Below are 121,896 nucleotides of genomic sequence, written 5' to 3' on the forward strand. Positions count from 1 at the left end.
TTCATAGTATACGTAGATTAGATGTCTGGTACGAGAACAATAACTTGTGAGACACCCTACATGCATTAAGGAGTACGCAAATAAAAATGAAAATAACGAATATATAACTCATTAAAAGAAGACAATCAGAAATGGTGGTCTTTATTTCTTATAACACTAAAGTATATATTAAAGTAAGACATTGTATTTCTTTGCTTGAATATCAGAAATAGCAAAGATAGACCAGATTAATGACAAACATTCGTATATTGACATCAACTAGTTCACACAGTTTGTGTATTGCCAGACCAATGTGCACCAATGAAGATTAATGTCCAGTCTAGGGGACCTAGGGAGACTCCGGGGAGTCTATTATTATTCAATTTCACTTCCACAGGACAGCAGAGGTGTGTTGTTTTGATCATATGGGAGGCAAGAGAGTGCAGGAAGGGCCTGAGCTCTCCCAGCAGATCTTATGATATGCTTGGCATTCTCAATGGGGGTTGACAGATGCTCTGCTTGATTGTGGAGTATCTGGCTCTCTCATTTTAAGGATTACACAATTACAAATAAGGTGTTACAGCTCTTTATTTATCCACATTGGATAAATAGTCTGCTTCAAATGTAATAAAAATCATAATTTCAAGAATAGTGAAGATCTATGTGAAAAAGAAAAATAATAGCTTTGATTAGAGCTCATTACACAGGCTGTTGTTCATATCTACTATGGTGAAGACTAGACAGCATCAAAGAGGCTATGCTATAGTTGAGACCCATAGACATGTGGAAAGAGTAACATCAAACAAATTTGTAAATTTGTGACTGAATATTTTTAATGTTGCAATGTGACACTCAAAGAGAGATTTATCTATCAATTATTGATGAAACACAAACACTGCAGCAGTGTAAAGTCAGTTGGATGGCAATGTCACACACTATCATGTGGTTTACACATCTTATACTGTTTATGCTTCCACAGCAACAACACTACACTGCTCACAGAAATGGCTGTTTGTTAATCAGCTTAGTTTGCTCAGGTGTCAGCCAATCCCAGTAGCAAAAATCCATCTGATTCATTGGCCACCCAATTAATCTGTCTAGCTATTGTTGTAGTCCAGAAAAGGGATATGTTTTGGCAAGTAGCAGATATGGCTATGGTAAGATTCAAAGAGGGGAATCGAGTCAATGCAATGTGTTCAGAAGTGTTTCAAGCACTCAAAATAAGCATCTGTAAGGACCATTTGTGTAAATTTTGTCCAAAAACATCTTATAAGAAAATGCAATAGATTATAAAGGCCTGACTGAAAATTCAGCCTTACTAATGTTGGAGAATTATTGTTGTCCTGGACAGTAACATTCATAATGCCCACGACATGTCCACATTTTCACATAAAAACCTAAAATGATTTTCTGAATATGGGTCAAGAAGAGGCAGAAACACTATTTCAAATACAATTGTGTTGTCAGGATATTTGATAATACTGTATTCTGGCACAATCTATAAGAGCGTTTGAGAAAATGAACAGATTTACTGGACAAAGACTTCAAATGTCCCTAAGCACCGAAGAAGAATAATACAGACACACAGTTTCCCATTCAGATCGACATTCTGCACATCTCAGAGCAAACCCACTCCTTTCCATTTGTGAATCCTTAGCGGCATTCTGAATGTGCTTCGGATACCAGAAGGATATCAAACATGTGCTAAATCTTTGAGAGTAGAAACTCCTCCAAAATATGTACTGTAAAGAGTATAGGATGTTCATCAACTTTAACATTTACTGACACCTCAGAGGGTAGTTGTGAATCACTTTTTCAGTGCTTGAGCGCATATTTGTGTGTGTGAAGTCATTAGCAACTCAAAAACACACATAAAACAACACTTGCATTTTGTTTTGGGCCCCATGTATCTGAAAATGATCTTCAGTGAGCTGTTCAGGCTTGCAAGGGAAACTTGTGCCCCCTTACAAAGTTATCAAACCCATTTTCCATTATCTCCTTATAGCTTCAACTTCAGATGTTGCTATATTTGCTGTACCTTGGAAGTGGGGAGCTTGAATTTATTTGCCCTTGGGTTTTGCTTTGACATACTGTATATGAATTCATTGAACAGTCAGTGGTGATGTTTGTACATGATACTTGATTGTTTTGTGGAGTGTAGTCAGAGTTAAGTGTCACACGATAGCTGGCTGTAGGTGCATCGTTACAGGAAGGGAGTAAAAAAGCTCTTAAAGAAGCTGCTTTAGCCATGAGCAACCATGAACACTTTTAGCTGAATGTCAGTTTACTTAGTGGGAAGTGGGAAGTTTGTTTTTCTTTTTTTAAACCTGGACCTTATTTCTGGCATAAAATACGTTCATCTACTCACCGATAACAGTTTTGTGAAAGTCGGCGTCCTTCGGACGCTATTTGGAGATCTGCGTATATCCATATAATGGGGAGAGAACAGGGCATAGACAATACAGCCTCGAAATAAGGCATTATCTATCTTTATGTCACCAATACTTTAAGACCAATGAATGAATCAACGCGTACTATTGCACTGTTGGTTCAGAGCTGCCGTGTTGTTGTTATTGGGGGGTATCAGGGGCATTCTACACACGCATCCACTGGGATGATGTCATTGATGCGTGCCGCTGCAGCACAGCTCATTCACTCCGTGCTCTGTAACGTTCGGCTATCTTTACACGGAGTTTGCTACTGCTAGTTTTGTGCAACATGGCAATTTGGAAATACGCAATAACGAACCATGTTACCAGCAGCAGTAGCAAATTCCGTGTGAAGATGCTGCTGCCAAATACAATGTGGCTACACAGTCCATAAGGAGTTGTAGACAGATGCCTCCCTGAGCTTTTCTAAGCATGCAGGTTCTTTTTTCCCATGCAGTGGGTGACAGTCTCAACAGGGCTTCTGTGACCTGAATTAACCTTTTTTTAGGTGCTTGTCAATATAACCAAATAACTCATTTTGCAGTCTTTAGCTATTCTAATGATAAAAAATAAAAGAATGAATAATGTCAGTAGTTCTGAATTCTGCATTTCCAATATCACTATTGACACTTTTAATTGTCGCTTTACATCTGTTGTAAGCCCTCTTGCTATTTTCATTTAGATGAGTGAATATAGGCTGGGACGCATTCCAAGTAGATAATGATCCGGTTTTAAGTAAAAAGCACTGAGAAAAGCAGTTTATGAAGATAGCCGTGTACTAGAATAGCACTGTACACACCTACATATAAACTGTAAAATGAAATTCACAGTTTATCTATAAGTTAAAAAGCACAATGAAATGGTGTGTTCATGCAGAGGTGGGCTGTTTCATTGTGAATGGCGAAAAGTAATGATAATGTCCGCCAAAGTTGCTTATGACAGAGGAGATTGATAAGTTTGTTGTACAATAAGCTCTGCTGTCTTTGTAGAGACTCATAAAGGAAGAGGCATGGATGGTCAATGATGGAGAACAGATTGTTCAAGGTCAGTTTCAGAATATCCTATATGGAAATGAAGGACATCTTTGATTTAGTTGGAGCTTTAGTCGAAGCACTTTATATTTCATCTCGGTAATATGATTGTATTAGTGGGGTAGGCAAGGCAAGGCAATTTTATTTGTAGAGCACAATTTGTACACAAGGCAATTCAAAGTGCTTAGTAGTTAGTAGAAAATAAATATGTAATGATTATATAATTATCAGGTACTTATGAAGGTATTTACCAGATTATAGTTTGGCGGTACAGTTACAGTATAAACCTGAAATTAGAAGGTAATTCAGGTCACAACCTGTCTGAGTGCATTTGTTTTCTTTATTCTATGTCTCTGCTGTTTTCTCTCCATGTTATGTGAAGTTTCCAGTAACCTTTCTTCAACTTCAACAACAACTTTTTGTTTTCATCTTCAGTGGAATTTAGCTGGGTTTATAGTTCTAAGTTCTTACTCATAGAAGAACTCTGAATGCATTTTATGTTAAATTTGTAATTGAAAACGTAATCATTACGCATGGCTTACTTACTTATGAAAATGTACCTATATTGGTAAATAAAATGTATCTATTGGGCTGCAATCTTTAGCACAAGGATATTCATGTTATGTTTTATGTACTTCCTGCCAGGCTGTAGCTTATTAAGTTCAGTTAACATTTACTTTTTAGTTTATCTGGTGTAAATGTTTAATTATCTTTTCAAAGTTTAATTAAATCAATTGTGAAAGCTCAATGAATGCATAATGTTTCCAAATGGATAATTATGCTTCAGTGTTTAGTTATGCAATATTACTATGGCAATGAAATGAAACAAGTACTTTATTACTTTGCAGCTTGTGTTCATGGATATTCCATAGAAAGTACTACATTTGTTTCCAGGTTCCCCTGGATGTTTGGTTTAATGTAATATTACCATTACTCTATGAAATGGAGACAGGTGATTGATTTGTAGCCCTGATTCATTGTTGTTGTTATTATTATTATTTCTGGATAACAGGTTGTGGCAGTTCAGTACAATCAATTACAATATCTTTACCTCTAATAGGGTGAGACATTATTAAATTAGGGTAACACCCCTCCAAGAGAAACATAGTGGCTTCATCTTAGGGAAGTTGAGACTATTTCCCTCAGTTTATCTGCAGAAACACAAACAAACTCACACACGCACAATCATACTCCACTTCTTTGCCTGGAAAAAAAGAAAAGAACCTCAAAAAACCTGATGGCAACAGATAACTTTCAGACTCCCACAAATTATAATAGATATGCCTGCCTTAGATAAGAAAGGTCTATCGTATTTGGATAACCATAGCTTTTCAGTACATTAATATTTGATTTAGCAGCGTGCCCCCATTACTCTGCAGATTTATCTTAATATTCACTGAAAAATGAACTGATGTCGGCAGCAGAAACTTTTAATAACATTATCTTCACCTCCCAATGCTTATTTAGAGCCTGACATCAGGCAAAAATGTATTTACTTCTTTTCAAAGATTATGAACATGGATTACATTTTATATTTGCTGGCTCTATAATTACATCTCATAATTAATATTAAAAACATTTTTCTTACAACAGATGTTTGTTCATCCATCCACCAAATTTCTATACCCGCTTATTCCAATTCAGGGTCACAGGAGCTGGAGCCTATCCCAGCTGTCACTGGCCGAGAGGCAGGGTACACCCTGGACAGGTCGCCAGTCCATCACAGGGCCACACATAGACACAAAAGATGTAAGTACCAGATGAAATAGCTCAAAAGTACTATTATTTTTTATGTTATATGTCAACCCCCATTATGTCTTAAATAAACAGAAACAACCTGATTATGGTAGAGCCTGTATAGGGCTAGTTGGTACTCATTTTAAATATTTATCTGACATATTCGTGTATGCAAATCTTTACTAATTAAATTAGTATTTTTGATTGCCTTTACATTTTCATAAATTTAGGAGTTTTTGATTGAAAACCTTCAGGAGAAAAGAATTGTACAAATAATCTGACTTAGGCTATCATAAGAGCTTGAATAAAGTTAACTGGACTTCTTGGAGCTTGGCTCTCTCATTTCTGAACTGAAGAAACCTTTTTGGATGAGAGGTGAAACATCTTCAAGAAGTCAAATTGTCCTTATTCAAGCTCATATAATTACCATGACCTGGATGACTGAGAATCTTCATCCACATACTGACTTAGGCAAGTCACTGAGATCAACTTGCTAAAATTGGAGAATCAAGATGTTAACCTTTTTAACATGTCAATAAGATGTTTTTATGAGTTACAAAAGATATCATGTCCGAAATCAGTCATTATTCTAATGGCTGAGGATTTTTGCTTTGACTCTGAAGAGCACCCCTAAAGTCTTGGAAAAGCAAGGTAGGACAGCCTGTATGTTTTTCATAGTCTCTTTGGAGGAACCGGCAACAACCAATCCTGACTTCTTGCGGGGGATGGTGTTGAACAATTAGAAAAAAGCACAACATAATAAAGGTGATGAAAGCAGGTGTGACGCTCTTCTCGAGTCAAAAACCAAGGAAAAAAAATGAGTCTATAGGTGATTTGAATGAGTCTACAGTCTGAGCTGTGCAAATATGTAGAGGTAAACTCTTCCACAGGCTTGGAGCAGCCACTGCAAAGGCTGCAAATGCCCCAAAAGGGGTCACAGTATCAAGCCTTGAAGAAGCCCAGTAGACATTAAGCCCTGACTTTAGATATTATGATTGTCACCATGAGAGGACCTGCACTTAGGCCAGATGCCTGCAGGTCCCTAAACAATCTCCCACAGAGAGCAGCTTCAACAAATTAGTTATTTTCTGCCTCCCTCTCCCATAAGCCACCAAAATATATGTGTAAGATCAATTATATTTTTTTACAAATGTTTATAAATAATATTTTGTTAAACACACACAACCTTTTTTTGATCAAGTTCAGAAGAAGAATAGTTACTGAGAATGAGCCTGTTCCACTCAGTCCAGTAAATACAGACACCTTGAATCTGCAGTGTTTCAATTATTAAAAGTATTTAAGGTTTCTTCGGCAATCATTACCACAGCTCCAAGAACCGTTGTCATGTTGTTTCCTTTTTTCCTTCCTGCCTTATTCAAAACTTAGTCCTCACACTTGGTCCTCATCCACACTGGCAAAAAAAAAAAAAAAGACAGTCCAACCAAAGGACCTGCAGCCATCATTCTGCTCTGCCATTAGAAGTCCCATGGTAGTTATTCATTGCCTGCATGAATTTTAAGCAGTGCTGATTTTGTCTAAAATAGGCCAGTTTGTGATGCCTTCTCAGTACAGCAAAAAACTTCTGCTCCTCGTGATTATCTTGAATTACTCTGAACATAACCAATTTACGTGAATTACGTGTCTCTTTGCTAAAGCTGCTGCCCCCGCGACCCGATCCCCGGAGAAGCAGAGGATAATGGATGGATGGATGGACCTTTAATTCATATTGAGGTTAACTGATGAAATTTGATTTAGTTTTCATTAACAGTCTAATAGGTGTAATGCAGGTAAAACCCACATTTTCCATAACAAGCTTCTATTTGCAAAAAATGATAATAAGTCATATGAACTTCTTTTCAATTTAGAACTCAACTGTAAATCATTTAATGCCAACCTGTATGTGAAAGAAGAGAAGGTGTAAGTTTGAATCCATTTGATGTTCTTGGGACAAAATCTTTCAAGAAAGACCTCAGTTTCATTGGTGATCTAATGTGTTATGTATAAAGTTATTTTAAACGTTTTTTCTTTGCATACTCTTCCTTCAAAAGTTCATTGATTAGATTTAATATCAGTTGCATAACTTTATTGGTTGCAGCCTACATCAAAGTATTTATTACTATACATTGATATTGGTTTCTGATTTGATGGGGCAACAGTGATTGATACAGGGCTGCACCTAGATTTTGATTAAGGAGGTTTGAGGAGGTGCTCAGTGGATTGATCCTGATCCCTTTATCTTATAAATATTGTAGTAAAACTAAAAATCCTAAAGCTCTCGCAGAAAATGGAGCTGAAAAAGAATGATTTGATTTTTTTTTTCTTTTTAACACAAATCTTCTTTTAATGTGGAAGTTTTATTTATCTATTTATTTTAAGTTTTGTGGGGTTCTATTCTAAGTGATTACAAGCTACAGGGGCCAATATTAAAGTGATATATCTATATTTTGATGGGTCTATTTATTATGATGAATAACAAACTGCAGTTTAGTTCATATTAATTGCACATACACGTTACTACTGGCAATGCACTTAGAGGACGATGTTAGTATGAATAAAAGAACTTATTCAATGTCAATCCATTGAAGCATCTCCATTGAGGACATTTTTAATTAACCTTCCATATGCTCCTGATCTGAATGTGTTTGCATCCACTTCATTCAGTTATCATGAATTTCAATGCTTTCTTTCCTTCTCAGTTTTGAAACACAATTGCTGTGATTCAACATGATAAGTTTACTTTAATGTTTTTACTGTGACGAATGTTAATGTATCAAAAACTGAAAATCTCTGGTGAAAGGTTACTGATGTGTAACCTTTCTACATGTAAGAATCCACGCTCAATGTAGCTACCTCTTGACTTTGTTGCATGTGTGTAAACTGTCACACTTGACAGCTTGTTTTGAAGTGACTGTAGAGAGGGTTGTCTGAGAAGATTATTAAAAATGTTTCCCTTTTTTTATGTGTGGGAGCAGTCTACACCTCCATGACCTTTCATGATAAATATCAACCCTTATGGAAAATGCACTCTGAAATATTCAACAACGTTTACCAGCAGCTCTTTCTTCTGTGTCACAATGTCAGGCTGTCAAAATATTAGCAATAATCTATAACATTACATACAAGAACAACAACCTTTCAAACGCAATTTTTACTTTACATCTCCCTGTTGAGCAGTGCAACTTCAGACCAGGGGATGAGGATATGGAAACGAAGTTAGACAACAACTGGAGTGTGCAAGTGTACCACATGCCAAAATGACAGCATAATATTGAGTCTGACCGCAGGAGAATACTTTGCTCATCATCCTGCCATCGTTCTCTTATTCATCTCCATTTTTTTTGTAGTGTCTTACATGACCAAAAGCACTCATTTTGATTATTCTATTTAATTCTCACCAAGTCAGATTGAAAAGCACGTCACAGATCACAAAGAATTAGTACAAAGAGACTTACAGCCTGAGTGATATGTGATAGGAAAAGTGAAAAAAAAAAAAGAGTTTTGCACATCAAAGACCACTTTTGAATATTAGATACACAGTGAACAACCACAGCATTATATCTAACGGATGAAGAAAATGGTAGCATGGCAATAGCATTCCCCAGCAAAAGATTGAGCCCTGTCATACTGTAAAGTCTGAACGGTTTGAGGAGAGAAAAACAAAGCATGATAGTTTTATATCAATCTAATCAACATACTGTTGAGCAAAAACACGACTTTTGCCTTTATCTGCTGCATAGAAATCAAAGACATTGCAGTTTATTACATTGTCTTATTGCTTCTTTCCTGAAGAAAGATGATATTGTAAATTTCTTTCTTTCGGGAAACAGTATAGATTGCCATGTACAATTATGTAAATTATTCGTAACACTCGTACAGTCTTAATACAAAAATACTCTGTTACACCATCTGGTTACTTTTCTCCCTGCTGTATCCAACAGGTTGAAGAGGCTACACATTTGCTCAGATGTTTATCAGAGAGCTGTTTTGGCAGCTTGAGGGGATTCGACGCATCATCATGCAAGTGGTATTAATGTTGACTGACTGTCAGCGTATGAAATAGTTCTGACCATCTTTCCATAATCTTGCAACAGTTTCCCAAGGGGGCATAATGCCATTTCTTAGATGTTTCTGGATTTCACTTTTGTAATGCTGTCTTGCACATATAGGAATATAAAAGTTTGTAACATAAAAAACATCTTAACATGAATCATTCAATTCAGTTACATCTTTATTGTCATTGTAGCGTGTACAACGAAATTAAAAAGTGTCATCCAGTCAGTGCATTAAAAAAAGGGAAAAAGGATATAAAAACAGATGAATAAATAACACACACACACACAAGCATACATATATGCCATTATTGGACCGATCTCTTAGAAATTTAAAAAGTCGTGTATTGGAAGCAATAAGTGGGGCGACTGCAGTGGGATAAAGACTGTTCTTTAGTCTATTTGTCCTTGTTTTTAAAATTCAGTACGGTCTCCTTGATGGGAGCAGTTCGAAGAGTGGGTGTCCAGGGTGATAAATGTCCTTTACGATGTTATTTGCCTTCTTGAAGCACCGGGAACTGTGCAGCTCCTCCAGTATGGGGAGAGGGCAGCCGGCAACCTTTGGTGCAGTTTTAATGACCCTCAAGCGCTGTCCTCTGGGCCACTGTGTAGCTGCTGTACCACACGCACAATATGTCAGGATGCTCTTAATTAGGCCTGGGACGATAACAAATTTGGCTGGACGATATATTGTTCCACAAATTATTGCAGATAAACGATATTATTGTCAACATGATAATATAGCACAATAATGCACACCCTCTCAAATACAATAAACTTTTATTTATCAGGTTTTTTTACCATTGTAATTGTAATTTCAAAAACGTTTGAATATCCTAAATAATGAAACAAACAAAAAATTAAAAAATAAAATGTAACAATAAATTGTTACATGTATTTTCTTGCAGGCAATTCATACTGTGTGTCAAATGTTTGCAGCATTTAGAGAAATGCTGGCTTTGCAACTGTATTCAAGGGCAGCATTTTTTTTTTTGTACGGTGGCCCTGATGTGCAAATCACAACAGCAAAAGAGAAAACACAACGACATTAACCCTTGGGCAACATGAATCGTCACTGATTGGACTGGTGGTGGTCCGTCTGCACATTAACAGAAAAGCTATACTATGCCCTCAATTCAACCAAATCAGAATATTTTTACCTTTAGACTGTTATCTTTAGTTTGGTGCATGACTTTAATTTGATGAACAAGGTAGGCATTCAATACATGTTTTTAAATCACAGCTCTCCCTTGTGGACTGCTCCATTACTAGGCTTTAACTGCATGAAAAATGCATGAATCCAGTATGTGCTCCTGTTTCTATAATCACCCTTGGGTGATCAGTAAATCCTTCCTGACTAAGCACTTTGTTTGAGTTGAAGAAATAATTGAGTGGTTAGTGCATGTGCAACCATTTTAGACAGGTTAATCAGACATTAGATTCAAAAGCAATGTAGTCTGTTACTCTACTCTTATATAAGTGTAAACGCTGTAAGCAGAGTGAGAATTTGAAGTAATTTGGTGTGTTCAATTAATTTGCATAAAAAGTGCCATTTTGCATCTATGGATGAGAAATAATTTGCAGTAGAGGCATTTGTTACATGCAGTTGAATGAATGCTAAATTTTATTTTTATTTAGAACCCTTAGGCTATGAGGAACAGCCAATGGCAAAAGAACAAGTATTAAACCATGTAAATGTAAATTAACGAAAGAAACATACCTCTCTTTGAACTGCACTCTGCTGCGATGGAAATGTGGATGTCCCTTTTCCAGCTGTTAAACACTGAATGTAGTGGCAGATTAAATGAGCACAATTTGTTTAGATGATTTTTAAAAATAAAACAGTTTAATTACATGCTTTTCAGTTTTTCCACACAAATGTGTCAGATCCTCTTTTACATTAGTTAGACAACAATAATAATAATACAAAAAATGACTCTACAGTTTTATGCATTGTTGCTTACTCATTGTGAGCTGCTCAGAATCTGTTCAGAAAAAAATGCCTAATAACATGCTTAATAACTTAAGCTTACATCTTTTTCAGCCTGCATAACAGGCGTATCAGTACATGGATGGCCTCAATGTCAGTCAAACTCCAAACTATGGCAGTGGTAAAGTCAGTATTGATCAAGTGAAAGACCATTTTGCAAACACGACTGTGACTGATCAGCAGCAGGTCTTTAATCAATACCTGCAATGTTTTGACAGTTATTACTGATCACTTTCACAGACATGGCAGCCAGCTGGAGCCTTGTTGAGGCTAATTTTAAAAGAGGTCTGAATGTTATGTTGAGACATACTGATTTTCTTCTCTTTTTTTATTGTAAAAGTAGGTTAACTTAACTTTCTGTTCATTTCCAAACTTGAACAGAAAGTACAGCCAAGCCAAACTACCATAAGACTAAACTGTGAAAAAACAAAACCTAAGAACTAACAATACCTTACTAAGACAAAGGATCATGAATGTGAGCATGTACAGAAACCTATGTGACTGAAAGAAAAACAAGACTACTGACATGATAAACAACAACAACAAAACAAACAATTCAAGACTTGATAAGAATTAAACATAATAAAACTCATGACTGGAGTCCACAAAAATCCACAAACCCTAAAACTCACAATGAAATAATTTACAAACAACTGTAATGCACCAATAGATTAATGTTTTGCTCTCAGGATTGACACATTATAATTATGTCTATTTACTGCCCTCAAGAGCAACAATAAAGAGGTAATTAGTTTGTATTAAAGTCCTTCAATTTGTTTAGATGAACAATGAAGAAGATCCCGAGTTTTTCATTGAAAGGCTTTGTTTTTGTTATGCTCACATTATACACAGAGTTGAAAACTGTCAAACAGAGAAATTCTGAACTCTCTCTGATTCTGTGTTTGAAGAGTTTTTTTCATCGGCATAGTGCATCCTCAACAAAACACAGAGTGAAAACAAAATTAGAAGATATTGCAAATAAAGTGTATTATTATACAAGAGAACAAAACAACTAAACAGTTTTGCACTAAGAATCATGAACATTCATGATTGATATTTACTCTGTACTACTCATGCCAAAGTTTTAGCCAAACCAAACAGAAAGAGTGAAGAAGAGTGAAAACGTTGAATCAGATAACCAAAGAAAATTGCAATGACAGTTTAACTTGAGTGTAGTCCATGACCTAATTGAAAGTGGAACAAAAATGAAGAGATTTTAAAACAGCAAGCTTTGCTACTCCCAAGATGTGCATGTTATATTAAGCTGGCCCCACCACACATACACACACCCACCCATATCCACTTTGCTGCTCTGAGTCGACACTTTTGAGTGAACCAATATGTATTTTCAGTTAACAGGCATTTGGTCTTTACATGTCTGTGAATTATTGGCTTTTTTAAAAAATATTATTAATGGGTTTTCAAGAACACAAAATGTATAATGCATGAGCAATCCTGACACCAGACAACTTTATATAATATTTCTGTTGGGTTTGAATATCCCTCCTTGTTCAATCAATCTTTTCATTTTTGGTCCTGATAAACATCTTTTGCTCATGCAGGGACTTGAAAAAACTGATTAAATTGACTGAATAAATGACAACCGCAGCTTCAGTCTTTCAAATATTGTCACAGCACAAAAAAACTGCCCTGACTTTTTCAAATCATTTCGATGAGTTGCTTGTGCTCTTTAATAACTACAATATTTTTCTGTCTTCACATAAAATATCTAATTCATTTTCACACACAGTTGGAAGACCTTTGAGTAGTCTCCACATTATTATCAGCTTTGAAAATGTAGGACTGTAGAGTCTTTTCAGCTGATATAATGACTTTAATTTAACTCTGCTATCATTCTGCTACAGTGCCTGTGAAGTTTTTTTATGCAAGATTTTGTGTTTATTAATTACACTTATCACACAAAATAATTTAATTTATACTAACCTCTAAAGATCCTATGCCTCAGATTTTTATCAGAGGGAAAATGGAAACAGTGAGACAGCTAAACAACTACACAAAGTTATTTTCCTCACATGAAGGTCTACTTTTGACTTGAAATTTAATGAAGTAGAGTAATTTATAGTCCTGAACATAAATTCTCAATAAAAGCCCTTTATATCTTCTTAAACAGAGAAAACAAAATGTAGCATCTTGTGTTCTGGAGTTTTAACTTCAAGCTTAATATCTTGATCCCTCTGTCTTTACAGTTTATCAGGTCTTACTAATATTTTTCACCTTCTTGGTTGTGAGTACAAATGATAAACACGATGAGGCCTGACTCCTGATACTATGAGTTTTCAATGTTTCTTCACCTGAACAAGAGTGATAGTGGTTTAGAATGTATATATTTCCAAAGATGGGATAGTGTTTACAGAAACGGTCAATGACAAGCTCTGATTATTTTATGGTTGCCCAGTTAAAGTGCTCGTATTATGCCCGCAGGTTTCATATTGTTTTCCCGAGTCAGTCTTACAGCAGCAGTCACAAAAAAACTGAATCTAATCATTTGTGTTCACGGACATGAAACAATACATACTTTATGAAGGAAAAAAGTGTCAGCACAGCATATTTCAGGAAATAGTGATGAACCAACTGTTGCATCACATGTAAGAGGCAACACAGTCTGTATTTGGAGGTCAGAGGGAGAGGAACAGCGACTTGTGGGGTACTGTTTCATTTATCTCACTTCTGCTTAATTTCTGCCCATTACTGTCCACTCCCACGACACGAATAACAAGAGACCGCATTCTTTATTTCAATGCAGCCGTGTGGTGTGAATCATCTAACAAATGCAATGATATTTATAGCGACAAGATGCCACAGCAATTAAGAAAGTCACCAACCAGCATCAGAATTTACATAACTTACCGACACGCTACGATGGTACTGAAGCCACTGTTAGAAAGCATTAAGTTTTGTTAGATTGGTAAATCACATGAATAAAACAGCAATTAATAAACAAGTTTTAACAAGTGTTGAAATTAAGTACAAGGTAAACTTCAACTTATTCAACTTTACACACACATATATACACATATATACACATATATACATATATACAGTTTGGTCCAATTGTCTTTGCCGATTTAACAAAGGCCCAGTTTGGATATCCACAGGTGTCGTCCACTTTATCTGAACCAGTGACTTGGTGTTGTTCAACGCTGGACTGATAGTAAGGCATACCGGGCATTTGCCCGCTGGCCTGATGACTTACGGCCCTGCGCTTTTTTTTTACGAAATAGAAAATAATAAACATTTAAAACCTAACGCAATATGTGGATAACGGTATATAAACCCTCCTAATGGTGCATAAACTGGTAGATCGGCCCTTTAGTCATGATTGATTGAAGCCTGGGCCAATGAGGTGAGGGGCAGGGCAGGCCAATTAGGCCTACCCCTCCATCTCATCCTCGGTTGGTAGGTTGGTAGTGCCAGGCAGAGCAATAGCGGGCAATATGGATGTTAGTGGGAAGAAAAGGAAGGGTGGCGCTGAAAGAGCCAGAAATCAAAAGAAAGCAGCCCTTCAGGCAGATGCTGCGAAATGCCTGAAAATATCGGATATGTTTACTGTAGTTTAGCCTACAGTATTACATTTATTATAATTATATTAACTAAAATGAATTAATTAATCTTTTAATATAATTCCTTAACTTAAATTTAAGTAACAAGGCTGAAAGAAATTACACATGTCTAAAAAGTAATGTGACCTACGGTCAATAGATCATAATTTTGATAAGCTTATAATAACAGTATTTTGGGAGAACTTTTCATAATGCTTCTCATAGTGTTAAAAATGTTTGTGTCTCCTGGTGCACATTGATCGTTTAAGGCAGTGATTCCCAACAAGGGGTTAGGGGCATGTATACCACCAGAGGTACGCAAGCACACTGCAGGGGGTATGTGGAAAAATAACAAATGTGTGCAGCATAGTCACATAGAGCATGAGTGAAGGGGTACTCATGGTATGACAAAAAGGCTTAAGGGGTACGGACGTCAAAAGCAGTTGGGAAACAGTGGTTTAAGGGACGAAAAAAAAAAACGTGCTGTCACAGCACACTTAATTTTTTCCCCTTCAATACCTGGTGGTGGCCTGGTCTTGGTTAAAAATGCCCGGCCTGAAAAATTTCCCCAGTCCAGCCCTGGTGTTGTCCTGTATATGAGCTCAGTGCTTTGCTTTCCACATCCTCCATATAAAGGTTAGCCACAATGGAAGACACAGCCATGCTTCTGTCTGTAGAAAAAGTCATTGAATTTGAAATAGGTGGTGGAGAGGCAAAGGCTCAACAGGACACACATCTGATCAGGAGTGAGGTTGGTTCTGTCATTTACTGACTCATCTTGCAGCAGCAGACTGGGATGGGCCTCAAACAAAGTGTTTCATGCTGCCCAGCAGTCATTTGTTTTGCTTGAGGTGAAAGCACAGTGTGAGCCCTTTAATAGTCCCATTGGTTTAACTATATTGGAATCAAGTGAAGTACCCAAAATGCTCACAGTTTTCATGGTTGCATGTGATTGTTGTTGAATTACGTACCTGCTGCACATAAGTAAGTGTCTTTTACAGCTTATGTCAAATCTAATTAGACTGATACCAAGTGATAAATAGTCACATCTCAACTGAGAGACTATACCATTTGCATCACTCATGCCTGTGTTAATCCCACTGGATTTATATCTGTAAAATCAGATCCCTACAAAATCACACATCTAATTTGCATACTTGCAAAGCCTAAAAATAAATAAGCAATCTTCTTTTTCAAGAACAGAAAACAAGATTTGAGGACACATTTGAGTGTGTATTTAGTAGTGTAATTTTTGTAATTCATCAACTGCTACAAAATAGAAGATATTTTCATTTGCCAAACACCCACAGGGCCCGTTTTTATCTACAGATTTAATCATTTCAGGCTTGTTAAAAACCCAAAAACAGCTAAAAGAAATAATTCATCTTGAAAAAGGGGAAGACCAACTCATTTATAACACATGTGATAATCCTAAGTGGCTTAAAGAGAATGTGCCATTTGGACAGTTTCAACAAGTATATAGGATACTTTAAAGGGACTTTGAGGCCAAATATGAGGAAAATATATCAGGTTTGAGGAACAGGGATACAGGTAACATATACAAAAGCCAAACATCTGAACAGACTAACTTATCTAAATTATCTTTATATTTTCTATCTATTATTTTATACAATGAAACATTAAGTAGATTTTTTTAAGCTACCATAGCTTTAAAATATACCCTACGCTACAGAACACATTGTTCCAATGTCATCTTCAACCAAATACCCAACAAAAACCAAAGGACTCCTACGGTTTACCATCAATCATTTTATAATCTATAACTTATCTTATCATAGACTCGAATGTCCAACATGATTTATTTCAACGACTGAATGACTGCTTGCTGCAGACCAAATTACCCCACAGGGATAATAAAGATACCTTGAACCTTGAACCTTGATGCAAAGTTTTATTTTCCATTTTTTTTATCAGTTAGATTTGAAGATGTTACAAGACCGATTAGCAGAACATAAATATGCAATTCATACAGGCAATGTTAACAAGTCTATGGCCAAACACGACCTGGGTCTCCACAACAATGATCCATCTACACTACAAGCCAACTGGTTGATCATATAGCCCCTTCCATGAGAGCATGTGATAGGCTTAGACTTAGATTTAACTGCATTTTGATTAAAAAAGAAAAAAGTATATATTTGTATTTGTACTCATGCACCTATTTTTAGTTTTATTTTTTTAGATTTCTGTAAGAGGAGTACTACTGAAAAATCCATGACAGGTGGAGGATTCATATTGGTAAAAGTCAACTAATCTGTTGGAAGGTCACTCTGTAAAGTCGTTTTGACTCCCTGAGGTATGCCAAAATGCATCAATATGCAAGTTTTGAAGGTAAAAATGACTTTGCAATGGAAATAAAGGCATTTGAAATAGGTTTTAAAAGAGAGAGTTTTTTGCTATTTAAGTAATAGGAGGTACTGTAGTTGTTGAAATATTCCCTTATGAAATCAGAATACACCTTGAAGAAGCCAGTTCTTCATCATTTGTAACTTTAATGTTACCAGACACAGTGTAAAAGGATGCTGTTTTGATCTCTTTTGCTCGGCCTACAGGGATCCATTTGCTGTTGTCTGCAGCAAACCAGAACAATATAAGAAAATTAAAACATATTTAACACCTGGGATTGCTGATGGATGAATTTAAGAGAAGGTAGCCCGATCTCACCAGAAATTGCAAAATATGAATGTTTGTCCACACATCTAATACATAGTAGTAGTTTTACAATGCAGGCTTCCAAAATTGTGACATGATAATGTATTTTTTAGAGAGTTGTTTTGTGCTGGATTGTGTCATGTGATGGAAACGGTAACAAATAAGAATAAGACTTTTTAGTCTGTGATGATATGTGTTTTTCCAACCCTGAGCATATACTTTTTTAACATGTAAACGCAAACATGTACAATAATTCTGACACGAAACATGTGATTTTAACAACTAACAGTAACCTTTAGCAGATGGGAGCAAAGTTGAAACATAGGTGATCATAGGTGATATAGGAGAATAGAGGGGGAAAACATTTTAGAATGATGGGATTTGAACCGGTAATCTCTAGCTTGAACGTCAGGGACTTAGTCCTGGCAGTCTTAGTCAAAAGTAGAAACTGTCACCATCATTATGTTACAAATGTGAACGTGTGAAAACATCAACAGAAGTGCAATGTGGGCTGTGTTACAATAGAAAATTGCAGAAGCAAAACATAGGAATTGTCCAAATTTTCAGACTTTCCTTTTCAAAGATATGTGTATTTTCCCATTGACCAAAATACATAATTTACTGTCATGAGTTAACACTGAATTAACCATAGACTATCTAACATTCATAGATTTAGAGACTTCTGCTTGGAGTGAAGTACAGTAAATGTAGCTCTAACACTCTTTTCTCCCCTTGGAACCCAAAAAGAACAAGCACATTTTATGTGCAAGTAATTATTAAAGCCAATTAAAGTTTAGATAAATTAGTGCTCCCCCTTCGGTATCAATGTCCACTGTCAACCTTTCCAACTACTCACACACTGCTCTTTAAGTGAGTGCCTACGAGCTTATCAGAAGCAGCTGAGCAGCAGTAAGTTGTTAGTTTGTAAAAGTTAATGTTTGAAATGATATACAGGCCATATTCCTTTATCTATAGCATTTCATTAAATAAAACATATTTATAGTTCTAGCTAGAGTGCATCTGGTTCACTCTGTTTTCTTGCATGTGATACAGTCGTGTCATGTCTCCATGTACTGAAAGGTTGCATCAAAAAGTTTGGTTTGTTATATTTTAAACATGACTGTGGTGTATTTATGATAACCAAATTAAAAAGCTATGTTTTCATACCCAAATCCACCTCCCATTCCTAACTACAGTTTTCTCCCATAGGCAAGGAGCATCTTAGTAAAAATAGTGCTCATTCTCTGCACATCCATTTTGAGTCTTTGAACTCAAGAAGGTGATAGAGGCCCCCTGGTAACCAAAAACGTGTTTGAGCCCAATTCTACCACCACAAGGCCAGTGAGATTTCTACTGCCTATAATCAAAACTGAAAAATATCAGCTTTTTTAATAATGAGCTTGTGACGTCTGATTTTACTGAACCTCTTCTGAAAATTCTCACCTCTACATGTCTTCCAAATTTGTTGCAACAGCAATGAAGCCCAATAAATTCTACACCAATGTTACTTATAGTAGTATATGACAACCTTTTCAAGGTATGTGCTATGCAAACCGACGATAAAAGAAAAACCAAAATCCCAAATTACATCAGTATTATGAGTAATTTTATGCACACATTTAATTTCTATGGTTACATAACATATCGTATTCTTACTTCAGCAGAACGTGGGGAAGCTACCTCTGAAACTATACTTAGATTTTAGAGAGAAAAAGACAGTGAATTTGACAGGGAGAGATCATGTGCAAGGGGTCAAAAGATAAGACCAGCCAATAACCACGAGGATTGCCTATCTGTCAGACAAAAGTCACTGCCAGAAGGAAACCCTTTTTGTCTGGAAAGCAGAGAAACCTTAAGCCCGAGCTGACATCTCCCAGACTTACTCTGCTGCTGATGATTTTCATCCCGCTGAGCAAGAGAAAAATCTCCAGGGGATTATTTCATTCTTCTAAGAAAAATAAAACGTGAAAGCTGTCCTACGCTCTGATGATTTTGCTGATACACCATTAGAGCACAGATCGTGAGGAATTGTGGTGCTTTAGCATATGCACCTATGTACCTGGACAGTTCAGCGCACTTAATAAAATAGCCATGGATTTGAGCCCTGTATGGATACCCCCCGCCTTCTTTGCGTGTCTCCACGCGCGTCCGGCACCTGTGATGTTACAACGCGTGCGTCAGAGCATGGCAACTGATTCTTACATTTTTTTCTCTCATACAAGTGGCTACAGATCGAGTCGACCCTGCGAGGCTTGCTCAGTTTCTTTTCCAGTCACACCGGCGTGTCTTGTCCTCACAGTACAGGCGCTTTCCGTAAAACAATACCTCACGAACAAACTTTTGGTGAGATTTTTACGCACAGATCCCTAATCTGAAAGAGCAGACGATCCTTTCGCTGCTCTTTTTCTACTTCAACCCGCGCGATTTTCACCAAGAACTTCAACAGGCAAAATGCAAGTTTATGTGGCTGTGATATTCGCTTATGGAGTGTCGGGTAAGTTCAGCAACTCGTATGAGAATTCACCAAATTGTAGAGTCGTTATTTGCATTGAAATTTGGGCGATTCCAAGCCATCACCTTTTGCTTGTGCACCGATGGCAACAACGCAGAAAGTGAGGAAGGTACTGTTTGTGCCGAATGGATGTCACTACCTATGGTGGGCAATTTCATTGTGTCTTATAGTTTTCAGGGATTTTAAGCTCTTGATACGCCTTGATAACTGCCTATCATATTGGTAAATGATCAGAATGTGGAAGTAATTGTGATGAAACGTGGAGCTTCAAATGACGCTAAATTATGTCAGTGAATATTATCATTAATATCATGACCATCTACAGTATTTTAGCACTCAGAACGTTCATTTTGATCTATTCTTGTTTCACATTTTCTGCATAGCTATAGTGCTATGTTTGTTTTTTGTGTTCGTTATATTCACGACGCTTGTTTTGTGAAATTCTCTAGTGGTAATCTGGTTCTCTTTACGTCAAGGGCAGATTCCCCGTATCCCTTATTGGAGGATTCATTGCATGAGCAGCTGCATCTGTAACGTTTAATTGCTTTCACCCAGTTTCACTAGTGCAGGTTGAAAGTTATGTGTAAAGCCTTAAGCAAAGATATCCAAACACTGGATTCAGTCTGGTAGTTTTTCACTGGGATAAAACCTTATGACAAGCACTGCAAAACTAGAAATATTGCAAGCATTGTTATCAGACATCTGATGTAGTCACCTTCAGTTTATCCATTAGATCAGGTGGACTTAAGTGTATTTTATGAAAGTTATTTTTTTTTTTTTTTATTGGGTCAACACATTCACACTGTTTGTGTACTTATACAGTGCAGCTCAGTCAAGACTCAGTACAGTTGAGCCACAGCAGAGCATCCCATGTCTGTCAACTTGTGTGGTTTTACATTGTGCTTGCAACATTCCTGATGTGCTCTCATGAGGCTTCAACATAGTGGAGTAATATCAGAAACAGTATGGGAGAGTGTTATCTGTCCAACCTAGCAAATCATTATTTGACTCATTTTTCCCTGTATTTTCATTTTCTCTTTCCCATATTTAGATTTGAGTTTTGTTTTTTCAAATGCATTGTTGTTTAATTTCCCAAGAAAGGTGGATAACATATTGTAGGGAAATTATGAATATATGTGGGACATATTTGTCTGAAAAGGCAGGAAAGTTTATCTGCTTGGTAACTTTATTGGCAATGAAGTTTGTCAGAGAAATAGTTTGTTTCAGGATGCTTCTTAGATCATAAATATTATATTGCTGAAATTATTTCCAAGCTTCTTGGTTTTCAGACAAAGAGAAAAATTACTCTGGTATTGATGAGCAGTCACCTAAAACATATTTAAAATTGACTGTTTTTAGCATGACTCACTTTTCTTAGCCTAAATTACACTCATAAGACTTTTGCACTCAGCTGTTATCGCACCAAAAAGAAAAGGAAAAAAAGCTGATCAATATTCTAGCTAAAATATGTTCTTTTTTGTTTTTTTTTACCTTTGAGCAGCTGAAACGTTTTTTTTTTGTTGTTGTTTTTTTTAAAAAAACACTTACTTATATGGATTTTGAGTGCAATGGGAACATGCTTAACAGCATTTAAACTTGCATCAAAGGACTCTGCAGTAGCCACTTGGGTACTCACTTAAGCACAATTGGGATTGATGGACGAACAAACAATATTCGTTTTCCCAGCTGATTTTTCAATGTAGAATCTGCACTTAAGGCTACAAGAGTGGGCACAGCTCATTGTTTCTCCTCAGAAACGTATATATATGGAACACAACATCTTACTAGGAGGCTCTGAAATTGACAGCAATAACATGCACACAAAAGGAAACTAAACTGATCGATTTTCACCTGTATACGAGACAGATGGCAGCTCATTCCCAGTCCCATTTCGTGGGCTTATGTCTACGGTCCAATAAAAATTGTTTCAGAGATTTGTGCTTATCAAAAACTGTGGTCCAACACAGTCTGTAGGATACACTGTAATGCACCTCATGCCATCAGTAATAGGCTTGTCTCCAAAGAGGGAGTGGTGGTTACTGTTCCAGTTCTGAATACATGGTGGTCCTCAGAGCACAAACTGTAAACACACTGCTTGCAATGTGAAATTATTTAATCCCCTGTGAAGAATGCAAAAAGAGGAGGTGCTCAAAGAACTACCTGGTGCCTGACCCCCTGGCCAGTTTGAAAAAACTGTTTTGACACATTTTATGTAAAATTGGGAGTAAAACCTGCATTTACCAGACCTGCATAGGTTCCTCAGTCACATTACCAGTTCCACTTCCAGCCCGCGACAGGCATCCATAATAAAGCCGAGTCTGCAGTCATCTTTCCCCAATGATAAATTATAGACTAGAGGTCAATTTCTATGTGGGATTTAAGTAACACAACTGGTGAATGAACATTGAAATATTCCTGGAAAACTGAGAGCAGCAATTTTCTCATAGGAGAAAATTGTCTTCCTAGACTACACATTTCTGCTTATCACTTTGACACTATCTATGAAAGGTTTTGGAATTTAATATTTACACCATGTAGTTTTGTGGAATATGTAGAAAACTCACAGAAGAGCAGAACTGAGGAAAGAAAGGTGCGACTGCAAATCCATCTGTTACTTTAGCACCACAGGCAGCCACATGGATTTATCCGTACTCTTCTCTGCTAAGCTGCTGATATTGCAGAAACATGGTCAGGGCTGACTTGCTCGAACTTCAGTCAGATAAAGGGTCTATGCCAGGAAGCAACACCTTTGACTCTGCTCTCGCTGCTGAAAGTGGGCGAAGAGGGCAAGTTTACAAAGGGGATTAACTCATCGTATTTAGCCAGAAAAAGCAGACTATCCCCTCTCATGTCACCCACTGAATGGGATATGTTGTCCTACAATTGAATCCACATAGAAAAATCAAGAAATGGATGTCTGGAGCCTAACATGCTTAGGTGATGTAACAATGATGGATGTATAGCCTGTAATCTGTACTCGTAATACTTAATATGTCATGGTGCGTTTAGGGAGCACCCAGGTGCAGACACGGACGGGAGGCAAATTAAAGTTAAAGGATTTATTTTCCATGAATATAAACAAAAGTCACAGCAAAGCTGGAGTTCTAAAAAACTAAACTGAACACAAAACTAAGAAAATAACAAAATAGACTTGAATACTTAGCAGAGGGGACTGACGGGGAAAAACCAGGGACCAGGGAGAGGAGTGTGACCATAAGGACGAGGAACGCAGACTAGGATTATAGATCAGGGGACAAGACAAGACAAGATCAAGGTATAGACAAGGATCCGGCGAGGAGTGGTGGAACAAGACAGACATATATACTGGGGAGGTGATTACTGGAGCAGGGACTGATGGCTGATTGGTAACAGGTTGCAGATGAGTGAATGAGAGCAGGAGACAGACTGAGGAGAGGGAGAGAGATGGCACAGGGGGCGAGAGAGAGCACACTAATAAGGGAATACACAAGGAGAAATAAAATATAACTGAATACTGAATAAATAGAACTAAGGTGAAACAAAGATAATATTGTGTTTTTGTTTATTTAGTTACAAAATGTTGGCAGGATCAGTGAAATGAGCTCTATTGCATAGTGCTGAAAGACAATATTGTTCAATCTATATTTCCCGTGGCTTTTCTTCTCATTGCCAAGTTCATAGTTTTATTTGAGACACAGTGCAGACTGCGATTCACAGCCATGGAAATGATTCAATAATACTCAAACCGTTTTTTTATTATTTTACTATTATAACCTTTATTTAACCAGGAAGATCCCATTGAGATTAAGAAGCTCTTTTTCAAAGGAGACCTGGCCAAAATGGGCAGCAGCAAATACAAAACACAGTTACAAATTACACAGATAAAAACACAAACAAATGAAAGAAAAATATATTGAATTTACAAGCAAGTACATGTAGTGGAGTCGGCCTCAAGTGTTCTCAGTTTGGATTTAAAGGCACTCAAAGAGATGAACCCTGTTAGTTTCCAGTCATTCTGCAACATATTCCATGCTAGAAGTGCAGAGTAGCCAAAAGCCTTTTTACCCAATTTAGTACGGGCATATATTACAGAAAGCAACACGTAGTCTTGAGAATGGAAGGAGTAAGGATTTTTTTTTTTTTTTTTTTTAAGAATTGTTGAAAGGTTTCTTTTCAATAAATCCAAAGTTCCCAAAGTCATGTGAAATAATCGTGTTACATAATCGTGATTTCAATATTGACCAAAATAATCGTGATTATGATTTTTTTCCATAATCGAGCAGCCCTACCATGTCGCCTCTAGTCGTGGCTTTTCTGACTCGTTTCGAACCGTCATGCAACTCTTCCTTCTTTTTTGAAAAAATTCAACTGTCTTTTTGACATATTTGCATTGAAAAGGTAAATCTTTGTTCCTCTCTGCTGCTTGCTCCCCAAATTCCAAAAGTTTTTGTCTGCGAAACGGGGTTTGATGACCAGTAGTTTTCAGTGCATCAACAACAGATCTCCGAGTCTTTCAAATGACGTTGTTTTATCTTAATAAACGACATTAAATTCATGGGATTTGTTCGGAATATTATTGTTTTATTTTATAAATTTTTTAAAACTTTTTTTTAATATTAATATTTTTTTCTATACGAGAGGTACCGGATCAGCCCAAATAAGTCCCGGAACACGGGAAGGCCAAAATCAAAAGGTGCCGGATCCTGTTCTGGCAGGATTTCCACAAAACAATAAAAAGAGATGCACAATGTGGCAACATTTCTGTTGCACCGCTTGTCAAGTGCAACAGAAATGTAATTTACCACCTTCAATGCAGCTGTGATGGCACTATGTTTTTTCCGAAACCAGATTGATATTTCGATAAAATGGTATTAGAATGTAAAAACACCTTTACTTGCTCACTCAGAAGAGCTTCAAGAACCTTTGCCAGCACTGATAAATTTGATATTGGTCTATAATTAGTTAAAATGGCTGGGTCACCTCCTTTTAATAAAGGGAGAACAAAAGCTGATTTCCATACAAAGGGAATTTCATTCTTCTCCACTGTAAGATTAAAAAGGAATGCCAAAGATTCTGCTACAAAATCAGCTGCCAGTTTCAGAAAATAAGGATCAATTAAGTCAGGTCCAGAGGATTTTCTGGGATCTAAATTTTTAAGGGCTTTATGGACTTCTTGAATAGAGAAGGGTACAAAATTGAAAGGCTGACCACTCTGGATTGGAAAGTCGAAGGGCGGTCTCTCGGGAACAGATCCCACAGAGTCCAATAGAGAAGCGGAAGATATAAAATGCTTGTTAAAACAATTCAATACCTCAATTCTGCCATATATAGGGACAGAAACCTTTAGAATATATGTAGGTGGAGCTTGAGTGCTTTTACTCACAGAAAGAGAATTTTTAACTTTCCCAAATGTCCATGGATTATTTAGGTTCTCAGTGGTGACAGACAAATAATATTCAGATTTGGCTTTCTTGATAAAAGAAGAGCATTTGTTTCTCAATTATCTGAAAACAAGCCAGTCAAATGGAGAACCTGTTTTCCTTGCCTTGGCCCAAGCCTGGTTATGCTCATAAATATTTTCTGCCAGCTCTGGAGAGAACCAAGGGTTTTCTCGCCCTTTTACCCTAAATTTCCTGATAGTCATGCTTGTTTACAATTTGCATAAAACCATCCCTGATGAATGTCTAAGCTAACTCTACATCATTTTTTTTTTCCAATCAAAATTAGACAATTTTGTCTACAGTTTGTAGACAAAAATAACACAAAATTTTCTGCATGTTGTGTTCAGTTCTTCCAGGTTTCTTGATTATTGCTTGAAGTCTGCATATCTGAATAGACTTAAACTTGGACTTACACTACAGTTTTTGCAAATATGATGTAAATTCCTTTTACAGTCCTTTTACACTCGTAGATGCCTCAACCTAAAACAACTTTAAATTGACTAACTTAGTAGCTAATACTCAAGGGAAAGGTTCTTTTAGATTTTAGTTTAGCTGACCTGAAACATCCTCCTACTTGGCTTAGTGATAAAATGGCCACGATGAGATTCATTTCTGGTCATATGGGAATTTTACAGTTAAAATTGAACCAATCCAAAGTTAAATCCAGTAACGGATGAGAACCTCTTATGCCGGCATCAAGCGAGGTTCTGAGTTATTTTTCCTCTGTGCAAATGTTAAAAAGGGTTACATGTTTACATTATCTAACCTCTTCTACTTTACTTGCTTCAAGCAATAAGTAATGAATTTAATATAGTAAGTTATTGGCTATATCTATAATTTTGACTACTTTTATTTCACTCATATTGCATCTGTTAACTGAGCCCATTAAATGTTTTCACTTTTTCTGTGAGATGTTGGCTTTTAGTTTATTTGCATGTAGAGTGTGATCCATCACAAGTGATCACTCATGACTGGCATTTGGAGATGTATGGTTATAAGAGGTATTCTTAATTATGTGGTGGATATGGGATTTGACCTCATAAAAACTATTATCCAAATAGCATGTCTGCTTCAACATATTCCCTCAGTGGTTTTTAAACTTGTCCATTTTTTCAGTGCAACTCAACTCAACTCAACTTTATTTATAAAGCCCTTTAAAAACAGCCGTGGCTGAAACAAAGTGCTGTACATGAATAACAACACAAAGTATAAGACATACAACATAAGAACAATATAATAAACAATAATAAACAATAACAATAAAACAGAAACAGTCTCATGCTGGGTTAAAAGCCAGGGAGTAAAAATGAGTTTTAAGATGAGTTTTAAAAATGGACAGTGAAAGGGCTTGTCTAATGTGAAATGGGAGGTCGTTCCATAGTTTAGGACCGGAGGGTAAACATTATAATGAAGTGTTAGACAAAGCTCAGACTGTTAATCAGTGAGAGAGAAAATGTTTGTTGCTGTAGTTGGAAAGTTTGAGTCTTGTCAGTCTTTGTGCATTCTCTCCATCTCTCTGCTCAGTAAATGCATGAAATCCACCGAACAACCCATAAAAGATTTTTTGACACTACAAATATCTCAACCTAGTGTTAAATTATTATTATTTTTGATCTACTATTCTCAAGAATAAAGAAATTGCAGACAGGAAAACAAGGCTTGCCAAAAGGTATTTTTGGATTAGTCTGTGGGAGTGAAATCATTTCCAGTGTTTGTGTTCGTTTTGGAGTAAATATATTTTCTGATTTCTTATAAAATATTAAAGTAGATTTGCAGGTTGTATGGGATTGAAATCCTTGAGATTTTTTAAACATGACTATATATATATGTTCTTATAGTTCTGCATTTTTACTCATTAGGACATAATGTTAATGATGGTCCTCCACTTGCCTTAAAGTTACAGTTAGTAAATACATCCTCAGATGAACAACAACACATGAAGTAATTCACAGTGTCATTGTTCAACAGAAACTAAGTAAAAATGCAGAGACAGTGAGTGGAAACAATTTTCTGTTCTTTAGCATTCATACACACTAATAAGGAGGAAAAGAAGATATTTTATGGTAGCAACTGTTGCTACCATAAAATATAAGCAGTAAAAGCTTAGGGAAGGCGAGGATTACAAAGCAATTTTTAAACAATTTGGAGTCCATCCTTCTACAATAAGAAAGATTATACACAAGACGAAAACACTCAAGAACCAGGAATGGACATCTGGCAAGTTCACCCCAAGGTTAGACTGTACAATACAAAGAGAAATTGCAAAAAAAATTAATAATATGAATAAACAAGAGCTACATCTCAGACACTAGCGGTCTCAGTTAGTGTGTTAAATGTTAAGATTCAGGACAGTGCCATTAGATAAAGGACTGAACAGTATGCCCTGCTTTAAAGGCTTGCCATGAGAAAGCATCTTCTCTTTAAAAAGAACGTGGGAGCACAGTTAAGTCCTACTTACACACTTTTTAAGAAGATTCTGGCATTCACCAACGTTTTCTCATCCAGGATTTGTTCTTAGGAAGGAACAAATGGTCTGGAGGACTCTCACGGACATTAGAGCGCTGACATGTTTTAACAAAATAAGCGTTTGTGTTGTCTTTGTGAGAATAGAAGAGAAAAATACTTTATTCATCCCCCAATGGGGGAAATTCAAAAATTCTTCTGTTGTGCACTTCATTGAATTATTATTAAATAACAATTTTTTGCAGATTTGTTTTTAATAACTTTTGGTAATTTACAAAGCATTTGTTAGTTTGAAATAAATTAAGTCCACCAAAATTTTCATTTACATTAAGTTAGTTAGAAACTGTGCCATCAATTTGTGGTTCCACCCTTTTTATACACCAAAGTGGCCTCTCTTCATCCCATGCCTGCTCACAGCATAGCATATTTACAGATATTGCAGATCATGCCCTATAGAAGGAACAAAAACTTTCATGTCTATGCAGATTTATTTGCAGAAAGTGATGAGTCCCTATTTGGACACTTTAGGCTACCAAGAGCTGTTCTCATGGACCTTTGCAATAGTTTGGAGCCAGGACTGCGAAGCTGTACACAACGTTCCAACTCTGTTCCACCACATGTGCAGGTTCTCTCGACTTTGGGTTTTTCGGCCACTGGAACATTTCAGCAGGAGCTGGGAGACAGGATGGGCATGTGACAGCTGCGCTCTCCTGCAAGTCATGGAACTAATAAATCAACAAGCCATACAATAAATAATGTTTCCACATACAGCTGAGGAAAAAGTTACTGTCAAGATGGGATTTAATTCTATTGCTGGTCTTCCACACCATCGGTGCAATAGACTGCTCACACGTGTGCGTTAAAGCCCACTTTCCAGATCCATTCCCATACCTTAACCACAAGCAGTATCACTCCATAAATGTCCAACTCATTGGTGACTCCCAGAACCACCTAATGAATGCAGTCTCCCACTTCCCAGGAGGAGCACACAACTCTTCTTACAATCCATTGCAACTGAAGAGATAGAATTTATTTTTTTTACTGCAAAAAAAAGAAGGGAAAATAAAAAGTGTGTGTTTTTTTATTTGAAAAATATCCATAAGTGACATGCTTGTGACACACAGACAGTGTGTCACAAATGAATATAGAATAAAGTGGAATGCCCAAAGAGAAAAGCCAATGATATCGAAGAAAGTTTGATAAAACTGAATTGTTTTTCTTCAGTCTTGTATGCAATACCCATAAATCATAAGTCACATCATAAGTAGGTCATACAGTCTCTCAGGCTCTGAACAGATTAATAGTTAATTAACTTATAATATTTTGTATACGGAACACTTAATAATGTGTACATGGCACGAGAAAAAACAGAATGATTGTGTTTACTTGACCAAAAGCAGACTTTCACGGTTTATGGCCAACTGAAGTCGTAAAAAAATAGAGCTCCTCAAAACCAGACGAACACACCTAGGTAAAGCTGTTGGGGGATGAATCACTCTTCATGTAAACGTTCAACTAGACTAAGATGGGGCTAGGAACTCTTTACTTGCTCCAAAGTTCGATCTTTTTGTAAAATACACTAAAGTGTAAGTGTATGATACTGCAGCTGAAAAGAGCTGCTCTGCTTCACATAGATTTCTGTTTCTTTTCTCAGACAGCTAAACGAGCCACACATTTCTTCCTGAAAACTGGAGCACTTATGACTGTGTCAACTTGCTGTTGCTTAAAGCACAACGTTTTTAATAGCTGCAGTGTCATCTGACATACTCACGCTCCCTCCGAGGTGAATACAGCATCTATCTGAACTCGGCTACAATTACACATATGCTGATGTCCCACAGAGAGCGATGAAAGTGGCGGAAGGTGTTGTATGTTTTCTCATAATTTGATTCCGCTCCCATGCATGTTAATAAATATAAGTATAGTCGTCCAATAATAGGGCCCAGTTGAGCTGTAAGAAAAGCTCAATCCAGCTTGCATCAAAACTACTCTTTGCTGTTACATCAAATGTTTTGCAGCATTTGGACTCAACATTTTTACATCTAAACTGAGAATGTATTTACACTGAAGTCACTGCTTTAATGTTATCGACTTTAAAATGGATGAAGGGATCCCAGTGCTCTGTTTGAGTCCTTGGTAATTTGGCAGATTTTTTTTTTTTTTCAATATGGCTTTTGCTACAGTTGTGAGATGAAAAAAAAACTCTGTGTGAATCCTGCACATGTACAGCCATGCACATGAAATTCTTGCCATGTTGAATAGGTCACAAAGATGCCATCAAAAGCCCACAACTGTGTCACTCCAAAGCAAAACAGCGGGGTGCAGGACTGAGACCCGAAGTCAAAAGCTGTAGGATTTCAGCCCTGTGGCGCTCCAGGGCAATTGTAGGCAGGGAATGTGCATAATTAATGGTTAGTGTAGTCAAAACTATGTAACTTTAAGATATGTCAAGTTTTTCTCACAAATGATGACAAATTGGGACAAGAGAGCTAACAGGCTAAGGGGGACAACATTTTCTCAGTGTGGGTTTTTGAAGTGATAAATCAATTGCCAAACTATTCATTGTCTCATAGGCAATGTGAAGAATCATAAACCATGCCATGTTCTAAATTTAGTGCCAGTGCGGGAGTAGATTCCACTGTGTAATCTGCAGCTTTATTGTCATTGGACTGTCTGCTGAATTCTAAAACAGATAAGACTGTGGCTTATGAATGTGGAATTCAAGAACCGGTTTGAAACTAGTGAAGGAATAATTACCATCCATCTTGAATGAAGAACTTTGTGTTTCATTTGCTGCATTTTTGCTGCTTTCTGTTTATTCTTGATCTCTGCATAGTTTATACTCTGAGGGACAACAGCAGCCAGACAAACTTTGACGAAATTCGGCTCAAACAAAAGCTGCTCATAGAGTCCACAAAAATGTAAATTATGACACTCACAGTCAACACACTTGACTTGAAATTCTTGACAATGACTCTTGGAAAATTCTTGGAACTTTTGCTTTGTTTATAGCGCTTAATACAACAGAGGAGAAGGTGACATGCCCGCTTGGATATTTCCCATGTGGCAACCTGACCGTTTGCCTCCCTCAGCTCCTGCACTGCAACGGCATCGATGACTGTGGAAATCAAGCGGATGAGGAAAACTGTGGTGAGTAATTCTTTCAACTTGCAGTGGTGTTAATATGATCATATGCTAATGGTTTAATGTTTAGGTATGATAAGTGTTAATATACACAGTAAATGTGTTGTGGAAGTAACTGAAGAAAGTATCCATCGATTATTCTATTGACATTTAACAATTATTCCTGACTTAAAAGTCAAATCATTGCTTTCCTTTTAAGTTGACAAGTAGAGAGTTTTTTGTCATTAATAACCAAAAACAAATCCATTTCAAAGTTTAAACAAGAATGAATGAAGACTTGTAATTACTGCACCTGAACACTGTCGCAATTTAAAAACTTTCCATCTTTGAAACTTGTGGGGAAATTTAACAATTGTGTATTTGATGCTCTCACAAAAAGAACAAACATTACTGAATGCATGTCTGTTTTTTGCCCATGGACATCCTTTATGCATCCTTTGTCCGGTTTCTATTTGCACGTCTGCAACATGGCACTTAGGGAAAAAATAAAACATCATTCCCTGAACTCTAAAGAAAGATCAATAGCCTACTGAAAATCAATGGAAACAAAGTTGCAGCAGTAATCAGTTGGTATTGATAGTACCACTTAAAACCACTGGATTAGTTGACCTCTCAAAATGAGCCCACAGAGAGTGTGCTACTTGCAAGTTCTTCGGACTTGTAAAAGAGATTATCAATAAAAATGTAAGTCTATGATAGTTTCGACAGTGTGAAGTGCATAATGACAGCATCTATGGATGAAAAAAAGAATAAATATTTGCTTGATCTTTGGCACAAAACTGTAAGCTCAAACTTTGCTAAGAAATATAAAAAAGAACCTGATGGATATTGACAGTAATTTTCTCTGATAAGAGGACTCACAGTTTTCAGAGTGGTGGCAGGGGAGGAATATTCCAGTGTAGTAACAATCCAAAGGGCACTGCCAAAATCACACTATAATCTGTAAAGAAGAAAATAGTACATTTTTGACTTGGTCAAGTACATTGCCTGAATGTCATTAAAAACATGGAGTATTGTAAAAACGTGAAGAATTACAGCTATATGTGCTAAAAATAGCCAAAGGTGGGTGTATTGCTGTGTGTAATGACTGCTGCTCTTGTGTTTTCGGATAACCATGGTGATGCAACTCAGTTTGAGAAAATCCCTGCTGCATCCCTTTGCCACTCTTTTAAATGTCAAGTGTAGTGAATGTAGGGTGTGGTAATTTAGGTCAATCTTTTGTGTTATGTTGTATTTTGAATATATAATTGGATTTTAAGACCGATTTCTATATACTATAAATGGGGTGTGAAGTTGCTCTTTGCCTTGTGCCACATTAATGACACACTTGATATCAAGATATACAAAGAATAACTCTGACGGATAAAGCTATCAAACAAGGGACACGTCATAAAGCAAGTGGTTTCCTTTGAAATTTGCACATTCTCAGTGGTCTCAGTGTTGTACTTCTGAGTCCTGCAGGGTGCTGGTGCAATAAAGCTGCAAAGCTCAGTGCTGACCTCAACCTGACCTAGACTCCTCAGCAAAGACTCAGAACCTGCTGCCCCTACAAAGATTAAATTGGAAGGATATTGTAAGGATGCATAAAATTAAAAGAAATAGACAAACATTGTAGTGGTACAAGCAGACTGCATTTTTTTCTCTCAAAATTCTAATAATTTCTCTCTTCTGTCGAAACACCATACCGGCTGAGACTTATAATGTATCCTGAATATTATTTCTATATCTATTTCTTTTTTTGTCTCACCTGTTAAATTCTGCCTTTTACAGATTTGTGGGTTTGTCTTTGTTTTTTAGTTGCAAACACTTCTTGTTATAACACTTATCGTGGTACTCAACCCTGTGCAGGAATCTAATGTACTTCAGAAGACATGTGCAATTTTTGTAAATGACAAATTATGAATAAATAAAAAATAGTGCAGAAGGATGAAGCCAAATTATATTGTACCCTCACAGTTAGCTGAAGCAGCATCTTTATAACCTGAATGTAGCTTGCACTCATCATAACAGTTATTGTTAACACAATGTGATGATGCACAGAATCCTTGATCTAAAAAGTAATGCATCAAACTGATGGTCTTTCAGTCTTTCAGCCTCTGAAAAACCCTGAAAACAGGCTTATGCACAACTGATTTCCTGAATATAGCTTCAGAAGACAATCATCAATCATGACAGCCTATAAACCAGCCGTCATATTATACTAAATGATTTTTTTCCTACTTACTTCTTTCCTCACCCCCGCCTACATTTAGTTATTTTACAGGGAAGAATGATGGTCTGTATGTGTTCAGTAAATGCTTGTGGGTCAGTTTGGATGATTTCACAGCTTTTTATGTTGTAGCATATGATATTGGTCCAGGCAGGCTCACACAGTGACTGCTTGCTCACCAGTTAGTGGTCCATTTGTCCCCGTGGTGCTTTTGTTCCAGTTTTTCTATGAAAATCGCCCATTGTTGCACGCCTGCTCTCACTCTTTTTCTGTTTCAGCAACACAATTCATTCTCATTCTTTACAATGAACATTACAGCTGGAAAGTAACTAAGGTGCCCTCAGCTATTGAGGGCATTAAGAGTCTGAATATTGTTAATCTGCTTTAACAGTTTGTGTGTGGCTGCACTGCCCTCGCTTTGAACGCTTGCTGCTCTGCACCTGTTGGGCAGGATTCCTAAATGCCATCCAGGCTGGATATTGACTAACACAGACAGAGGCAGCTTCTCCCTCTTTTGTAACCTTATCATTTGTTCATTCATAATACTGATCCATTTACTTTTATTCTAGCAACATGAGAACTAATTTGCTTTATACTTTAACATGCACTATAAGGTCACAATTTTGTTATACCTGCTCAGCCAAATGAGAAAAAAGTTCTTCTCACTATGGTACATTTGCTAGAACCGAGACTGCACTCAGTTGCAGCGTTATTTCATCAGATCTCATTAGATTAGAATTGTACATAATAGCCTGGGCACTCAGCTTGTGACTTCTTGTTGATGGCCTCAAAATAACTTCAAAATGTTTTGATAGACTAAGCTGTCGTGACACTATCTTGCAGAGAGCAGGGGAAAAGCTGGTACTTCATGTGCTTCTTTTATCAAATCCTGATGTCTCAACATCCTGTTTGAATCTAAATATGTATATAAAAAATCTCAAATGCTTACATATGGAATAATTGGCCTCCTGATAACTTGTACCTTTGAAATAAACATTGATGACATGATATATAAACCTGTCTGCCTCCCTCATGCATTTTGAACTTGAAGGCTTCAGGCACACTGACTTATATATCTATACTAGCAACAGGGTGGCCGCGGGTCCTTAAAAAGTCTTAAAAAGTCGTAAATCAATTTTCCTGAAAATAAGACTTTAAAAAGTATTAAATTGTCTTAAATTCAGATTGCATGGGTCTTAAATATTCAGTGTTTCCCACACAGACTAATTCGTGGCGGTGCGCCACAGATTCAACACCGGCCGCCACATATTGTGTTTCGTTATTATTATTTTCTTTTTAACGCTATTTAAAAAAATACTCGTATTCGTTAAGCTGCATTTCCTTTCCCTGCTCTCCCTCCGTCTCTGTCAGTCACGCGTCTCTCTCGCATAACCTACACACACACACACACACACACACACACACACACACACACACACACACACAGCCCCTCCCCTCCGTGCACACCGCGTGTGTCTCCATCAGCGATATCATCCCTGGAAGCGTGGAAGCTTGCTAGCTTCAGCGTCGCGTTAGATTAGCTCAACCGAAAGAAGACGGCTGGCGAAATTCACGAAAGGTTGGCATCACGTGCACCTTTTATAAAATCACACATTAAAAAGTCCTATAAAAATATTTTATATTTTGAATACAAAGTTGTCCCGTCCCGACCCATAGCAAACAAGCGATTACGCCTTCTTTATAAAGTTAACTAGTCGCAAGTTTGCCGTTAAAAAAAAAAAAGATGTAGTTGGGTTGTCGAGGTCAAAACACTAGCAAATGTGAATCAAATAAAGTAGTTTTTTTAAACTCTTACACTGAATGTTTGCTGCTTCAATCCAGATGAGTATTGAAAAATATTTTCCGCGATTGAAAAAGAGACGTGCGTGTTGAGGATGAGGACCAGCCTGAACCGGAGGTATCAGTCTGAAACAGCTGAACAGTCCGACCAGTGTAATTAGCTATGTTATTCATTTGTTTACAATGATGATGTGAATATTAATACATTAAAGTTCTGTGTGACCAATTATTAACGAAGGAATTATTTTGAAGAATTTTTATTTTGTACCCCCCCCCCCCCCCCCCCACCACACATTGCCACATCTGTGGGAAACACTGATATTTGTGTATTTTTCTTTTTGCTCTAAAGGAACAGTATTTTTTTTTAAATATATTTACTTGATTTTATAAGCATTTGTTCATGGGACTTAAATGTTCTGAAAATATTGTAATAAATTTAATTTAGGACAGTGATGACATTTTTGTGATCTTTTCGCATGACACACATTTAGTCGATGTTCTTAAACTCAACAGTCATTTGTCATTTTACCATACTGTCAATGTGTTTACTTGGAAATACTTGGTATTTCCATCGTACGTTTGGTCTTGGTCTTAAAAAGTCTTAAATTTAACTTGTTTATACCTGTATACACCCTGTAGCAAGTAAGAAAATATCCAGTGATAAGAGTTCCAACAGAGGAGAATGCCCGCTTGGATATTTCCCATGTGGCAACCTGACCGTTTGCCTCACTCAGCTCCTGCACTGCAGCGGCATCGATGACTGTGGAAAAGATGAACCCTCTGAGACTAAGTGGTTAGCTCTTAAATTAAATGACACTGGATTAAAAATTTGACTGACAAGTTAACTCAAAAGTTTAGTTTTGTTCTTTTACATTTCCATTACCCTTTTTTCCTTTTGGAAACGGCTCACCTGATCTCAAAACTCTAGATCCAGCTCAGTCTCACCTGAGAGCACATAATAGCAAGGTTTTTCCACGGTGAAAAAACATAGTAGTGTCACTATAAAGGCTCAAAATTTTTTGCTGTTTTCTGAAGAGCAGCGTTCACGCAATGTGAACGTTTTTTCTCATCTCTAAACCTAACTATGTCTTTTATGAATAACCACACATATTTTTTAATCATTAAACCGGACCTTGTTTTTTTTTTTTTTTATGTAACTGTGTAATTGTTTATACCATACCCTTCTCTTAAGTATGTAATCCCAACCATTTTGAAATAAATCAGGAGTAAAATCAATGTAGAAAAGTGAAAGAATTTTAGGAAATGTGGGTTCAGATGGGGATCAAATGAAGGTAATTCGTTAGATTTAGAACATACAGTTAAAGGGATACATGCTGTTTTTTTGTTTTTGTTTTCTTTGGCAAAAAGTATTTTGGTCAGAGCACTCTCAGTTTAGAGAATGAGAATCTGGAAGGAATTCTGATGGAGAGCCAAACTGATAGCTACTCAGAACTGGGCCACCTAAAGAGCAATATTTCCGCCATCTAAAACAACTCAAACCTCTAAAATTTCATAGTATCTTTAAAGGAATGGTACATTTTAGATTTTTACATCGTATTACTTGTGCATCACACATTTACAGGGGCCTTGTGAGTGTGAGTGACAAAATCTAATTAAAAACAACCTAAATATCCCTTTTATAGCCCAGCTATTAAATGTTTTGGAATGAGACTATGTTTCTAAACCCTCTTAATATTGGGTTACTCAAGGTAACCAGGTTGCTCAACTTGAAGACTGAGTGTCAAAGGAAAAAAAACAGACAATTAAGTTTCACAACAGGAGTAAACAGAAGAAGTTTGGAATTCTATTCATCTGCCAGGCAGACAGATCCATCGTGCATGTGGTTGAGCTACCAGATTGTAAAACACCCTTTTTCTGTCATTACACATTAGGCTCAAGACGGTGCTTTCTTGAATATACTATTTTGGTGGTGTTCCAAAGATTTCAAGTGTGCAGAAATACATCTCTCTAAGTCACAAACAGCTGCTGAAGATTATAGCCTTCCTCAAAGATGTAAGAGCTACAAAATACTTAAAGACTGTGCATGGTGCACGTGTGATGAATAGTTCAAACTCAACAAGCACAGAACTTACGAGGGAAATGGGAGAGCCGGATATCAGGATTAAGTTGCCTTTTTTATCTTTTGCTGTCAGTGTGAGGAGGAAATGTGATTTCCTGCTGAGTTGATATCTCTTGCCGTAGCACTAATGATATGTGCCCTTGCTTGCTTTGCTGACTGCACAGGTTACTGCAGAGCAGAGAATTGAGAATCAAAATCCTTCAGTCAATATCAGGTGTTGTTCTATTTGTGGGTCACTGCCAACATCATATCATATTGGAGCCATGTTTTGTGTTGTTTACAAATGAAAAATCAATCAATTTGGGACAAAAGCCTGTTGCAGTTTCCGAAACGGTAGACTTGAAAATTTGACATGCAGGTCCCTCCCTCTCTGCTGCAATTTAGCTCTGCTTTTATACTGTGCTCAGGCAAGATAGTAATCACAAGTGTAGAGGCCAAAAACATGGATAGGAAATGGATAAAATACAAAAAAAGGAGTATACACCACACAGTTTGAACATTTTACATAAATGTAACTCGTAAACTCGTGTTGACCTTAAAGCCATTACATGCATATTTTGAGATGAAGATGGTTTAGTAAAGATTGAAATACTTTTAGCCCTGAAATATATGCATTGATATCCTCAATGGATGAATAGCATCCTGTAGCTGTATGATTTGTGTAAACGGTGCCCCAGTGTGAAATGGAAATTATATCTATGCAAATATGAAAAAGTCTTTACTTTCAAGCAGTTGTGTTTGTACGTAATTCACAGGGAATTAATAATATTTTACATACCGTGAACAGAATCAGATGAACTCCTACCTAACAGTGGATGCACAGTCTGCATGACACTTTCATTTAAAAGTTGTCTCAGTTATTTGTGCGACTTAGAGTAAAGTATATGTGAGGATGTCGTACATTCTGTTTCTGTTGACGTTGTAGCCTGATGTCTAGATAAGAACATACTGCACAGTAGATGACTCATAACTACAAATACATACAAGTTATATCCTGACAACAAATGTCTGAAGGTAGGGGGGCTATTATCAGGCTACAGAAAGAAGCAAAACTGCACAGTCTGTAATTGAAGCAGCTTTGTAAAGCCAAAGGGAAAATATGGTGCTGTAATTGTCTCTGTATCTGTATTTTTCTGCAACAGAGAATGAGTCATAAGTTCAAAGTCTGTACCTTACCACAACCACTGCTAACTTGGGCTGACATTATTTTCCAATGAGATCTTATCAGTCTTAGTATAAATGGTACAAGCCAACTGCAGCAGTTGCTACGTTAAAGGAAAAGGAAAATCTGGTCAGCAATAGAGCTAATTCAGCTGTAAAACTGATCATGATATTGTGTAGATGTGATGGACTCAAATATAAGGTGAGCATCAAACCAACAACACTGCTTAACAGCAGCCTTATGGGCCTTCCTTTTTCCCCAGAAGTCAGAACTGAGAAGGGTAAACCAGTGTGATGAAGCCTCCACAAGTTGTCTGCAGTGTGGTGTGTCCCTCTGGCAGCTTGTTGTTTTGTGTGGTGTGCTGCATACACCTCCAAGCTTCCATTCACATCACTAATACTCACCAGACTTTCAAAGAATCCATCTTGTGTTGCCAGGTAACACAAGGCATTTGTACAAAAAGTTAGAAAACTGTTGAGGGTCAGGTTACTGGCCAAATTAGGTGTTGTAAGCTTTTTTGCACACTGAAGTGCCATTTCAATATGCTTAGAGACAGAAGTTTGATAGTAACATTGATATGTGTACATCACCAGGAGACAGGAGCTAAAATGAACTATTTCAGAAAGAATGTACTGAGATGTGTAGAAGCAATGCACCGTGTGAGACAAATGATGTGGTTTGTACACATCACAGCATAAAATAAATATTGGAGTGGATGTCCAAAATAACATTATGAACCTGTAAATGAGCCCAACATGGGCTCTTCAATCCTTTCAGGTCTGGCTGCTTCCTACATCTTGAACACTGCACACTGGTGTTTACTCAAGCTTTCACTTTTGCTCTCCTAATCTTTTTTAGCCCTTTTTCTATGTCTTTTTCTATTCATTTATTCCTGTTGTGTAAACTGTTCAGGGGGAGGCAATTGTTTTTCATGACTCAAGGTTGTTTTCTTCACTAACTTTCTCCTGAACGTTTGAGACTTGAGTCATACATAGCATACGCGTAGGTGGGATGTACAGAAACGGTGATTTGCATTTGTTAGGGACTCCTCTTGACTGTGATTGGTCATATCAGTTTTGAAGGACTGGATGTATTCTTACAAAATGCATTACAATATATAGCAGGAACCAAAGGATTTTTTTATTTATTTTTTTGCCTGTCTCTTCTTTTGGTTTTCTCATTTGTCATTCCCAGGATAGAATCACAGCTCATTCTATCCTGGGAAAAAAGCAAAAAGTAAATACAACCCCAAATAAGAAAAATGCTGTACATAAAAACAAGGATATATATACTTTGTGATTAGTTTTTTTCTCTCATTAATTTTGTTTTATTTGTTAATATACAAAATGTTATTTATTATAAATGATTCAAGCATGAATCACGCTTGCTTCTGTGAAAGTAGCATTAATGCAAAAAAGGTAAAAACATCATCTTCTTTAGGGGCCTTCATGCATTTTTCAACAAGTATGTGCCAAACCACATTCTGCACTCAATACTGAGGGAGAGGGAGAACGTGGGTATTGCTAATGGAACGACTTGCCTGCAATCCTGACCTGTTCCCAACAGAGAATTTGTGGAGAATTTCAAAACGAAAAATGCAAAGATGACCCATACTGTTACATAGCGTAACATGTGTTTGCAGAAAGCATGGGTGAGAATAATAACTGAAATGCATCATTGCTTGGTTTTCTCAGTGCTAGAACGGCTTTTAAATGCTGTGAGAAAGAATGGGAACATTGTAAAGTGATGAAAGCTTTACTGTGCTGTTTTTAGAATGTGTTGCTGAAATCAAGGAATGTATGTTATTTTTACAAATTAGATTAAGTTAATGAGGAATATATATATATATATATATATATAAATAGAAAATTTAAGTAAATGTCAAGTGTGAAAATATTCCTGCATTTTCTTTGTCCATACTATCTCGTTTTTTGTAATTTAGGGTGGTAGAAATGACTAGTTTCAACTTTAATTCAATTAAAGTTGACAATTAAGTTCGCTGCCATGTGTAGTTGGAACTTGATGGCCAGATCAGTTCATTGAATGTGAATGGCTGGATAGGGAAATTGTGTTAAGATATATCAGTGCAACAATTTAAAGAAGATTGGGATGAGTTGTGTCGGCCCCCACCTAAGAAACCCTACAAAAAAGTAATTGGCTTATTTATTTATTTATTTTGCATAACTTAGTCCAGTCCTAGAATTAAGAGCACATGGAGGGTGAAAGTGAGCAAAACAAAACAAAAAAAAAAAAGAATAAATAAAAAAACATCCAAAAAACAGAATCTAATAAACTATAGCCTCTATTTATTTATTTATTTATACAATTTATACCACTTAGTAATGTGAAATAATTGTGTAAAGTACTGCTGTGAAACTGGGGGAAACAGAGGTGGCCTTAGCATTATACTTCTCTTTCTGTCCATCTTCTCACCTGTTTCATCTTGGCCTCGGTCCTCCTCTCTCCCTGTGTGCTGTCACCCAAAAGCCAAATATAAGAACCAAACAAGACTTCAAATCTAATCAGAAGAATAGATTGATCCATTGATCCATTCTGGTTATGAACTTCTGACCTGTAAGTTGGTGTTACAAAGACCTTATGAACAGGCACAACCATTTCAAACATCCCTATGTCCCCCAATGTTCCAATATCATTGTGATGATGTAACTTTTTTTTTTTTTTTTACACAGCTTTCCTCATCTGCTTTTGTTTTTTCATTAATGGACACTATGCTGTTTTTTGAACATAGAAGCTGGCCTGTCATTTCACTATTAATCAAAAATTAAATATTTCATCTGGATTGTTGCACTGGAATAAAAAAGTCTGCCTGACGTACATGATTTAAAAAAAAATAATAATAATAATCATTCTTCAGGACCAGTGAATGAGTCTAAGATGCTTTTATAATCATTGAGCATAAGAAAAATAAGAAGATTCTCTTCAGCTATTACAGCACACACATCCCAAAAATTCTATCAAAGGGCTTCTATTCTAGAAAATGAGGGCATGCGAATATTTGGGAAACCAGGACGAACTCCCAGGTTGTCTTTCCTCCAGTAAATTAAGTATGATCAACAGAGCATACTTATGTAACATAAGAATGTCCTGTTGATTTCTTCCGCTGGCATTCAAATTAAAATAACATGAGTGAAGAAATTATCTCCCTTCTGTCACAGTTTCTAAGCTCCTGATGGTGTTGCCTCCTTGGAAGAACTATCGTATGATTTCAGGCACAAAACTTAAGATACACGTTTCTTTTTGATGATTAAAAAAAACCACATTCAGGTGTTACTTGAATTCAGCTTTATTCAGGTGCAAACTATAAGTAAATTTGACCCTAAAAATTTCAATGTTGTATGAAGTTCTTTAAAGGTGCATTATTGCTGCTTTGACTAAAGTGACTTAATTTTAGGTTGGACATTTATATCACACTCTGTATTCATCCCCTCTCCATTTAATGTTCTCATGTGTGCATAACGACACAAAATATCATTCTATCTGAAGAGAAGCTCTATAGTATTCCCTTTTTTAATGTGATGAAATTACAGTAAAGTATTTTGTCAGTGAGTGTAAAAGGTGTAATTCAAACACTGAAGGTTGTCTGTATGATCAGATTGCTAAATCTGAAGTGTATACAGCTATATTTAGTGAGAATCTTACAAATAGAGAGGCCATACTTTGCTTCTCAATATTACCGCTTCATATTGTTCACAGCTGAGCAGTAATCCCAGTTTATAAACTTCATCATCTCAAAATAAGCTGAAATAATCAAAAGTTGTGACTCATCTACCTAGATGCACTTCAAAAAAGTCTACGCATCAGTGTCAGCTCTAATTTTCCTCTACCACAGTCCTTAAATCACCTTGGACTATTTTAGTGAATGACTGAAATCTAAGTCACCTGGGAGCTTGTGCAGAAGTTGGAAGAAAAAAGGGAACTGAGCCTGCGACACAAATGAGAGAGGGAATACATTGGTGCAGTTTAAGTAGTACATGCAAATTTACCGTATGCATATTTAGTAAGCGTAAAAGTCAAAGACCAGCAGTAACCTATTCTATTGTGGCCTGATACTGTCCAGATTCTGGCTTTGAATTTGAGAAACTGTCTGAGTGGTTTAGACGGAAAAAGCAGCAGAGACTCAAATGGTGAATGTCATTTTAAAGGAAGGTATGATGTGCGTCGCTACATCAGTATTATATGTGCACATGAAGACGCGGTGATAATAAAAAAGGTTTGGCATAAAAGACGGCAAACAATGCTTTGCATAATGAAATGAAATAGAAAAAAGACCCTTAAGGAGTTGAATGACAGGATTCCTTAGGTAAAGCTTATGGATGCTTTGAAAGGATCGAGGTCATCCACAAAGCTTGATGAAGGTTTATGGAAATTCTTTGTTCTGGATATGCAGCAGTTCTCTGCCGTGTACAGTGGTTATGATGTGATGAGGTTAGTCACAACGGTCGCATTTCAGACCCTCATTCAGTCTTGACCCTCATTCTTAAAGTTCTTAAAGTACATCCCAGAACCTGTACCTTTTCAAACTTTATTTTTACTTAAGAAGTTGAATCCCTATTTCTGCTTTGATTGTTTTGGGGTTTTTTTAAACTAGGGTATACACAGCTAACCTCTTTGGAACACCGTTTCCATGCTTTTTTTTTTTTTTTTTAGAAGCCTGACCTATTATCTTGTCCATCAATGGTATTCACTGAAGTTTAACCACTGAAGGAAAATTAAACATGCATGCATGGTTTTAAGAACAGAGACCAAAGTACTCCAGACATCCATCAATCACTGCCACCTCTTGCAGAACATTTCCTGTCCTGCACATCCTTCCCACTGTGTGCTGAACTTTATTATTGTGACTATCTCTGGCTTACTCTTCCACTCTGCCCTGTTCACCTCCACTGTCTGACAGTCTGTGTACAAAGTGACAGCCCAACTTTTGGTGCTCTGCCTTTGTGGATTGCACTGCTCTGACGCAAGAGAAAGCCACGCTGACACAAAGTATCTTGGTGCTGAACATCTCCAGACTCTCATGTGAGCACAGTGGTTACCAGATGGCATCTGTCTCAAGAGTCTTTTTAGCCACGATGAAAGAGACAAAGCTGTCACTGGTTACATTTTTGGTTAAAAGTGTTCATCAAGCCAAATGAACACAATATTGTGTGTTCCTCTTTTTTTCAGCCAAAAAATGACTCCCAAAGACCAGATTTGTGCAGTGGATTCAATTAATTGGTTTTATGATTTAGAGGTAGCAGCTGCTACCTGTAATCATTTACTCAGTTGAGGTATGTTGCAGGAAATGGCGTGCAATAGATGCCTGAATAAAAAGTTCACACAGTACTTTGATCATGGGTGAACAGTGTTGCTTGACTATTGTGCAGGCTTAGAGTTCCTCCTATTAATAGACTGAAAATATATATTTTTTACACCTTCTTGTCCATCAACTAACAAAAACAAGCAAATTCATGAAATCACTTTTGATCCCTGACATATTTCTGTTTTAGAATTGATTGGTCTGATCTGGAAGGTTAAAGCCTTCATCCTTGCTTTGTTCCCTCTCCTTCTAGTTGATGCGCTTCTGCAGTAACGCCTTGAACCCCTTCCTTGTATGATTATGGTTATTTTACTTTGGATGCCCTAACATTCCCTTTTTTTTTTATTTAGTTAACTCCATCTTTTTCTCGTCAGAGTCGGTTTTAAAAGATAAACTGTCATGGGTGTTCTCAATTCTTTAGCCCTAGAGGGTAGCAGTAATAGGACAGAGAGGATGAGCTGTCAAAGAGATATCAGCTAAAACGGATAAGTCAAAAACAAAAACACTCTTTGACTGCAGGGCAAGACGTGAATCGTTACAGAGAACTACATTAGACATCTGTAAAAGGGCTCGCTAGCATGGTTATGAGCAGGATGTAAGTTTTGGTTTCTTCAGTATAGCCCCAATCCTTAAGGTCATATTCTCTCAGAATTATCTTGAAAGGAAGTCTATGAACTCTTTGAAGTCGCCTTATATCTTTTTTCTGGTCAATGAATTTTAGATCTTTGCTTGTCAGCAAAACCAAAGCAAACAACAAGAGCTGCTAAGAAATCATTTGTTTTCCAGCGATACTGTGCAGCCCCCATTTTTAAAATTTGCATGGGACACTATTCATCGACAAGATTTTAGTTATTCTGTAATTAAATAAAATGTAATGTCTCACACGTCCGACTGCATCTAAATAATATTTCCTCCATATGTTCTGTTCAGTATCGGACATAATCATAACTGTATGTTTCCATGAGGTTCAGTAGTTAGCAAAAGCATCTGATACCTGTTTAATTACCACTTCAGTAAGCTAGAAAGACATCAAAGCAGTTTCTGTTGCTTTGTGTCAAAGCTCTCTCCAAATACTATGTACCAGAACAGGAATGAGGAAAATATGATTCGGTAAATTCAAGCTTATAGGATAATTGGTTTATTTTAAACCTTTCAGCTTTATCTTAATTGGAACAACAAGAAATTGTAACATTGAGTTTGATGTTGTGAGGGCAAAACAGTTGCGGTGAAAATGGTAAAAAGCTGTGCCTTAATTCCTCAAACATCACAGAGCACGATACTTTTTTTACTCAAAATGATTTAGTTAAACAACTGGGCTGTCAGAGCGTTGAACTCTTAATCTGGACCAAATATGGAGATAAAAGATCTTGAAAACAAATTACTCCTTTGATGAAATGTTCTCAGTAACAGTTTCCACCAACTGCTGACATCTAGCTATCAAGTTAGATATGGCTCACATCTCAAATGCATTCACAAGCAACAAATTGCCATTTTGACAGAAAGCTGAATTAATTGTCAACTAGAAAACAAGCAGATGGTATTGTTACAAAGTTTTTCATTCTTCATGCACAATTTCCATCTGGGGAAAGCCTTAAAGTTTTTTCTATAACATATCCAAAAATCGCTTTGCACCTTCATCTAATATGACCACATCTTCTTCTGACTCCAGCATACTGACCCCTTATCAACACGGTCAAACCAACTACTAGAGAGAAGTGTGGCCAGAGGTGGCTTCTGAGCAGCTGCACGACTGTTTCAGTGGCACTGACTGGACATTTCTTTTAAGGATGACAACATAGACATCTGCTGCTCTTCTGTACTGTTTTTCATAAAATGCTGCCTGGACAATGTCAATACTACAAACGTATCTGTGTGTTTCCTAACAACGAGTCATGGATGAATAAGCAGGTACAGCTCCCGTTGAAAGTCTGCAACACAGCTCTCTGTTCAGGGGCATGCAACAGAACAACAAGGCCAGGTCAAACCTGAAGAAGGGAGTCAGGGATGCTAAAGCTGCTTATAAACAGAGGATTGATGAGCATTTTTCCAGCTCTGACTCCCACAGATCATACACCACATCACCAGGCAGAACACCACCAGCAGCCCGTAGTTCTCTTGAAGCAGAGCAGCTCAACCAGTTCTTTGGCCGCTTGGACATTAACAGCACAGTAACAACCATCAACCCAGCTCCAGCTACCAGCATTGATCATGTCTGCTGAAGTGATATGCACCCTGCACAGAGTCAACACACAAAAAGCAGCTGGCCGAGATGGTGTTCCCCCGTGCTACACACCAGGGGGAGGTATTTTCAGACATCTTTAACCTCTCCCTGTTGCAAAGCACTGTGGCCACATACCTGAAAACATCCACAATAGTGCCAGACTCTAAGCACACTGTCATAACATCCCTTCAGTGAGAACAGGCCATTGGCACTGACACCTGTAATTATGAAATGCCATGAGAGATTAGTTCTTCAACTAGTTCTACATCACCCGCGAGCCCCGCCCACCAGTTTGCAGACAGAGCTGAGAGGTCAATGGACGTAAAAAATATGATCCTACATTTCTAAAATGTGTTCAGTTACATTTATTACCCACACTAAAACAATATCTACAAACTCAAATGTTTCCACTATCTTCTTTTTTCTCACCTTCTGAGTTGTACTCTATGCTTTTTGTGGTAGTATTGTGGTCATTTTACAGTGTTGGACCAGCTTCATTGATAGACTGTCCATTCCAAGGCAATTAAGACCTAAGAATTAATTTAGCAAAGTGATAAGATATTAATGGAAACATAGCATATGAGGAAATAAAAAAAATGCATCTTTATTTAAGGAGCACATTGGTTTATGAGATCTTTTATCACATTTTTTTAAAGCCAGTAAGCATTGATTAAGGTTTGCAAATAAAGTTTATGTACATTTTAACTCTGTAAACTTTGTTCTATGTAATTTACTAGATAACACTTTGATGACTAAATGCACACTTAGTTAAACTGATTAATCTAATGCTCATTGGCATCATTGGCATCATTGGGCGGAGTGATCAAGCTGACCAAATGTTAAAGGATAATAGTCGTATTCAGCTATTTCTATTAGAATAGAATGTGTCATCAGTGGATAAAAGTGAACACTCGGATTAACTTTATATTGAGTTGCTAAAACCACTCACACAGTAAAACATCCAGCAGATAGTCAGTGACTGCATTTCCATTCAATTTCCGATTGAAGCAAACTATTGGAATGTGGCTTCAAAGAAAATGTGTATCAGGAACGTAACCATTACCTGATCTGTGGCGAAAAAACTAAGCTGTGTGGTGTCATCAGCAGAAGGTTGTATAGGTTATGTTGTGGTTGGCTATATGTCACTTACTGGACAAACCAGAAACAAAAGTTCAAGCATGAAAACCAAAAGAACTCGTCACCTCATGGACAAAAAAGAAAAGTCAAGAGGGACCTTTAAGAAATAAATTTTTTTTAATTGGCCACGTTCTGATTATTCTTTTGCATCGGCGCGAACTGGTCATGTTCATTTTCTGCAGGCAGAAACAGATCATTGTGAGTAATATGAGGAACATATTTGCTAAGACAGAACTGACTCACAATAGCCGTTTCCATTTGCCTTTATGCACATCAGCTTTTTTTTCTGGAAAGGCTAAAAACCACCTCAAACAGTAAAAAATTTACATATTTTCTTTATTTTTTTTATTTCCAGCAACCTTTACAAATGTGCAACTTTGAGTAATTGAAGTAATTAAAAACATTAATTGAAACATGGCTACTGGGAAGTGCAGTTTTTTTTCTTAAATTTATCATCTGAATTTCTGTGAAGAATGTGTTTTTGTAATGGCTACAACAAGCAGCACAGCTCCAGCTAATATGTTACCATATAAACTTTCTTACTGGCCATATAACCTCCTTAATTTGATTAATGTGTTCAGTCCATAGTGTGCTTACTGTATGTAGTTTCTAATGTGATTTATGCAGGCCAGATTAATAAAAAACATAGGAACTAACCATGTAGACTCTGACGTTTCTGGAAAACATTCAGGAAATCATAAGAACATCACAAAAACAAAGAGTGACAACAACATGTATGAAGCAGGCCTGTTCAGCCTGTGGGCTTAAATTACATTTTGTCGTGGGACTTGAAGGCTTTGGCAGCACTATATCAACACTGTGCCTTTGTCAGAGGTTGCCTGACATCAAAGCCAACGATTCTGACATTGAAAGATGAATTGCTGTTTCACTCTGGTGAACTGGACTGGATATAGGCATGAAGTAAGGAGGAGAACACAATGTTGCATTGTGGTGACTTTTTCTTTCTTTTTTTTTCTGAAGCATTGGAGGCATTGTTGGAGGGAAAAAAAGATTTAAATGTCAGAGGAAGATACAATATAAGCCACCTGCCTATATACCTGTAATATGAGCCTTTCCATCACTATCAGGAGCATGTGCTGTACTAACTCAACCAACACATTCTGTAATATCATAAACTTCAGCCATAATGGCTGGATTTCAACATCACAAAGACTGAATTAATCATTTAAATAAAGTCACATCTGTTGCTGCGCAATAGATGTTTGCTTTTCTCGTAACATTAAAAAAAGAAAAAGTAAACGGTGCAAACAAAAACAAAATTTTAATTTTGCCATTGAATTTCATAAAATACTTGTGTGCGTGATCTGTAATTGTACTTGATGGGAGCCATGAAATGGTATACTATGAAGTTAATTAGTTTATGTAGTTTCAGTATGTTGGAAGCATGGACTGCATATTAGTGGAAGATGTTAAACATAATTATTATTCAATATAATTTTAAACCAAGTTTAGATCCATTAAGGTTTCCTTTCACAGATGCTCTGAAATCTTACTAAGTTAGATATACTACTATAAACTTATCACATAGCATTTTTCTAAACAGCATGAATGCACTCCCATTAATGGGTATGCATGCACACTTGGGGGTCTTTATTTATCATATAATCTTTTTTTTTTTACTGACTATACACATAGTATAGAGAAAGGAGAGAACACTGAACCCCGGTGAAGTGAAACATAATGTATATCTAGAGTTTACAACAATTGCATTGATTGCATTAAAGCATTATTCCATTAAGTGATGTTATTACAAATAAACGGGTGGGTGAGCTAATTCCTGTACTCTGATACTCGTCCTTGACTGTTTTGCTGTGGAAATGTGGCTCAAACAGCAGAACAACTGGCTTGGCTGTACAATGATTGCTGTGATTGTGTGATGTATCGCACCCATTCAAACCCATTCAAAGTGAATCCAATCCAGAGTGTATCTGACATTCAATGGCATGGGAAAGAACAAATATCTTTAATGAAAATGTTCGCTTTAACCTTTCACAGCATTCAGTTTTCATCATTTTTTTTTTTTTTTTCACAATGTAACTCTTCCGGCCAGCAGACCTACACTTTTATCAAGCAAGTCATCTCCTAATGATAGGAATACCAATAACTGCCCAATCTATACAATTTTTACAGTTAAAGTAAGAACTTTAAACAAGGTTTTTGCAAGTAGGGGTATGTTTATTCTCAATGTCCTAAAGCCACAACTTACCAGTTTAGTTTACCTCAACCTCTCAGGGGATAAGCATGTTCCTACTAACCCCTTTATCCTACTTGCTCTAAAAGTCACAACTTTTTGAGGTAATTAGGCTTGTGTACTAATTTTGTTTGAACCGTGGACATCAGTTGTATGCAGTAGGATAGAGAATAGACTGCCAGCTCCTGACAACTGGTATAAAACAAACAATGTAGTCTTTTTTTTTTAGCCTCCATGTCAGACATCACAAGTGTGTTTCCTGTATTTAAAATGTGAGCTAAGCTCAGTCGTGTAGCTCCGGCAGCAGCATCCTCAGTGTGGACACCCTGATGTTGTGTTACTGTCAATGCTGTGCTGAGCCTGGTTCAATAAAAACCCATGGCTGCTGCAGAGTCATTTGACATGGGACTCAATGCCAACAGAGGAGTGTATTCAGTGGCAGACTGCTGTCTCAATCCTGCTCCACCAACAGACTCAAAAACTCTTTTGTTCCTCTGGCCATCAGGCTGTACAACAGCTCTGAGTGATGGCACTTCTGTATTTCACTGATCATTTTATATTTCACTTTCATGTCACTTCATTGGTCAATTTATATTTTTATATTTTATATTCTTAAACAGTTTTTTTTTAATTCTTAGATTGTTTTTAAAGTGTTTATTATTGTATAAACATTTTTACTGTTTTATTATGTCTGCTACTGGATGCTTGAATTTCCTTCGGTATCTATCTATCTATCTATCTATCTATCTATCTATCTATCTATCTATCTATCTATCTATCTATCTGATGTTAGATGGTGTTAGTGGATTTTTGGGCTAGTGCAAAAACTGTATTCTTAAAAAAAAAGAAAAGCATGATTTTCAGTAAGAACAAAAGAGACTGTTTTAAACTCATCTATTTGTTTTATTTGAACGCTATTAGATTAATTAATCTCAAACTTTTCATTAGTAAGCAAGAGGGATGGGGATTCTCAGCAATCCCAGCACAATTTCAACTAGAATCGTTACTGTACTGAAAAAAAACACCCAATTAGAGTCCTTCATTTCACCCTTTGCTCCTTATGTTATCTTCTGTCCAGTCTTGTGTGATTAGCACATGACGATTTTGCCAGCAAGTTGATAAAGAGAAGTGATCATTAACTGGTGGTTCAACATTGATTTCAGCAGATCTTGCCCTCTTTTCAATCTGTTACATTCAGTTGAGTGTGGTACAAAACACCATAATCATTGAGTAATTTTCTTCAATTGTAGTTCAGAAGTCATTAGTTGGTATAAACATTATTTGTTTTAGGCTATCAATTTGGCTGCAAAGTGTCATCAGAAGGTAGCCATGTGTTGATTGTGATAAAGAGTAGTGGTTGTAAACAAGCAACAAAATCTTGGTTTCAGGAGTTTGTTTTAGTTGAGTATGTTGTGATCTTTCTTTCGTGATTTTTGGAACATTAACGTGTTATTAATAAAGTGTTATTCCCATCATAATGTCAGGTTTTCAAACTTTCCATCCCCAACTGATGCATATCGAAGTCACACTTTGCTAAGATGCAACTACAAAATGTGCATAAAGATTAAACTTGAAGCAACATGAAAGATCTTTGTGAACCTTTAAGCTACTGAATCATTTTGAAGTACAATGACTTTTGTTATGCACATACCTATACCATGAATAGGCGAATGTTTGTTTTTTAGGTTACATATGTTTTAAACATTTCCTAAGTACTTGAATTTATCTGGATTATTTCAATTTAAGCTATTTTATAATTTATTAATTCATTTTAATTTATTTTATCAATTGGATAAAATAAACCAAGCACTTTTTTACTCTTACTCAAGTAATTATTTGGATGAATACTTTTTACTTTTACTTGAGTCATATTATTCTAAAGTAACAATTTTTGGCTACTCTACCCACCTCTGGCCACAACACTAAAACTACCAGCCCAAGAAGGGGGAGTGGGGTCTTTATGGATTTGGTTTGTTCTATCACATATAGCAGATGCTGGAATGAATATGTAATATGGACATTTTTGAGATGGAGTAAACATCTTTAGCCTTTCGATTTAATTTCTGCTGGACATAATTCTTTTCTGTTGTGTGGCTTGTGTAACCAGAACCAAAAGGCAGTAACGCATATTGCCAGGACCCAAGATTTCTCGATTTCTAGTTCCCAAACTTTGAAATGAGAAGATCAATGTTGTTCACATGTCAGTGGTTTTCAAACGGATCCAACATACACACAAAGTACATCAGTAATGATAAAAGTACATGTCCTTTAAATATTTTTTTTCATTCAATATTTCTATTTCTTCTAAAGGCTGTCAGAAAAAAAGGATTTAGTGAATTCTGACGATTTCTGTGAAGTTGCTAAAAGCCCTCTCGTTTTTGTAGTTGTCTTCAAGGATGCCTTGGTGGGTTAAATGCTCTGCTCCAGCTTTATTTTTTTGTTCAATCTTTACGGAATAAGAGAATCTGAAAAGCACTGCACTCCCTATCCCTACACTGTTCTTTACAGTGGGGTAGAGCAGAGTCTAATGTACTCAGTTAACGGTACAGTAAAGCCTTTGCTATAAGCAGCTATTAAAATGATGGTGAATGTCAAGGCACAAAAGTATAATTCAACATGTTGCCAGCACAAGGCCTTACGTACCCAACCATGATATGGGACAAACAAAGACCGTCCGAACTAATAAAGCACACCATTTTGAAGTCAAAGCAAAGCTCACAGCTTCACTCTGATGGGGGGGAAACTGCTACATTAAACCAACATATACATTTTCTCAGATTCATCATCTGTAGTCTAAACTCTCCATTATCAACGTACTGTGTGTGTAGCTAATAAGCGAACATTCTTAAAATTATTTGCCTAGTACATGCCTAGTCTCACTGCAGCTAAGCAGTGATTGCAATGAGCAATTGCCCGTCAATCACATCCCACTCAAATACATCACGGCAGTGTGGAGATTGAAACTCAATCTCATAAATCACAATCCTGCTAGTGTTGACTGGTGTGTTGTTTATTTGGGTATCTCATCAGCAGTGTTCTATTTCTGTTTCACACTGGTTGCTATTATGAGACAGTAGATACCAAACCAAAAGTGCTTATTTTGTTTGTTGCTATCTAGAAAAGACTATAGTAAAACTGTCTTGATTCTTTTCTACGTGTGATTCATGGTAATGCTATTTGTAGTATATTTTGTACTATAGATTTTGCTCTTCAAGTTCTAATTTTCCTCAAAAGAGCCCATTCAGATTTCTTCTCTTTGACATTTTTAATCATGAAAAAATTTTGTGTTTTTATTGTTTCTTACATCTTACTCCACATTGAGCCACCTTGACAAATTTTTTCCTCACAGTGCATTATAAACAACCAACCAGGAAGACGGTCTTGCTGTGGAATTCTGTGGTATACAGACATCACCCTGGTGTGGGTAATTTCAGTAACATTTTAGAATAAAGCTGCATGTGTGAAAAAGGTTTAAGTGCAAAATCTGTGCTCTCCTCAGGAAACCTTCTGCTCATTCATTCCAGGCCCAGAATGATTTTATTTTTTACTTTACTCTGCCAGTGGCTCAGCTTGCTGGTGTGACATCAGTCCTTACAGGTTAAATAAATTATATAAATCATGTTTAATTTCAGTGTCTGTGGCACCTTTTTCCAATGTAGCATTCACAGAACATTCTCCCCTCTGGCATTAACAATTGCCACATCTTATATTATAGATATAGCAAAGGTAGTCCCAGATACGATTGGAAGTGTTATTATATCTGTAAGTGCTCCCACTGGAAGACAACACTTGGTCAAATTCCCTGCACTGTGAGTTGAATTGCGTGTAGCCTGTACACTGTGCATGTCAAGGAGACCTCTGCCCAATTAAACTTGACATGTTTCTTGTCTTTAAAGATTTAAGTATTGTTTTTAGTGAGGTTATGTCCCTTTAATAGTTACAACTCTACTCTTCACTGTACAAATTTAAACAGCACACCACTAAAGGTAAAAGACAGTTTACTCTTAAATATTTCAATTCCCATCCCACATCTATCCAGCCGCTGCCCATTAATCCCAGCAAGTATCTAATTACATGTACTTGGCATCACATGTAGCAAATGATTGGATGATTTAAATGAGAAGAAGCAAATCGCTCATGCGGTGCAAACCTGGACTGCAGATAAAGAGCCACTACTTAACTGTGTAATTGTAATTTTTTTTTAATTGTGTGCTAGCAGTGTAGGTCACACCTGTTGTTTAGGAATGCATCTTCTTTTCATTATTTTAATTTCAAAATATTTACTTGTACAAATCCACAGAGTGCAGTCTATTTTAAGCCGTGTGACGCACTCAAATTGTTAAAAGTTGGGGTTATGATGTAGAATATATATATTTTTTTATTTGTATATTGGCTGACATACTGTATCATGTGTGTATTTTTTTTTAGTTTAATTTAAGATAGCATGCTGATTACTTCACAGTGTTCTCATAGATTGTCCCTTCCTGCTTCATCTACTTTTGTATCAATGTGGCTGTTGATCTCTGAAGCGTAATGCCGCCATTAGTTTTCAGTTATTGGCTTGATTGAGTACCAGGCTGTTTGTGCTTTTCAACTTGTGTTTGCAATTATGATCATGTAACAAGTTGCAAATGAATCCGCCTTTTGAAGCCAAAGTTCAAAGGGACTCAGTGAAATTGTGATAATTTCACTGCCACGGTTTATCAAACCGTGGAATCCCATCAATGGTTGTCTTCAGTTCTAATTAGACCGTTTACTGACAACAGCATGAACTAAACATAACATTGCAATGTATATGAATAAATGATTCAATCTAAAATTAAATTCCCTCAAGAAGTACTCTCACTAAGTTCATTTGAAACTTCAAAAATGTGTCCTTCTTGTCTTTAAATGCAAATGGACATTCCCTGAACAGCAACCACAGATTAGCACCAGTAGGTCTGGCAAGCTTTTCCATTTACTAGCAATCATGGATATTTTTAGTCTTTCTCTCAAATTAAGAATAAAGTTTGTTTGTTTATCTGGTCTGATAGTTGCATCTCAGGATTCATAGCTTACTATCAAGAGACGCTGACAGGCACGTTAGAGGAAGTTGTCTAGAATTGTACAAACTTCATGTGTCCAGACTGCAACCATTTAATTGCATTTTGCTTATACCAGGAAAGAGGGAGAGTTGACGTGAGCCTGCCGTTATCATAAGAATGCTGTGTGGAGACAAAATTTTGCCAGTTAACAGGAAACCTGTTGCTCTCGTTTTGAAACTCCAAAGGTTTGAATTATTGGTAAATTCCAATTGTTCATGGAGGCTGAAAATCATTTAGGCCCGCTTCCCTTTCTGTTTAGGATATGATGTGGAATCATCATAAGGATATGATGTAGGAAAATAACCCATTCCTTCCAATACGAAAAGCCTAAGCAAAAATCTAACACAGAGAGGAATGTCATATATTTAATGTAATTATTGGTGGCCCAATAAAACCTAGTTTGCCAAGTTCACAATAGACTTTAGACTAAGCACAATTCATCAATTATAGGGGGATACACTGATTGGAATGTACCACATCAGCCTCCAGCATTTAAAAGGCAGGAATGAAAAATCAATATAACTCTTTCTACTATGTTGTAGGCCTAATTAAGAGCCTCCATTCACTACAATGTTGGGTTTCATTTAAATCATTGAAAAAAACTTAGTTCTGTCAGAACCACTCTCGTCAAAACGAGACGAGAAACAGAGATGAATTTCAGAAGCTTATTCTGAATGCATACAATTGTGTTTGGCGGTATGGCTCTGTTCGGAGGAAGTTCCCGACTTTTCCATGAGGTCCATGGAAGCCAAGACAGGGAACAGCAGCATCCTCAGGTGGAGTGCCTTCCATTTGCTGTAAAGGCAACAAACCCCCTAGAACAGAGCAAGCAACAATGAACAACAGTATGACATTGTTTGGCAATGAGAAGTCGGTGGAGCAGGGGAGGTGGTGGGTGCAAGCAGAAAGCAAAAAAAAGCAGTGACAGCAAACCAAGTTTAAATGAAGTGCCCCAAATGCCAGCATCCAATTGTGAGCAGCAGCTGATTACCCATTGAGCGCAGCTGGTTGTGGACAGCCATAAGGGTTGGGTCGGCGTCAGCCAATAGGCAAAGGCGCGTTGACTAACGTGGTCTGCCAGAACTAACGCGGTGCTACATTTCACGTGAATCTGACTGTAAGTGACAACATTGGAGTTCATTAAAAACGACACTGTGTCAGACAAATATTTACTCGACATGCCAATCAACACATGACTATGTATGCCATCTTTACAGCCTTTGTGAAAAATGCTTTGGTAATAAAGCATTTAACAGTTTAACCTACAGAAATACAATGATGTGTGTCATGGCATGACATTATGGCTTCTCCTAAGTTTGAAGGACATTTACATGCACCCTTCTGTTTTTTAGTGTCTCCTGGAAAACTCCAGTTTCCTTTACCCTTAAAAAATACAATAATTTGCAACACTTTTTTAACATACCAAATTCAATATATTCAGGCATATGAGCAACTTGTCAGATGCATGTGACAAGTAATTGCGGTCTAGGTCCACACATGTATACTTTGCTTCACTTATTTGCATTGACAGCACTGTTCAGCCTCTGTTATGCAGCGTGTACACCAAGGGCGACCTACCTGGTAGCGGAGGTAGCTGGAGAAGCTTCGCTTGAGAATTTGCTTTGGTAGCTTTGGTAGCTTGTGACGTCACATTTAGAATGTTCAATTTTTAAAGGCCCCGCGGCTGTGCAGCACCGCCACGAAAAAAAACATGAGGAAAGAGAGGGCAGGGACACGAATAAACGTGTTGTTATTTACAATTTGTTATACAAGATATACATCACGTTACAAATGATGTAAAACTACATTAGGTACACCTGAGAAGATCAGGAATAGCAGAGGCAGCTGTGAAAAATAAACTAAATTCGAAATTAAATCCGAAATAAAACTTAATTGCAGTGAGAAAGGTATGCGTGGGGTTACTACACTATTGTATTGAAGCAAACACGGCAATTGCAACAGTCTCAGGATTAAACGACTATTGCCGACTACCAAAGTTTACACGTCTGTTTCCGCAAACCCCGCGGATTGTCGGACCCCTACAATCTGTGGATTGTCATTGGTTTTCGCCGAACCGCGTCATAGCTCATTACCATAAAGTTAGCTTGAGTTTAATCGCTGGAATCCGCTCTGGTCGCTCAGTTCTCTTCGCCCCTGGCGAATCTGCTCTGGTCGCCCAGTTCGCTCACCCTCCATAGAGAAATAATGATTTCCGGCGCTCAGGTAGCGTAGGTCGCTCTTGGTGTACACGCAGCATAAAGCTGTCAACACACAAAATATTAAATGAAAACTATCACACCAGCCACAAATGATGCACAATTGACGCATGTGAATGAAAATAAGTAAAGTAGAATAAAAGCTGTACTGTTTTAATTTGACTGTATGGAATCAGAATGTACTGTCGGTCCAAAAACAATCTCCCAGGTGTCAACTCTTCAATGTGCTTCTCAAATTTTGTGACAGCAGTTGTTTTTTCTGCCAATTCTTAGAATAAAAAAAACCCACCCTGCTCATTGTATCATATTCTCTGAGAGCATGCCATGGATAAAATATGCCAAGGCTTCCTCAGCTGTTTGTGTAATAGCATAAACCTGTTTTTCTACAAGCACATCCATGTCATCACACGTGAGGACGGCTATTGTTTCGATCGACATTTATGGGTAGTATGTAGAACTACTCTTGTGAGTCTTCACATGATTGCTGCTAAAAATTAAATAGAAGTCTTTTGAATACCTTTTGTCTCTGCAGCTTTTCATGTCTCAAGCTGTTCATTGAGCCTTTAGAACAGAGATGCATTGATTTCAGTGTATGCACCCCTCAGAGTTTCCTAATTTATTTCTAGATGAAAACACAGTTGCATCCTAAAAGTTGGGCAAATATGTCTCTTCAAAAACAGATCAATCTCTTTCCAGTATTCATATGCATATGTTAAAGATAACAAAGTCTTTACATTTGTTGAATAGATTTTTTTGATTATGCCATGTTTGTGTTGCTTCTACTTCAAGGTGTAAACAACCCTACTGAGGATTTAGCAGCACCTCTGGTCACCTCCTTTGTAGTGATTTACTGCTTCTAAGGATGACCTGAATGACAAAATCATCATGTACACTGAGCCCTTATTACGCTTTTAAAACCCTTCAAAGTTTGACAGAACGGGGGTAAACGAGACAAAAGACAAGTCACTGAGAACATCTCAGAGGGGACAGCAAGGGAAGATTTATTTTTCAACTTCTACAGCTCACTGATCAGTCTTATATCACGAGTCCCTCGGCTCCTGCCAAATTTTCCTTTCTGAAACGTTGATACAACAGCTGAAAAACTGTAACTGGAATTATGCGGTCTGACCTGTATTTACCCTGTTCACAGCCCTCTTTTATGGTTTCCATTGCCTTGTAGAATAGGCAGAGTACAGGACTTGCCCTGTGATACTCATGGGCTAACAAGTTTACTGTGTGCTGCCACCTGCCGACAGCCGCGCCTGTCACGGTGTCTACTGCTCGGAAGCAGGGGACTGCTCGGTCTGCACTTCGGTTTGCACGGTCTACAACGTGAAACCGGCGCGGCTGTCGGCAGGGGGCAGCGCGGAGTGATACGAATGGAGAGAAAATAGCACCAAGTGATTGTGACGTCTTACTATTTTCTGATTTTGTGATGCAAATGTATTACTCTTTTGAACGCATATTGTTTTGCGAAGCAAAATGCTTTATTTTTTAAACCCCAGCCAACTAGCCGGACTACTTTTGTCAATGCCAAAACGAGGCCGGAACTCAGCTCACAGTACGCAGTAGGGGGTAATTCAATGTTCATAAATGTTATTGCTAGTATGGGATGTCATACAGCTTCATGTCAAAAGAGGCGAACTATCCCTTTAAGTGAATCACTTATAATGATTGCAGTAATCATATGCCCCTTTTCCATTGCCGAGCTAGCCCCTACTCTACTCGGTTCGATATAGCGCGACACTACACGGCACGGCACCAGTACCATTTCCTTTTCCATACAAACTGTGACCTGGAAGTGGGCGGAGTCAGCCCGGTCACCACTAACGTGACGTCGGTTTCAGGCGACTACAAAGTGTCGCCTGAAAAAAAATAAATAAATAAATAAAAAGTGAACATACGAAACGCATACACGTAACCGCATAGGTGAGACACTGTGCTAGCCTTCCAAAACAGCGTTGTTTGCTAGCTCACTCAGAACAACTTACATGAGACACCTGTGTAACTTTTTACACAAGTTAAAGACTGAACATGTATTTGTTATGATATAAAACATGCATTTGTTAAGATATAAGCGTTGCACCAAGGGGATAAGAACAACACTTACCATTTTCCATCACCTCCAACAAAGACGTCGCCGTATCCACACCACTCTCTCAGTTCGCCAGGCGGTGACCGTAAATGCCGTCCATTTGGTCGAACCACTTCCATTTCTTTCGGTTTGACCCACTCCGGCTGTTGTGGTCCTTTACCTGCTGGTAATCACTCTTCAGCTTGTCTCGGCACTGCTGAGAATTCCAGTGATAGCCATGGCTAGCCATCAGCTTGGCTATATCCTGGAACACCTTCTCATTTCGTGTCGCTCCGTCCAGTTCCTTCTGTATGCGGTCCTCGGCCACCACACACAGAAATGTCTGCACCTCGCTCATGGTCCATGGGTTGGCTTTCCTCCTCTGGTCTTCCATCTTCGCAATTCTGTTTATTCTCTGTTGCTCTCGCAGGTGTGTTTTCATACATGGTGGGTGATTATTTCAAGCTCCCCGAGCTTCGTCGCGTGTATGACGTAATTTCACCTGACCAATCAGTGGACAGCACTGATCACGTGACATTTTAGTGTCGGCTCGGCCCGACTAGACCCACCTCTGAAGCAGGTACTAGCCGGTACTAAAATTAGTAACGGGTCCAACCCGCAATGGAAAAGCTCCCAATCAGGGTAGAGTCGTACCGTTACAAAAATGTTCAGTGGAAAAGGGGCAATAGTAACCTTTTTGTGTGTGGTCAGGGGTTCTACATGGTACCTTAGCTGTTACTAACTCCGCTCTCCTGGTCAGATACCACTGGCACTACTGTTGCCTTTACTTCCCACATCTTTTCCACTTCCTCATTTTGCCCTTGGTATTTTTCAAGCTTCTCATGTTCCTTCTTCTTGAAGTCACTGTTATTTGAAATTGCTACATCCATCACAACTGCCTTTTTTCTGCAGTTTGTCAACAACTACAAAGTCCAGTTGGTTAGCCATCACCAGTCTGGATCTTGAAGTCTCACAGACCTTTAGCAACCTTGGAGTTAATGAGTGAGACACATAGAAATGAAGCCATGTTGGCTCAAAGGATGCTGGCATTCAGACTCAACATAGAAATGAAGCCATACTAGGTCAGATGTTGTCCAGATTAGCAAGGCCCACTTTCCATTTTATAGCTCTGTAGCTGTTTCATGCTCTTGCACTTCTTATCTGTTGTCAAACATGGGTCCCCACACCGAATATTGATATTCTTTGGATATATATGTATGACATTACTCGCTTGTTCTTTCACGGCAGCATTTTCATATCTTTGTAAAAGCAAATCAGTTATTGCTTATTGTTAACAACTGTTTTACGATTACAAGAAAGTAAATAGATTATTGATAGATGCTGGTGTCACTTGAAATGTTATTGGTATTCAACCCCATTAGAAATGTAATTTTTTTTTCTCTAGTACAATTGGTTTTCATTTTACTTTACCGTTTCATTTCCTCACACAAAAAGACATTTAGACTTCTTCACCATAAATGTCAAGTTACGAAATATCTAAACAATTTAAAGACATAATGGAAATTCAAACCTCTGCTGCTGGACTAACTGTATTCTCATGATATTACAGGCGCTGTTTGACCTCTGTGTTTGGTAGCACATTGTGAAGGTACAGCAAAGGATTGAATCTAATAGTTGTTTTTCTTAGACAAAGCAACACAAAATCAACTGATTCAGTGGAGCAAGACCAATAGATGCCATAGAGAGAATCAATATTTCATCAACGAACGTGTGATTTATTAAAGGTCTTTCTCCACTCATCATAGGTTTTAGCTAACATAAGCATCCAGTTATCATGAAATTGCCATCATAACTTTACATGTATCAAAATATTCAAGACAGAAAAAACTGAAGAGAAGATGATGACAACACTAATCATTGTGGTAATCAATCTAGGAAGCTGTCATCATATTCAAGCAGGAACTAATTATTAAAGGGAAAGGTGTTACAAAGACATAATCAGTGATCTGGAAGCAGCTTTGTCCAATTATCTGTGACAATTTAAATAAAAAAATCATAATCAGCCGTAATACAATAGGTCACAGATGTTGATTTAAGAGTGACATGATATCATCCGCCATAAAATACTGATGTTTTTCCAAGCCCTGCGCACATTTTTATGGTTTCAAATGCAAAACAGCTATTTACAAATTACATTTGTATCCCTATTATTACAAATGTCTTGAAAGGAGTGCCACAAGAAGAAAGACACCTGTTTTAGAAAGAAATCTTTTTTTGTAATTCCTTTTTATATTGTTTAAGTTCCCCTTGCTCTTTTACACATAGTGTTTGCTTTTTTTTGTTTTCATTTCTTGCTACTTCTAAATAAATGTATCTTTTGCCATTTCAAAAAGAAAGTGTCGTCCCACACTCAGTCTTCAACCTGCACCCAGAGCCGGATTAAAAGAATGGGCTGAAAGGGCTGAAAGGGCTGAAAGGGCTGCAGTCCCGGGCCTCGCCACTAGAGGGGCCTCCGGTCGCTGAATGTGAAATGACAAAAAATAATAGAAGAAAAAAATAAATAAAACGAAAACGAGCAAAAATGTCGGGCCAAAGGAAACACGAGAACGGAGCAAAAAAAACAAAATTACAAGCAATCAAAAAGGAAAGAGCGACAGAATTATTACAGAAAACACCCAAATTAACCAAGATGTGGAGTAGTCAGCCTGCTGTAGCAGCTACCACCGCTAGCCAACTAACCAGCCCAACTAGCCAGTCTGCTAGCAATAGTGCTACAATCTCTGAGGAAACAAGTGATGGAGAAGAACCAGTGGGTAATGTAGCAGATGAGCCTGTTGATTCTGAGGCAGGGGCGAAAATAGATATATCAACAGATATTGCATGCTGGGGAGAAGTTAATGAGGAGATGCGAAGCTATTGGGTCGGAAAGGGAATTGAAGCACCCACACAATGTCAACATAAAGATGCCGATTTTTCGGCTTCTGAAAGGAGCTATAAAAATCAGAAGCGATGTCTGAGCAAAACATTGTTCAGTCGCTCGCTCAGAAATGGAGAGAATGTGGCAAGAGAATGGTTGTCTTACTCCCCATCTACTGGAAATGTGTTTTGTTTTTTTTGCAAACTATTCAGTAACGATTCGTCCGCTTTCACGCACGGATTCTCTGATTGGAAACATTCAGTTGACCGAGTTGAGATGCACGAAGCGGGCCAGCCCCACAGAAAGGCTGTGGGGCTGGGCTCAGTGCACAACGGGAATTATTTGGGCATCTTAGAGTTGCTGGCCAAGTTTGACCCTTTTTTGGATGAACACTTAAAACGTTTTGGAAATAAGGGGCGGGGGACACCCTCCTATTTGTCATCGACTATATGCGAGGAGTTTATTGCACTCATGGGCCAGCGAGTTCAATCAGAGATAATAATGCACCTACAACACGCAAAGTATTTTTCACTTATTGTGGATTCTACACCGGATTTGAGTCACATTGACCAACTACGTACTGCGTTATGTGTCTCAAGAGGGCAAGATCTTTGAGAGATTTTTTTTAATTGATTTGGGCCTTACTCCCGGGGTAAGTTAACCATTCAATGCCCAAACCGTTTGAGCCATAGCCAGGGACTTCATTGAGCTTTGTTTAATACAATAGGCGCTATATTGTTTTATAGTTTACAAAAACAGGATGCATTTCTATAAATTAAGTAACTTTCAAAAAACAGTTAATTTAATGTTGTTTTGGCCTAACTTGCTGTATTTGATAGCAAATGCATTTTATTACATTTTCTGTAATGATTTGCCAAAGTCACCAAATCACCAATTTCATACTTTCTTTTTCCCTACATTTTCAAATAGGCCAATGGGTTTATTCAGATACATTTTATTTTCCCATCCTAATTCTGTCAGCTTTGTCAACACTACTGCAATGATAATAAAGCTACCCTTGAATTGAAATGAATTGAATTGAAGTGAATTGAATTTAAATCATATTACCAGTTCACTTTAAACGGTAGTCTGTCATAGATTGGTACTGTGTACGCTGATGTGTCAGTGGGTTTGTGTGAGGTCATGCGTCAGAGCATGATATGAAGGGCCTCATCCTGGTAATTAGCCCCGAGCCTCAGAAAGTGTTAATCTGGCTCTGCCTGCACCCATTTGCTTCCCAATGACTAAAGCTGACTTCTAGACTATTCTTACAGAGTTTGGGGAGTTACAAAGTAATATATACACAGTATTTTTAATTACTGTGTGATAACTAGTAATATGTCCTTTAGTTTTGCAAATAAAGTTATCCATTACTTTGTTATATAAGTCGTGTCTTACTGTTTACATTTTACAATAACAACAAAAAATAAATAAAAAAATATCCAACACACTCTGTTTCCTCTGTTATCAGCAGTCGGTCCTGAGCACCTCAAATCTGCTTGTGCAGCTCATTCAGTTATTGAGATGGTAGAGTGAGCATTTACTTTGGGGAAATTCTCCCATTATTTTGAAGTTGTGAGTGAAAAAGACAAAAGCAATCACTTTGAACTACATATAGTGCCATTGTTGTAAAAAGAGCCCATCAGCAGCAAGTAATTTTACTTCAGATTTTACAAAGCACATTATGGTTTCTCCTAGCTTTGAAGGCCATTTACTTGCACCCTCCTGTTTTTTAGTGTCTCCTGGAAACAGTTTCCAGTTTCCACACTTCCACACCAGTTTCCCACTTCATCCCTTAAAACAATGGCTATTTTTGAACTCAGCTAAAGCTGCTACTCTGCGTTAGAATTAATGAACATGATGTTTGTTATGTGGTGAAGGAGATGCTAATGAAGTTGCTGTCTTTTTCATAAAATTATTGATAAAATCCCATCAACTGGTTAGGCTGTCTGCATTGAGCCTCACACTTCATTTAATATTTATTTGTAAACAATTTAATAAAGCAATAAAAGGGGAAAATCTGTCTGTTATTAGCCAGCAGAGCTTCAGATTATAAACTATAAGATAGACATTGTAATGAGGTAGACCAGGGGTGGCTGTAGCTAAGGAGAAAGAGCCGTTGCGTACTTATCGAAGGTCAGTGGTTGGACTCCGGCTTCCACAGGCCACATGTCCTTGGGCAAGACACTGAACCCCAGGTTGCCTACTGATACATCCATCAGTGTATGAACGTGTGGATGTAGTAGAAGGTACTGTGTAGCTCTCTGGACAAGGCGAATGGGTGAATGTGGCATGTAGTGTTAAAGCGCTTTGAGTGGTCTTTTGAGTGAGCTTTAGAAAAGCGCTATACAAGTAAACTCCATTTGCCCACCAGTACAATCAAAGCTAAATGTTGGCTGGCAATGATATATAAAGAGCTCAAGAAATTACAAAGCAAATGCAAAAGTTCTCTAATCAGTTACTTTTCAGAGAAAGTAACCAAAGTAACTTCAATAGCAGTGATCCTGAAATTGAATCTCTTTGTTATTTTTTAAAAGTTGCAATACCCAACACTGTCCCGACAACACAGTCTCGTAAAGTGGATATGACATGGTAATTTTAAGTAATTTAGTTATTTATGTTACATACATATAAATTAGCTTTGCACACTTCATAACTCCAAAGAGTTTTCAATTCAATTCAAATTCAATTAAAAAATACTTTATTTATCCCCGAGGGAAATTAAATGTTGATGTAACTCAATTAAATCAAGGAGTTCTTATAGATGCTGATGGCTGTAGGCAGGAAAGATTTCCTGTAGCGGTCCGTTTTGCATCCAAACTGAAGAAGCCTTTGACTGAAGAGACTCTGTTTTCCGATAACAGTCTCATGGAGAGGATGTTCAGGGTTGTCCATAATTCTCTTGATTTTATGCAAAATCCTTCTTTGCATTATTGTCTCCAGAGGTTCCACAGCCGTCCCCAGAACAGAACCAGCCTTCCTTATCAGGTTGTTGAGTCTTTTAGGTCCCTGGTTCTGATGCTGCTGCCCCAACAGATGACGCAAGAGGAAATGACGCTCTCAACAACAGACTTGTAGAATATCTGCAACATCTTGCTGCAAACGTTGAAGGACCATAGCTTCCTCAAGAAGTACAGTCTGCTCTGTCCTTTCTTGTAGATGGCTTCACTCTTGTGTCTCCAGTCCAGTCTGTTGTCCACATGAACACCAAGGTATTTATATTCCTCAACCACCTCCACTTCTTCTCCCATGATGGGAATGATGGGATGAAGTTTGCTGATGACACAACCATCGTGGGCCTCATCACTAACAGTGACGAGTCAGCCTACAGAGAGGACGTTGACACCCTAGCAACATGGTATCAGGAGAACCACCTCTCTCTCAACAACAGCAAAACTAAGGAGATGATTGTGGACTTTAGGAGGCGGCAGGGGGTGGAGCATGCACCCCTCCACATTAACGGATCTGAAGTAGAAAAGGTCAGCTGCTTCAAGTTCCTTGGGGTTAATATCAGCCACGATCTCACCTGGTCTGCCCACACAGACAAGGTGGTCAAAGCTGCCCGGAAACGCCTCTTCTTCCTGAGGAGACTCAAGACGTTTGGCATGAACCCAGTCATCCTCACCAACTTCTATAGGTGCACTATAGAAAGCATCCTGACTGGTAGCATGTCAGTGTGGTTCGGGAGCTGCACAGCCATGGACCGTAAGGCCCTACGCAGTGTGGTCCGATTTGCTGAGTGCATCATTGGTAGGAAACTCCCAACACTTCAGGACATCTACCACACAAGATGTCTTCGTAGAGCTGGCAGAATTCTAAAAGACTGCCATCACCCATCCTTCAGCCTGTTCACCATGCTGCCTTCTGGTAGGCGGTACAGAAGCATCCGGTCTCGCACCCGCAGAATGGAGAACAGTTTTTATCCTAAGGCCATCAGGCTCCTAAATAGACTATAATGCACTCTCATTACTTAGACACTCGACACTTACACTTATACAGTGGAAACCGCTTATAGTGATCACGTTGGTCCAGAGCCAATTTGAACACTATAAGCGGTTGATTACTAAAACCGAATTTGGATTTTTTATTTATTTTTTTTTTTTTGCTATTTTATTTTTTACTCCCTTGATTCCTTTCTGGACGTCTGCTTCTGCCCTATGCTTCTGCCTCGCTAGCTAACGTAACGAGTTGACACCGGGTATTTTTGCACACGTTTACATTCATAAAATGGCCAAAAATGAACATTATAAGCGGATTTCTTGATTACTATAAGCAAATTATTTAAACAGCATTTGTATAGAAATGATTCTGTCCCAAGCCTTTTGATCTATATAAGCGGTTGATTACTATATCCGTGACCACTATAAGCGGTTTCCACTGTACTTTACACACCTTATACTTTACACATGCCTACCTCCACTGCTGTTTGCACTGCAACCTGCAATATTGCACAATATTGTATTTTTTATTTTACCTTATGTTATAGGTTAGTCTAGGTCTTAGATTAGCATAGGCTATTAAATGTATATTGTATATTGTAGTATCCACATTGCCTATCTATTGTTACTGTCTTGTAAATTTTTTGGTAGAGTACTTATGACATGACATGTTACGGCATGTTATGTCTTGTTATGGTAGCTGCTGTACGGTGTCCTGTCCTAAGAACTTCAGTGCCCAGTCCGACTCTGTTGTTCTGTGTATCTGACAATAAAAGACTTGACTTGACTTGACTTGACTTGACTCTTGGGGAATATCAATAGTTTGGTCGATATCCTCAGCGCCTGCTTGTGAGAGAAACTAGTATTTTTGAGTGGCTGTAGAAGCAACAAATGGATGAATGTATTAACACAAAGTATTGGTTACCCCCCTTCGCTGCCTTTCCACTCAATGTAACTGTGATTTTTGTACCAAAATCCGTTCCTATATCCAACACAACACAGACAGACATTTGAAACAGTTTAACTCACTTGGATGACGTTGAAGGAGATAATACATAATTTTACCTCTGCAAAAATGTCAGGAAATATGGAAAACTACGCCACAGGACCTTTTAAAGTATACACATAGTGTGACACTGGTAACTGTTTTGGGGAAAGAGGATTTGCTTCTTCTATGTGTGCTCCCACTTTTCCTCTGGTACCACTGTCACACTTTGCATGTATAAGACCGTGCCGTGACCTGCTGCCCATGTTTTCCAATTCTAGCCAGGGCAGGAGAGCAGAGGAGTCGCCCTGGGCCATCTTGATCAAGTAGTAGGTAAAGTCTTATAAATGACTTGTGAAGTGAAGGGTTGCACGCACTTGACCAGGAGATGGCAACTGCATAAAGATTTTTAAGTGTAGTACATGCATCATAAGAAAAGCAAAGCAATTCAGAGATGGGAAAAGCAAAATCATAAAAGCAATGTGGAAAATAAAGGAATAAAATGAGTAACTAAATCATGTATATAATGAATTATAGAAAATGTGCAAGCTTCTTTTTTTTTATCTTTCTTTGTATATCCACCTATTGTATTTCTATATTCATTCCTCCAATAAGTCCTTTTCATAATTCCATGTTCACAAGTTTTCAAGTGTTCAGCGCTGTTAGCCTTTATTCTTTCTAATTTGTTTCTTTCTGCTCCCACAGAAGCTACTGATATGCAGGTGCATCAATTTTCTGCAGTGGCTTCATAAAGTTGCCTGTCGAGCTGAAGCGCAAATGGCAAATGAGCTCATAAATCTAATCTCAACCCAAAAACTCATATCCACCAGACGTTAGTGTCGATGATACGGGGAATTATCAAGCTTTGCAGTAAAGCTGCTCACAGGTTTTGATAGAGATAACTGGCTTCGTTTATTTGCAAGAGATATGTTTAAACCTTTTAAAATACTTGATCAGCTGCCTCATCAAGAGGTCAATGAGAGTGTCAGTGCCACTCATTAGTGTTGTATAGGAAACTACCACTTTTAGACTGCCAGCTTATTGATGAGACGTGAGACACGGGAAGTGGTTAAGAGACAAAATCATGGAAATTATTGTTATTTGACACTAAATATGCTGACGTTTTGTCTTCTGCATGTTCGACATAATATGGTTCAAATTACTATTTTCATGGTTAACTGTGTATTCATTTCATGAAACTTTTTATTTAGTCTATAAATTGTAGGAAGATGATGTAAAACGCTGTGTGACTTCACTCAAAATAGAAAGGTGTAACATTCAAGCAATCACTACCCATAACCATTCAAACCTAAGGCATTGCTTTAAAAAGCATTTTGAATCCTGAGGCTTTTACTGGGAAACTTGGCACTGTGCAGAATTTTTTTTTTGCTTCTCAGTAAATAAAAAAAATATTAATATTAATATAAAGTAAGTAAATTTGGATAAAATAGAGCTACAGTTTTTAGTTTAAACAGTTGATTTTATTTTCAGATTTTTAAATATATTTTTTACGTGTCTGGAAAATGGTACCACCTCATTAGACTTGATGTTACATCAGATTACATTAAGTTAAATAAGGTATGCCGTTGGTGAGTATTAACTGCAAGTAAGAGTAAGAAATATTTATGTATGGTCCATTCACTTTATGAGAAAATGTTAAAATGAAAAATAGATGAGGAGATAAGAAACTTGCTTGCAGAACCAGAGAGTCACACGTTTGATCCGTGACTCGATCAGTGTGTGATCATTATCAGCTCTGCTCTTTCAGAGTAAACTTTTTCAGGTAGAATTTCCTTAAACTAATGTGTATTTTGTGCTTTGAATCTCCCTTTGAAAGTCTGGCATAGTCTAAATTCTAATTAACATTTCAAAATGAGTGTGGAGTCGCTCCGGCTACTCTGTACGTTCTTGCTTGCAGAAGAGGCTATGTGACGTTTATCACACTGACAGAGGATTAAAGAAACCTGTGCAGTCCATAGTGATCTAATTTAGTTTCAGTTAGGCATAACAGTTCTCACACATCTCAACGGAGGACACTTAAGCACATGCGATGTATGCATCTGGTTTCCTCATCTGTGTAGTGTGCAAAAGTACATTTCATGTGGTTTAAAAAAAGCTTGTCTTTGTGTGGTGTTTAAAATGGGACTGCATGCAGCAAAACACATCAGGATTTCTGCATTTTGTGCCAACATGTAATGCATTTAAGTATGCAAAGGCATACATCAAAAAAAACAGCAGCACGCCATCCCAACATGATGCAATATGTAGACTGAGATATAAATGAAGAATGGCAACATAATTAATCCAAAATATCGTTCACTTGGACAATGATTCTGAATTTAAAGAGCTTTATCTGAAAATTAGGTTGTGATAGTTCACTATCTCAAATTTAGTCATGATATCCTTTACTTTGCACCGTAGTTGTATTTAAAGCTATAATGTGTAATATTTCACGGACAATGAATGTCTCCATGTCGCTCCGCCATTTTAAAACTACGGGATTAGTAGAAGGACATGTCATCAGCTTCGCCCTTTCCGTTTTCAATGTGGAAACGGAAAGGGCGAAGCTGATGACATGTCCTTCTACTAATCCCGTAGTTTTAAAATGGCGGAGCGACATGGAGACATTCATTGGGGTGTTACACTGTTATGTACATTCGCATGCTGAATATAAAGAATATAAGAACACTGCACTTTTGTGATGGAGGTAATTAATAACGATTGAGGTAATACTTGTGAATGATAAGACTCAAATTTGTTAATAGACAACGTGAAATATTACACATTATGGCTTTAAACAAACTCACATCTAAGCGAGACTTGTCAATTACTGCCATGCAGGAAGTTATCCTTTCATCACAGCTGCTTTTATCACACCTAATGGAGTCACTGCAATTGTGCATCATGAGATTTGCATTTCACACCAAAACTATTTCACCATGATTGTGTGTGCGACCTCCCACTTCCTTTTGAAGTACTGTTCCATACTCAATTGTGAAATGCTAGCCATTAATCTAAATGGCAAAGGGAGGATGAGGTTCCATGGCCCCCGCTCCTTGACTGCTTTTGCTTTGATCGAAAACATGGGCAAAATGTTTAACACCAGAAAATACTAGTGATGTATTTGCAGTTAATATTGAACATGAACTAGTTCAAAGATGTGTTCTCCAAAGATGAACTGACTGGGTGAAAATTTATAGATTTTTTTTCTCTTTGAAGAGGAAAAAAGGCTTTTGGAAAGCAACAAATTCAGCTCTTTGAAGTTTTTTTGTTATTTGTATTCAGTCAAGACTCCACAGTCCAGAATGAGTTAGAGCCTCTAACATCAGTACGCTAGTATCCCACAATGATAAGCTGGCATATGGGTGTTTATATGTGCACAGTAAAGCACATATTTCTGGTGGTGTCATTTTCACCCCATGTAGAGTAAAGGATTATGTAACCCACATGGATGGACTTAAGTGCAGCTTTCCATAAAGCTAACAGAACATAGAAGGGCTGTAATGTGTGTCCAAAGAAAATTCTATTTTAATATTTTCAGACAGAAATGTGGCACACAATCAGTGTTGGGTAAGTTACTTTAAAAATGTAATCCGTTACAGTTACAAGTTACCTTGTTTAAAATGTAATTGTAGTGTAACTTTTTGGATTACTTAAAAAAAGTAATGTAACTAATTACTTTTGGATTACTTTTACCTATTTGTGGTATAGGATAATCTGTATATTATATGTATGATTCCATCTGTATTTATCACATTTATTTATACCATGCTATTTTTCTTTTCATTGTACTGCCATAACTACATTATACATTCTCTGCACATACATGCATTTCCCTAGGTAATTGATCTATTCTGCACATATCTATTAACCATCTTTCCTTACACTAGCTGTAAATAACTAGCCTGACTACGTCATACTCACGATTCTAGTCAGAATGTGAGTCTGATACTGCTCAATAGAGATTTGAGTATGTGGCGTGTTTCAACCGAACCAGGAGAAAAAATGCCTCTTCGCTCAATTGGATAGACCTACAACCAATCAGAGCAACGTAGTATGTGACGTAGATTAAGCAACACACACTTGTTGTAGGAAGGACGGCAAAAACATATTTTCTATCGATAAAAGCCTTTATCACGTTCCTCTGTTCGTCTTTCAAAATGAATGCAATGTGGAGATCCTGTAGAACAGACTCGATGGCAGAATCTACACACCCTAGCTCTCCAGTGGCAGCCATGTTCAGCTCTTTAGTGACGTACTCGATAATGTCCCTGTTGATCATCTGTCCATCATCGTATAAAGCCCGCCCTGGCAATCTGATTGGTCCGACCAATTCTTGGTCGGGCATAATGATTTCCCAACTGAGCAGAGCCAGACCGAACTTCCCGACCAAAACTTTTATGGGCGGGGCTAAGTTCGGCTGGCACCCAGGCTAGTAAATAACTGCATTTTATCTCTAAATACTGCATGCTATACAATCTGCACGCGTTACACTTGATAAGATGCCAAACTGCATTTCATTAATACATGTGCAATGACAATGAAGTGCTCTACTTTAGTAATAAATAAGCAAAGTAAGACTTTTACATCACATTTTATTTTTCTTTGCACACCCTTGCTTTTGTGTGTGCGCCAGTACTTCCGGTGAAAACTTCCGGTGATTTGACAGCTAGCGCGTCAGGTTAGGGCCAGTGGCCGTAAACAAAGGTTAACTTATAGCCGAGAAGAAAGATGATAATATAACGTAGCTAAAAAGACTAGCTTTCTTCTGTAGCCTAATGCTTACCGATTTAGCATGCCTAGCAGCCTCGTTGCTAATGCTAGCCGCCGTAACGTTACCAACCATACCCGACGTCAAGGAGTTGGCTGAGCAGGGGCAAGATTATGGGGCTGGCAGAGTTAACTTCATAATGGGTGAGTGCAGGTTTCATTCACTTGTTTTCATTCTTTCACAGGATTGATTCACTTCATTGGTTTATCCGATTGCTGGCCGCCGAGCCATTATGTGTCTGGGTTTGTGTTGGTTACTGATCATGGTTGTTAGCAGTCGATAGTCAGGTTGTGTGATGTGTGTATGAGTGTGTATTTTTTCTATGGGTACATGCCATTGACTGTATGAGCGGTCTGTGCTCGTTTTTTTATTTTTATTTAATTAGATTGGAGATACTAATTAATACTGAGGGGGGGCTGGTCCCGGGGAAAATTGCCAGGGCCGATTTTTTTCCCCAGTCCGACCCTGCCGCTCTGTACTTCTGTCACTGCAACCTCGCACAAATTGTAATCCTGTTAAGTAACCCCCATTCTCACTGAATGTAACTGTAATCTGAGTACATCGTTTTTGCTTGTACTCTAACGGATTACAGTTACTTTTATTTTGTATCCTTTTACCGTAACGCCGTTACATGTAATCCGTTACTCCCCAACCCTGCACACAATATATCTCAAAATTGTATTTATAGTATTGTTGAAAGCGCTATAGAATACAAATGGTGTTTTTACACCAATTGTAGTGTGTTTAGATACCTAAGAGAAGACGAATAAATCCTTTCCCTTTACCAGTATAAGAGCATGTTTATTGTGGTGGATACAATGCGAAAACTACCCAGGTGACAAACCTGTAACTATTACAACATGGAGGGACGGTATTCCACTTTATCCTACTGACTGGCCATTAAGTGTGCATGGCTGTGACCCACAGTTGGACGTTCTAACTCTACCCAAGTCCAATTTGAATAGTTATGGACGGGGTTAAGGGTTGGTGGGCATGGCTTCCAAAGTAACATGACAAATGACTTGAATGTGGGCGAAGTTTGATGGTCCATCAGAGTGCATACCCTCAGTGCTCCTAGGGCTTCTCACAGAACTGGATTTATGTCCACTAACTACTACTGGCCCTCTGCCCAGGGTACAAGCCTATAAACTACATTTAAAGTACGTACAACAAAATGAAGGGCCTCATTTTACATAAAACACTCTGTAGCCTCTAATTAAAATACCTTGCTTCCAATTCAAATTCAAAAGTGGTACTGAGTGCCATACAAATAATGCAGAATTCATCACAACATTCCTGTGTGTGTGTGTGTGTCTGGACAAATGGTATCCTGTGGAGTTTTCATTGTAAACAGAAACAACTTCTCGCTTTACTGGATAATTGCTGCGACCACCAGCCTGTGGGGTTTGACGCCATCTTTGTGAATATTTCAAGAAAACACCCCACTGACACACACAAATGCATTCCTCTCAGTATGTGCCTTTCAATTGCAAAAGTCACCTGTGTTGTTTCTTCTGTGTAAATTACTCTGAACATATCCTCATCACAGAGACAGCATGTTAAAGATAACACAAGTGAGTCAGTTGTACAAATGATGGAAAGCCTTAGTAGAATTTTGACTCCATTTTTCAGGAGCCTCTCCCAGCTATTCGGCATGAAGACCCATTTGGAGACTGACCCAGTTCTAATTAGCACCTCAGTAAATTTCAAAGACTTGGATCTTTTTATTCATTAGAAATGTGGGACATGGCACAGACTCAAGAGGTGAATCCTGGAATCACCTGAGGTAATTTAGCTTGAAAGCAAAGTTGTCTTTAGAAAAAGCTATGCAACACCTATTGCATGACTGTGCAGCTATGTGCACAGGAATGGTATGTGCCATATGAAGCTGTTGAAAATGTCTGTTCAACTGGGTCAACATTTTACTCCCAGTTTATTCAAGAAAAGCAAATTTACCGTACTTTGCAAACAGTGATTCTTGAACACTGAAGTGCGCTGGACAGCAGAACAACGAGAAACTCAGATGGCAATAATAACACCACATTCTGGAAACTAATAATGTCCAGTTTTAATGAGGCTTCCTTGCTTATACTAACAATCAATAATCTCAGATAACTGCTTACTCACCAGTAAAAGAAGGACAAACAATTGCTCCAATCAGCATTAAATTTAATTACATGAATGCAGGAAAAGGGATGATATGTGATTAATTGCTTAATTTCATATGATATCTGTGTTTAAAAATATAGTGGAAACTTCACACTATAAGAAGTCCCAACAGATTTGTATTCCAATTATTGACAGCTTGCATCAAAGAATGTGGCCTATGTGAACAGTTCAGTGTTGGCTCATTTGGTCACATGGGCTGCTGGTGGATTCAATTCAATTTTCAGGTGATGGCTTCTTTGATTTTTACCTTTTTAAGCACTCAAGCTAAATATTTCATATATTATGCAAATGTAGCAAGTGGAAATTCCACAGGCAATCTCACTCCAAGAGCTGTACTGATTAAATAAGCTGAAGCTCCCCCTCTGCAGGCAACACCCAAGATTCTCATTAATGGTCTGATGGAGTGATTCCTCTCATTCCCTCAGTGGCAGCGATGTCATTGAAGCGAAGCGTCATCATTATCTTAGTTATTCTGAGCAATGTGGTTTACTAATTGATTTTTACACAAGGCCCACAAAAAAAAAAGCTTATGTTGTGAACACTTTCATTTTTACTATGTGAAATCTCTCTGAAATGCTGAGTGTTCAGCTTTTTTAAACAGCTGGAATGTAAATATAAATTAGCAGTTTTCCAAGAAATTCTAAAATGCACAGTGACTGAAGAATTTATCTCTGGCTCTCCTTGCACGGTCCTGATACTTATAAGTAAGACAAGTGATTTGGTTTTAGGAACACTTGTGAGGGTTCTTATCCAGGATCTGGATGTGCAGAAAGAGTCTGCCCGAGCACGATAAAGAACTCCATCAAATCCTCAAAAGAATTAAACTGAATATGAGTCGCATTTCTGTGTTTGGTATGGCTGACTTCAAAAAGAATCTGTGCCACTGTGGAAACCATTTTGATATGAGTTTCGTCTAATATTCAAAGACTGTTTTTAAAAATAATTTGTGAACCCCTTTGGTCCAGTTTTTCTGTCATGTTTTTGATACATCACTGATGGAAATGAGAGATCGTGTCGGTCATCTTTATAAACTTTCGGGTCACAGGGGGTTGATTGGTTTTTGTTTTTATTTTATATTTAAAGGGGAACATTTAAGAACTGCATTTGTGTGTATAGCATGTGTGTACAGTATATAAAGTATGCAGGGAATGTCATGTGTTTGGTCTTGGGTAAAACTGAGTCTACGTACAGAGTTCAGCACCTGGCGTGGTGGTGCTCAGAGAAAAGCTTATCTTTCAACACCAGTATGACCAAAAAACCTCTTATCAACCTTTAAGAGAGAGTAGTGGACACACTTCACTCATCAATGGAGGCATGGTGGACTGCGTGTCAAGCTTCTAGTTTTTCAGAATCCACATTACAGGACTGTTGATAAAACAGAGGTTAGTTTCTTTAAAACTGTAAACCTCACCTTCCACCTCCGCACTGCAAAAAGGTTTTTTTTTCTTTTGAAAAAGTTTTTGTACATGAAGGGAGATGGAAAAATCAGCTTCCATTCATAATTAAGCCTCCGCTTGCCTTCTAACACTACACAGTAGTGATTTGCAGGTCAGGGTGATTTTATTATCCAACCCACAAGAAGATCTCTTCATAAATAACATATATCAAACCCATTCTGCAAAACCTGCAACAGCCCATAATCACAACTGTGACATCTCTAATTCTACAACTCAGTTTTATAACGTAGCGACCCTTCTCTCCTGTGAGCAAATGTCTTTTTGTAGGCAACAGTGACTGTATCAACTAAGGTGCCATTTATACTAATCTGTTTCTATATCGTTTCTATCGCGGATGCACTGTCCATTTACATTAAAATACTGGAATACGACTTCATAGGTGGAAGGATTCAAAGTCGCCGGAGCCCACGTAAGCATTCGCATACGATGCTGATTTTAGCAGTTGTCAACGGTGAGAAACGAGGATCCGCAGTGCTGAGCTCTAGCTACTGCGGACGTACTTCTCCCTGATTCGCTAGGCTGGTATCGTTGGTCATGTGACTTGAGTGCTGGGAAACTAAAAACAAACAGGCGTGCTTCACTTCAGTTACACACTTCCTTTCTATTCGTGCCATCGAGAAGAATATGTACTGGCACTGTGCCGCAACCGAAGTTTTATAGTCCATGGTTGTGTTTAAAAGAAGTTGCACCTCGTCATCTGTCCACGAGAACACACATTTTACACTGGAAGAACTAATGTTTGCCATTCCTCTTGACGCTCGTGACGTGCTACAGGTAGCAACACAATGCAGGTAGTGGGATTCTTCCTGTAGGTCGTGTTTTCTAAGCAGTTGCGCATGCTCCAGATGCAAGGGCGATCATGTGATGTGATGGCTGATTAGTCATGTGACTAGCGAATCAGCCGATCCCCGTTTCAGAGTAAACAGTAAGGCTTTTATTGAGAGGACAGCAACTTTGTGTGTAAATGTAAATAGTTTGCAAGACGCCGACACGAAGAAATGGTGAAATGAATTAATGTAAACAGAGCCTAAGGCCACTTAATTATACTTCTACAAAGCAGATTATTGACTGCAGCAGGACTGAATCCAGCAGTCACCCCAGTTTGTGGGAACAAGTTCGAGCAATTATGATCCACTGAACACACTGCTTCTATTGGTTGTTCATAACTTAGTTGCTCCTTCACCTTTTAACCCTTTTTTACACAACTCTTTCCTCATTTGTGCAGTTCCAGAAGACTTCCTTTAAATTGGTTTGACAGTTTTATGAAAACACCACAATTGTAGCCCAGCTGCAGTCTTTCTGATGCCTGCACTGCCAGACTGGGGAACAGTTTTTTTGCCTAGAGCAATTAACCTCCTTTACCAAGAGGTTAAGGGACTTCAAACTCTAAGATTATACTTTGAGCGAGTATATCTATTCACTGTCATGTTCAGCTACATTCTGACACCACAGTGATGCTTTTGTCCTTAGAAGATCTGTTATATACTGCATTTCTTCTAGTATTTTACACTTAGCTATAAAGTGACTGCACAGCCATTTTAAAACGTTTCACACAAAGATTTGATTGTTTGTTTATTTGTAATTTGTTTCCACAAATAACCTTAATATATATGTCCTACAATTTTATATTCAATTCCTTCTATGTTCAGTACTGTACCATGGCAGCACAGTTGGTTAGCTGTACATGTGCATAGACTAATAATGAATAATAATAGTAATAATACTGTACTGTATATGTATATATGTGGAACAGGAGAGTGTAATGTGTATTTGCTGCGGAGGTGCAGTAGACTTTGAATCCTTATTTTTTTTTCATATGTTGGTTGCCAGTCCACTTTTATTATGGATTTCATCTGAACTTGTTAGTGGCTGTTTCAGTTCAGCGTTTTCATTGTTTTTCAAGGTTGAGTCTGGTGGTTGCGTGTCCTTGTTTACTTCTTTGAAGATTCAGGTTGTTTTTCTTTGCTGCACACTGACTTTGCAGCTATCTGCATCACTCAAGTGTGACCATCACTATTATTATTAAAATGTGTGTGTTTGTACTTGCCAGCCTGCTTCTTCTTTGCTCTACCCAAGCATTGCTTGCTCCTTTCTTGTCAGTTTTTTGGCATGTGCATCTGTTTGGGTGATAGAAAACTGCCACAGGGGTTTGACTTGAACAGCAGGGATCAGAAGGATTTTTGAAAAGTATTTTCATCTGTGGATAATTGTTGTTTGAACACTATTCGTTTTAGCAGATATTCAAATGCAAATGAAATGGTTGCATTAGTGCAACTAAACCATTGTTTATATTTTATAGCCAATGATATCTGTAATTCCTGGTTTATGGTCAAGGCATTACCCTTATTGTTTGTTAGATGCCTTGCATCATTATAAAGGAAAGGAAATGTAATCCATCTCTCCTAACATGTTATGTCAATACAAATATATGTTCAAAAAAGAGCAAAAAACAAAAGTTCTGCTTTGTTGTGTGTCTACGTGAAATATGTGAAATGCTGTAATAGTCATTAAAGATGCCTTTTATTAAGTAAACTAACATGTTTGTGTTTGTGTGTCACTTACTTTCTCCAGGAGATAATAATGGATGGCCCCATCTTTTCGACAAATATTTCGGAATGCCGAGTTATAACGCCCGGACCAAGTCCAACATATGCCGTAAGTACAGAATTGCTTTAAGGATGGCCTTTACTTGCAAATATGTGAAGAAAATACAATTAAAGTATTTTCCTGCTTACGGATGGTAACTGTGAAAAGAAAAACAACATTAAAAACAAGTGTTTTAAAGATGTAATTGCAGTCAGGAAATGTGCTTTTCTCCTCCCTCTCCTTAATGTTACATTCAGGCTGATAACTATTTTTTTTCCAAAAGATGGACACCTCAACTGTGTTAAAGTCCCCCTCCACTAAAAACTGACCTTTTCACCTTGATAACATGTCAATATGATGTTTTTAATGTGTTACAAGACATATCACAAGGAAGATCAGCCATCAACACTATGGCTTAGGATTTCTTCTTTGAATCTGCAGAGCGCCACCTCAGGCAGTCCTGAATACTCTGCCTCGACTATTTGGAGAAACCTGCACCAACTAATCCAGACTACTTTCGGGATGGGATTGTGCTTGCTGGGTGGGGCTAGTACAAGTCATTGGAGAAGCTAACACAAGCAAGGCCAAGAAGAAAGTTGATGTGTTTTCCTCTGGTTGCTAAAATGGGGGAAAATGGAGGACATGATATGTCTTGATTATGACTAATAATATGAAATCAATTTCTGTAGGCCTTGATGTCTCATTTATAGATGGCAAACTACAGCAGAAGTTGACTCAACCTATTTGGAGACATTGCAGTGTACCATCAAAAATACTACAGAGGACACGGATCTGGAGTCTTAATTTTTCAGAAAGCTGTTTTACAAATTTGACCCATTAACAGCTCGGTTGTGCAACTAAACTAATTATAAAGTTTGAAAAAGTTCTTCCAATGAGAGTGCTACTCACTCTTGAATTTAATCCAAATAACAGCTGGATTTGCCGCTAAACTTTTTATGAAGACTGACGACAACCATTTGTCTGGAAGATAGTGCGAGTATGAGAGAGCATGGCTGTAAATGTTTTTTTTTTTACTTAGTCTTGTTTGCAATTCATGCCACCAAGGGAAAAAAACCACAAACAATGCTACCAGCAGCCTGCGAACTGTCTGTGTTTGCAGGTTTTGTCCGACATTTCTCAGGAAAAAATATTGAATCTTGCACATGGTTCAAAAAGCCCCCAGGGAAGCAGGCTTTTCAAGCTGAGGTGGCTGCACACTGTGGCAGGCATCTCAAATAGCCACCTCTCAAGTGACGGGTCCGAGGCAGACATTATTTCTTACCTGGGCAGGATGTGTGACTGAAAAATTGACGAAGTGCCAGGGGTTGGTGTATCTTATGAGAAAAAAACCTGTCATTCAGGTGCTCAGTTAGTCAGAGTTAGCGGCCCCTGATCATTACTTTTCTGCCTTTTGTGCTCTACAATGCGAGCGTAGCAGAGTGTGTTTTTGAGTCTGAGGGGACTTAGAGAAAATGCTGAGGCTGAGATGTGGGTGAAGATCATTAACATATTCATAGATTCCCACTGACTGAATCAGGTCATGCAGTGTCATGCTCATATAATATTAAGGCCATCTGTCACAATCCTTGGATCCTTCCATTTTGTTTATTTACTGTTTTATTTTGGTAATCCTGGCCTCTGTTTATTTCTATTAGTTTTCTGGTTCCTGTGTCACACCTGGTTTCATTTGCTCATTGTCTCACCTGTCATTCATTTTGTAATCGCTCCGTCAGCATACATTCTCCTGGTTTTCATTTCTTTCCTTGCCCGATCATTGTGTGTGTTTCATTTCCCCAGTGTCTTACTCCCAATTTGTTAGCAGATTTTGGATTAGCTTTTTTTGTCTGTCTTAGGATTTCTGTTTGGACTTGTCTTTGAAAAATAAATAAATTCTTTCATTTGCATTTCTGCCTGGCTCCTGTATGATGTCTTCTTTTTGGGACCGCTACTTGCTACATTAAGACACCGTGAGATAATTTTTTTAATTTACTTTAATTTTTTTATTTGAGATTATACAATTTTTCAGGAAAACAGTTGAGTCGTTAAAGTGTCAGTAACTGCTGGAGTGGAACTTCTTACCAGATTTATGTCTGATGGATGGGGTTCAGGGTAGTTCCGCCACAGATTCCCACATCAGATGTCATCCGTTGATGTCACCTTCAGATATCAACCTGCATCAAGTTTTTAGAACATTTCCCACAGTTAGCATGCCTTCAGTTTTTCAGTTTTTGGATCCTGGCAGTGGGATGAAGTTCTCCCTTGTGTCATCACTTGATACGTATCTTTTCCGTACCTTTGCCTTCTCCTTGAGATAAAGGACATAGAGTAAAAGATATTTGTATTGAAGGTACATGTAGCTGAAAAGGAGAAGGTAAACCCTTTTTGTTGCACTTGCCTCATGTTTTATTCAGTTCCTGTGCAATCTCCACTCGCATCAGAAACTGGTAGCGGAAAACACAATGAGCCATTCACAGCTCTGTCATCACTCAAGTTATTCATGTTGAAGAGACTCATCTGTGAGTGTAGATCTATTTCAAAGGTGATTTGCCACAAAGAGTAAGGAGATGAAGCTCAAACATTAGCCTTACATGTTGTTCAGTTGGAACTTTTTCAATAGTGTGAGGGGAACATTTTATCAGTTAAGCCACGAGATGCTAACAGCAGCTACTGTAAAACTAAGTTAAAAGAGAAGAAAAAAATTAACAAATTATTTTTTGCAGCCTAAGAGTATTAAAAGCTTTCTATCATTATACTTCGACACAAAGAATTTCTTCTTTGTGTTTGCCTTGTGAAGTATCTCCAGTGATATTGATATGTAAAAGAACATGAACAAAGAGGGCGAGGAAAATGAATAAATCCTTTATTGACAACGATCACCCCGTAACCTCCACACAAGCCAGCACAAAGGTGGATGAACAACTTAGATGAAAGGATGTATCTGACGATTGTCCAGGTTATAAAGGAAATAAAATATTGAAATCAGTCATGTAATTGTTATGGAATTATAGTCTTAACTCCCTTCCTATTACATCTGATGAGAAGTGAAATAGAGACTTTCAATGTTTGTGCCGGCCGGCCACGTGTTTATTTTCTTCTGCAAAGGAGGTCAGTCCTCACCAGTCAGCGTTCGTGGTGAGAAGAGACCCAGAACAAAGGAAATCAGAAGCATTTATACAGAAAGAGGAGGGTTTGGTTCTTTCAGGTGACACCTGAAAGAACATACCGTGTGTATTCTCCAACTGTCTCCTTGCCACACCCCCTGGGGGAAAGTCTCGCACTTTGGGGAGATGCAGAATCCGGAGACAATGGTCATTTGAATGATTATTGTCAATGTGTTAATCAACAGACACATGGTCTGCAGACATTGGGTCTACAACAAGGTGTCTTTTAAGAGACAAAAGGTTAGCAGACATCGAATTGTCCCTTTTGATTATTAATTAATCACTAATAGGAGACAACCATAAAAAATAAAAAAAATGAAATAATGTAAAACTAAAGGAAAACAATATTGAAATAGAATTTTAAAAAGATAAAAATTAGAAATCATCAACCACTTTCTTTCAATTGAGTAGACCTAATTACTAATAGAAAACAAAACAACCTTAAAGAAAAATAAAAAGGAATTAAAAAAATAAAAAGGGAACAAAATTAAAAATAGTCATAACTATTATCACTAATTCACACAGATTGAAAAATATATCATCCTGGCGGTTGTCTACAAGAGAGAAAATAATGGGAATATAAAAACAAACAAACAAAACCAAACCAACACAAAGCAAAACAAAGAAAATAAAAATAAACATTTACAAAATGTTATCATCAGAGTCTGATTTGGTGACAGGAATGTGAACAGAGGTTGAATTTTGGTCGGCCTTATTGGCATACACATGAACATACATGGAGGAGTAAATCATCTTTGTTATGAGCACATCAAACAGCCATTTTAACACGCATGGAATTAAGATGCAGAGCAAAAAGAAAATCATTATTAAAAACCGTGATGGCCATCCTTGGCTCTAAGATTTTAGCCTAGAAAGTCATTCACTGCTGGTGGGGGTTGAATGGCATCTTGCATATGTTTGATGATGCTGGTAATGTTCTCATATTCATCAGAATGGTTGTCTTCAGTTCCAGAGGTCCGCTTGACCGTCTTAAAATCTAACAACATGTTAAATTTGGGAGCCATGTGGGTCGGGTGACCCATTGACTATAACTGAGTTGTTATATCCGAGTTGCATATCCGAGCTTGGATATTTAATTCCACACCAATACGTGCCATGGTGTAGTTTGTTGAAACGCGTCTAGTTGGCGTTTATTGAGTTGATTCCTTGCGTCGTCCTCTCTGGCGTCTGTGCGTCCTTGCACCGTTCGTTCCTGATGTCATCCATCTTCCTTGGCGTCTGTGCGTCCTTGCACCATTCGTCCTCGTGTTGTTCATCCTCGGCGTGTGTTCCTCCTTGTCGTTCGTCCTTGTGTCATCTGCTCCTCCTCTGTCGTTCCGGTTGGCAGCTTGGCTCCTCCGTTGGCTCGAGGATCTTCCTTCAGTGGTTGGCGTGAACCCGCGTCGTTCTCTGCCATCTTCACAGCGGTATCAGTCATCAGAAGGCCCTGGAATGGATCTCGTTACCATTTGGAATGCCGGTGCTTCCTTCTCAGGCCCTCCACCCCCACTCAGTCGTCAGGCTGGAAGTCATTGCGTGAAGTGGAAGCTGGTGGTGATTTTACCTGCTGACACAGATAGACAGAATAAGTTTTGCAATATTATAACATATTTCCTTGTGTGAGTGGAATGGAGTGGCCTGGTTACAAACTCCGTGTGTAAAAGAATTGCAAAAGGTCTCATGTGTATGTTAAATGTTTTCCTTATTCTAATATGCATAAGGACAATAGGCTTTTGTCCATGGCAGTCCTGTTTCCTCACAACACTACGCTATTTTGATTTTAGAGTGTCATTTTCTGGCAGGGTGTTATAAACAATGTTGTTTGAGGTTAATAGCAAGAAATGTATTAATTTGGGTTATTGCAGAATTGACAAAGTGAGCTGGGAATAATCTCTGTTAGCAGAGCCTCTTTAGGTATTTTGCTGGGAATACTTCAATTCAGTTCGACCACACGTCGATCTATTACTAAGCAATTATTCAGGTGTTCAAATGGTCTGTCTGTGGTGGGTGAGTGGGTGTGATCGTTTTGTTTACCTGTTATGCGTTGCACAAACCATTCATGATTGATGAAACTTGAAGAAAATCTGAAAATCCTTTAGTGAAAACAGTGTTGGGTTATAGCATTATTCTTCCCCCCTTTTGACACATGGTTCAACCCATGTGTCAGTTATGCAAAGTGAGGAAAGAAATGTTTAGGCAGGAAAGATTTATAGTCAGGTCCACATCACACAGCTTCCTTTTGTGTGGCACTGGAGCGTCTTTTCCTGTGGTGTGGCGAAGGGCTGTGTTGCTGTAAGAAAGTTGGGAATGGTAACAGGAATTGATACAAAATCAGTGGCAGTGTGTTGGAATGTCGCTCTGTTTGCAGCCAGCGGCATCCTCGCCTGCATTTCCTAGAGAGAGACAGGATCTGAGTTGTTAGTGTGAGAATAGAATATCAACATCAGAATAGACCTGCAAAGTGGGATGCAAATCTTTAGGTCATCAGCATATTGTAACGAAGTAGTGTCTGGAGAGAAAACAAAGGATTCAAGACTGTCTGAACGCTTCATTGGCTTTCACAGTATTCTTGAAACAGACGTGTGAATGTATGGCCTCGTGTGCTGAAGTTGAAAGCAAACCAGAATTAGCTTCCTGTGTAAACCTGGAGCCTCAGAGTAGATGTATAAAAAAGTTGACCATTGAAACAAATATTGTATTAATTGGCTGCATTACCTGCTTGCAGACCCTGAAAAACACGCCACTGTGTTTATTTTCTTTATCTCTGATCTTCTTATCAGGAAATAAAAGTGTGCATTTTGGAGAATCATCATCTGGGACAATGACTCCTGCTGTCTTAAGAGGCTCAAAGAATCGATGGCTTCTTGTTTGACTGACTTACAAAGTTTAAAGTCTGATTTTGGAGTGATGACAACATTTTCACAAACTTTGAAAAACATCATACTTACCGACAGTCCACAGTGACTTGGAGACCTCCTGTAAGGCTGTTTGAGTACAGTGTTTTCTTTGGACAAACAACAAAAGTTTTTTAGAAGTGCTTTTAGTTACCAGCTGGATTTTCCTTTGAGTGTGCACACAGATGTCACTTTTTCTCTTTTTTTTTTTTTTTTTTTTTTTTTTTTTTTTTGTACCACTGCAGTGTAGGTGAGAAACATAAACCAGATTGATCAGATTTTCTTGCTAATCGGCTGCACGCTTACATGATTTCATAACGGGGCTTAAATCTTCCCAACTATCTGATGTGTGTTCTTCTAGTGGGATGTGTGGGCCTGAATGAGACTAGTGCAGCACATTTATGTTGTGTCCAATAAATGTGTTTCAATGCAAGTTTGTCAAACCTCTCCTTTAACCAGCCTTCCTCATCAGGTGGAATGCATTCCAGGTCCTCTGGTGTCTTAAAGTCGTTTGCTTTTCTTGGCTGAAACAAAACTCAGAAGCATGTTAAAGTTTGCAATTTCCATTGGTTAGCAAAAGTCATGTTCAGGGTGTGGTAGACGAGGTGTGTGAAGGAGTTGGTGCGTTGAGATTAGAATCCAGCCGCCATTGGTTTCAACTCCTTCGCATGTAAATGGAATCTGTATCTGTGTATATCTCTCACCTCGTGTCTCTGCCTCTGTCCTTTGTAAACAATCTCTTTGAATTTTGTTCTGTCTTATTATTTCCCGTTCCCTTTTCTTCAGTTTTCCTTCTAACTTTGATATGTCTTTTAAACTAAGGGACCCCCTATTGGGAACCCAAACATTTAGATATTTTAACCTTTTCCCCCCCACATTTCTTTCTCATAACGTCAACAAGTGGCCCCCGCGGAGATGGCGCTATCTCAACGGAAAATCTGCCCCCCATTCCAAATAGGAAGCGTCGTACGACTGACCCGCCTGCTTCGTTTTTCTTAAAGTTTACAAGCAGCAAAAAACTACAAACAATTAACGTCCCTGCTTCGTTTTTCTTAAGTTCACAAGCAGCAAAAATCTACAAACAATTAACGTCCCTGCTTCGTTTTTCTTAAGTTCACAAGCAGCAAAAAACTTGCCACCTGCTAAGATCATGAGAAATGGAAATGCTAAAACCCAAATTTGAAATAATAATTTAGAAGTCAATATTTCAGTACTCACCAGATGTTTTTTCGCTGAATTATGTCCGTTGAATCTCAGCGGCAACGATCTAGGACATTGCACGGTTAGCCCTCCCGTCTTAAAAACTAAACAGACGTTCGGAGGCTGAATTATATAACTCAGGACGGCCAATCGCTTCCCGTGTCTCGTCCCAAACGATTGCGCGTGAGGTCCTGCTGACAACGCCAAATTGTTATGGAATTATAGTCTTAACTCCCTTCCTATTACATCTGATGAGAAGTGAAATAGAGACTTTCAATGTTTGTGCCGGCCGGCCACGTGTTTATTTTCTTCTGCAAAAGAGGTCAGTCCTCACCAGTCAGCGTTCGTGGTGAGAAGAGACCCAGAACAAAGGAAATCAGAAGCATTTATACAGAAAGAGGAGGGTTTGGTTCTTTCAGGTGACACCTGAAAGAACACACCGTGTGTATTCTCCAACTGTCTCCTTGCCACACCCCCTGGGGGAAAGTCTCGCACTTTGGGGAGATGCAGAATCCGGAGACAATGGTCATTTGAATGATTATTGTCAATGTGTTAATCAACAGACACATGGTCTGCAGACATTGGGTCTACAACAAGGTGTCTTTTAAGAGACAAAAGGTTAGCAGACATCGAATTTACCATAACATAATAAAAAATATAATGGTCTTACAATCCAATGTGACGTTTTATTATTTTTTCGTTTTGTATGGGCAATCCTTTATATCACATGATTACAAAGGCAGAATCTCTTTGATGATAGAAAACACCTTTTTTTTTTTTTAAGTCCTCCAGCCAAGTACAAGTGGCAGCTGAATAAATCAGAGGACTGCCTACCCAACAAAATGCACAGTGTTGTGTCCTGACCTGATGTTTATAGACCAGGAGTTAGACTTTCAGGCGTTTTTTTTTTTCCCTTGGGCCATATTGAAATGGCTAAACAAATTGAAGGGCCACAAGTTATGATCAGAGAAAGACTCACTCTGTTTTGCAAGCTTGTGTGATGCCATATGGCGACACTTGTTTATTATTTGTGGATTTGTGACTGTTTGTAAGCCATTCTGGGAGGCAATTTCAGGGCTTTTTCTTGCAAAGAGAAATTTGTATCAAATCAAAATCAAATCAAATTTATTTGTATAGCACATTTCATGTACAAACAATTCAAAGTGCTTTACATAAAATAAAAGCATTGCAGTAGGGAGTGGAAGAAGCATTTAAAATACATAAAATAATATAAAGAGAAACAAATAAAATGAATTTAAATTAATTTAAAAACAAGCAACAGTCTAGATAAGTTCAAAGATATCGTGCAGATTTCATGCATAGACATATGAGAAAAGAAATATTTTTAACCTGGAATTAAAAATGTCTAATGTCATTTGGTGAAAGTTTAATCTCCACTGGCAGTTTGTTCCACTTGTTGGCAGCATAACAGCTAAATGCTGCTTCTCCATGTTTAGTCTGGACTCTGGACTGGACCAGCTGACCTGAGTCCTTGGATCTAAGAGCTCTGCTAGGTTTATATTCTCTGAACATTTCACAGATGTATTTTGGGCCTAAACCGTTCTGGGATTTGTAAACCATCAGCAGGCTTTTAAAATCTATTCTGTGACTGACTGGAAGCCAGTGTAAAGATTTTAAAACTGGTGTGATGTGTTCAGATCTCTTAGTCTGGGTTAAAACTCTAGCAGCAGCGTTCTGGATGAGCTGCAGATGTTTAATGCTCTTTTTGGGAAGTCCAGTTAAAAGAGCGTTACAGTAATCGAGTCTGCTGGAGATAAATGGATGAGTTTCTCCTGGTCTTTTTGGGAGAGGAAACCTTTAATTCTGTTGATATTTCTGAGGTGGTAAAAAGCTGCCTTGGTGACAGCTTTGATGTGGCTGCTGAAAGTCAGATCTGAGTCTATCAACACTCTGAGGTTACCAACTTGGTCAGTGATTGTAAGGTCCCGAGTCTCAAGATATTTACCAACGCTGACCCTCTTCTCTTTGCTACCAAACAGAATGATCTCAGTTTTGTCTTCATTTAATTGTAGAAAATTCTCTCTCATCCAGGTGTTTACTTCCTCCAAACACTGACACAGTATGTCTGCTGGGCTGCAGTTGTCCGGTGACATAGACACATAAAGTAGTGTATTGTCTGCATAACTGTGATAATTGATGTTAAAGTTCTGCAATATCTGACCCAAAGGGAGCATATACAAGTTAAACAGAAGAGGTCCAAGAATTGATCCCTGGGGGACTCCACAAGTCATGGCCGCTCGCTCAGATTCATAGCTGCCAATTGTAACAAAATAACTTCGGCCTTCTAAGTAGGACCTGAACCAGTAAAGGACCGCTCCAGAAAGTCCAACCCAGTTTCCCAGCCTGTGCAACAGGATTCTGTGATCTACAGTTTTAAACACAGCGCTCAGGACTGAAACATTACCAGAATCAGTATTCAACCTGATGTTGTTTAACACTTTGACCAGAGCTGTTTCAGTGCTGTGATGACGTCTGAAGCCTGATTGAAAGTTATCAAGACTTCCACTTTCATTCAGAAAGTCGTTTAGCTGGTTAAATACAACTTTCTCAATAATCTTAGATATAAAAGAGAGATTAGAGACAGCTCTGTAGTTGTTCATCATAGAGGCGTCTAGAGTTCTCTTCTTTAGGAGTGGCTTAATGGCAGCTGTCCTTAGTAACTTAGGAAAAATGCCTGATGCCAGTGAGCTGTTAACTATTCGTAGGAGATCACTTTCTACTAAGGTAAAACAGTTTTTAAAAAGTCGGATGGTATTATGTCCAGAGTGCAAGTTGTTGATTTCAGATGCCGAACTGTTTCCTCTAGGATTTTTAAATCTACAATTTAAATTGTGACATAACGTCAGAATTATTTCTAGGTTTAGACACAGATTAGCTTAGGACAAAAATCCCATTTCTCTCTTTTGAAGCATTAATCCTAAAACTGTTTGTGCCGTAACACACAAACGTGTCGCAGAAAGAGACGACTTGTGGTTTAATTTGGTCTAACATAAATGAGCTGTCTTTGCTGGAATCAAGTAAACTGGCATAAGAGATTTTTTACTTATCTCAACATTCATTAACGGAGCAGGTTTTTTATAGATTTTTGCTCTGTTTCCATTAGCGGATGATGTGGGATGCATTGAGATTATGCAGGGGCAGCCTCTGGCCCTCGTACAATGTTTTGTCCATGTGGGTTTTAGACTGTCAGTGATGGAATTCTTTTGTTTTCAGATGGCAAAGGTTCACAGAGAGCCTGCTTCATCATTCACCACATATAACCAATTTTAATTCTATGACACTGAAAGCTGCGGTCTTGCACAATAATGAAACATACACAATAGTTTGCTGATTTAACAGCTGAATTCATTGGCATTTCATTTAAATGGAATAATTGTCATACTTGATAAAAGAGGATGTGACTTTTCACTGTCCACATCCCTGCTGCTAAAAGTAGCTGCTAAAAAGTATAAAAGTATATCCAAAAGTATAGTTGTATCCGCTTCATCAGTTCAGGAGATTGTTGAATATACCTGTTTATTCCCATTGCAAAAATGTTGCTGATTAATTTCATCACTTTAATTTGAATGTTTGATTTAAAGGAGAAGTTCGTTTTTTTTAAACCTGGACCTTATTTCTGGCATAAAATACGTTCATCTACTCACCGATAACAGTTTGGTGAAAGTCGGCGTCCTTCGGACAATATTAAGATCCGCGTATATCCATATATCCGTTCATTCCCGTTGTATGGATATACTTCTGGGGCGTTTCTGTGTGGAGTTTTCAAGTTCTTGTGTGTACTCTGGCTTTTTCCCACCGTCCAAATACATGCGTGTGACAAAAAATTGGTTACTCTAAATTGTTCCTAGGAGTGAGTGTGCACACGCATGGTTGTGTGTCTCGTTTGCTTCTGTGTGGCAGTGTGATGGACTGGTGACCTGTGGGTGTAGCCTGCCTCTCAACCAATGACAGCTGGGATAGGATGGAAAATGGATGGATGTTACCCTGTCAAGGGAAAAGTTGTTTGGCAGGGAATTTAGCTTTCCAAATGCCAACTACTGCTGGGAAAAAAAACCATCCCAGATGAAGTGAAGAGGAAATGCAGCAGATGTGGTGCAACATGGCAAAATGAGTGAAGATTTAGTTAAAATTATTGGGCTACAAACCCAACATCCCAATTCAGTCGTGGCAGTTTCTGGAGATTTCAACGAAGTCTCCCTCTCAACTACAATTCCAGCCTTTCCACAGTTTATCATCATACTTTTACTTCATACACAAAGTTCCACGAAAACAAAATAGGGAACATCAAAAAAAATACACACAGAAAAACGAATCACAAGAGAAAGTGACCTCACTGCTTCACCTCACCTCGAACTATACACCCACTTCATCAGCAACCTTTGATTTTAAAAAAGATAAAGCTTAAGGAAATAAGCAAATTCCAGCTTTGGGGCTACAGACTGGAATGCCCTGTGTGAGCCACATGGAGATGGACATCGGTGCCATGACTGAGTGATTGATAGACTAAGTTATCTTGTGTGTGAAGAGGCTCATCCCTACAAGGACAGTAAGGTGCTTCCCCAGTAACAAGCCCCCGATCCCCAGTGATCTTGAAAAGCTGCTGAACATGAAAAAGAAAGCCTTCAGGGAGGGAGACAGGGAGTTGTTTAGAACTCTTCAAAACAGCTGAAAAAAGAAGATAAGAGAGGGTTGGAAAGTTTTCAGAAAAAAAGTATATAGAGCAAGCCCAGGCAAAAGAATTTGAGACATGTGTGGTCAAGGATGAAAAAGATCACAGGCTTGAAGGTGAAGGGGGATCAGACTGATGGAGTTCTGAACAGAGCCAATGAGCTGAACATGTTTTTCAGTAGTTCCACTTCAGATCAACACTCAGCATGCTTCTCACCTGCGTCCATGCTTTTAACACAATCCAGTCAGTACTTTTTTGTTTGCTCCAGAAAATACAGATGGGTGGCTCCACAATCGCCTGAATTACTGACTACCTGACCAGCAAACCAGATATTGTGAGACTCAGTTTTTGGGTGTATCAGGGATGGATTAGAAACTCAGACTAGATAGCTGGTCAACCCCTTTTTGGTATGGTGTGGAAACAGTTACCTCACCTTGAACACAATCAGAACATAGGAGCTGATTATGGATTTTAGGAGGAGCAGAAATAAGCCAAACACTATTTCTATCAAGTTTTCCATCGGGGGATCAAGCTTTTTCAGTGCTACTTCAAATTAGTAAAACAGTTTTCCCTTCCATATGTGCACTGCTCAGACTGTTGAGATAAGCCACTGCTAAAGTCTCACCTCTTCTCCTTGGCTTTGAACTCGACTGGATTATGCCATCTAAATTTAGGATTAGTTTTTCTTGTCTTCTTTTACTTGTATTTATTGCTGTCATTATTTTTTTATATTTTTAATATTTTATTACCTTGTCGGCTGTAAATTTTTATTGACTCTGAAGCACTTCACCCAACTTTTGTTCTTTTTAAATGTGTCTGTAAATAAGTGGCTGTCTACAAGAAGGGACAATTGGAATAGTATTAAATCAAAGCCCTCAAATCTTAACTAACGCAACCAGATAAATGCAGCACCATCAGACAAACTGACACACTATTTTAGTAACTTTAAGACAACGTCTGTACAGTGAAATTGTCTACGCTTGCATATATACGATCATCCTACACAGAGGGATTTGAAGCAGCAGTATGTCTTGAACATTAAACAATGTTGTGATGTCAGACATACTTTGGTAGTAAACTCGATTCCACTCCAATGTATGTAAAAGGGGCCAGGATGGCGGTCCAATTAAATGGCAAGGTCAAACCCCAACCCTATTTTGACCTGATTGTTCTGACGGTCGGTGCTCGTATACAATAACTTAATACAGTTTTTGTTTCACACTTTACCTACTCTCTTTTACATATTTTTGTAAATGAACGCAGCTTTTCCAGGTACCTGATGTGCTGCCAATAAATCACGTAGCATCGTCACACAAAATCACTTCAACATTAATTAGAAACATAATTCTAATTAAATGAAGAAATATAATTTCATACTCGGGTAATTTTTTGTCAGGTGCTTTGTGCACAATTAAATCTGGCAGCTATATATTCAATTTATTAATGGTTTGTCAGACTCAGTAAAGATCAGAAAGGTATGCACAGTCTAATTGTTTACATAATTATAAGTTTAATTTGCCATCTGTACTAGTTTACACTTCCTTAAACATGGAATTTGTTTTTCCCCTGCCTTGGTGAAGAAAATAATGGACTTTTTTCTGCTGATGGTTTTCACCTCTCCTTCAAAGTGACAACTCTGACAGTTTGAAACCTTTCATACTGTGCTAACTGAGAATCCATGCCATCTTTTGAAGGTGTACAAGAAAAAAGCACACACAGCTAACTCTTTGTACCCCAAAATAAAACCCCACAGGTTTTGTTACTTTGGAAAAGATGTTGAAAGGTCTGTGTCCTTTCACATGATAGTACCATGACAACTAATGACCAGTTTAACTTAGGACGTGTGTATCTCCATTTATTCAAATTGTCTCGTGCCTTATCCAAAATAATTTCCAATCTAAGACGTAAATATTGCATATATATTCACCTCCAGTACATACATTTTTTATTTCCATGACAACAGCTGCACAATTCCTGTGAGCAGTCAGATTTTCTTTATTTTAAATTTAAGCTCATCATAGCTTCATTATAGCTAGCCATGTTATTATAGTTGATTATCAAATGAGGGGTGCAGTTTGCTTAATGTAAATTACTTCCTTCCCACCGACATGCTGTATGGACTTTAACATGGCAGCATGTAAGGGATTTTCTGCGCATTCCATTAAGATTCTAAGCAGGCAAAGTCTCAGACCACTGACACTACCACCCCTGATCGTGATGTTCCATCTCTTAGGGATATTACTTGGTATTCAGTGTGCAGTAAAAAAAAATATTGTGCTATTCCAGCACTCAAGAAGTCACTGAGCTTTAGCCTGTTAACGGTTCATAAATATGGTGTATACATTTATTTCTCGCACCCTTATTGAAAATTAATGACTGCCTGATTATTTTGCTCCTGCTGTTGAATCTGTTACATACAGGATGCTGCACATTTCTTGGGAATGGGAACCTTAGGAGGTTTTTAGGTTTTTGTTTCTCCTTCATAATTTGATAAACATGGGATTCAAACTGATTAGAGGCCAAAAACTTTCTATATAGAATGATTTAGAACTAATTGCCATGTTGATTTGATCTAGTTTAATCCAATTGTTAGCATTTTATTTATTGTAGATATCAGGATCCATTTTAAATGAAAACAGGCTAATTCTATAAATTTGGTGTAGGTTATCCAGCTGTTATTGCCACTTGTTTTGTATTTGATTGGTCTTTTTTGTTCCTGATCCTAATATAGAACTGTGGCACATATTTGTTGGCTGAATACGGTGTGCTTCATATCTTCACCTCAGCTATAATGTGAAAACTATTTCTCAACCACAATTTTAAAATTGTATATCTTTAGCATAGATACTGCAATTACTTTTGACCTCAGAAAGTTGTGGCTAAGTTGTGATTGATCTTTGTATTGTGTGCTGCTCTTGCTTCTGCTAACTGTGTTAGGGAGGTTTCACATATCATCTGACCAAGTGGGTGTTAAGTAGAGGTGTGCCAAAATATCGATACTAAGATATATCGCGATATTTTGTCTTGCAGGACGTTATCGATACACTGGCGCCAAATATCGATATTTAAACAAAAAACATACAGCCGCTCTAAATAGATTCTCTCACAAAACCCTGTCACAATTTTGATTTACATTATCACTACTTCAAACCTCCACATGATGGCGCTTAGCATGAATGAGAGTGGGTGAAGTTGACTGAGGTAGCAAAGAAGAAGGAGAAAATGGAAAAAGAAAATTACAGAGTGGCGCAAGGAGGGTTAGCAAACAGAGAAAAACACGTGAGATGCACCGTCAAATTTTAAATCTAAAGTCTGGGCCCACTTCGGCTTTTACAATACTGAGAATGGAATAACACTTGATAAAGACTTCGCAATCTGCAAGAACTGTCTCGCTAAGGTCAAGTACACGGGCAACACAATGAACATGCATAGCCACCTGGTCCTTGGACAGCTAACGACGCTAATGCTAACGCTTCTGTAAGCCAGCCTACAATCGATACCGTATTGAAAGCAAAGCTTCATTCTGTAGCCCCCAGGGCTGCGAGTATTACTAAGTCCATTGCTTGCTTTATTTGTAAAGATCTTCGACCATATAGTGTAGTCGAAAATGAAGGCTTCATACGATTGCTACATACACTGGAACCAAGATATGACATACCCTGTGGAAAATACTTCACTGAAAAAGCTATTCCTGCGTTGTATGCAGAGACGAAAGCAAGAGTGGAAAATGCACTTCACTCTGCTGAGAGAGTTGCATTTGCGTGCGATGCGTGGACTTCCAGGGCCACAGAGTCTTTTGTGACAATCACTGCTCATTTTATTCATGAATGGGAACTGCAGTCCTACGTTCTCCAGACTCGAGTGATGTCAGAGTCTCACACTGGTGCTAACTTAGCAGAAGTCATACGGAAGGCTACGGTGGAGTGGAAGCTTACAGGGAAAGATGCATTGGTGGTCACTGACAACGCATCTAATATGACTGTTGCTGTTGAGCTGACTGGATACAAACACATTCGGTGTTTTGCACATGTACTTAACCTCGCTTCACAGCATGCCCTGAAAGTGACACCTGTTGCTCGACTCATTGCGAGGGTCCGGAGGATTTCCACGTTCTTCCACAGAAGCACCACAGCCGCTGATGCACTGAAGAGAAACCAAAGAATGCTTGAACTGCCACAGAGATGCTAGACAGGTTTCTGGAGCAGCAGCCTGCAATCTGTGCTGCCCTTTTATCTCCTGAGGCAGGTTATTTGTTCTAATCTAACGTTGTATTGTTGCTGATAGCATAACATTTTTGTATTCAAATCTATGCGTGTATCTGTTTTGTTTGTACATCATATAGATTAGATTACATTTTAATAATGTTGTGATTGTGAATGAATGATAGTTTGAAATAGGCTCGTGATTTTAACAGGGCTCTAGACTAACTTTTTGCACTGGTCGCACCTGTGCGACCTCAGATTATTTTTAGTTGCACCATAGAGAAAATAGGTGGCATGTGCGACCAAATTGGTCACACTCGAGCCCTGTTTAATATTATCTCATTATTTTTTTTCAAAGTTCTATACTGCTCTGTTTTTGCATTAAGGCATAGGTAAGTTCCATTTTGATAGGTTGCAAAATGTAAATTGGATATAAGGTGTAATCAAAATGTACATTAAATTCATGTTTTTAATGAAAGTTCCATTCTGTCCTGTCCTATCGTGATGTATCGTGAATGAAATTTCTTACAATATATCGATTATCGCAGAATCGCTGTTTCGTGATATTATCGTTATCGTGGGCAAAATATCGTGATAATATTGTATCGTGAGGTATCTGGTGATACCCAGCCCTAGTGTTAAGATTTGTTGTGTTACTGCTGTACTCTGTGTTTTGTGTAATTAGTGTTTTACAGACCTGACATTTTTGTGTTCAATTTTCCCTCCTTCTTGTAAACCTCAATGCTTTCTGGATGTTTTAAATGTATTGTTTCATTGTAAACTATCTCACCATCTTCACACAAGTCTTTTTGTTTTATCTCACAAGCAGCAACACCGATATATCTTGCTTTCATACAGAAATCTCATATTAATTCTTTGCTAAATGAGCAATGGAACCTTCATTATCCAATTTCTAGTTGTAGAGTTGGGCCTAGCAACTTGTTTTTAGTACATTAAGATCGTTCCCGTGTTCCATGTATTAATGTCTTCATTTCATTGTTAATGGGCTGCAATTCACATTGACTCTTTACACCTCTTTGAAACACTGTTCAGAATTTTCCAGAGATTTTGTGCAAATATGAAACTCTAACCAGTGTTAGATGTTAGGCCGTAGATCAGATCCTTGTTGAAAAAAATAAGAAGAATTCAGAACCACCAATACCTATGACCTGTAATGATTTTCTATGCCTTATGCTTAGATGAATATGCTACAAAATGTATGACTTTCAGTGATCTATTGTTATTGCCGCTGGCACTGAAAGTCAAATAACTAATGGTAAATGTAAAGAATAAGGGATATTAATCTTAATTAATTTAAGCGTACCTCCCAGACAAGGTTTTTCTTTGCACATGCACATAATAGAAAAACCTGAATAGTCACAAAGCTGTCAGACATTTGCATTTAAACTTGAGAATAGAAGAATAAGTGAAGTATATAAGTGAATAGTATATAGCACACTGTATCATTTTGAATTAAACTAAAGGATTCCCAAACAATTTAAAAGTGTCTCTGATGTCCAACACCAAGTCCAAAGTACAATTAAATCTAAATTAGATTGGTGGAATTTGCCCAGTGGTTGACATCTGACTTCATGGAAAATAGTGCCATCAGCTGTTCATCTCAGTGACCCAAATCAAGTTCTTGGATGTGAAAGATTCCTCCTTTAGCCGTTGTACCCTCAATTATAACCTCTCTGTGTCATCTCTAATCTATGAAAAGCCAAGCACCAACCATAATTGCCTACATGTAATGCAGTCAGGTTCATGAGTATTTGGACAATGACACAATTATTGCAAATTGTCCTCTGCATTCCAACAAAATGGATTTGAAATGACACAATCAAGATGTGACTGAGGTGTGGATTTTCAGCATTACTTCAATAGCTTTTTCACAAATCGTATTTCTATATTTTACTGTCTTAGATTGGATTGGTGGCAGAATTTTGGGTGTCTGGCATGGAAAAATTTCCATTCCATTGTTCCAGTGAGCAAAACCCCAATTAACTTAACATCACCACCTCCGTTTGTGTTGCTGCATCTTTTAAAGCTATTAGTTATGATTCAGTGTGTGGTAAATAAATGATGTATTGTTCCGTCTCTTGAGAAGCCATAGAGCTTGCGCCTGTTAATAATTTGCAAATTTAATGCATGTAAACCCATTTATTTAGTTCAAAATGAGAGTGTGGCTATCTGTTTACTTCTTCCTATATTTCTGGCTATTGCAAATACAAAACATACATCTTGCTCAGATCAGTTCACACAGCTTGTTCTACATTTCAAGTCTAATGGAAACAGACCAAGGGAACGTACTGTGTTGAAACTTATGGGAAACTCAGCTCCACTGGAGTGACAGAAAATGGCAATAGACATATTGGTTCTTTCATGAGGAGGCTGAAATGTTCCCAAAGTAATGGAACATATGATACACATTTTTTCTAATATATTCTAGTTTTTATAATAACTGGAGGCTTGACTCACACTCATTTAAAAGGTAGAAATGTAGCTATTCGTTGTTGCACTCTTTCTTGGGATTTTTATTGTTCTGGCATTTGATTTAGTCTCAACACAAAAGAGTTTTATGGGATTTTAGTAACAGATTTAATGACCCAATTTGTACACAAAGCAAATTTTGCTTCATGTAGAAGGAGACACAAAGTGTCTTTTACATTTTTTGGCATAAAAGATGCACTCTGAGAAACTCACCAGTGCTTTTACCCTTGAAAACACCATTCACAGGATCAATTGGGTATGCAAACACCTGCACAATAATTCAGTTATTCGTGTAAAGAATTTTTGCCGTTTTCCTCAATTTCCTCCCAGTTGAAACTAAAAATAGCCTTAGGTTAAAGTGCTGTTCTGAACAGGGAAAATTAAGCAATGTATTCAGTACTCTCAGTCTCCCTTCTCTGAGGCTTAGACTTTTTTTCCTGCACTGTATTTACTGAAGTCTATTTTTCAGTATGATTCGAAGTCTCTTTTAGGGCTTAGAATTGCCCAGCACTGAGGATATGGAACTGAAATAGATGTTTTGAATTCAGAGCACATTCACAACCCACGGATTTGTCAGTCACTAATAACGGTGGAATTGGCATGTTGATGGTCAATATGATCATGCCTAAAATTATACCTTTTTTCTCATTCATCAGCCCCTAATCAAGCTTGAAGGTCCATAAATAAAACAGCTACCTACTAAGGAGCCACATTGAACATTTATATAAAAACATGTATCGCATATTTAATTGCATATTTCCAAAGTTTTGTGTGTGTCTGGCAGCAGCTGCCATGTGCATAACTCAAGTAGATTCCAATTCAATGTTTACCGACGATTTGAAAGTCATGAACCAGAGCCAGTGATAATAAAAGACAAGCATTTCCTTTTTGACGATTTTCTATTATTTGGCATTTTTCTCATTCAGCTTGACTTGTTTTTGGCACAGCCATGTCTTCTCTTGAATTATCAAGACCATCCTAAACTGGTACGAAAGAAAGAACAAACTCTGCCCAAATGACCACAAAAGTGAACATTCATACACCGAGGAAGAGTAATACCCCAAAGATTTTCTGATGTTCTGCAGGTCACCTGTTGTTGATCTGTTTATATTTCTGTTGTTTACATTTTTAAAAGCACTTTCTACTAGATGGAATTATTAAGCATTCCTGCAGCAATTGAACCTGCAACATTTGACTTATTATAGTCAATACCCATTTACCAGACACATACATTTTACCCAATATTGCTTCATAATATCCTTCCATTTAAGATGCATTTTTCCCTTATTACTGTCTTCAGTCAGTGGTGACACTCCTTTAGCTCAAATTTGAGTTAAACATGACTTTCTTTAAATGTGTAATTATTTCTGAAATGAAAATGTGTCCTTTTGTGGCTCATTTGACATGTCCTCAAATACACCACAATTTGCTTTCACTGGAACCAGGAAGCCCTGCTTAAACAATTTTATGTGTTTCGTTAAATCGCATCCTCTTTATCCAACGTTGAATTTAATCAAATATAATACTGCTGGCTTAACCTAGGAATATTCAACAAGACTGATATTAACTACCTGTGCTCATCCCATGAGTCAATCTTAATAAAGTCGGCCTTAATTATTTTTCCAATGCTTTAATCTTAAGGCTTACATTCTTCTCCAGCAGGTTGCCATACCTACACACAGCCCCCCTTATAAGTCTGCAAGATGACCATTTGATTGACATGTTCTCTGATGTTCTTTTCCTGTCCCACCTCTTCCCCTCCACAGTGCTGGGTGCCATTCCTGAACTCTGCCAGTGCCGAGACCTGGAGCTAGATTGCGACAGTGCTCAGCTTCAAGATATCCCTGTGGTGGCGATAAATGTCACCATGATGTGAGTAGAAAATAACCCCTCATTTTTTCAGCATCATAAGGCTCAAGCAATCCTCTTGAAGCATGTCATCAATGAGTTTGACTGTCACAGCTTGTGGGAAGCGATGTAGCAGATGTCCGCCCTCTAATAACCCATCTGATAAAAAAGCAAGGACCTGTCATTGCTTAGAGAACTTTTTCAAAAGTAAAAGGTTAAAATGTCACCTTGCCAAGTATGTTCCCTGATTTAATTGGAACCTTGGACAATTATCAATTTGTCCAAATGGAACAACCACTATCAATGATTTAGTTACAGTGATACTGCCTTTATCAGTGCAATTGTGAAGGGAGAAGGCAAAAAGCAATTTTTGGGGGTTTGTTTTTAAGGATTAATTTGAAATGAATGTTCATTAAGAGAAAATATTGTTTTTTGGTAGAAAAACAAGCAACATAACAGTTGCAGTTATGGAGAAAGGTCATGGTCGAGAAAAGTAATTCCAAATAAAGTAAATACATTGATTTGTTCACCTCCAAAGATATATTATACTTGTTTTTATAATTTAAAAAATGCTATAAAAACAAACTTCCAGGGTCAATTAATTTAGAGTTAAATAAATATTTGGTTGTTACAAGTTAATTAATTTGAAACTAAAGTTTTTGCACAATAAGGTGAGACATTACAGATTAAGACTTCTTCTATTTTACAGCAACACCTGAAAAATTTAAGAATAATGGAAGATTTGATAGTTTTTTATATAAAAAAAATAATGAATTGCTCAACAACATCATTAACATCATTATATCGATGACAGAAGTGCTGGTGAACCTTTTTATTGAACAATGTAATTAGACATTTCTGATTTAAAAAAAAAATAGTATTAATAATTTATCTGAATATTTCATATAATGTTCAATAACCACTCTGCTCTCAGCTGTTACTTTTATATAATATTCCAGGTCTTGTGACATGAATTTGGCATTACTTACTGTCAAGGAATCCAAGATACACATTTGGAGGTCCGATTGGGTTTGGTGGTTAATATATGTGCTGTACTTGTGAGCTGGACAGCACATACTCATTTCAGTAAAGTTGATGGGAATTAGAAAACCTGACCTGCTCATCACGAGTACCAAGACATGATTACATCCATAAGAGGCAGACTTCATACCCACGCATTTTGTTTTTCCATAATAACCTTACATTGCTAACCTCTGTCCCGTGATTATCACTGGAGGGCTATGTTTGATACCATTGGTTAGTTTTTGCCATGAAATAACAGCAAAGTGTTGTAGCATGCACATTTAGATAAAGACAAGTCAAAATAGATTGTGTTAAGATTTCCCAAAAGTCATAAAAGCATCTGAAGGGATGAGCCTTTAATCATTTTTTAATCCGTTAAAAGCTTTGGAATGAAACGGCTGAATCGACTGGTCAACTCAGAGCCTCTCAATGAAACAGAATTAAAAATACGACTGGGCTACAGTCTGTCATGTTTAAAGATTAAAATTTCAAGTAATTGGCTTTGTATTTTATTTCTTTGGCATGTTTTATTTTTTACATATGCTGGACACAGTATCTTAGCTGTTCCTGAACTGCGGTCCTCTGGACACAGATCACTGATCACTGTCCCAGTTTGGGGGCCGCGACCTGGAGCACTCTGATTACCACTGGCATCGCTGTTGCCTTCACCTCCCACATCTTTTAAACCTCCTCCTTCACAGGTTTTTTTTTTTTTTTTTTTTCAAGCTTCTTGTGTTCCTTCGTCTTGATGTTGCTGTCACTTGGATTTGCTACATCTATCACTACTGCCTTCTTCTGCAGTTTGTTGACCACCTGAATGTCCGGTTGGTTAGCCATCACCCGTTTATCAGTCTGGATTTGGGAGTCTCACAGGATCTTAGCTCTGTCAATCTCCACTACTTTTGGAGGTATCTTCCAATTTCATTTTGGCACTTTCAACCCATATTTGTCACAGATGTTCCTGAACACTGTTCCTGCCACTTGGTTATGACTTTCCATGTATGCTGTACCTGCCTGCATCTTACACCCCAGCTACTATAAGCTGGACTGTCTCTAAGGCATCTTTGCACAGCCTACATCTGGGGTTGTGTCTGGTGCGGTAGACCCCGGCCTCTATTGCTCCTAAACTTTGGGGGGTGTTTTTGTTCTGCCATGATTAGTGCCTTTGTACTAAACCAACCTTTTCTTGCCACTGATTGGAGTTGCCTCTGATTGGACTCACTATCAAGCCACTTCTTCAATCCATCTGTGGTACAGGGACTTATCCCCCCTTATTGGTTCTCTTCCTGCTCCCGTTCACTTGGGGCCATCTACCTGACATATTCTTAATTTTTACTCTGCTTTATTTAAATGTCTTTTGCCATCAGGTGTACAGAAATGCAGTTGAGGATGAAAATGGCAAACTACTGTATGTAAAAGTATTTTTAGATTTATACCTATATTTATAGTTTGACATAAAGATGCCATTCGTTGCAGTTGGAGTTGAAAATGTAATTGAACATTGTTTTTTAGTTTTAATCATCAGGCTTGAGAGCCTTATTAACCACCTTGGGTTGCTCTTCTGCTTAAACACAATACAATTCAAATTAAGATGAGCTGAATATGTAACCATCTAAAAAGTGATAATCAGTGGACTGGTCAGCTGTTTACATGTTGCAGTACTGATGAGATTTTGTTCCAGTATAAACCTCTGATTAAGTAAATAAGATATAAATTCTGTCATTTGATCATGATGTGTCTACTCTCCCACAGGTCCCTACAAAGAAATCGATTTAAGAGACTGAAAGGATATGGATTCTTCAATTACCAGAACTTAGAAAAACTGTACGTTTTCCACTAATTGTGCTTTGCATGTATATTTCTCCTTTTAAATGTGAGTATCAAAAGAATAAACTCTTCATTCAGTTGAGCATAACATTTTCACTCAAAGTCTGAGTGGCAAACAAAAGAGTTTTCATCTAAGGCAAACAGATCTACTGGGAATGCTGACAGAGGTGATTGTTCTGCTACACATACGAATCCGTTCAATGCCAATTTATGTTGTTTATCAGCCTCACACAGTGTCACTGACAGTTGCACCACGAGAACAGGTCTGATCCTTTGCCAGGAGCCATTTGGCTGCGTCAGACAGTCAGCCTACAGTCGCTTGACCAGATTGAAAACTTCTCTTAGATGTGCATAAACAAACATCAGAATGAATGCAGCTGTCAGCAGCTATGTGATATGAAAAAGGATGCAAGGCATTAACAAATAGCAAACTTTGGTGTCTGTCAGCTGGGCTACTACACATGAATTTAGACGTTTCTGCAAGAAATGAAGAAAAATTATAAGAAAAGCAGTTTCTTGTCACTCAACAAGCATATTTAAGCATTGTATCTGCCTTTGTTTATTAACTTATTTGCTTTATTTTCTTCCTAAGATATCTCCAGCATAACAAAATTCAAGATGTGAGTCCCGATGCATTCAGAGGGCTTTACAACCTAACAAGACTGTAAGTAAAGCTATTTAATGTGCAGTTGTGATCCTTCAATGTTTTTTTTAATATCTCTGTGACTCAACTAATTATTAATTCATATTCAAGCAACATCAATTATTTTTCCTCAGTCATACAAATGACAAAGTAAATGACATGTATCACTATATACTACAGAGTCCAAGTGCACAACAAACTGCATTCTCACAAAGGATCATCATCTAATTCAGTAACCTTCATGTTTTACATTGGACTGTGTCAGTTGTTTAGTTGTCTAAAATTACAACTTAGCATATACAGCTATTACAACAACAAACAGATGAAGACCAAAGAAGACCAATTAGCTATTTAAAGAAGTGTTTTTGCTTAGCTCAGACCTAAAGCAAGACTCAAGACAGGAAGGTGGTTAAATATTCATTCGCTTCTGTTGTTAGTTGTGGAGGTGAGGACTGGAGCTGGAGCTGGAGCTGCACAATCCAGGTTGAGCTCAAGTGATTGGCTGTGGCTTGTTAGGTTGTGTCAGAACAAAGTGCCAAAACCTGAACTGGTGTGGAGCACAGATTTCTGGAGACTTCCGATGAATGAGCTGAGCAGACAGGCAGGCAGGAGTACAAGCTGTTTTTCAGAGAGACAGGCAGACAAGCCAACTAGGAGCAAAGCTGGATGGTGTTCAAAGACCATGGTAAGCAAAACATGAGCATACAGAGGCTGGAGACCTGAAGCACACACAGAGCAGAGAAATTACTAAGAGCTCCGCAAGACAGCAAAGAATAGTCAGCCGTCGCACAGAACCTGAACTGAGTAACTGACAAGCTGCCAAGGCTGCCGGAGCTGAGCTGATATATTTACCCCCGGGGTTGATTGGTGATTTGTCTCAGGTGTGCAGGTACACAGGAGACATGGAAGACCAAGGCCAGTTCAAATACAAGCACAAAAATATTCAGGGAATCAAAATGTGGCCATAAATGTGAAACATTTGTAACAGAATACAGATGAAAATACATTTGACTTTTTTGCACATTTGGCCAGAATGCTACCTTCACACTACAAAATAGACAGAGGTTTTAGACTGCAATGCCTTCCAGTTTTATGGCATCAGTTAAGAGTTACGGTTATGCCCCCAACAGTAAAACCTTGATGAATAAAAGCTTTTCATCGTTTGCACCAATTTAAGTGTCAGTTTCATGTTGTATAATATTGCTTCTCTTTGATGTCCTCCTAAAAGTGTTTTTTGTAGTTTAAAATTTAGCCAGCCATAGAAAAGTGACTTTCTCAAACTTGTTAAAGGGCTTTATGATTTTCTGTACTTGTTGGAATCATTTTTCAGACCTGGAAATGATTATTCTTTGAGCATCTTTTGGTAAATTTGAAAAAAATGGAGCCAAACGATATATCGACTTTGTTGCCAGATTTAATTTACTCTACTTCAAAGCCTTGACACCTCTACCCTTTTATCAGTATTATAAAAAACGTACTCATATAATATAAATATCAATACAGGAACATTAACCTCAAGTAAATCGGGAGCATTATCCACCATCCTCCATGTGCCATGGACAAAAAGGCTAATTCCAAAAGCTTACTTGCATCATGCCCTTCCTTCTGTGAACTCTATTTTGGAATATTTCCAGCTGTTAGGACGCAACTCATGCAGAAAATCTCCTGCTATAAATTCATATTTCAATTGGCAAACGTAGACACTGCTGCATCTCCAATCATACGCGAGTATATGTGTGCGAAAACATCTAAAAGTTTCCATCACACAGCTTTAGAAGTACTAATACACAACCTGGCCAAAATAGAATTCACTTCCTGAATTTAACTGAGCAAATAGCTGAGCCACCAACTTGAAAAGCTGCAGTGATTGATATGTTTCAACTGGCAGCGAGGTATTTAAGCCTAGCCAATGCAGTACCTTTTCAAGCCATGTTGAAAGACGTATCCTTTAGTTGTGAAGAAGATCTTAGTAAATTTAAAAAAATTCAAGTCATTGATCTGAATAAAGCAAGGAGATTACTGATGCTGCTAAAACTGGGTTGGGAAGTTTCTAATGCATTGTTAAAACCTGGAACAATACAAGTAAACAACCATCAAGGAAGAAATTTGGTTGAAAGAAGAACTTTAATGATTGTTATAAGGTCAGATTCATTAGCTTTATATTAAATGCAACAAACTTTGCTATTACTGTTGTGTTTCCATTCATAGATATCTGAGCTACAACAAGATAACTGTCCTGATGCCGGGTGTGTTCAAGGACCTCCACAAGCTGGAGTGGCTGTATGTCTGCTGTATTGATAGTATACTGTTTACTTTTCTTCCATTCATCTGCCCTCATTGCCCACATGAAGTCTGTCGCACACATCTCAAGTTCTGCAAATAGAAAAGGCTGAGGCAATATCCTATTGTTGCAGGATCTTGGAAAACAACGAAATCCTTCAGATATCCCCAATGACATTTTCAGGACTGAACTCCCTTGTTCTACTGTGAGTTTTTACTTCAGCTCTATAAAGTTGTTTCTCTTTTTTAATTGCTGTGATGTCCTCTAATATTGTTAATCGGAGGTGCTGCTGTTCAGAGCCTTTGTTTCTTTACTAAAACTTAATGAGTGCTTCCACCTTTGGACATGAAAGCAAAATGCGCAACACCTTGTTTCCTTTGTCTCATTGATTGACAGGGTTTTGTTGAACAACTCTTTGACAAAGTTAGATGACATCTGTCGAGAAATGCCCAAATTGAACTGGCTGTAAGTACGATGTCAAAAATCAAAGGAGTTTCCCCTGTCATAAAAAATGACAAGTCTTTTGATCAACTTTTCTCTCTTGCTGTGTTTGGATGTGTCCGTATGTGCTCTCTGTGTGTGCGCGTTTCATAATGTCCTTGCAGGGATTTGGAGGGAAATCTCATTGAAATGATTGGAAATGTCTCCTTCTGCTCATGCAGCATGTTGACAGTTCTGTAAGTATAAATTTACATAATTCAACCCATGGAAGAGGCAAAGTTTTTGCTTTCAGTTTTTTAGTACTTACTGAGACACAAATCAGTTGCACAAAAATTGATTGCAGCCTCTAGCTTGTGCATGCAGTCGATGCAGGCAGTTCATTAAATGGGATTAAGAAAGGTCAAAAAGAAGTGATATAATTCCTGTTCTGTGTTTATTGCCTTTCTCCAGAGTTTTACAGCAAAACAGGATCAGCTATATTCATGAACAGGCTTTCTCTGTCCTCCGAAAGCTTGGAGAATTGTAAGTTCTTTCTTTTATATTTGTGGGGACAAACTTTACATAAGAAAAAATTAGAGCATTTTGAAGATTTTTCTAGAACAAAGCTGAAGTGATACACTTGATGAAGTGTAAAAAAATTAACATTCACAGTCTGTTTGAATAAGTGTGTGATTGCTGCCTGACTAGAAGTAGTTCAAACTCTGAAGTGCTGCTGAAAACAAGGACTGACATGATTTCAAATGTCTAATAATATCACATTTGGAATGAATGCTTCATTTAACAAATTCATGCCCGCTTTTTAATGACAACCATTTGTTGTACTTTTGAGCCTTAGGATGGCCATTTGGATTGGTTCATTTGTTACAGTAAGTTAGTTGTACTGTTTGTTCTATTTGTTGAATACTTTTTCCTCATAAGAGTAAATATCTCAGTTCCTGACTATATTCAGCCCCACCAACTATTTTGTCAGCAAAAACATTGCTGAAAAAGCTACATTTTTAAACAAATTTTTTTATGCTAAATAGAATAGAATGGCTTTTTATTATCCCACGAGTGAGAAAATTGCATGTTACAGAGCTCGTGATGAAGAAATATAGACACAGAAATTAGTAAACACATGCAAGAAGGTATGTACAAGATGTAAAATGGTATATACAACATACTGTATGAATGGTAAGATGCGGGTGAAATAGTAAGTAATACTGATGATGAGTGATGACTGAGTGCGTTTATTTGGGGTGTTATGGAGAGGCTAACGTGTCCATTTGAACACAAGAAAATCCAAAAAGTTGATGATAGAAATATTAAAATAAGGAAGTGAGGTAATTTATACTCCTTGTAGAAACCTTTTCTGATTCTCAGATTTTCTCAGATGTCATCACAGCAATCTGAGAAATAGAAATCATTAGAGATAGAAATTATGCCATAGAATAGCACAGTCAGTCCATGAGCTGTGGAAAATTTGAAGTACTTGGACTTTGACACTATTTACCAAAGTTGGTTTTTCAAAGTTTATTTGATTTTTGACCTCGAGATGTTTTTGAGAATGAGAACAATGAGAAAAACACATTGCAACATGAAGTTCCTTCCCATGTATTTTGGCATGTTTGAGCTTCATCTCAGGGTTATTGGAGTAGCAGTGTGAATTACAGTCAGCATCACTTTTAGTAATCAATGTTTCATTTTTGTGGTTCACTTCACAGCACTCCTCCTTTTCACTAACTTAAAACCCCAGACGTTAAAAGCTGTAATAGATGCCTGCAGATCTTTACTTTCGGCATTTGACGTTGTCTCCCTCCTGAGTTTTAGCCAGTTTGTTCTCGCATTGATCTTCACAGAATTCTCACTCTGTCTCCCTTTCATTTTATGTGCCTTCATGTTGCCTGTACAAAGCTGATAAAAGCCTTATGAGTCCTAACAGCTCCTCTTCCAAGGACCTGTGAAATTTTTATACTTCCGTGCCAGCAGCAGCAGTGTCCGGAGGCAATATGTTGTGTGCTTGCGAGTCCCTTTCTTGTGAAGGGTTAGGGTTGGGGTGCAACACCTCGAGAAAGTGCTAAGAGAATTTCTTAAAATTTTGCAGGACTGTCCCATATAATTAAAGGTTAAACTGGTTGCATTTTATTGGTCAGAAGTCAAGGTAACTGTGACATGTCCTTTGTCATAATTCAAGAATTAGTAATGATGAAATATTGTGCTGTTGGTGGAGACATACAGTGCAGAAGGACTTATTTTCATTAATGATTAGAACTTTTTCTTTTGCATCAGGAAATCTTTGAAGGGCGTTGTTAAATTAACTGTAAAATTGGTCCACTAACGCTCTCGTTGTAACATTAGTCATTATTGTCTTTGTCTAAATTGTACCTTTTATACATTTATACTTTGAAATACAGCTGTTTGTGTTTGACTTTAAGAGATAAGTGCAGCTCCTGAGTGTGGGAGCAAAATTCACATGATAGCACAAAGTGTTTGTGCTTCTTACAACTATATTTCTTATCTTTAAGGGATAAGCCTGGCAACTTCCTAATTTTCTTTTTTTTCATCCCATGAAACAAAAAAAATAAATCAACAATGTGTAGTTTATTCTTAAAGAAGTAGCAAAAGTTTTATTATAGTTTACTTTTAGTCTCAAAATGATTAGAAATTCACCAATAAAACATATTTTTGCAAAAGCTGATGTTTTCTTTCAGCCACTCTTAAATTATTAAGTCGATACAAGTTGAATTATAAATATCCCTCATTTGGTTTAAACATCATTTATCATGTTTTAAGATGTGCATGTTTTTTCTTGTGCAACTGAACATGATCAGAAAGAGTAATCATACTGTTAGGAGCGGTTTTATTAATACATGAAAAGAAAATCACATTTAAAATGTTATCAAGCTGATGAAATAGGGATTTAATGATTAAGTATAGATATATATTTTCTGTAGCAGCGTATGAATGAATGCAATACACAGTCATAAGAAAAAGAAAGTACACAGTTTTTCAGTTCTAAGGTTTTACGTATAAGGACATTATAAAAAGTAATTTAGTCCTCACCGGGTCTTAGAATTAGATTGAAACATCCTCAGGTGAACAAAAGTAAATGACATATATACTTACAAGCCAAAAAGCAGAAGCAGTGTTTTCGAAAAACCAAGCACATAATTACAAATAATTCAGTAGCTTTTAGAACCTAACCTTTTTTTATATGTGATGTTATCAGCTTCTCACATCGCTGTATAGGAATTTTGTGCCACCTTTCTTTACAGTAGAACTTGCTTCAGTTCATTGTGGATTGCGGCATTTGTTTGTGCACACCACCTTTAAGGTCCCACCACAGCATTTCACTTTGCTGGAACTTTGAACCTTGATTCTTTTCTTTTTCAGAGCATTATGACCAAGCATCTCCACTTTGGTCTTGTCTGTCCAAAGGACATTGTTCCAGAGTTGTTGTGGTTGTTCAGACGTAACTTTGCAAACTTAAACTGTGATATATATATTTTTTTTAAAGATTTTTGGAAAGGTGAATTACTTCCAGATAGATCATACTTCTTTGGTCTCTTTCTAATTGTACTGTAACAAATATTAAGATTTAACATGCTTACTCAGGCCTGGGCTTTTTTTTCTTTTGCAATTTCTCTGAGCATTGCAGGGTCTGATCTTAGGATGAATTTGTTGGGAAGTCCTCTCTTAGAAAAATTGGAAATGATCTTGGGTGTTTTCCACTTGAATATTGCTTACTGTAGAGTGATGCACCCCAAATTGTTTAGAACTGACCCTATAACACTTCCAAGGTTCAGTCTGTCCTCCTTGGCATAGTGTTAACACACACATGAATACTCCAACCCAGCAAACACTACTGCTTTTACAGAGGCGCTCACACTTGCTGAGGATTAATTATTCAGATGCGTTTTATTAGCAGCACCTGGTTGCTATTGTAGAATCTGATATTGTATCTACTTACATTTCAAACCAAGTAAAAAACGGATGTTTCTTTGTTCTACATACATACATATAAAACCATTAAATTGAAAGTTGGTGTACTTTCTTTTTCACAAGTGTGTATTCATATTCATAATGGAATACAATTTAGTTAGGATAAATATTAGAGCATGATTAGTTCCCTAATTATCTTACTTTCCTGCTAGTTGTCTGTGAAACTGTAGTGGATAAATGGAGAAATCAAAGAAAGGGGGAATTTTAAAGAGGTTATTAAAGAGACATGGAAGCAGAGCAGAACAAAACGTGGTATCATGTCTTTAAATCTGCGGTAAAGACCGATGAGATGGCTCTGACCAATTTTTGTTTTCCCTCCTTGCAAATCTGTTATTGCTGATGGGTTAGTTTCTGGTTGTGGAAGCCATTCTGGCAAAGACGATTAGACAGGATCAGACAAACATGAAATTCATGGGTGTATCAAAAATAGAATTGCGTTTAAAAATAGTGGCAGTATTTTTTTATGTAATCTGCCCCTGTACAGGAGAAAGATTTACAGATGGTAAACTATGATTTAATGATGTGTTTGCATCAGACAGGTACCTTCCGTTGAACATCAGCATCTGTTCAGTGTTATTGTATATATGAGAAAGTGATTTCGATTTTTCTCTGAGCAGGGATCTGTCCAACAACAGACTGGTGGCAATACCGCCCAATTTATTTTTCTTACTGGAGGATTTGCTTCAGCTGTGAGTTCACTCCATACACACACAATTAAAACACAAACGTTTCATGATAATGTGACATCTTTTGATGCTGCCAGAGCATGTTTTGAATATTTTGTTGGTTGATTTTGGTAGAAGAATAGATATTGGTGAGATACAGGGCATCTTAATCTTTGAAAGAACTTGTTGCCAAATCTGTCAAAGACACGTAAATGGCTCACAAGTGCCAAATTTGTCTTTGTAAACTAGTGAAGAGAATTTACAAAGTTGAAAACTGCCACAAAATAGCCAGGTTGATGAAAGTTATTTCTCAAATTCTGAGTCTAGTCTGAAAAACTCTGCCACTGCCATTGACAATTGTGGTGGGAAATGCATGAATAAATTTAAAATGCATGAGCAGAATCCAGTAAATGCACTGATTACCATACAGCTAACAAACAGTGTGATGGGTGTATCACAAGATTTCCTGTACATCCAGCCAGGAAATCTTAAATATGTACAACAATAGGTGGTATGACAGCATGATGGGAAGGAAGGAAGTAAGAGAAGCAATTGGGTTACATCTGTTGTCATGGGGATGTGGTACTAACTTCATGTCTGTCTACGTAGGATGTATTCTGTAAAGTGCGGTCCTTAATAAGTGGGATGTTATTCATGTGAATTTATTTGTGTTTTAAATTGATTGAACGTTTTTATTTTCCAGAAATATTTCCTACAATCCCATCATGGAGCTTCAGGTTGACCACTTTGACAAGTTGCATAAATTAAAATCCCTGTAAGTATATCGTCTTACATCCCAGACAACTAAATAAGAAATCTGTATCGCAGACGCAAAATAAAAAATGCTCTGTTTTGTCAGAGCTCTTTGAACAGTTATCCAACCATGTTTAATGCTGAAGAGCAGCAAACATGAAATAACAGTGTGATAAAAGCTAGAGGGGGGCTGTGTGTCACCATTTCAATGTTCCAATTTTTGAGCATCCCAGCATGTGCTGCTTGACTGTTTTTGGGCCATGTTAGGACATTATGTGGTTTATGTACTTTCTCTTTTGAGACAAAAGAATGAGCGTCAAAATCTGTCAGAAAAAGGAAGAAAATGTAGAAAATGATCCCATTTAGGCCTTTGAAAGCCGGCCTGGTGATGGAACATTTTATGAAAACAGTTTTCGTGATTTCAAGACACACATTTAGAAATCTGTGTATGACATTCGACTATGACATAATCAATGTGTTTTTTTGTGTGTTTTTTTTTTTGTCAGGAGCATAGAGGGGATAGAAATTGATAATATACAACGAAGGATGTTTGAACCTCTTAAATACCTAACGCACATGTAAGTACTTCATTGTGATGCTCTGAACAGACCAACATTTTCTCACACATACTGCACCTCTAAGGGTGAGCCTTGAGCTACCCTTATTGATATTCAGGCATCTTTTTCTCCTGGGAGATGATTAAGTCAGGTGTTGTGTGAACCATTCTCTCCGTGGCTTAAGTAGCTTGAAATACATCCATGCAAGTAGTGGAAGTAGTGCACCAAGAAAAGATAAGTGCCTTTTCAGCCTTGGATACATTTTTTAAGGAGTTCCAATAGGAACCCCTCTTTTTGGTATGGCACTGCCTCAACTTAGTGAAACTAAATGGAATGACCTTTGTTGAGCTTAAAGGCCCAAAAACAACCCCGAAATAAAAGCTTTAATAATGATCAAATCAGCCTCTTTTTACAGGAAGGTTATGTCTCTGTTAGTCTGCATTATCTGAAGGTAAGGTTACAAATAGTCAAATCTGTTTTTCTTTGAGTATCCTTCGAGTATCACGAGGATAGCTGCGGTCAGAGGTAGACTGCATAACCAGAACAGCATATTTGGAAAGATTCTCTGCTATGAAATTGGCCATATGTTGTTTGGTCAACACTGAATCCACGAGTTTTACATTTGTGAAAATGTATATTGGGTGAAAAATCATGAAAACTTTATGTTCTCCTTAAGATATATTGTCTTAAATTTGGTAATAAACTTACTTTCCAAATCAAGTTGTCACTAAGTCAAAATTTCGATTGTGAAGTACTTTAGTTTGAGAAGATTAAGAAGATACCCGTACAACTAATTAAAACACTTCGACTTATCGTATATCGTACTGATTAGCCATGTTAGATGCTAATGCACCAAAATGGTAAACAGTGCCCAATAAAAGTTTTAACTTTGCCATTCCAAGAAAGTTAGCATATTCAGAGCTACATGGCAAGATGTTGGCAGGATATTTTTTTATGAAGTATTTTTATAATGTGTGTAACACAAATGACATATTTGTTTTAGACAGGGGAAAACAGAAGTACATCTCAATCAATATGCAGGACTGGATTCCATCAAGGATGAGAAATTGAAGGGTTTTTAATTTGGGAGAACATTCCTTTTTGTTTTGCACTTTTGATGAATGACTCATGTTAAACCTTTGTCGATTTCCCCTTATGGGTGTATTGAAGAAAAGAAAACAAAAAAAAAACACATCAATTCTAATCTAAATAGGTTTTTTTATCAAGTATCATCACCTTTAGGGGCGCACAGCCTGACACTGCCATTAGTTCTAATCCTGATAAATTCACCCATGTTCATGAAAATATATATCAAAAATAAAATCTCTATAAAACTCTCTTTAACGTAACTTTTTTCAATGTTATCTCAGCTACTTTAAAAAGTTCCAGTACTGTGGCTATGCCCCTCACGTGCGCAGCTGCAAGCCCAACACTGATGGCATCTCATCTTTTGAGGACCTGCTGGCCAACATCGTGCTGAGGGTCTTTGTGTGGGTCGTTTCCGCCACGACCTGCTTCGGCAACATCTTCGTCATCTGCATGCGCTCCTACATCCGCTCTGAAAACAAACTTCATGCCATGTGCATCATCTCTCTCTGCTGTAAGTAAAAAAAAGTTTATGAGCACCATGCGTGAATATGCAACCTTATTTGCATTAGTTGATTTATGATGACATTCAGATAAGTGCTCTCTTTCTAATTAATACAGTGGAGTTTTTGATAAGTAAGAATAGTTTAATCTCATAGACCAGAAATTTTGGATGAGCAGAAGCACTGATACTAATCTGGTAATAGTTTGCTAATCATGCTAAAAAATAATGGGACACATTCTCCTACACACACTGCCATGTGCCATGCTAGCTTCAAGATTATACACTGTATGGGTCACACCATGATATGACAAGGAAAAAAGTTAATTAACAATGGTATTTGAAGAGAATACAAATTAAATTAAGAGGCACGTTTGGAGAATGGTGTAGGGAAGGTTGCATGCATATGGAAATAAGTCTGACAGGTAAGAATATACAAAGACAAAGAGCTATGTTAAAACAGTGTCAGGTCCACATCCACAGTGTTATCTGAGGGGATTTTATTTTACTTTATTTTTTTACTAGTTCTCTCATTTTAGGGCATTTAAGGGCTGATTTTGCTCAATACGCTAACCTCCAGAAGTGTTCCTGAAATGTCAGTGGGGATTGTTCTCTGTAATCTGCTACTTTTTGGTGGTTGAGAACAGATGAAATGGAGTTTAAAGGGGTGGACAGAATGCAAATATTCTTGGTACTTTTGTCTCTATAATCAGTGGATTCTACCGTATGTCTTTATGCAAGCAAGACATGTCTGAAAGTCGCCTTTAATCTTTTTATTATAGGGATGGAGCAGATTTTAGTCCATAAACAAAGGATACACTTTCCATATTTAGTTAGCTTTCTTTAGACCTGGATAAAAAATTACCTTGAGAGATTTACTTTTCCTTTGTATAGCCATTAACTTCTTGTGTCCACCCTTTTGTCCTTTTTGCTGATTTTTTTTTTCAAGTGTTTCTTTTTCTTTTCTTTTTTTTTTTTACAAAAGTAACACAGTATCCACCTGAAGTCCTAATAATGACATTCATACCAGTTTGGTCAACCACAGGCAAACTTTCAGTCCTTCCATCTGACATGAAAAAACAAGAAAGCTTTCTTTAATAAATGCTATCAATAAATGGGAAATCTTTTTAGCTTTGTATTTTTTTATATATCAAAGGCATTATTCACAGCAGGGGTTGAGATATGGATTAAATATATTATTAAAAAAACTAATAATTAAGGGGTAATGAGGCAGCAGTGAATTCATCACAGCACATAAGTTGTGAATGAAATCGCTGGTTTGCAAAATATTGCAATGAGTTGCCAAGGGCAAAGAAAGTAAGTGTGGAAGAAAATGTGGCATGGCAATTTAGTGTGCTTTAGATCAAATAAAACAGGCATCTTTGTAAAGAAAATGCCAGCACTCTGCATGGAATCAGACATATGCATATATTTCAGTCTTTCTACCAGATAAGATCATAATTATTTTTGGAGTGGTAACAATCAGCCTATTCCACTCTCAAGAACAAACTCTAACATGCAATGCAAAGGTGAAATTCTTTTTAAAGCAATATTTCTTGGCTAAACTAGATTAGAGGGTAAGCTTTTCTCCACTTGTGTGGTAAGGTGTGATATACTCAGTTTATGTAGTTAACCTTTCATCTTTTAACCATTTCAATTACCTGTTTGACCTGCAATATAGAAGAAAGTTTAATGTTACAGTGTGCAGTCTTATTCACTGAACCAGTGCAAAGAATCAATGGTGATGAGTGGCCCCCTGCTGGGTCTCCACACATCATCGGCACATGAACATGTGGCAAAGAGGACTTCCAAGTCCTGGTCAGGACGCACAGCCTGTGCCAGCACAAGACAACTCTCTTGAGCCAGAAATATCAGTTGCTCTTTTGTTTTGTCATTCCACTTAGTTGTGTTATTGTGAAAGTGTTAGAAGAGATTGTGTCTGACAAGCTAAGTTGGGGCCTATGTGCACAAAGAGCTTTCCTCTGGGAGGGTGTTGAGAAGCCCTGCCAAACACTGTTTCAGTATGAAAGGGCTCTGCATTATTTACATCTCCACTTTAACCAGTATTTATGATAAACCAGCTTTACCGCTCAGTTTATATCATTTGATTTTGTTTCCCATCATGACCATCCAGCAGAGGATGCTTGCCCTCATATTGTCAATAGATAAGCTTGTCACAACTCAATCTGACAGTGATAGAGCAGAGAGAGAGGCTAGTGTATGATATAATCCGTTTGAGATAGCACTACAGTGAATGTCAGTGTTGTACATGTGCTGCAATTAGAATGAGCCTGATTCTAGCCCTGTTTTAGATTTTTCAAAAAATGACCAACTTAAGTAGGACTCCTTTCAGAGGATCCAGGGTGATAATTATCCCAAGAGATGATCTATGATCTGTGAGGGGCAGACTGCAGGTCAGTTTAACAGACGGAGAGTTCCGTTGCCTTCACATTGACATCATCAACATTTAGTGTCCAGCTGATCGGCTCCCTCAAATGGACTTCATCGTGTCCATCTATGACATGGCGACAAGTTAATCCTCCATTTTCCTGGTTACCAGGGTGTACATTTCTTACTCATATAAATGGTTGCCTGAAAAAAAAAAAGATTCCCTTAGAAAAATCAGCACCCTTTTGAGATTTTGAACTTTAAGTGTTTGGGGTGTACTAAAGGCAGAGCAGGGTGCAGTGATATGCCTCAAGGCAGTTGCTTTCGCTTTCTATTCTTTGATATATAAGAAAAAACAAGCCCCTAGCCGTTTGCTTTGTGTCATCTTACCGGGCAATCACTCAGTATGCTGAACAGCCAATCAGTGTGAGCTCTTTCACAGACAGCAGGGAAGATAATTCTACAAGTTGAATCATCTGGAGACAGAAACTGATGGAGTCCAACAATGACACACACACACAGAAAATCCAGACAATCCAAATGCATCTAACGTATGATTGTCATCTTGGTGTATAAGCCTCCCTTAAAGGTCTAGCACCTCCGGTCAGGTGTTTTTTTTATTTTTGCATCACTTTGCATCACAGAATTTGAGCTCATAAATTTCTAAATAACTTTGTATTGTTTGTTTCTAAATTTAAATCTACAGATTCAAAATTTTTCTGCTCAACTTAATAACATATTTTATGCCTAAATGATCTGACATTATTAAAAAAAACTTCTGTGATGTAGAAGATAAAATGCCTACCTTTCTCTGTATTCAAGTGCCCCCATAAATGCTTGGTAGGGTTTAGTTTAGGTGACTCATGGAGGCAAACCAGATGGGCAACATGTCCCTGAAGGATTATGTTGATTACTTCTCCTTGATCAGGGTGAGGTGGATTCAGTGCAGGTATCCAAAAATTAGAAGAATTACAACAGGAATTGGAAAAAAACACAGGATTAGATGAAACGAAAAAGGCAACTTTTAATCCCCAGCTTTATACTCAGAATACACTCTGAAATAAATGTATATTCCACCCATACGTTTATGCCTTTTCTCCTTTCTTGATCATAAATTAAGAGACCACTACTTGTCCTTTAAAGAACATTCCCCACCCCTTTTTTTTAATATTGGGGTAATTATTTCTATAAATATATATATAGTCTATAGATAAAGTGTTAATGTTCACAGGTTGATACGAGTGTACGAGGACCTGTACCGTCCCTGACGTCTACATTTTACAGTTGGAAAGTCTTTGACCATGGGTCAGTTCCGGCCACAGTTTAATTGTAATCTCACCTTTAGGAAAACTGCCTTAAAAAGAAACACTTCATAGAAGAATTCTGGGTTATTTGGTGACAATATGCTCAAACTTCTGAAATTCGTTTAAACTATTCATGGCAAAGAGGTCAAAATACATCTCAAAAGTTGTATGTTCAGTCAAACACCGTAGATATATTCAAAATCATTGAATTCTCAGAAGGATTTTTAAAACAAAACTGTCCATCCTTGCAGGTGCAGATGGTCTGATGGGGATTTACCTCTTCATGATTGGTGCGTATGACCTGAAGTTTCGAGGAGAGTACAATCGGCATGCTCAGGCCTGGATGGACAGCAGTCAGTGCCAGGTCATCGGTTCTTTGGCCATGCTGTCCACTGAAGTGTCTGTCCTGCTCCTCACTTATCTCACTCTGGAGAAATACATCTGCATTGTGTACCCTTTCCAGTACTTAACTCCAGGCTGGCGACGAACTGTCACCATCCTGCTTGGGATATGGGTGTTCGGCTTTATAGTTGCCTTCCTGCCACTGGTCTGCAAGGGGTTATTTCGCAACTTTTACGGGACAAATGGAGTCTGTTTCCCTTTGCATTCAGAGCAGCCAGAGACGGCTTGGGCTCATGTTTACTCCATTGTCATTTTCCTTGGTGAGAATTTGGTCTTGGGATGGGGGTCCTTATGTTTTTTGTTCTTTTCTTTTTGTTTACTTGTTTTTGTACTCCTGTACTCTCAAAAGCTTACTGTAAATACTATATTATGAGTGTATATTCATTTGATTAGATGCAGCTTTCTCAATATTTTTTTTTTATTTTCATTGCAAATATGAAGGTCCAGAACTAATCAGATATCTTTCCATAGGTCTCAATCTGGTGGCGTTCCTCATTATTGTGTTCTCCTATGCAAGTATGTTTTATAACATCCAGAGGACAGGCACTCAGACCACCATGTACAGCAACCACATCAAAAAAGAGGTTACCATTGCCAAACGGTTCTTCTCTATAGTCATTACTGACTCCCTCTGCTGGATCCCCATCTTCATCCTCAAGATCCTGTCACTGATGCAGGTGGAGATTCCAGGTACAGTAGATCTGTTATAACTATAAAACTTTACTGTAAATCCTCATTGAAAACATCAGTAGACTTGCAGTGTTCCTTTATAAATTTTCTAGCAGCTATCATTCTCTGAAAGAAAACTCAAAACTAGCTTCAACTTGTGCAAAATGTAGCTGTGTGCTTTAGAAAAGGCCGATTTAAACTGCAGATTTTAAAATTCAACTCTGTTAAAACAATGGAAAACAATCCTTGATTGTTCATGCATAGATTTCAAGATTTTAATGAATAACTTTTCAGGCTCTTCATTGCAACGTTTGAGCTTGTCACAACACTATGAGTGTCACACATTTTCAAGCTCTATGGTCAGGGTTTCTTAGATATAGAAAACCTTAAAGAAATAATTGTTATGGAGACATCCATCGGAGTGTTATACCAACGGACACACGGTATGTCTCTCAAGCAATTTGAGGAGATTACAAATATTAGGAAAAAACAATATTTGTGGAAATGATTATGAAGTGGCATCTGTCCAGCCTGCGGAAGTGGACTTAAATGTGTCAGGGTGTCTAGAGTAACTCGTTTAAGTTTGATTATTATTATATTACAAATGTGGACTAGGTGGTACAGAGTTAAACGAACAGGTAGTAAAAGAATAATAAAAGATTTGAGCCTACAGTTTCCACACAAAGTTGAGACTCTTTAGAAGGTATATTATTGAATTTAATTTAAACAGGACGTCCAATTTTTCACATTTCTAACAGACCAAATTTTATGAAAGGTGAGTTGAAGCAGATCCGTGGTGACCATCAGCCACCAAACAAACATCTATGTAATTCCTACATCCATGCTGGGTAGTTACTTGAGAAGCGCCTATCTGAACATTGATTAGTGGCAGACCTTCCCATGCCAGTCTTTGTTCATCAATTTATTAAAACTGTTTGGTGTTTCCACATCCAATTTAAAGTTTAAAGGAGATAATCAGCATTAAAAATCTTAAACATCTTTTATGATGAGTTTGTGGTCACGAAATAAGTATCATCCTTTTAAATCACTTCTGAAAAACCTTAGCTGACGAACTATTAATCATGTGTTTTTTATGCTTCTTTTATATATTATATACTTCAAAATGTTAAATTAGTTGTCCTTTAGTTTTATCTTCTTACAAATATACTATACATTGCACTGCCTTATCTAAGTCGCACCAAAAAGCTATATGATCCGCCTCTGATTGTTACATTTGCTATTTTGGCAGCTCTTTATAGCTGCGAGGATGTGACAGCATGACACAAAGAAAATCTGTAAAATTACTGTGAAATGTGTTCTTGAGAAACATCTGAATCCCTGGCACAGAGGTGAATTTCAGTTACAATGAAACCATCAAGTCACAAATTATTACACAGGGGAGGCCTTTTGCTTCAGTTCTCACTGTGCCACATAAAGACAGTGAAATGTTTTATCATCTTACATGCTGGATTCATATTGTAAAGCAATCATTTAAACTTAATGTAGTTTTGATGCCTGGCCATAACAAAACTTACTTTGTGAGTAAATACTCAGAAATGGTATCAGTGTATTGGCTCTTTGAGTTTACAATTGCTGCATTCTGTTTATCAGAGGACTGCAACCAAAAAAAACACCTTGTCCGTTTCTCAAAGATGCCGCAAGCCTTGACCTAACAGCAGCGTTTGATGCTGCAGGGTGTGAACGCAGGTTAGTTCTGTTACTCGGCTGATTGCTGTGAATCCAAGGTCATTACCAGCGAAGTCATTTCCAAAGCAGCAAGTTTTTTAGAGCCATCCTTTAAGGATTTAACTAAAGCTTCTCCTCGGAGTAATACTTCTTTATTTAAGTATTTATTTCACATTATTTTATATAATATTGTCCATGCCTTGCTGGGTGTTGCTTCTTTTTTTTCCTTTTTTTCAAAAGGAAGGAATTTTTATCCCTTATAAACAGGTCTCTCTTGAGAACCATACCCCGTGTCTCAATGGCATTAACTGTATAAATAAAGGTTAATAATAAAATGATATTGATAAAAGTGCATTGATAAAAGACTTTGATATGAAAATAATTAGCCATCTATAATGAAGTGTACTATCTCTGTAATTTTATTTCTTTTTCTCTCTTTTCTTACTCTCTCCACTGGCAGGTACTATCAGCTCCTGGGTCGTAATATTTATTCTCCCCATCAACAGCGCCCTGAACCCCATCCTTTACACACTTACCACGCGGCCTTTCAAAGAGACCATTCTGCAGGTGTGGGCTAACTACAGGCAGAAAAGGCCCCTGCTCAGTGGTCACCCCCCTCATCAACAGTCGCTTACTTGGCAGGAAATGTGGCCCCTGCAGGAAAACAGCCAAGGTGTCAGCCCAGGAAATCCTCTGGAAACAACAGACGCGCCAGCCAAGCTCACCCCTGTGGAGAATGCCAATGATGGATATTGTGACACTACCACGCGCATAAAACAACAGCAAAAGCAGCATGCAGTGCTATCGGTGTGCTCACAGAAACGTACGGTGCCGCACACTCTCACGCACATCCACACATTCACACCAACAAATGAACTCCTCTAACCACCCAGCTGAAATGTCTGTTTGTAAGTCATTTCAACCAGTAAAATGTTTAATGTCCATTCATGTCAGCAATTCATATTCATCATCTAAAAAATGCAGTGTAGTCCTTTAGTGGTTCCAGGATTTCTTGTTTGTGGTTAAAAAGTAGTATTTATTACAGCTTTTTCTAAATCAAGCTGTTTGTAGGTGTTGCCCAAGTGGCTGCAAAAAGATGAAGTGGCCAGTTAAGTATTTCATACAAGGAGAATTGAACGGTCATATCAGATAAAACAGCCGCAGCTTGCATTAAGCATAAAGCATGGCAAAGACTCATTGAATGTGTTGTTTGTGAATTCATGATTCACAAAACCTTGTTCTCTGTCAGTGGCTCAAAAGATGAAGATTCACAAGAGTAACAAGACAAATGAAGGAAGTTTAATTGAAATATAAGCTTGTATGTGTAAATATCTTCATGTGTCTGGGGTGGTTTCTTTGGGGGATTACTGGCTGAGGAGATGAGGATCATTTTTAGATTAGCTTTACCTTAAATTGATGAGCTGATGGCAGGAGCTGTAAAAACTAAGCTGAGATTGGTCAAGTGTAATGATGGAGGCTTTCTTTGTTATCGACTGGGCTTGAAATTCACATATTCCATTTATTTTATCAGCCCATTTGGTGATGTGTTAAAGTGGTAACTTGTTATTTTTGCTTGACCTGACATGGTCAGAAAGAACACAATAATCATAAATTTACGCAGTGGTTAACAATAAACCCCTTGATTTTAAAGCTTCACTTTGCAGTTATTCTGTGCTCAAATGAAGAAAGAAAATATGACGCTGTCCTGATTTTTATGAAGACTCATTCAAGCAATCCACATTGATAACATTTTCTTGCTGAGATTTCTTATGAAAAGTTTACTTCCCCAGCACTTTGGATATTAAATACTCCACAAACAGATGTTGCTCAAATGTGTACATTTTTCATGCTCTGTTAGAAGGTTATTAAAGCTTCAAAGGACTATATACCTGTGCATATTTTCTTTCCCCACCAATGGCCAACAATATGCATGATTCGGACAACAACAAGGCACAATGTGTAATTTGGACAATGTGTCAAGGTTCTGCTCTCCCACAATATTAGTCTTATTAGCGACAAATGCCACCCCTCAAGAACGAAAATATATTTTTTCTAATGATCACTGTCAATTTTTGGAAGATTTCTGATGGAGGTCATTTCTCTTTACACAAAGCTCCATCAAAACAACAAACAGGACATTGAGCCAAACCAGTGCACTCATGCATTACTGGAATATAGCAGCTTTTTATAAAAGGAAGTGAAAAGATCAAATTAGATTTTGCGATCCTCCTTGAAGGTTAAGGTTGTTTAAGAGGATAAGTAGCCCTCGAGACTACAAATGCCAGACTCGAAAAGGTTGGAGTGAATTGAAGGTGTTAACTCATGTTGGTTTTGGTCTTCTCTTGGGATTATTAAACAATTGAAGTAGTGTAGCCCTATCTTTGAGCTCCATCCAGACTCTCTACCCTTTACTCCTACACTAAATTGGATCTTGCATGGTACAGATGAAGAACCTGTTCTCGGTTATCTCCACACTTTGCCACTGCTCCTCTGGATATTTAAGTTCATCTTTATTTTTTCTTTCTTCTCCATCTCCCTCATTCAAGATACATTGTAGGGGAGGAGCTACCCAGTGTCACATATATTTAGTGTCTTTCTCCCGCCAGCTGTTAGGAGTTCCTCACTACACTGTGTCTCCATTTCATCATCCTTCTAGCATTATCAACACAAAACAAGGCAGCCACTGTACAACGTCAATGATAGTAAAAAAAAAACATAAACCATCAACACTCCTAATCCTAATCAGCCTCTAACCCAGCCCATAACCACTTTCTAAGCCAACACTAAACTGAGCCTTGGAACCAGTTCCATTTGCTCATATACAATTCCTACAAACAAAAATAATAAAATGGCTTATTTCGGATAGAGATAAGCTATGAGATCTTCCACTATTTATGGAAACTAAAGAAAAAAATGTTGGTAATTGTTACAGTCTGGTGAGAATTGTTAATGCACAGTTTTCACAACTAAATGAGTAACTAAGTATTTGTTGAACGGCTTAAAAGCTTCACAGAGGTATTTCTGTTCACTGTCACTGTTTTTCATTTTGATGCAGTGCTGTGATTCAGAAGTAGAATCCAGTCCCTGTTGTAGCCTCTGGTTCTCGTGGCGCATATTTGTTGACTGCAGCCGCTGCTCTCAGGAGTGAGATGACTCAGTGCGTAGGCATGGTATGTGTCGCACAATAATTATCCTCTTCAGATGTTTTCCTCTCCTGCAATTTATCATTTGATTCTAGGGTGTAATCAATCTGTGCGACAAAGAAAAATATCAAAGTAGGCAGAGTAATTATAATGTGCCTAAAATTCCATACTTTTTCCTAATGCTTTCTCTCATGTTTTGACATACTGTAGCTTTTTAGCTTTTACTCGGTTGAAACGTCTCCTAGTCTAGTGATCAAAATTGCTTTTTTTTTCTCTCATTCTTGTGTCCTCTTGTCCAAGGCTGAAGATTTTTTTTTTTTTAACTCTCAGTAACGGCTTTAGTTTTGTTTATCTCATAAACTGAATTGGGAGTTCTATTTTTTTCTTCTATTTTTTCTTTTTTTTTTTCCCCTTCATTTATGAAATTAGATTATGATTAAACTAACATTCTTGCTCATCAGTTCATTTTAATAAGTCAATACATCCAAGAAATATGTGTATGGTCATTTTGTAATTAAATCATACAGCGTCACTTGTGCCTAACACTGGTTGTGTGTATAAAAGCAAGTTTTGATACATTTATATTCTGGAACAAATAGTTATTGCAATCATTTCTAGACTTTGTAATTAATCGAATTGACACTGTCCTACGCAAATTCATTCAATTACTTAAATAATGACAGGGAGCAGTTACAGAGTCGAGAAGTATTATAATGAGGTCCAGTTACAATATATATGGCTTCTCAGTGTCTTGTTTGAATGGGAATTCAAATAGAT

The 121,896-nt window shown here is 37.7% G+C and overlaps 1 protein-coding gene across 1 annotated transcript; it reads left to right on the plus strand.

Moving 5' to 3' along the window:
* The first annotated feature begins 19,658 nt into the window (after positions 1 to 19,658).
* On the plus strand, positions 19,659 to 119,626 carry rxfp1 (relaxin family peptide receptor 1). Its single transcript, XM_075481882.1, has 18 exons — positions 19,659 to 19,942; positions 30,856 to 30,993; positions 77,269 to 77,352; positions 97,687 to 97,792; positions 100,544 to 100,615; positions 101,211 to 101,282; positions 103,470 to 103,541; positions 103,676 to 103,747; positions 103,939 to 104,007; positions 104,148 to 104,219; positions 104,434 to 104,505; positions 108,582 to 108,653; positions 109,333 to 109,404; positions 109,889 to 109,960; positions 111,310 to 111,539; positions 115,471 to 115,881; positions 116,093 to 116,311; positions 118,437 to 119,626. The coding sequence occupies exons 1-18, from the start codon at positions 19,900 to 19,902 to the stop codon at positions 118,859 to 118,861; spliced, it is 2,373 nt and encodes a 790-aa protein (XP_075337997.1). The 5' UTR covers positions 19,659 to 19,899; the 3' UTR covers positions 118,862 to 119,626.
* Positions 119,627 to 121,896: the final 2,270 nt, after the last annotated feature.

Source organism: Odontesthes bonariensis, chromosome 13 (assembly GCF_027942865.1).
Source record: "Odontesthes bonariensis isolate fOdoBon6 chromosome 13, fOdoBon6.hap1, whole genome shotgun sequence".
In the NCBI taxonomy this organism is placed as follows: domain Eukaryota; kingdom Metazoa; phylum Chordata; class Actinopteri; order Atheriniformes; family Atherinopsidae; genus Odontesthes; species Odontesthes bonariensis.

What these genes read in the sequence shown, in the direction of transcription:
- rxfp1 (XM_075481882.1), top strand. Translation starts at nt 19,900, where the DNA reads ATGCAAGTTTATGTGGCTGTGATATTCGCTTATGGAGTGTCGG. An exon ending in ATTCGCTTATGGAGTGTCGG is followed by an intron (nt 19,943 to 30,855) that starts GTAAGTTCAGCA and finishes CTTTGTTTATAG; the next exon opens with CGCTTAATACAACAGAGGAG. An exon ending in CTGAACTCCCTTGTTCTACT is followed by an intron (nt 103,748 to 103,938) that starts GTGAGTTTTTAC and finishes ATTGATTGACAG; the next exon opens with GGTTTTGTTGAACAACTCTT.